The sequence below is a fragment of the Corvus hawaiiensis genome, chromosome Z (assembly GCF_020740725.1).
Source record: "Corvus hawaiiensis isolate bCorHaw1 chromosome Z, bCorHaw1.pri.cur, whole genome shotgun sequence".
Classification (NCBI taxonomy): Eukaryota; Metazoa; Chordata; class Aves; order Passeriformes; family Corvidae; genus Corvus; species Corvus hawaiiensis.
The window spans coordinates 14,310,353-14,445,284 of NC_063255.1; the positions used below are offsets into that span (position 1 = coordinate 14,310,353).

General features: G+C 39.8%; 3 protein-coding genes, 1 long non-coding RNA gene and 1 other non-coding gene across 10 annotated transcripts; 4 read left to right on the forward strand and 1 right to left on the reverse strand.

Annotated features, from left to right (window-relative positions):
- Nucleotides 1–3,678: 3,678 nt before the first annotated feature.
- On the reverse strand, nucleotides 3,679–19,129 carry SUB1 (SUB1 regulator of transcription). 2 transcript variants are annotated; one of them, XM_048291141.1, is made up of 5 exons: nucleotides 19,027–19,129; nucleotides 16,988–17,060; nucleotides 15,512–15,631; nucleotides 9,578–9,686; nucleotides 3,679–6,867 (listed from the first exon to the last, which is right to left on the reverse strand). In XM_048291141.1, the coding sequence occupies exons 2-5, from the start codon at nucleotides 17,057–17,059 to the stop codon at nucleotides 6,788–6,790; spliced, it is 381 nt and encodes a 126-aa protein (XP_048147098.1). In that variant the 5' UTR covers nucleotide 17,060; nucleotides 19,027–19,129; the 3' UTR covers nucleotides 3,679–6,787. The 2 variants fall into 2 exon arrangements, with proteins under 2 accessions (XP_048147098.1, XP_048147099.1); XM_048291142.1 differs by lacking the exon at nucleotides 19,027–19,129 and adding an exon at nucleotides 18,629–18,839.
- A 2,734-nt stretch (nucleotides 19,130–21,863) lies between these two features.
- On the forward strand, nucleotides 21,864–23,039 carry LOC125319735. Its single transcript, XR_007200877.1, has 2 exons — nucleotides 21,864–22,012; nucleotides 22,898–23,039. It is a non-coding gene; the product is annotated as an uncharacterized LOC125319735 (long non-coding RNA).
- Nucleotides 23,040–26,459: 3,420 nt separating this feature from the next.
- ZFR (zinc finger RNA binding protein) lies at nucleotides 26,460–74,186 on the forward strand. 3 transcript variants are annotated; one of them, XM_048291256.1, is made up of 20 exons: nucleotides 26,460–26,567; nucleotides 26,772–26,856; nucleotides 44,594–44,876; nucleotides 46,331–46,475; nucleotides 47,309–47,527; nucleotides 48,716–48,966; nucleotides 50,391–50,582; nucleotides 52,676–52,976; nucleotides 53,881–54,074; nucleotides 55,439–55,558; nucleotides 56,061–56,206; nucleotides 56,571–56,733; nucleotides 58,828–59,033; nucleotides 59,246–59,396; nucleotides 60,798–60,939; nucleotides 65,855–65,952; nucleotides 66,773–66,868; nucleotides 70,793–70,904; nucleotides 71,008–71,105; nucleotides 71,813–74,186. In XM_048291256.1, the coding sequence occupies exons 1-20, from the start codon at nucleotides 26,531–26,533 to the stop codon at nucleotides 71,990–71,992; spliced, it is 3,219 nt and encodes a 1,072-aa protein (XP_048147213.1). In that variant the 5' UTR covers nucleotides 26,460–26,530; the 3' UTR covers nucleotides 71,993–74,186. The 3 variants fall into 3 exon arrangements, with proteins under 3 accessions (XP_048147213.1, XP_048147214.1, XP_048147215.1); XM_048291257.1 differs by having other exon boundaries at nucleotides 52,676–52,964; XM_048291258.1 differs by lacking the exons at nucleotides 65,855–65,952; nucleotides 70,793–70,904; nucleotides 71,008–71,105; nucleotides 71,813–74,186 and having other exon boundaries at nucleotides 66,773–66,859.
- On the forward strand, nucleotides 41,870–42,007 carry LOC125320595. The gene has a single exon (XR_007201214.1). It is a non-coding gene; the product is annotated as a small nucleolar RNA SNORA66 (small nucleolar RNA).
- Nucleotides 74,187–86,043: 11,857 nt separating the features above from the next.
- MTMR12 (myotubularin related protein 12) lies at nucleotides 86,044–119,400 on the forward strand. Of its 3 annotated transcripts, none has more exons than XM_048291523.1 (17): nucleotides 86,044–86,204; nucleotides 94,037–94,091; nucleotides 95,212–95,351; nucleotides 95,978–96,007; nucleotides 97,133–97,205; nucleotides 98,395–98,525; nucleotides 99,152–99,245; nucleotides 101,687–101,810; nucleotides 102,942–103,017; nucleotides 105,957–106,063; nucleotides 108,192–108,316; nucleotides 110,903–110,981; nucleotides 112,578–112,648; nucleotides 113,644–113,816; nucleotides 114,543–114,710; nucleotides 115,529–115,690; nucleotides 116,681–119,400. In XM_048291523.1, the coding sequence occupies exons 1-17, from the start codon at nucleotides 86,049–86,051 to the stop codon at nucleotides 117,254–117,256; spliced, it is 2,340 nt and encodes a 779-aa protein (XP_048147480.1). In that variant the 5' UTR covers nucleotides 86,044–86,048; the 3' UTR covers nucleotides 117,257–119,400. The 3 variants fall into 3 exon arrangements, with proteins under 3 accessions (XP_048147480.1, XP_048147481.1, XP_048147482.1); XM_048291525.1 differs by lacking the exon at nucleotides 86,044–86,204 and adding an exon at nucleotides 86,409–86,516; XM_048291524.1 differs by lacking the exon at nucleotides 95,978–96,007.
- Nucleotides 119,401–134,932: the final 15,532 nt, after the last annotated feature.

A 134,932-nucleotide genomic window follows, 5' to 3' on the forward strand; every position in this document is an offset into this window, starting at 1 on the left:
ATGTGTCAAACAGAAACCAAATGCAAAATAAATCTGAACATTATCTAAACTATACTATCAATTGCAGTGAAATTTCTTCATTAGGTGTAAATCTCAATCCTCTTGAAGACATAACTACACAAAAAAATATGTTTAATTAATAAAGCTAAATATCCATCCAAATTTTCCTTCAGTGGAATACACAAAAAACCAAGTCCATTGTACCTTTCATTTGATACATCAGACCAATAATACCAAGGCTTTGAGGTGACCTAAAGTAGATCAAACTCTTTGCCCAGAGCATACAGCAGCCTCTTTGTCCCAAAACTTTCACACAAGTTGACAGGTCTCTTCCTTGAACCAAGGACGTGACCTCCACTTCTGGAAGGCTTCAAAGTCCTCACAAAACTTCCCAGAAATTTACCTATTTAGTTAAGATAATTGTTTCAAAGTGTCAAAACCACAAAGTCAGTTAAAAATTATATCTTGATTTGAATTCACTTAGCTTTAAGAATTTTGTATTGTTAAACATAGTGTTTATCTATGAAGATTTCTTTATAAAAGGAACCCAAATACTGCTATTAGCTTTTTCAAAAATATTTCTTAAAGGACACATTTGATGAACTTGTGTTTGAACAGAAGCAGTTTCAAATTTAAGTGGAATGTGTTTTAGCAGTTTTGGAGTTAGTATTTGCCTTCAAAATGAGAACATATTGTTTCTGGATCATGTTCTGAAAACGTTCTGAAAAATAACCAATTTCTTTATCTGTGCATTTCCTTTTCCTCACCTTCTCACATGGCATTACCACAAGCTTGCAATTTAACAGACACTTCTCAAGTTACTCAGACTACAAAGCAAACAGTCTCAGCCAGATAACAATCTAGTAATCTAGTAAAAAATGTATCCAAGCATGACATTTGCAAGGTGATTTTCAAACTCCAAAACTGTAGCATATTAAAAATAATGATTTTCAAAGCTCCTTAAGGAACACAAGTTTAAAAAAATCAGTTTCCTGGAAAAAAGTGACACAAAATTAAAACACCAAGACATGAACACATTTATAGGAGTGAGGGAAATACCTAGGCAACTTGTTTACAAAATTTTCCCCAAACCCCAAAATGTTTGTTCCCAAACAATTTAACAGATAAGCCACAAATATTCTCCTCATGTTACAACAAATTGTTTGGGTAGATAAAAGGCACATTACTATTAAATATTAACATAATGGATGCTGTGTGAAAATAATGTAATACACTTTCCCCCTCCAGTTTCACAGAAATGACTCAATCAGGGTTACTAGTTCTCCCACTACAGAAAGGGGACTATACCACATACACTGACACAACTCTGAAGAAAGAAAAAAAAAAAGATAAAAATCAGGTTGTATAAAAACAGGAATACTGGAAATTAATATTGTTCAAAGGTTTCTTTGGAGAGGAGGGCAGTCTTTACATCATCATAAAAGATACTCGTACTACAGGTCACTTTAGGAACTTTTCAGGCTACCCACACAAACAAGTTTTCTTTCCGTTAACCAAACCACTGCAATTACAGTCACCCTCACTTATGGCAAGGATATCCATCCACATGACAGCTCTAATCACTTTTTGCCCAGGAACCATTTCACTGTGGTATTCTCCAAGCTATTCATAATCACTTGCGGGGGGAAAAGCATTTGTCCAGTACTTTCACTGCGCACAGTAATCCAAGCTAGTATGAAGAAAATTACCTCCTTTGGGAAGTATGCATGTTGGCATGACTAACTCAACTATTTTAAGTACACTTTATCACAATACTATAATATATACATAGACACATTAATTGATCTTTATTAGCAATAGCAGCTCTATCTGCCAAGTACCATTAGGATCCAATCTTTGAGGTATTCTTTGTCTTGTGATAGCACCAGTTTAGCCAGAGATACTTGTGTTCCAAGAGGCAGATGGATGCTTCCAGTCAGAATACAAATAGTAGAGGAAATACAAAAGGAGCTGCAGATCTCAGTAAGGGATGGCAAATGTAAAGCAGAGGAAACAGGAAAGCTGTTTCACATTGAGACAGCTAGCAAAAACCTTCAAAAGGTTGCATAAAATCAATGCCACAAACACATTGCAAAGTGTTATTGCTATATACACTGCCTGGCTTTAATTTCAAGAAGCTTATTGCTAGGGTTGTGCCAATCTCAAATTTGTTCTTAATACACTGTCATTCACCTCTCCCTCACATCTGTGGTGTGAGGGTATTTTAGTGAATAGATGAACTGAGGTTTAACATTAAATAAGATGAAATGAGCTCTGTTTTCAACAGTGTAAAAATTATTCTGACACATTAGCCTATTAGTGAAAGCATAAAGCATTTAAATTCTTAAGGTGTGAAACAGCTCTTTTTTAGATAACACATATAAGTGGGTTATGTAAAATCTTACAGTTTCTTTACTTCAGCAGTTTTCGTCTTATTAATTCCTGCCCAAGTCAGTAGTGTTGATAACTAACCGCAGTCTACTAGGCATGCTGACCAAGCAGGCATGTTTTTCTTATCAAATACAGCTAGATATTTCCCAGCAGAGTCTGTTAATTGCACCAGCTTTCACAGTTCTACAGCAAGCTCCTTTCACCTTTAGGACTGAGAGCTCACTTTCTTCTAACAGGTAACTTTTAAAAACTTGAGTCCTCAACACAACCTCAATCCATACCTCATTTGACATCTGATCAATGATGAGCATATGGAATCACTGAAAACAAAATGGAAGTAACAATAAAAACCAAATTAAGCAGATCTTATAAAAAACTATTACATTTTTGTTAAATCAAGTGCAATACCAAGCGAACAGGTGCCAGGCTCTTAAAGTGCCCCCAAGATTGGTGGCATGTCCTTCTGCTCACATGATAGGAGAATTAAGCTACCCTGACAAACCATCATTAAGCCAAGGACCATTTATTTCAGTTCCTCAGCAGATGTTTTCACACAGTTCTACGTAGCTACAAGCAGAGGACATGCATCCTTGATTCACCACAAGACCGAGTGCCTACTGGAATGCTCTTCCATACACAGTCACCAGAGCTACAAAGAACCCCGTAAGTAAGGGAAGTAAGTGAATGAAGATTAGGGAAGACATGATGACCCTCCATCAACCCCTCACTCCATTTCTTCCCTTAGAGCCAGAGTAATTTCTGTTTCAGTGGCTAGACTACTCAAAATTACTTCAAGAAAAGTCTGTTAGGTTCAGGGCTACAATCTACTAATTAATCCACACCCTACACATCAGTCACTTCAAGTATGTGAAAAACAAATATCCTTGCTAAAGAAGCCTATGCAGATATAACTGACCAATGACAATAAATGTGTGAGGTTTTTCTACCTCATCTGTGGCTACATTTATAGTCAAAGAGAAACTCCACTGAAAAAAGATAATCAGCCATTCTTGTAAGAGTAACAACTTACCAGGCACTTTCCTTCTATTTGATGCTTGAAAATGTGTTTGTATCCATTGCTTCTGTATTTACATGATAGTTGCCCTTTTTATCCTAGTGAAAAATTTCTATCCCTCTGGGCTACACCATCAGTTCCCCACCCACAACAGAAACCAAATGTAAGATAATGAAGTTTTCAAATTTCCAAATTACAACTGTTGCAAGAAAGAAACAGCAGGTACCATAACATTATAGTCTAGCTAAATTTCTATTAAAAATAACACTATGTCAACAGAAGACTTTTTTTATTTCCAAGTGTTCAAATTGTTATTACACATATGCCGTTTAACTATTTTTTATTTGAACATTAAGGTAATTACAGTTGAAGGGCTCATATTTCCAGTGGCCTCTCTGCATTGGATGCCACCAGAGCTAAACATGAAACATTCCACATGGCTAACAATAAGACATTTGAGTTACCAGAATTACAATCGTCAATTTTTTTTTTTGCTAACAGATCATATACGTACATAACCAGGGCTATTTTCTTTAAAAGAAATATCAAAATTAGTACTGCATCTGTTTATTTTAAAGATGAACATCTCCACATACGAGCAACATGGTACATGACAGTTTGATTAACACACATACGGTACTTTGGCAGCTCTGTGATGTGTTTTTTCCCCTAAGCTCCACAGTAGGCTTAATTTATAAAACATATTGCTAATATGCCCTGCATAAACACCAAGAATCAAATGTATCTTTCATCACCTAAATGGGAGAGGGAGCAGCGCTTTTATCTCACATTAAACAGCCTCGTCATACATGCACAATTTTCATCCATGGACACTTCTACACACATCCTAGCTAACACTGTCTGCAAGAAAATAATCTTTATTCTAAAAAGATTTGAATTTTCTTCTCAAAAAAACCCTACAGATGATCACATGACAAATCACTACCAGCTGTTTATTTCAAAATAATACTGAATGTGTCACATTTCTGTTGAGGTTACTTGCATTTTACCATCTCACAAGTATATCAGTCACCTGATCAACTCATCCCATTTTGAGTTCATTTGTGAAACTGACTTGTCTCTTTTGATACCTACTAATAACTCATAGTTCATGGTTAACAAATACTAATTTCTTTGAATACCTCTACCAGCAATTTCCACATGAAAACTAATCACTGTATTAAACTTTTTCACTTACTCTCCCCAAATTTTCCACCTTCCTGAACACAACTGACCTATTAGCACAGTAATCTAAGTGAGGACAATATTCCCTCCAATATAATCATGCACTTTTAAGTAGCCACTTGGAAGTTTTGAGGTAAAATGCATTAAATATGGTTGCAAAATTTCAGACTTGAAAGAACAAAATCACATTATATATATTGCAATAAAAAACATCTAGAACCTGTCTATAGTGATCTGAAGCAATTTATTTCACTCACTTATCTGTAAAATTTTAGCAGCTATTTCGTATTCATTCTATTTGGTCCAAATAGCCCTATATGTTGTTAAAGAGTCATTCAAAAAGGAATGTTGTGCCCAAAACCACATCTGCTACCACAAACATCTCTTCACCCTTTTATTCATCCTCAAGCAGTTCCTACAAATTTAAAATTTCTTGAGCTGTACAAAAACAGATCTTAATTTGTAATATGTCAACAATGGTTAAGTTAAAAAGAAGATATGTGACATACTTAAGTAATATGCACAATTTGATGAAGTCTCTCTTCCTCAGCCTTTAATACCTATTAGCATTGAATTATGAACTCTGCAGCACATAAACAAGACTGCATATGGCACTTACAATGCTGACTGCAATATAAACTGTATTAAAATGCTCCATAACTAAACAAACAGTAAATCCTGTTTATCTATACAAAGTTTAGAGACTATGTTATCATCAAATGGGAAAATTACACCCAAACTAATTAAGTTGGACATTCACTGGTCCTTTCTCATAAAGTTGTTTTATCTTCTTGCTTTGCTTAATTATGTCAGAAAATGAACTCCTCCAGCTCTGCTTCAGTTTCTTCAGTGTAGTTATTACGTGCCAGCCAACTTTGTTCTGGCACCATTAACTTTCACCCTGGTGTGCCCCTTACATCTCCAAGTTCTCCATCACATTCTCCTTTCTTCCTTCCATTGTTTGTGACTCAGTGTCACCAAGAAGCCCTTCCTCTAGGGCAGCACCTTGTGTAACAGAGCTTCCACAGGGCAGAGGCTTTTCTGTCCAAGAGGTACCAGGGCTGACCAGCCAAGCTTGCTGGGTCATGGTCCGCCATGTACCGGGTAAGCTCCCTGTGCGCGCTAAGCGCCTTCTGTACAAAGATAAGCCAGCTGTGCACATGTAAGCCACAGGAAGCAACCCAAGTTCAATGGTCTGGGCAGGCAGAGTGGATGGGGCAGAAATATGACAGACAGACATTTTGGCTGCAGCAGTTTTAACCCTGTTTGATTGTTTAACTTGTGTTACAGTCTAATTTAAGCATCATTGTTTAAGCAATACTTCCAAACGAACAAAAATCCTGCAGACAGGTAAACCGCTCCTTTTTTATAGAATAACTGGTTAGTATGTGTTCCAGAATGAATTTAATGCAAACTTTGGAAAGTGTACTAACTAATAACCACATCTGGAGCCTTGAAATACTGTCTTACTCTGAGGTATATGTCTATTACTGTAGAAGTTATGCTTCACATCTAAAGTCCACGAAAAAGGCTACTTGTATTTTCTAGGTCAAGCAAGCAGTAGAAAAATGGGAAGAGAGAGCATGTGTTTTGTGTTCAAGTGTTACTGTTTAGCATAATCCTTCATGCAAGTAATGCAAAAAACGCTATATATTCAAGACTGCTTACATCTAAATAAATCGGGTAAATTAGCAAATACAGTATTGAAAATTATCTACAAAAATGTGTTTTTCCAAGTATTCACTGTTTGTATGAAGTCTTAAAGCAGAAAGCTGCAGGGCAATACCAAAGAAAATGCAATAGAAGTGAACTTGAGACATTTTAAGAAATCCCCTCAGAAAACAAATTCGTATTAACTGTAAACTAAACTGAAATACAACGACTAAAGCTATTAGGTGGCCTTATCAGCAAACACCTTCAATCAAAAGGCCATAAACAAGTATGCTTTACATATTACTTGATTTGTTTATTTTACACCATGGGGTGAAAGCAACACAATTCCTTTTAGTAAAGTATACACAAATAGCCTCACTCAGAATACACTTTTAATGCACATAAAAAAAGTATTCATCTTACAAATTGTTTTGCAATCCAAATATACAATAGCTTGGAAAACAATATTTTAGAAAACTAAAGCCAATGTAAAAAGACTGCTTAATACCACTAAATGATATAAGTTTTTGTATGGCTCTGTCTTTAGAGTTTTCTTACTGCATCATCAATATCAGAAATCTGTTCCTTCAGCTGGTTCCACTGTTCTGGATTTAAAGAAATACCTGAAAAGCATTAAAAATAAACACTTAAGACAAAAAGAAAATTGTGGTGCAGGATCTTGTGCAATAATTATAAAGGCTGCTTTCATATACACACAGTCTGTGTTATAATATTAATGCCTGAGATACTTCAACAATCATCTTAGTTACAAAATGAAACTACCCACTTCCAACAGTTCAACTTAACTATAGGTTATCTCTAGACAAGTTTGCAAAGAAAATGTGTGTAACAAATAATTGTACAAGTACTAGACTAAACACAAGAAGTGAAATATAACTCTGGCCTTGACAGAAGGCAGTACAAACGCCATGGGTGACAAGCAAGAAATCACTGGCTACTAAAAGCTGCACCTATGCAGACAGGTCTGCTGTGCCTTTTTCAAGTACTGCAATTCTGGGAGGCTTTCCCCGCTTTTGTTTCTTAAAGCACTGTAAATAACACACGCTGTAAGTAACCTCTTGGAGAGACTCTGTATCACTTGCTAGTGCTCACAAACCAGCGCTGAAGTTACTTTTTACTTCAAGTTCACTATAGTTTCTAGTGATATTCAACCAATAATCATTCAGTATCCCACAACCCATCACTTCAATTCTAAATGTGATCTCATCTTCCTCAAGCTTGAGTACAGGCACGTTTCATTTGTGCTTTTGGTCTACTCTATCTTACCCTACAATTTCTACACCCACTCTGTGAAAGAGCAGGCTCCCAGGGATACCTCCCATACTTTCTCCTGCCAAGCTCTTCCACTAGTTACTCCCACTCTCCCCTCCCAGTGATAGTTTTCCTTCATTGCTTTCTCCCTGAAGGTGGAGCAGGACCTGTAAACAGCTGAAACTTTGAATTCCACTTCTGGAGCTCATAGCCTTTTCTTTTCTTTTAGTATCAGTGTCTTACCAGAGCACCACCACAATTCTAAGCAGCAAGTAGTGTACATGGAGCTTCTCTAAGCAGTCTTCCACCAGTCTTTGGTGGGCAGGCCTCATCTGAAAACAGGTCAGGTGTACTAACCACTATTAGAGGATTAAATGTCATGAAGATGTCCCTCAACAACAGACCAGATGAACCACAAAAAGTTCAGATCTGCTGCTTGAGATACTAAGAGTAATTTAAACTGCTCGGTTTATTTTTGTTTTATTACAAATTTTTGACTGCTTATCCTGGTTTTAGGACAGCTAGATAAGCAGCTTATGACTGCATCAAGGAAATATTAGACTCCCATACTGTATCAGATTATTAATAATTTTATCACAATAAAGTTCAGACTCTTGCTGCATTGATAAACATTTCTATCTACATCATGCCATTTTTGTCACTTAGCCCACCCATCAAATCCCACTGTAGCTTGCCATTTGAAATTCCACCTTGAAACACAGAAGGTAAAGTCCTTAGAGGAACCTTTTTTGTTAATTAGCAACAACAAATCCAAAACAAGCAATTTTCCTGTAGAGCACCAGTGCATCTGTTCACGCAAACCTACTGTCAGTGGTTATTTAAGAAATGTTGAAAATGCTTCTCAAACTTTCTAAACGACTGTTTACTGAGTTGCTCCTGAACACACCAAAAGAATGTTACAAACCTTATGGTGATTGTACATTGAATTTCTTCAAACTCAGCAGCCTCCCAATACATAAGACTGGGGAAGGACTTTTTGCAACATCATGTAGTGACAGGGCAAGGGGGAATGGCTTCAAACTGAAGAGGGTAGATTTAGATTGGGCATTAGGAAGAAATTCTTTACTGTGAGTGTAGTGATGCACTGGCACAGGTTGCCCAGAGAAGCTGTGGATGCCCCATCCCTGGAAGTGTTCAAGGCCAGGCTGGATGGGGTCTCTGTGCAACCTGGTCTAGTGGGAGGTGTGCCTGCCCACAGCAGGGAGGGGGTTGAATGAGGTGATCTTCAAGGTCCCTTCCAAGTGAAACCATTCTGTGGTTCTGTGAATCCCCAGGGCAGAATGTTTCACACTTACCTTTCACTGATGCTATATGAAAACAGATAAAAAGTAGGCTTTTCAAAGAGAAGCAACATAACATTAAGCACAGCACTACTACTACAACTGTCCTGCAATCCCCATCTTGAGATGTGAAAGTTCTGAAAGTGGTTCACAGTGAAGCCCTGCCATGAGAAGCAGCTGTGCAACTAGAGGTACAGAGGCTTGTGCTGTGCTGCAGATTACTAACCTGGTACACTTGAGATATTCCACCCTCTACTAAAGTATTTTTAAACTTTTTTTTTCAAAATTAGTCACTTTAAATGTTTAGGTTGTTTTAATCTAAAATTTAATAGGAACTGAAGGACACGGTTGGTTTAACAAAACTAAAATCTTAGAAAAATTATTAAATATTTTCAGTTACAGTTTGAAATAATAAATCCAACCATAATAGAGGAAATTCTGTTAAACTAATCAAATGGGGGTGTGGGGGAAGTATGGCTATGGTATAAACATGTTTATAACTCCCCTACCAAATTTGCTTGTACTTGACACCTAGCTTTCCATAAATCATTGAGCATCTGTTTAGGAAAATGGACTCAGGCCAATAAATCCACTTAAGATTTTATCCGTGATCTACAGATAAAGCTAATTCTTTGCAAAAATATAAACGGTAAGGAAGTAAATATCACGTACCAACAAAGGAGAAAAACATGATATAGGAAGTTCTACTGCAAAGTACAGGCCATGTTTTAATACAAAGTAACATGAAACAGAACAATACCTTTTCTGCCAGGCTTCATTTCACCTTCTTGATCCATCCAATATTCTCTAATATCAATTAAGACTTTCCCTTTAAAGTCCCGAACACTGACATACCTCATTTTGCCAATCTGTCAAAACACATATAAAGGTCTTTTAGGTATTTTATGTATTAGAGCATTCACTTTCCCCAGCAGCATTAGACTCTTGACATGTGACACTGCAGCTTATTTTAGACACCACAGAAACAGCTAGATTAAAAGCTTAATTCAGAGTAGTCAGTAGGCTAATAAGTAATGACTTAAAACTGGCTGAGCAGGCAGTGCTCAATGCAAAAGTGGCCCTCCTAGAATAAAAATACCTGTATTCTTTACATGCTTGTTTCTTGCAAGTAATGAATTTACTGTTTTCTGAAAAAACGTATTTCCTTTCTTTGCAACAGTTCTAAACAAAGAAGGAGAAAGGGAGCTCTACTCCCAAATCTACATTTTAGTCCATTCCACATGTACAGAAAGCAAATTAGATGTTCATGTGTGATACCTTCCCTTTTTTTTCCTTTAACACAGTAAATACAGATGCAAATGAACGTTACCCACCAACTGTCCCATGCCCTCTCCCAAGTCCTCATAGGTACATCACTGTACCAGGTGTTCAAAAACAGTCTAATCTTTTAAGTTTACCAGCATATAGCACAGTATGAAATTGTGGAACTTGGATTTTGGAATGCCGTAGTTTTCAAACCAGTGTCGTAACTGAATTACATGGGCACCTCCTTTTTTGGGGGAGTGGAGTGGGGGAAAGTTGGGGAAGCATCATACCACCAACTATGCAATACACTACATATTTTGGCTTATTCAAGATCTTTCCAAATATGATTAAAAAAAATCTATTTACATAAATTCCAAGTACAAGGTGAATTTGAGAACCAGAAATTAGATAATTAAAACATAACCAAATACAGTTTCTTGCAATTCTAAGAAATCCTTAGAATTCTGTATGCACCTCCTGGATACATTTTATAATGAAAGAACAGATTCTAAAGTAAACATTTTTAAAACAAAATACTTCTTCCTGGTAAAATGCTACCTTCCAATTTCAACTTCCTTTATCTCTGCATGTTCCATTTTGATATAATTTAAGGAGAGGCCAACACTTCTGGCACAAAAATTAGCATTAAGTCTGACCAGAAAGACTGAAGAACTCTCCAACCAACTACAATAATTCACAGATGTTTAAGTGTATTGCTCTTATTTCACAAAATAGATAGAAACATGAATACTTTGTTTGCTTAAATAAGTTTTTCTTCTTCTGCACATGCTATATGACATCTAAAATTGATTTAAAAACAATTAGGACATATTTAGATAACGTAAGTCTGAAGCACTTTTCCTAGTTCAAATCATCCTTTAAAATTAGTAAGACATTACTGTTTATATGACAGTATTTTTAACTGATAAAATTACACAACAATTTTAAAATTCAAAAATAGAAGTATAATATTATGGCAGCTTAGCTCTTTCAGACCAAACGTGGTACCATGCCCAAGTCCATCTGCACTCCTGGCAAAGAATATCCTAAATAGCCAACATGAAGAACATTTCTTAGTTTTACCCTTTACGCTCCAGTAACTTTTAAGGTCACCTCCAGGAAAAGCTTCAAGCAGTAGCACTCTGCGGCACCTTTTTTTTTTCCATTGCTATTGAAGAATATTAGTGCCTTGCCAAGTAACTCCAGATTTGTCGTAAGAAATAAAATCTAATTCAATATAGCAGATCACAGCTGCAAATACAGTAAAAGGGTTTAGAATGCAATTTCAAGGGTAAGAAAGACTCTATGTCTTAATTCAATTCCAGTAAGGTGAGGGGCAATAATGTAAAGTTCACATTCATTCAATCATTAAGCCTTAGATGGAAGTATTTCTCTATGTAAATGCTGAAACCAAGTTAGATTTCACATCATGTCTACATTTCAGCTTAATATTCTTATTAAATTTCAGATATTTAGTTGAACTCTATGCAAAAGTTGCCACTACTAAAATTTTTAAATAGGCTTCTAAAGTACAGTTCCAACAAACATCTACAGTTAAAAACACACCAAAAAAATCTAGATTTAACTAGTTAAGTAAATTGATGTTTCTTGATATTTAGCTACCTGTAACTCTGGTACAGGTTCATTTCTGAACAATTTTTCTTCATGAAGCTGCTGATAATCCTAAGAGTAATTTCACTGATGGAAGGTATTTTTGTATCTCCATAAGCAGAGCAGCATACCAAAAGTTGCTGTATTGGGAAGAATCAATTTTCTTCACATTGGCTGATATGGGGCTGTGTTTTGGATTTGTCCTGAGCAGCGATGATAACACAGAGATGTTTTAGTTACTGCTGAGCAGAGCTTACACAGAGCCAAGGTCGTTTCTGCTTCTCACACTGCCACACTGGCAGGGAAGCTGGGGGTGCTTGGGGGATTGGGAGGAGGCACAGCTGGGAGAGGTGACCCCAACTGACCAAAGGGATGTTCCAGACCGTATGATACCGTGTTCAGTCTACAAAGTGGAGGGAAGAAGAGGAAAGGGGGCATGTTTGGCATGATGACATTTGTCTTACCAAGTCACTGTTACATGTGATGGGCCCTGCTCTCCTGGAGATGGCTGAACTCCTGCCTGCCCATGGGAAATGGGGAATTAACTCCTTATTTTGCTTTGCTTGCATGTGCAGCTCTTGCTTTCCCTAATAAACTGCCTTTATCTCAACCCTCGAGTTTTCCAGCTTTTACCCTTCCAGTTCTCTCCCCGATCCCACTGGTGGGGGTGTGAGTGAGTGGCTGCCTGGGGCTTGGCTGCTGGCTGGGATTAAACCACAAGTCATGACAATTTATAAGAGTACTTAGTGCAATTCAGCCTTCACAGAGAAGTTCATACACTTTTTATTAAATACTATACATCCTTACATTATACTACGCAATTGACTTACATAAATCAGAAGACATTAAAAACATTATTTCCAGGTTTCTGTTTCTTAGAATAAAAAGCACTCAACTGTGTCTCTGTTCATTTATAGATATGCAACTGATTTCCTGTGAGCTTCAGCAAGCACCTTCTTCATCCTTTTTCCTAAATCCAGTTTTTCTGGATTAAACACACAGTGCAAGCGTAAACAGCAACAAACCCTCTCTCTTCCCTAGCCAATAACCATATGTAAAGCATTCGAAGGAGCACAAGACTCCTGTAAATAGTGAGATCTGCAACAAAGCAAATTGCAAAATGCATTGGTGACCACCTAAGTTTCATAATTAGTGTGCTAAACCAATCACAGTTTCAGAGCATCATAAATTTATGCTGACCTTCTTTCACGAGCCTATGATAAAGACACTGATAAATTACACTGGAAAAATCAACAAACTTATTTCTCACAAGCTACATACCAAATATGGTCAAAACTCAAAAAAAATAAGGGCTTGCAAGGTGGACAGAATACGGAGATAACTTCTGAAGTAACAATTTCAGTTAAATGCATGATCATGCAGTGTGGTTCTGCTCTGGGTAGTCATTAATGCATCCTGACAAACCTTATCCAAATCAGGCACAGGTAGATGATACCATTAGTCAAACTAACCAAAGCACATGGTGCAGAGCTCAGGTTGGCTTGAAGCCAGAGACAGGAATCTAATGCATCAAGGCTAAACCCTTCCACATGAACACAAATAATGCCTGTCCTTAGGGCCTCGAGTAATACATCACATATGGGAGTAACATAAATTTCAGCATCCTAACAGCACACAGATCTGTTATCAAGCCACAGGGTACACTAGGTTGGTTCCCTATAAAACCTAGTAAGGCCAAGACATGTAAACATATAAACCTTGTCTCTTATATTGAATGAATTCTCTTCTACTTACATTAGCACTATTCTTTGTAAGTAGTTGCCAAAAAACCATTACACCAACCAACTCAAACAAAAATATAAAATGTACATATTTAGGAAAACGCTGAATCTTCTTAATACAACAGACACAATCAGCTCTATATTAAGGGAATCTGTATGCTTCAAGAACACAGCCTGAGGGTGTAGAACAAGAAGACTCTTGGTTTCACATCATTTGCAGCCACTCCCACACACAATATGGACACCATAGAACTTGTGACTATCCTATGAAGGCTTTACAACCTGATTTCCATCAGCTGAAGCCACACTTGTAAAGTTATACTGCAAAGCCACTTTCACATCAGAGATCATTTTACTGCCATGGGAGAGAAGGTCTCCAGAAAGGCGTTTCTAGTATCACTAAGAAGCCTAGAACAAACAAAACTGTATCTAAAAAATTAATGAGCCCTGGGTAGGGGGGCAGGAACCAGGAGTATCCTCAGACCTACTGTAGTTTTATTTCTATACTTAAACATCTGCATGTTAGTTACTGCACAGAAGTTACGTAGAGTACAAAAACAGACAATGCTATACATAACAATGAATAATCTAAAAAATATTTTATTGTCGATTACTTAAAAGACAGGCACAGACTGGGTAACGCTGATATTTTAGGTCAAGGTGATATTCAAAGATCTGTATTCTACTCAACACCAGAAGAACCCTGTTCTTATCTGAGTAATAGAAGTCCTCTACTGTCTGTTTTTAGTAACTTTTTATTATCTTAGGTCGAAAAGGTTTCAGGAAACCAGAGCATGCATACTTTCATTTTTTATTTGAAAAGGTCTGGGTGTGTTTTTGCATCAGGGGAACACTAAAAATTTTAAGTTTTCTCCAAGACTGGAATTTCTGAACTTACTAAAACCATAGCAACTGGAATTTCTGAACTTACTACAAACATAGCATTAAGTTTATACATAGTTCTTTATTACAGAGTTCTACCTGCAGTTCACCTTGTAAGTTGTAGAATTCACTATTTCATTTTTCCTACAAGGTTCAAAGCATGCCCAAGCAGAACTAAAAATACTATAAACTTCCTTCAATACAGAAGTCCAAACATAGCATTCAAGTGAAGCTCTCCCTCCTGAACATAGGAGGAGAAGTAAGAATTGAGACATTAAAAATAACTGCCCTGTATCACAGTATCAGTTAAGCAGGTCTTCTCTCTAGAAGAGACTTTTCTTCCCCTGTATTACTTCACACAGCTACAGCCGAGAACCATTTCATTTACATTACTCTGTGCTTGGGTCATCTCATTAGGCACCTTTCCCACACCTTTTTACAAACTTGAGAATCAAAGCCTCAAGAATTTAAGCTCCTTTCCAGCCAGCTAGTCAGAGACCTGTAACAGATCTTGATCCACACCCCCAATACAGCTAATTCTGAGCTGTGTATCAGCTCTCTCAGCACACACTGCTACTGCCTCAGCTAACCCCGGGAACTGCAATACCCTGAATTCACAAATGCATCTTTCCACTGAAAAACAGACATTCATCCCATCTTAAAAACAGGGCAATACCACAAGTTACTATCTTTATGGATGTTCAGTGATAAAACCCTACATCATAACATAAAGGAACAAACAAAACTTATTCCAAGATGCTGTCATAATACAGGAGGCCAAATTGCCCTTGACCTAGTTAAATAGGAACAAAGAGTCCACACTTTGGTTTCCAAGAACATTTTTTTCAGGAGCCCTAATTAAAAAAACATTTCCATGTAGAGACAAACCTGATCTAATATTTAAAGTATACTGATAGTAAGTGCTGTATTTACTGACAAAATGACTACCCAGAGCTACCAGGAACAAAGTCATGAGAATTAGATCAATTGGTACCACTCAGATTCTTTTACTCTGTTGAAATCTGACCATGCTTTTCTGAGCATCTCATCTAAATGCCAGCATCATAACCCCTTCCAAAGATTCAGGAGGCCAAGCACTACAGTGTTAAGAAAGTCACATCACCTCGTAAAATTTATACAGCATATGATGTAACATGTTACCTTAACCACGTTTTATGAGTCATCAATTTTACCTGAAACATATTCTCATCTCTGTTACCACTTTGCTTAGAAGAAGCTGCACCTTTTGAACTTTCACCAGTCTTTTGTTTCTTTACAGTTTTTTCTGGAGTTACTTGCTTTTTCCGCTTTGCCTTGGAGCAAAATAAAAAAAGAAAAGCATGAGCCACAATCACTCTGTACGCTACAGGTAAGTTTACATTATATGTCACAGACTACTACCAAGCAATGCACTTTTCCACCTTCTTGCTGTGAAGGCAGGAATCTAACACTGTACATTTAGACTGGAGTTTTAAAAACTTCAAAATGAGCCTGATTCTGTTCTCAGTGAAGTTTACCATAATACTTTGGCATTAAAGAGAATTTAATCAGATCAAAATACATTTCAAAAATCCTTCTCTTTCTGCACAGTAACACTGTCAGTTCAGTAGTTTTACGAAAAACTTTAAGTCTGATGGAAATGGCATCTTCTTTTCCACTAAACGGACCAAAAAGTACAGAACAGCTTGCAACACCTCCAAAAAAAGAAAAAAACTGTAGATAAGATAATGAATGAAGGATCTGGAAACCACCTCTATCAGACAATTGTTTTTTTAATAAGCATCCAGTCGCTGTACACAGCATGATAAATTATGCAACTTTTTAAAGGATTCAGACAGTATCACCTGTAAATCAGATTAACCAGAGAAGCTACAAAGTTACTATTTCTACTCACTTAGAAATAGGAGACCAAACCTCTTCATGCACTGTACTACATGAAAAGACCTGGTGTCCCTGTTACCACCTAGCACTTCTTAAAAAGATAAATTAACTAGTTTTTTCTGATTTTGTTCATAATGATTGGCACATCTGTGCAAACTTCTATCTTTAGTAACTATTAAAATTAAAGGGAAACATTCAATTTATAAATTTGAAACAGTCATCTTAAAACTTATCAACTCAAAGACATTCAGGTTGGCTCAGCTTTTAAGTGAGAAACTAGCAGATGATAAAACAGCAAATAAAAGAAAAAGAAGCAGAGAAAAAAATCCATGCAAACAAGATAAGCAAGCAACACAAGGAACACAGGGCAGATTTTTGTTATGGAGAAGTAACCAAATATTAAAATGGAAGTGTGTGGCTGTGGGCATGTTCTGAAAGTAAGTCCAAATTCTTCTTCAGAAGCCTTCAGAAGCTTGCCACAAAGCAGCAAAGAATTACTGGGAACTTGCAATTATCATATGGAATGGCATGAAGAAAACAAAATGCAACTGAAGAAGAAAACTTTTCTTCAGGGCAAAAATTATGCAATCCACCCAAACTTGGAAGGTGGGTTGTTTGGTTTTTGTTGTTGTAGTTGTTGAGGTGGGTGGGTGGAACAGAAAGTTCCTTAAAGTGTCTGATAAATCATATGGAATGACATGCATGTTGTGACATATGCTCACCTATTTCCTTAACCCCAGCCTGAAACAAAACAGTTAATACAGTAATGAACTGTATATAATGTTCACCTTTTTGTCAACTTCACTATCTGAATCACTGGCAGATGAGCTTGAAGATACAAGTTCCTTTGATTTAGGCATTCTGGGAAAAGAAAAATAACATGAGAACACTATATAAGGAATGACATTCCATTTTGGCTGGAAAGCAATCTTCAAACCTGTTTGTACTGGCTCATCTTCTTTAAGCCCTCCTAAAGACTTTCTTGCCTTTTCATTTAAGCTTTAATACACATTGTAGATGCAGTATCAAGCATTTTTTCCTCATATATATATATATATATATATATATCTTCCCCTTTTTTGCTGCAGCTGCATTGAAACACGTTTAGGGCACATTAAATGCAGCGGTTTGGCTTCTGAACTGTTTACAGCAGAACGACTTCTCACAATTTTCATATATCCCCAGACACAGCAAAACTCACAACATAAAATATACAATGTAATACTGCCCTCCAGCTGAATCCTTTCTGTTAAATCCACAAATATGAATCATTAACACCCCAACAATATCTATACTCTGACATGGGTATTTCACCCAGGTGGATTTGCAAGCAACATGCTGCACAACTGTCACACACGTGACACTCGAGCTTCCACCTATAATCTAACAGTCCAAAACACACCTCAGTTACAGTGAGCTACAGCACTGCAATTAGTATTTTTAACTGGCGTTTCAACACATCAGTCACTGGAGTCTATTAATTTGCCAGACAAGCAGACATTGAGCATTCCTTGAATGCGTGCTGCCAGGTGTCCTCGCACATCACCCTGGTATGCAAACATGTGGTTAGATATAGCGGTTACACATCTTCCCTGCTGCTAGAAACTCTTTGTAACAAATACACAGCTCATTTGTTTTTTCAGAATAAAATTAAGCATCCCTGAAAGTGTATAATACAAACTTCAGCTAGGAAAGGCCAAGATAATATTACAGAGTATCTCAGAAAGAAAAAAGAAATAACTGTGTTCTTAAACGGGCAGTGAAAAAACACCCCCACGTATGCAAATGAAAAAAAACAACACAAAACAACCAAACCAGAGCCCCAATAATGCTAATGGATCGACGCGGTTCTAAAGTAGGGCAAAACCTGTGGTAATAGCTTGTAGCACAAGGACGGAAGCTGCAGCACGGCACAGGACACAGGGTGTGAAGGAAGCACACGCACTCCACGCTCTAGGATGGAGCAGAGGAGCGCTGGAATGGGATAATGTGAAAATGAGCAAACGGATGACACTGAGTTGGCGAGCCAAACGATGTTTCGCGGGGATGACCCCGGGGTCCGCATAAGAAGGAGAAAGGGACAATATGGAGGAAGGTGTGGGCGGAAACTGGAGGAAAAAGGGATGTGGGGTGGTGGGTGCCCTCCGGGAGAGCCTGAGCGTGAGGAGACACCGCAGCGCCGGGGAGAGGGCCGGGATGAGCCCGGCCAAGGGAAAGCGAGGGAAGGTAAGGAAAGGAAGACGAGCCCGGAACTCCAGGTAGGCGGATCCCAGCCGCCATTTTCCTCCCCTATTCCTCTTTTCCATGGCTTGTGTCGCCCCCCGAGAAAAACACTCGAGACCCGAACAAGGATGGGGGCGAGGGGGTGGGCGGGTGAGAACGCCCAAGTCTTCCCGGGGCAAGGCGGCGGCGAAGGGAATGCGGGTTACCGGTGGCAGGGCGGAGGAAAAGGACAGCAAGGTAACCAGCGGCCCAGGGGTCGCCGGCGGGCCGGGTCTGCTCCCGGCGCGGGGGGGGAGCGCGGCCGGGCGCCATCTTCTCCCTCAATCAAGCTCTGTGCCCCCCAACATGGCAGCTCCCCCTCGGCAGCGGCGGCTCGCTCCTCCGCCCCACAGCGGGGTATCTCTCCCGCTGGGCACCGCGGGCACTCGAAGAACAAGAGGAAGCCTCGCCTCGGCGCCGCCCGGGCTGTCGAGGAAGCCGCCTCGGCGCGGCTGTCCCGATCGGGCCGGGAGGTGCCGCGGCGGTGGCGGCGGGGGCCGTGGGAGGGGGCACGCCGGAGAAGATGGCGGCGTGGCAGGGGCGCGCGGGGGGACCCGGCACTCACGTCCTGCTCCGCGCGTGGCTCCTCTGCACCGCGACACAGACGGAACTGACGCGGCTCGGAACGCCCGCCCCGGGCCGCTCACGTGGGGGGGGGGGGGGGGGGGGCGGGGGGCAGCTTTAAAGGGGACGCGGCGCTTTGTCCCTTTCGTCGCCCGTTCCCGCCTCCTGTGAGGGGCGGGGGAGGGATCATAGTGCTGGAAAGGAGATTTTACAGGATCGCAGCAAATCCCAAGTTGGCAGAGACCCACAGGGAACATCGAATCGAACTCCTGGCCCTGCACAGCACACCCCAAGAGTAACACTATGTGTCTTGACAGCGTTGTCCTAACGCTTCTTGGTGCTGTGACCACCTCCCTGGGGAGCCTGTTCTAGTGCCCAACCACCTTCTGAGTGAAAAACCTTTTCCTGATATCCAGCTTAAATCTCCCCGTCATTGGCCACGAGAGTGAAGAGATCGGTGGTACCTGTCCCTCTGCTTCCTCTCGCGAGGAAGCTGTAGACTGCGATGGACATTAGGAAAAACTTCTTCACAGAAAGGATTAGACATTGGAATGGGCTGCCCAGGGGGGTGGTGGAGTCACTGTCCCTGGAGGTGTTGAAGGAAAGACTGGACGTGGCACTTGGTGCTTGACGTGGTGGTGTTGAGTAAGTTGAACTCGGTGCTCTCAGAGGTCTTTTACAAATTGATTCTGTGGTTCTCTGAAGTCTCCCCTTAGTCTTCTTCAGGCTGAAAAAAGCCCCTACAATAATTCATAAATAGGAGGGTTTTTTCACACGCTGCAGCGGTTCCTCGATGCCGCTTGGAGCCGCCCGGGCAGCGGCGTGAGGCGGGGGGTGGCTGCTGCGAAACCGCGGCCCCGCCACACCTGGGGCGCCGCTCGGGAGCCCCTTCTGATGGTTCCCCTTCTGGCACCAGATCCCCCTTCCGCCACCGGTGACCCGGGTTTCCTTCTCTTACCGCGGGGCTTTGCAGCTGGGGACCATCAGAGCACCCGTCCGGGCAGGCACCTCGGGGCTGAAGCACCGCAGATGGAAGGTTAAAGCAGTCTCAGCACCTCTTTTAAACACTGTCTTTTTAAAAACTGTGCAAGCAAATAAAGAGCTTGAAAACATACTGTCAGTGTTGCTTTTTTCTGTAGCGTGTTCATAGGGTCATGCATCCCGAGCACCCTGCTGAAGAGGACTTGAAAAGGTTTAGTTCGCCTAAACGAGTTCTGCTTCTAAGACACAGCAAAATGGAAGGGAGACGAGGAAAGGGCCCTCTGCCCCCAGTTTTGTAAGAGGCAACTTTTAGCAGCCTTTGCAGACTGCAGCAGGCCAGGCATGCTGTCAGAGCACAAGGTGGCTTCATGTTTTGTCTTCTGTGCTACCTATTTCAGCCTTTCAGTTGATGATAGGAGTTACATTAAAATACAGTCATAATTCACACAAAACTAACACGGCTTGTTCCTATTTGCTGGTCACAGTTCATGGCAATGGGTCATGTAGCTGTGTTCTGAGCAGTGACAGTTCTTCAGACACCCAGTACCAGTTTAGTACTTTTCTCTTTCCTACTAACGCTAGACTTATGCTTTTGCTACCATGTGAATGCAAACTTTTTGTAAAAAGTGCAAGCAAACTATAAGAAATAGGAAGTGGACTGTAATCCCAATCCTAGCTTCCAGATAAAATTGGTGCAGGCAGAGTGAGGTAGTGGCTGATCAGCCTCCATAGTTTAAATAACAAGCACCTATTAATAAAGTGTTTAAAATAAAAAGTCTTTGGCTTTTTTAAATTGCAAAGAGCTCTCTTTGTTAATATGGGCCAGAAGGGCAAACATCATGATTCAAGAGGGAATAATCCCCCAAATTCAGCAAGAGTAGCTGCACGTCCTAAGCAGTGTTTCTGAAAAAGTACTTAAAAGAGGTGGGCAAAGAGGTTTTTAGAGGGGATCCATGAGGTCCTTGGAGCCCCCATCATGAAGTAAACTGGCTTTTGGTGTGAGAAGTGGCTTTCACTTCTTCACTTTAATAGCAGGAAAACAGGAAGGAAATACCAGAAATAGGAAGTGTACTCATCTAAATAATCCTTGGTAACTTGCAGTTTCACAGTGTCATGTAGGTTGCAGAATGAAAAGAAAAATAGAAAAATATACAATTCTTACTACATGTCTGATCTTTGGAAGATAAAAATATGGTTGTTTATACAAGAATCAAAGCACAGTATATGCAGGCAATAGAGTAATTATCACCACTGCACAAACACCAGGCTTGTCAAGCCACGTAATTGTGGAAGATGAACAGATGGTATTGTAATACTTAATGCTTAACTCCAACAACAACAACAAAAAAAACTATTCCACACAAGATCACTTCCAAATATGTAATATTAATCTGTAAGAAAACATAGTTACTCTTTCCAACTAATTTTCACTAACTTTTCATATTAGAAGTATAATGATAGTTTAGGTGTTTGTAATCCCTGTATGCTTTGCTTTTTTACAGTTCAACACTTGGTACACAAAGAGTGCTCAGGTTTTAATCAAATCATCAAGGAATTGTTTATTAAAATCAACAATTCTTTATGCATTTTTAATCAAGTCTTTCAGCCTTGACGTAAGTCAAACTGACTAAAACAAACATTTTATGCTGGCTCTTAATGGGTTAATTTCTCCCACCTGCAGCATTTCCTCCAAAGCAAGCACCAAGTTTATTTTTACAGCTGAATTCCTAAATTACAGGTCAGTGAGGATAAAGGAAGGTTTGCTGCAACTGGGGATTTCATGTTCTGCTTTTTAATAATGATACATTTCTTTGAGAAATATTCTGGTTATTGAGCATAGTGGCTGTTAGAGCTTTTGGTGAATTACCCTCACTGTATTTTATTTTATTTTATTTTATTTTATTTTATTTTATTTTATTTTATTTTAGTTAGAAAAGAAGAAAGAAGCTACTAAGAAAAAAATGCTGGCTTTAGAACAGTGGGAAAGGAGCCATGATTCTTCCAAGGTAAATCTGTTGTTACCTTCTGAGTGAGTCATCTATCCCCCCAAGGGGTATACTTCACTTTCTAAGCTCTTAAAATAGACTTTTGTAATGGGTTTGTTCCTTCATCAGACACTTTCCTTCTGTAGCTGCCTTAAAAGGGCTTAAATTCTTCTAGTTACTGCCTGATTGCCTCATTTCATATCCCACATGTCTTTGGCAGAGAAGAATATTGAAGCATTACTTTTTTCTTCAGTAACAGATTTTAGCATGCAGATTTGAATGGGAATGCTGAAAAATACATGCTCGTGCTTCTGATTACATAGCAATTACTAACTGCAAAGGATGACTTCTCTGGTTAGAAATAATAGATCTAGTAGGAAAAGTATTTTGGGGCAAACCTAAGTAGGACAGCTTTTAAAGCTTTGTGTTCTGTGCTTACTAGTTTAAAAGGTGGAAGAAGAAATCTGCAGTGAAAGGGGAAGTTAGCTTATATTATTGACAGTCGTTTTATTAAAGTGTCAGAAAAGAAAGAGTAAGGGATGCTACCACATAGGGTTTTGCTTGTGGGACTGGAACTGGTTTGTTTCTCATGTGTATCATGTAATTTGAGTTTGCATGAATATTTGCATAACTTTCTATTATGTTTGGGAAGTGGTTTTTTTTATGTTGCAATTTAGTAACCTAAACCGTAATAACTTCCATCTGTGGTTTAATAAATTACTTTTATATTTTTTAATATGTCTGTTGTTATGGTCGCTGTACAGTGTTTAAACCCTGTTGCTAAAAGTAACACTTTTTTGCTTTAATAGTTCGAAAATGTGGGGTCTTTGTCTTTACTGCTTAAAAAATGTAATATCACTTTAAAATAAGAAGGTTCATAAGCTGGTGAATGTCTTGTCTCTCTAGCTATCTGAAATAATTTCCAGCTGAGAAGATAGAACTGGACTCCATATGCTGATTGTAAATCTTTTTCTATCTAGAGCACTTACAAAGAGAGCACTAAGTATTAAATTACCTTTTCAGGAAATAAAAGAGCAGCTTTTGTTAACATGGTCTGTGCTGTGTTGGAAAGCTTTAACCTTCTGCTGCGTGGCCCTGCCCTCTGGTGGGCACGCAAAGGCTGGCTGAGAGCCTGCTTTTACGTAAACTGGAAGGTTGCCTCCAAGAAATCTTACCTAATCTTACTTAGCAAATCTTGAGATTTAAAAACATTCCGTTTTCCCCATTATGTTTCAATCACAGTTTTGCAGTCCTGTGGCAGCAGCAGAGACATTATGCCATGCATCTTGGGACATTAAAGTAAAACAGTAGGACTGATGACACTTTCATGTTATTACGGTACTTTCTTCTTCTCACCATATTTTGGTGATCTCTTCTCATACAGTTGAAATTAAGGTCAAAAATGTGTTTTTCTGAATGCTAGCTTGCTTGCCATTTTTGTCTGTGATATTTTTAGGCTCTTTGAACTTTGCACAAATAGAGTATCTGTTGTATTTAATTCCAAATTAAAGATTTGTGTTCCAGCATACGTTTTCATTCTGGAACTTCTTGGCTGTTCTTCTGTAATCTTAATAGGATCAGGGACAGAGGAGTTTATTTTTCCTGTTCAAAAAATACCTTTTCTGTGTTTCATTAAAGCTTTTCTGTCTTTCTCCCTCTGCCACGACTTGCGCTTTACCATTCCATGTATTTTCTTTCCAGTTAAACATAGAGAAATCAGTAAAGGTCAAAATATCCTTAAGGATCTAATCTGAATTTATTACTGTTTCATTTTGAAGCAATCTGATATATGTCTTAAGAAGATAGAATCTTGTTTTATAACCCACTGAGGTTTTTTAAGTATAGACCATGAATCTGATCCTGCAAGCTAGTAGTAGCATAAATAGATGTTATGTAATGGTGCACAAAGTCACCAGGAAGCATCAGATTCTTATTAGGAAACTGCTGAGGGAAAGACTTGTATAATATTAGTGGTTCCCACCCCCCCCCACCCCCCCCCCCCAAGGAGAAAGGAAACCTTGATTTTCATTTTTTTTGGTCACATTTAGAAAGTATGACTTCTCATAAATTATGTTGTAGTCTTTTTAAAGTGATATATGCACTGAAAACTCAAAATGCAAAATTCACACAAGAAAGTAATCTGAAACTTCTAGTGAAATTGCAGCTGACTTGAGCTGCCAGATGGGAGCTTTTGCTCAGAAATATGCAGGGTTGAAATCACAACATAAAGGGTGTAGTATTTGAATATAGAAATTACTTGGGTGAAGAAAAGTTATGAAACCGAAGTCAAAAATCTCAGTTGTGAGTAAGAAAGCCTTGGGGGAGTTTTTGGGTTTTTTTATGGAGACAAAGTTGAAAAGAGGGTAAATATTCCAAGTTTATTTGGAATATTATAATATAATACGTATCAATAGTAGCATAATATAGATACATATCCACAGAAAAAGTCCACAGGAGGATCGCTGAGTTGATCAGAGGGATGGAGCACTGCTCCTGTGAGGAAAGGATGAGAGAATTGGGTTTGTTCAGCATGGAGAAGAGAAGGCTTTGGGATGACCTAATTGGGGCCTTCCAGTACCCCAAGGGAGCCTACAGGAACGATGGAGAGAGACTATTTACAAGAGCCTGGGGTGACAGGACAAGGGGCAATGGATCCAAACAGAAAGAGAGTGTGTTTAGATGAGATACTAGGAAGAAAGTCTGTACTGTGAGGGTGGTGAGACACTGGCACAGGTTGCCCAGAGAAGCTGTGGATGGCCCATCCCTGCAAGCTCTCAAGGCCAGTCTGGATGGGGCTCTGAGAAGCCTGGACTAGTGATAAGTGTCCCTGTCCATGGCAGGAATGGGAGTTGGAATTTGGTGATCTTTAAAGTCCCTTCCAACCCCAGCCAATCTGATTCTGTCATTCTATGAAGTTTACCTCATAAACGAATAGCAATGGCAGGCCTACCTACTTTGCAAACGTAGCTTTAGTGATGCAGTGATAAAAGGTGTGTGAACATCTGTGTGTATATAGATGCTTATATTTTTAATGGAATGTGTACTGAATATTGTCTATTTATCAGTATATTGGAAGACTTATAACTGAAAAAATTTGAAAGACAGTGGAACAAAAACCCCTTCTGTTGTCTTCTTGTCCAAACATCAGGATCCAGTGGCCTAATTATGAACAATTTTCATTAAAAATAAGGCTGTAAATATCTATATCAATTATATATCTCTTGTATAATTTGCATATCCTGAGTCAATTGAGGTTTTCATGGCAGAGGCTGTATCCTCTAAGTTTTTCTACAGAAGGTTTCTGTCGAGTCCTCAAGTACTGTCACATAGAACTTTGGAGTAAGGCTTTTCTTTTCTAATCTCTAGCAATTAAATATCTTGACCCAGTAGCCACTTTCTTTCCCAGAAAAGCACTTTGGGTAGAACCTAGCAGATTCCTTTTACTGTTGTGCTTGATTAGGATAAGAATGAACAGGAGGTACAGTAATATTCAGTTCCTATGCAAAATTAGTAATATTGACAAACTAATTAGTTCAATGAATTGGCAAGGATGTTTGGCATCGGAAGTAGTTGTGCTTCATATGCAGCTGCAATAATGTTTTAGATGAGAGAGTACTTTCCTCTTCTCATTTTATGAACAATAATATCTTTGCAGTCTTACTGCCTATGATCCCAGCTACTGTGGGATATGGGAACCCTCTGCCTTTGTGAGGACTGCAGGAGGACATCCCAAGCAGGTGTGTTTTGAATAGGCTTGGCTTACAGTAAACAAATACTTCCGAAATGATACTTTTTACTTAATCCAGAAGTGTTTTATAAGCCTTCATTAGTTTAGGAATAATGCACACTGTAGCACAGACAAAATACATAAATGGGATTGAAGTATTTAAGCATTTAAGTTTTGCTTTGTTCAGAGTTTTGGGGGACATCTGATGCTCAGAGGGAAGGATTTGCCGGAAGGCGGGGCAGAGCCATGGGGAACGGACGCTCATTCAATGCCTTTGGTCGGGAGGTCACTGCACTGGCCGCAGTGTGCTGCCCAGCGCTCTACAGGAGTGATCTGACGGACTGCTGGCTTCTGGAAAAGTCACATGAATGGCCCTGTGTGGGTGAGGCTGCACCACTGTCGCACGTGCAATAACCACATAGGAGCTACGGCGGGATTCTACATGTCATATATACATATGTACGTCTGTTTGTGTATGTATATTCTATAGGCTGCCCCGAGCGCGGCTCCCCATGGGCCGGCGAGCGGGACTACAGCTCTCAGCGGCCCCCGCGCACATCCCGCGCCTGCGCACGCGGATCCCCGCGGCGGATGCGGCTCCCAGTTCATCGGGCGGGAGCCGTGCCACGGCCGGACTACATCTCCTAGCGGCCTCCGCGCACATCCCGCGCCTGCGCAGGCGGAGCCGGCCCGGCCGCACTTCGCCGTTGTCGCCGTCGGTGGGTGGGTGGGGGAAGGGAGCGAGCGGGAGGAGGAGGGAGGGGGGGGAGAGTTGAGAGTTCACCCGCCGCCGTCGCTGCCAGGCCGGACTCATGATTCCCATATGCCCGGTAGTTTCGTTCACCTATGGTGAGTAGCGGTGCTCGGCGTGTCCGTGCTTGGGGAGAGGGCGGCGGGCGGGGGTCGTTCCTGAGGCGCCGAGTCTGACCCGGCGCTCCCGCGCTCTCTCTCCCTTGTCCCTCTGTGTGTCCCGTTCTTTCCCCACCGCCTCCTCCCGCCGGGCCTCCTGTCATGGCCCCGGCCGCCGCCGCCCCTCGGTCGCCGCCGCCGCAGTGCCCAGCCGGCTGGGGGAAGATGCCAAAATGGCCACCGGCAACTACTTTGGATTCACCCACAGCGGGGCTGCTGCCCAGTACAGGTAAGCACCGCCGCGACCCCCCCGTGCCCCCCCAGGGCCCCTCTCCCCGGCCGGGACCCCGGACAACTCCCGCCCCTTGCTCCCTGCCGTGGATTGTGCCCGGACCCTCCTGCCGCGCCCGCGGGCGTGCGTTCTTATCTCCGTGTATGCCTGGGGGTGGGAGGTGGGGCTGGGCACCGCGAAGAAGGAGGGGGATGATCAGCCACAGCATGGGGTCCCCGGGCCCTTAGATTAAAATGGCCACTTGCAGTCAGTCAGCAGCACCGGCGAGTCACCGTGTGCCGCCCCCAGGCCCGTCTCCTGCCTCAGCTTCGGGGAACACAGGCCTCGCTCCCCAAGGCTTTGCTGTTACTGTGGGAGCACAGAATCCCTTCTAACATGGGTTGGAAACCAACCTAAGGCAGGCTGGTTGGATCAGGGAGAGATGGAGCACCGGAAAATACAGGGGACTTAATCCAATTGAAGTAATGTTATGATTAATGTGTCTGAGAAAAAGTCGAGAAGCTACTTTCAGGGACAGGTACCGTTTTAAAAAAGTGTTCTACTCCGATTTTTAAGACCAGGAGCAGTGTTCTAGCGGAACTTGAGGACCCATGATTGTGTAAACAGTATGCATACCTGTGTCCTATCTGTCTGGATAGATCTATCACTACTGATCTTGTATAGACACAGTGCCACCACTCTTTGTATATTTGTCATTTTTGTTCATTTAAATTGTGGCCAGACTGTTAAAAAGTAATTGGTAGCATATATTACATTGCATTTTGTGACATCATGTTACTTAATTTGCTAAATACAGTCAGGAACATCTTTGCAATTGGCTCATGTTGGAGTGACACCTTAAAGCGCACATTTGAATCTTACATTGCTCATTCCATAAATCTCTCATAAAGACCTTCTTCAGTGCCTAAGTTGTGGTGAATAAGAAAAAAACTAAAAGAATAAAGCAAGTATATCAGAGATTATTAACAAACAAATGTGGATGTGTGCTACTAGCTAATAAAAATTGCATACCTATTTTAGGAATGTACACTTCTGTGAAGGTGTTGGAATAACTCCGAGTCTGTTTTTCCTGTTGTTTTTTTCCTGAAAATGGACGTGAAGTACATTGAATTTAATTTATTCTGGTGTTTAATAGAGGATTAAATTTAGCTAATCTTCTAGTTCCTTTGAATGCTCACAGTGTGTGTATGTGTTTACATTTTACGTGACAGTTATAGTGAATATATAGGACATATATATATAACTTCTTTTTAGGTATAAAAATTAAGTGAATAGTAAACCAAGATATATGTCTGCAGTTTTGAAGGGCAGATGAATTTTTAAATTCATGTTTTATTGTGGAGCGGAGGTGATCCTTAGACTAAAGATCCTGAACAACTCATTTGAAGTTATATAGTTGGAATAACATTCAAGTTCAATAGTTGATCCTAAGTGGGTTTTTGAGAAAATGAAAAACAGATCAAAAGAACCTTCTTCCTTCACTGTCATAAATTCAAGATACTATTTAATTGCCTATCAGTTAAAGACTCTACATCCTATAAACCTTTTGTGTATTTACCACATCTGGAAGTGAAGAGACACAGCAATCAGTGTTTAAGTACTCCTTTCATAAGAAGGAATTTAATATTTTGAGCTGAAAACACAAGAGTGACTTAAAATGTCTGAAGGGCAGCTTACTTTCACAAAGCAGATTTGGTAGGCTCTTACTAGTGTTTTTACAGAGTTCTACAAAACATTTATTCCCCTCCTGTATATTTGAGAAGGAGATGGTGGTGGCAGGGAAAGATGGTAAGATTTAATATTACAACAAGTCCTTTTAAGTTTTTTCCCAGTGTTTGAAGTGACAGTTCATAGAATAAAAAAAATCATTATGTTCTTGGAAACCAGGGCAATAGATAAACAGATGTTTTTCTACATACTTAATACATAGGTGAGCCGCACAAATCTTAAAAAATGAAAGGTGTTTCTGGATGCTGAACTAATCTATGGATTTTTTTAAAAGTGGCTCAAAGTAACAAGTTGTTTTAGGAGAGCAAATCACACTTGCAGTTGAAGTCTTTAGTTCTTTATACATACCCCATTTAGAAGTCCTGCCACTGTAGTTTTTGTAGCAATAAACAGAAATTTTCATAATAAACACAATATCAGTCACATTTTTAAAGGTTCTCTCTTGCTAAAATGATTGTGAAAAATTCTGGTATGTTAGAAGAATATTAGTCTGCAACTTTAGATGATCTCAGTGCTCCCTAATGATAATAATCAGAATTTTATTGATTTCAGCATTTAGTTCAGCTAGGTGCAAAAAAATTGTGAAATTCTTTTTAGCATACACACCTTCCTTGTAATATCTTAATGTATGAGTATCTCAAAATATATTAAGTCTTCATCTGGAAATGTGCTGAAAAAATAAAAAGCCTAAACTCTGCATCAGAAAGTAGAGAGTCTAAGTAGATTCTGTTCAATTTCAAGGAATAGAATAGATTCTTCCAGTTGGAAGGGACCTACAGCCATTGTCCAGTCACCTGCCTGACCACTTCAGGGCTGGCCAAGTTCAAGCACGTTGTTAAGGGCACTGTCCAAATGCCTTTGAGCACTGACAGACTGGGCCATCGACCGCTTCTCTAGGAAGTCTGTTCCAGTGCTTGACCACCCTCTCTGTATAGAAATGCCTCCTAACAGCCAGTTGAAAGCTCTGCTGGTGCAGCTCTGAACCATTCCCTCATGTCCTGTCCCTGGATAGCAGGGAGGAGAGCTCAGCAGCTCCCAGTGCCCTTCCCCTGCTCAGGAAGCTGCAGAGAGCAGTGGGGTCACCCCTCAGCCTCCCTTTCTCCAAACCAGCCCAGCCCAAAGTCCTCAGCTGCTCCTCACAGGACGTTCCTTCCAGCCCTCCCACCAGCTTTGTTTCTTCCTCGGGGCACATTCAAAGACCTTGCCATCCTTCTCCACCTGCAGGGCCCAGCAGAGCCCACGCTGAGGCCACCCCAAGGCTGAGCCCAGCGGGACCATCCCCTTTCTGTGCTGGCTGTGCTGTTCTTGGTGCTCCGGGATGGGGTTTGCCCTTGGGGCTGCCCAGGCACTGCTGACCCACACTGAGTGGAGTGTCAGCTCCACATCTCCCTCTGTAGCTGTCCAGCCATTCCTTTCTCACTTCATACGTATGCTTGGCATTACCCCATTCCAGGTGCAGAGTCCAGCATTTGAACTTGTCAAATTTCACTGCATTAATGACTGTCCAGTGCTCCAGTCTATCTAGATCCCTCTCCAAGGTGTCTTGCCTCTCAAGAAGATCCACAGCACCTCTCAGTTTGAATCATCAGCCAAGTTGCTAATGATGCACTCAAGCTCTTTGTTGCCAGACAGATGTAGCACCGTTGAGTACAGCCCATTGAGTGCTGCCATCGAGCAGGTTCTTCACCCAGAGCACTGTGAACCTGCTTGTCCCACAGCTGGACAACTTGTCAGAAAGATGCTGCGAGGGACAGTGTTAGCAGCTTTAGTCAAACCAGACCTGCATCCACTGCCTTCCCTTCATCCAGGAGGCAAATGACCTTATGATAGAAGGATATGTTGGTTAATCAAGATTTTCCCTTTGTGAACTCGTGTTGACCGTGACAGATGATTGCATTGTTTTTTAACAATTCTTTCGCCTTCCAGTAGGGCTTAGTATCTCCATAATTTTTCCAGGAGCTGAGGTTACACTACTAAGTCTCTAGTTCCCTCTTTCTTCCCTCATGCCTTTGTGAATGGGAATAACACAGGCAAGCTTCCAGTTAGCAGTGACCTGCCCAGACTCCCAAGGCCTTTGGTAGATGTTTGAGAGGTCCTGCTGTAATAGCTGCTGGCCCATTCAGTACTCTGGGGTGAATCCCATCAGGGCTCATGAAGATGTGGGAGCATTCTGTTTATAAGCTGGTCCCTTAGAATTTCGGTGTCCGCAGTTGTGGTGCTCCCACTCAGAAGACTCAAAGGAGAAAATCTGCTGTACTAAGTAATAGCTGAAAGGCACTTTTAAGGAAAGTTGCTGTATTTAATTCTAAACTTGTTGTAGACGGGTGTAAACCCTTCCGGAATTGCAAAAATGACAGTATTCTAATTTGCATTATTAGTAGTGAATCACAGGATCACAGAATATCCTGAATTAGAAAGGACCCACAGGGAAACATCAAAGTCCGGCTCCTGGCCCTGCACCCAACATCCCCAAGAATCTCACGATGTGCCTGAGAACATTTTCTAAACACTTCTGGAACTCTGTCAGGCATGGTGCTGTGGTCACTTCCCTGGAGAACCTCTTCTAGTACCTGACCACCCTCTGGGTGAAAAACCTTTTGCTGATACCTAACCTAAACCTTCCCTGACACAACTTCAGGCCGTTCCCTTGGGTCCTGTCACTGGTCACCACAGAGAAGAGATCAATGCCTGCCCCTTTGCTTCCCCTTGTGGGAGTGTTAAAGGCCACAATGAGGTCTCCCTCAGCCTCCCCCAGGCTGAACAGACCAAGTGACCTCAGCCACTCCTCACACAGCTTCCCCTTCTGACCCTTCACCATCTTTGTGGCCCTTCTTTGGACACTCTCTAACAAGTTAATGTCTTCCTTATACTGTGGCACCCAAAACTGCTGCCAGCACTCGAGGAGAGGCTGCCCCAGTGCAGAGTAGAGCTGGACAGTCACCTCCCTTGCCCAGCTGGCAATGCTGTCCTTAATGCTCCCCAGGACAGGGTTGGCTCCCCTGGCTGCCAGGGCACTGCTGACTCAATGTTCAACTTCTTATCATCTAGGGCTCCCAGGTCCCTTTCTGTGGCACAGCTTTCCAGCCTCCTGTTCCCCAGTCTGTCCACACCTCCAGGGCTGCCCTGTCCCAGGTGCAGAACTTAAATCAAAAACTGGAAGGATAGTGGAGCTATTATTGGCATAGAAGTCACTATGTCTTCCTGGAGTTACAGTTTATCTGTGGCCATGGTGGATCATTTAAATACTTTCTCATCCTTCATGTGAAGAAGAAATTAAAATTTGCCCAAGTCTTAACATTAAATACTGATATTTGAGGCAGTTATAAAGGCCAGATTGATAGATGCTCAGGTGGTAGACCTTGGATTTGGAAAATTCAGGAGTATGGTGTTGTTGCTGTTTAACCCCAGCCAGCAACTAAGTACTACACAGCCTCTTGCTTACCTCCCAGCCACCCTGATGGGGAGGAGAATCGAAAAAGTAAAACTCCTGGATTGAGATAGAACAGTTCATAGTTAAAAGAAAATAAATATAATAATATGAATTATAGCAGTAATACTAATAAAAGTAATAGTAGTAATGAAGGGAATAGGGGGAATAAAACCCAAGAGAAGAAAGCAATGCACAACACAACTGCTGATCCCCTGCTGACTTAATGTCCAGCGTGTTCTCCAGAAACAGTCAGTAGCTCCTTGCCAACTACCCCTAGTTTATACACTGGGCATGATATTTTATGGCATGGAATATCCCTTTGGCCAGTTTGGTCAGCTCTCCTGACCATGCTCCCACCCAGCTTCTTGTGCACCTGCTCACTGGCGGAACACAAGAAACTGAAAAGTTCTTGACTTGAAAGTGAGCCCTACTGAGGAGCAGCTAAACCGTCTGTGTGTTACCAGCATAATTCCCATACTAAATCCAAAACACAGCACTGAACCAGCTACTAAGGAGAAAATTAACTCTACCCCAGCCAAAACCAGGACAGGCACATAGAACTTGATAATATTTACTGTTGTAACAGTGTAATCGGTAAAGTTCCTTCAATTGACTAGATCAGGAGTAGGTTACTGTCTTTATTAGTTCATAAATACTAATTTTTATAAAACATACTTGAAATCTTGTTTTGTATTTAATCAAAGACAGCAAAAGAGCTAAGTGCCCCTTAAGCCTGTAAATAATGTATTAGAAGCATTCTCGTTCCTTTCAGTGTTGTTGCTGCATAAAATTTCCTGCTATCCTACTCATTTAAAATTCTTCGTGTGCACTACCCAGTAATAATATCGTGATTTACTGAGAGAAGCATTAGATTATGCAAATACTGATGCAGGAAATTTCTCTGGATATTACAGGACCTTTACAATTTGTGCTTTCTGCTCGTGGTGGTTTTAGAGCCTAAGGTTATAAACCTGCATGCAATGCAAACCTCATTTGTTACTTATTTAAGTGATTGTACTAGTCTGTCTGTTTAGGAGCCTGAAATAAATGTGGAATGTGGTGATACTAGTCGTCTTTTTGTGTGTGTGTGCATACTCTGTACCTCACCTGAGCCACTGTGTGTCTATTCAGTTTGAAATTAACACCCTAATATTGGCTTGTCTTTCACATGTAAGGTAATGTTAGCATTCTTGGTTCAATGCTGGAGAGAGGCATAGTTAAGTTTTTAATCTCAAATTGGCTGATTAAAATGCTGATGGAGAGATAGGGGCATTGAGTAATGTTTGGACAGAGAAGCGTGCAAATGTGATAGTTTTGTTCAATTAACCTTGTATTATGGTTTTGGTTTCTGTTAAAAAGGTGGAGAATCTTTTAAGTATTGTGAGTTTTGTCTTGGTGATATTCATACTGTGTCTTGCTCTAATGAGACAGGACATGGATCAGAGATGCTTGGGTAGTTAGGAATGATTTGTTAACTTTAAATTGCCTTCAAGCAGCATGACTGAGTGTGGTGAGCTGTCACAGATAAAGGCAATTTTAGCAGTTCATGTTCAGAGCAGACCACAGTGCCTGTGAGTTCAGGTTAAGATGCAATCTTCTAGACAGCCATCTGGATGAACTCTTTCAGTTACAGCTGGTTTGGAATTCGAATGTAGTGCACCATGTTACAGCATATTCAGGTGGTGTAGAACAGCAAAAGAAAGTGAGTTGCTGTGCATGGATGAGTTGGCTGTTGAGGATTGATTGGGGGTGGAGTGTTCTTTTCACATTTGCTGGTATTTCTAATTACTTTTGTCTTCAATATCTGCCCCAGTTAACTGTTCTTCATCTACATACTGGTTTGAAAAGTACTGAGTCTTTCAGAGATGTTTGGGCTGTAATTCACACAGGCATAGCAGACTAAGTTTAAGGTATCACTAAACATAGTTCAGTCTTGTGTTGGTGAAAACAGGATGGTAAGGACAACGGTGGGTAGGACTTTCTTCTGAAGACGCTATGCACTACTAAACTTAAACTGATGTTAAGGATAACATTTATTCACCTAACAGTACATGCACCTTATCCTAAAATGCTTGGGCAGTGAAAGTAATCATAGTTTTACCGCAGAATGAAGCTAAAAACTCAGAATGCTTGCTCTGAGTACTTTAGGCCCATGCTCTGTTGAGTTCCATCACAATCTTGATGCATACACATTCTCAGCAGAAGAGACTTCACTGAATATGACAGAGCTGTGGGAAGCTGATGGGCTACAATGGGGAGACAGAGAAGGTGATAATTGAGGAGGAAAGGTGCCTCGAGTCAGAGAAGTCTTTGTCATTTTAAGGAGGGAAGCTTGCCAACTAGTTGAAATTTGCAGCAGGTGCTTGTCTTTAGGAACTGAGCATTTGGAGAAGATTTTCTGTTAATGGTATAATTATGTCCTTTGTAGTTGTATCCTCAGAATGGATTGATGGTTACAGGCTTAAATCTAGGGTGTTAAATTATGTGTAAAATTTTGTCTGCTGCTAAAATACAACGATAGCTTAAAGTATAGTTACATTATTGGTACTAGAAAAGCAAAGTAGTAGCTTAAGGCAGGAAATACAGAATGTTTTAACAATTTAGTGCAGTTTTCCATACTAGCGAAGTTTCTTTCATTTTATGGAGAACTTGCCAATTTTAGCATTTTTTCTGTTTAGCATCTTCATTAATGGTCCAGATGTTAGGGCAGGGTGTACTCTCAGCAAGTTTGCTCATGATAGAAAATGATGAGAAGTGACTTATGTGCCAGAGGGTTACAGTGACATCCAGAGGGACTTCAAAGGTCTGGAGAAAAGGGCTGCCAAGAATCTCAGGAAGTTCAACAAGGGGGAGTGCAAAGTTCAGTATGAAAGAACAACCCCACGCACCAGTATATGCTGTGGGCCACCCAGCTGGAAAGCAAGAGGACCTGGAGGTCCTGGTGGACACCAGACTTGAACATGAGCCAGCAGTGGGTCCTTGCAGCCAAGAAGGGGAATGGCATCCTGGGATGCATTAGGCAAAGTATTACCAGGTGGGTGAGGGAGGTGATCATTCTCCTCTTACACAGTGCCAGTGAGGCCACACCTGGAATCCTGTGTCTGTTTCTGGGCTTCAGTACAGGAGAGATATGGACATACTGGAGAGAGCCCAAGAAGAGGCCCACCAAAGCTGCTGAAGAGTCTGCAGCATTTCTCTAATGAGAAAAGGCTGGGAGAGCTGAGACTGTTCAGCCTGGAGGAGGGTGAGTGGGATCTTCTTAATGAGTATAAATACATGAAGGAAGGGTGCAGAGAGGACAGAGTCAGGGTTTTTTGCAGTGGTGCCTACTGCCAGGACCAAAGGCAGTGGGCACAAACCGAAGCACAGGAGGTTCGCTCTGAAAGTGAAGAAGCGCTTTTTTCTTACGAGAATGACTGAGTCCTGGCACATGTGGCCTGGGTAAGTTGTGGAGTCTCCATCCTCAGAGATACTCAGAAGTTGTCTGGATATAGTCCTGGGTGTAGGTGATGCTGCCTAAGTGGGATTGGACCTCGGATGACCCCCAGAGGTCCCTTCCAATCTCAGCCATTCTTTGATTCTGTGATTTTGACAGGGATTATGTTAGTAGTTGCTCCTTTTTTAAGCAGATGTAACCTCTCAAGCTCAGTTCTTTTTATTTTGCATGTTACCATTCAAGGCTGTTGAATAGACTTGAAAAAAATCAACTTTTTAAAGAAAGTAGTATAGGCAATGGGCTGTCTGTTGTGTGCAGCTGAGCAAAGAGAGGTCGATAACAGAGCATATATTGCATCACTGATGCAGGCGCCTGCAGTATGTACAGTGAACAAAACATGGCAGAATTTGATTGGATTTAAATCGGGTTGTGTGACTAAATGTATAGATTATCAAAGAAGAAAGGGTGTTTTGAAAACATGAGGCTGCTCATCTTTGAGGTGACATTGATAAGTGTATGGTTTAGCTATCTAGTGGCAATCACTGAATTGTAATGGCATGATGCAAAGAAATTTTTAGAACAAGGAAGAGGAAGGGAAAACTCTAAATGGCTACAAAACCCTGTCTTCTTAAGGCTTTGTGTAGTTAAACCATAGAATGCATTACTGCTGAAATTTAGCAGAATTCAAGAGGGGATAACACATTTGCATGCCTTCAGGCCTCTCTGGATTCGTAGTGAACTGCATTATGAGCAGTGTTTTGTTCTCAAAATTGTAAGAATAGGAAAAAATAATTTTCCTTAAAGTTCTAAGAAGATACATTCAAATACTGAAAATTTTATGCCTGTAGTGAGTGACAGGCTCTAGAAATACAGAGGCAAAGTCACTCCTAAAGTACAATGTATTGTAGACTGGTATTTCATTTCAGCATTTTATGCTGTTTATTGTCAAGTGTGTTTAGGAGAATAAAGCTCACCTATTTTTTTTTTTTCTGTTAATTCTAATTTTGTTTTTGCTTTTCTCTGTCCATGTTTCATTAGCACATCTGAAAGTTCATCTGACCAGTTGTTCAAGAGTGCCTCTTCCTAGGTTAGGATCTGAAGCAGTAGCAGATTGCACTGCTGCCAACAGTTTTTATAGATTTAAATCACACTTGTTTCAATCATCATGTTCCTGAAATACAAAACTGTATTTTTTCCTATTCTGCTATTAATAGAATAATCTGTGAAACTTCGAGAAACCTGGCAGTTAGATGTCACCAAATATGGTTTCCTTAATGCTAAAATGTTCCAGTGTTCTTAAAAGGTACAAATCAAAAAATAGATCCTAATTAGTGGAATGTTTCATTTAAGATACCCGTATTTTAAGAACTATTTTAAGACTTGCTTAAATGTTGTGCTAAGATAGCATGGAAATCACTTCTTTAAATGAAAAAAAAACCCTGCAAGAAGTATGTTTAAGAAGTTGTAATTTCTGAGGAATATTGTCTTTTGGGTAGAGACATGTTTGGTTTTAAGCCAGATCCTAACTCTCTATCAAAACAGCACTGTTCAGAAAACTGAAGCTGAAAAATTGAAGGTGCTCTTTGCCTCTTGAAGGAAAATTTTCAGTGTTCACCAGCCTAAACAGAGCTGGAATAGTAGCAGCATTTTGTGTGCATGTGTTGGGTTGTTAGTACCGTAGTATGCTGAAGATGAGCAGGTTATATGCACATGAGTAACAGTTAATTTATTCTTTTTTTTTCAAATAAATGAATTAAGTGTGATGAAAAGCAAGGCTTATAGGGAACCTTTTATGTGCTTCCTGTGTACATACCTTTTATGTGCTATCTATCTTACTTGGAAGTAGACTGCCTTTTCCTGAAAATGTATTATTCCTCTGACAGTAACTGCTACAGATGGATTATCACGTTTCTTAATGCATGACTGACTCAGCAAATATCTTAATGTGGAAAATGAAGTATCATACAATCTTCAGTTATCTGCCAAAATAGATAGCATTACATCAAAATGTTGTGTTTTCTTTATATTGCTAACATAAAAAAATAAATAATGCTTTCTACTTCCCATTTAGTTTTAACAAAAATGCCTCCACACTTTTTTCTAGAAAAGGGCAGTAGCTGGAAATGAAAAAAGATGTGACATAAGTGTATTGCAGAAGAGAATTCAATATTTGTTTCAGAATTGCTCTTAATACTGTGTCATTCTTTGATAATCCAGATCTTCTTTCAGTATTGCTGTCTGGAAGTAACTAACAAGCGTTCTCCTGTATTCCATCTAACAAGTTCTTATCTAAGCTTTTTTTGTGGAATAATGTTGCTTGTTTGCAAATCTACCTTATATGGCTATTTAAGTTAGACAAGCACTTGGTTTCGGAGCTGAAGAACAATGTTTTGCCAAGTGGACACCTGTATGTCATTAATTGCTGTTGAAATTGAATTAATTGCAATTTCTGCTCTCCACAACCTCTGACTGTTTAAGTGCGCTGCCAGCTTTTTTTTTTTTTTTTTTTCTCCCTGCTTTGAAAGTCTGTGTTTCTTTTCTTATGTCAGAAACACTGCTACAATTTCCTTGCTGAAGGTCTTTGGGCAGTTCAGAAAAAATTATTAATTGCTGCTTGAATATTCTGCTTTTTGACAAGAGAGATAAAAGTTACCAAGAGAATTATGAAATTAATCTGCTTATTTTAAAAAGAAATACAGAGTAGTGATTGCTAACACCTTCTCTTTTGAGAGTTTGTTCTCAGAGCGTGGACTTTTTGTTGCTGACATTTTAATACATCTTGGCCAAATGTTCAGGGTATAATTTTACTGGCTAAGTATCTACCTAGAATTACACTGGTTTTTGTACAGCTATGCTGTAGCTTATTTGATTTTGTAGTGTAGAATTGGGGAGGGAGATCTTTGTAACTATTTGGTGCCTCAGTGTTTGCAATGGAGATTTTGCAAACAAGAAAAATATTTTAACATACTACTCTGTTTCAGAATGGCAGTTCTGGGCCTACACAACAGGGTCCATTGTTGATACTATACAAACAGCTGCTGTATTACTCTTATATCCAACTTACAAAGTATCAGGGCAAAACATACGCCTGCTTTGAGAAAAGGGACTTGCATTTGATGGAAGGAGTATCGTGCACATGACAGCAGTGTAGACAAGGCCAATTTTTGCTTTGGCCTTTGCTCTGGGATGAATTCTGCAAGATTGCAAGACAGGGTGGCTCCTCACCCCCACCCGTAGAAAATCAGGTTATCGTGGAATTAGGGATTACTGTGGAGAGAGATACATGGTCACAGTTCACTGCAGTCAGTCTTAACTAGGAGGTTTAGTATCATAGTGGCGTTTCACAATATGTGGCACTTGTCTGATACTAATGCAACAGAAAGATTGGTATTTGCCATCTTTAGTGTCAGTAGAAATTATTGTAGATGTTATTCAAAGATTTGAGTTAAAGGTGTTTTACAAAAAATACTTGTGCACAGTAATACAATATTGCTAATAAAGAGTTAACCTCTCATTTCCTTGAAGTTACTCGGTTAGAATGTGAAAGGTGAGGCAAGTTGAGTATACACTGGGGTGTAAAACTTCTGAATAGAGGGGACCTTGTTTGGGAAGAGGAAGTAAAGAGGATGAGGAAAATAGTATTATAGATGGGGAAGTTTAAAAACAGGTAAGGAGAGACAAAACACTCTGGGTAAGGTCCTGCAAATGACCTTCTATAGTTGTCTGAAATGTATACATACAGAACCTGGAGTAGAACAATTGGCTGCAGTGTGTGCACTGTAAATGGCTCTGGATGGAATGCAGTGACAGAGACACCTGAACTGGAAGATGAGCGTGGAATAATGTGTTGTTCCTAGAAAATAGAAATTAAGTCAGCTTTATGGGGAAGCACTGTTACTATTATGTTCATCTGGAGAAATAGGTCTCGTATCAATAAAATAAATTCTTTTTGATTGAAAATTTCTGGTGGAAGATGTGGTATAACAGTAGTACAGCAGAGTACAATTTGAAGCTACCCATAACTTCCTAAATGAAAGAATGATTTATTCTGAAAGTGAATTTAAACACTGTAAGAATTGTTATATGGAGTTATGTTGAATTGAATGGTCAGAAACTGGGTCTGCCTTTGTAAGTGTTGGTCTAGAGCTCATTTGCTTTTGAAACTGGAGCTTTTATAAACTAAGGAAAAAATTCTTGACGTGGTACTCAAATGTCGTGTGCTAGTTTTGGCTGGGGTGGCGTTAATTTTCTTCATAGTAGCTGATATTAGGCTGTGTTTTGGATTTGTGCTGAAAACAGTGCTGATAATACAGGGATGTGTTCATTAGTGCTGAGCAGTGCTTCACACAGTCAAGGCCTTTTCTGCTCCTCAGCCCACCCACCAGTGAGGGACCTGGTGTTGCACAAGAGGTTGGGAAGGGACACAGCCAGGACAGCTGACCCCAACTGACCAAAGGGACATGGGACATTCCATACTGTATAGCATCATGCTCAGCAATAAAACTGGGGGGAGAGAGAGGAAGGGGGTGGTGTTCAGAGTGATGGTGTCTGTCTTTCCAAGTAACTATTTTGTGTGATGAAACCTGGCTTTCCTGAGATGGCTGAACACCTTCTACTTTTCTGGACATACTGCTCCACCTCACTGTTTTGTGAGGGGCCCAGAACTGGACAAAGGGTTCAAGGAATGGCCTCAACCAGTGTCGAGTACAGGGGGGAAATCACTGTCCCAGTCCTGCTGGCCACACTATTGCTGATACAGGCCAGGATTCCATTTGCTTTTTTCACCACCTGGGCACACGCTGATTTATGTTCACCCGCTGTGGACCAGCACCCCCAGGTCCTTTTCCACGGGGCAGCTTTCCAGCCATTCTTCCCCAAGTGTGTAGTGTAGCCTGGGGTTGTTGTGACCCAAGGACAGGACCGAGCACTTGGCCCTGTTGCACCTCATATGACTGGCTTTGGCCCATCAATCCATCCTGTCTGGATCCTTGCTTTGTTTTGCTTGTGTGTGTGGCTTTTGCCTTGCATATTATACTGTCTATGTCAACCCACAGGCTTTCTCACTTATACTCTTCCAAGTTCCCCCCCTGCTTCCAGTGTGGGGGAATGAGCAAGTGGCTGCATTGGGCTGAGTTGCCAGCTGGGGTTAAACCGTGACACGCTGGAACAGGTTGTGCAGAGCAGCCTTGTAGTCTCCATTCTTGCAGATGATCAGAACCTGACTGGATGAAGCCCATAGAACCTAACTTTGAAATAAGCTGTGTTTTGAGGACTGGGTAAGAACAGATGGCCTCCAAGTCTTTGTTTAAACCTAAGTTATTCTGTGAGTTTTAAGGTCCTCCTAGTTAATAAAGCAAATTGAACCGAGTGTCTTTGGAAGAGAGCTTGGACTCAAAAATGCTAATAAGGGATATTGGAATTTATTTTGGAGAAGAGAAGAATTGATCTACAAAGAAAAGTGGCTGCATCAATGAGTTAGCTTCTTTCTCTGCAGTCCTGCAGTACTCGTTGGTATACTATTAACTCACAGAACACACAGAGTAATTTGTGTAAATTCACCTTTTCCCCACTGTGTTGAGGGATGTGGTGAAGAACATGCATGTGGTTTGTTACCATAGCTCAGCCGACTTACTCTATTTCATTGGTGCTCTAATAATTTGATGATGTGCCTAGATCTTTTGGAGTCTTATTTATCTAGACAAAGATTAAATACTTGATGCGGTGCAGTATGAAAAATTACTGCTTAAGGTAGAGATTAGTAAAAGAATTGTAGAGAAGGAGCTGGTAGAGGTGATAGTAGAACTAGAAGAACTGCTATAACGTAGGAGTAACTGCAGTGGAGTTCATGAGGGATTGGTTGTGATTTAGTATTTTAGTGTGGCATGTTGTGTGCTATTTGATGTGAGGAAAACAGTCAGTACACAGGTAACTTCACAAGAATCTGCTCTGAGGAAGCTAGACTGCTGGGAAGGAAAGCAGTTGTCTGGAGCAGAGTGGGTGGCACAGCTGAAACTTCGTATGAAATGATGCATGAGGTTCTTGCCATCTGTAGTTAACGAAAAACTGATAATACTAAGATAGGTGCACAGATGAAGGAAGAGTGGAATAGTGAGTTTGGCAAAATAGTCTGGGAGGAGCTAAGTTCATCTCAGGAAACGTGATGAAGCGCTAATCACCAAACACGGATAAGAGCTCTTATAAGTTAATTGAAGAAGTTGGCACAAGGATATTTTTATGTAAATTAATTACATGAAAATGTCTGCTCATCCTACTGTTAAAGGTTTTCAGTAAGACCATGGAGAGAAGAATGTCACAAATTTAGAGGAGATGTCACCATTAATTTCTGTTATATAATATAACACAACTTTTAGAAAGGAAGAAGCAGTCAGTTCTTTTTTCAGACTTTACTTGCAGTCTTGCAAACTCGATCACTAGCTCTGCATGATGTTGCAGAAGCAAGGGGAATAGGTTTGCTAAAACAAACATGGTCACAGAACTGTATTAGCCTTAGAAATCTTAATTATTTGGGCTGTTAATTCTATGCCATTATAAGGAATTTTGCTGCACAGTTGCACAAGAAATGCAATTGTCTGTACCATAATCTTGGTAATAGTCCTGCTAGTAATGTTCATGATCTCTTCACAATTTTAAATACTGAAAACTATCAAGTATCTTTATTCATACATATTCTGAGAACAAAAGCATTTTCTTTGATAAACTGACTGGTATTGTTACTTTGCAGTCGGTTGTGAGCCCTGTATCTGATTTTGTAACAGTAACAAATACAGTTTCATTAAATTGGAAAAGCCAAGCTAGTGCTTCTGCGCAAGTCTTCTGCTCCCTTTTCCCCCCCACATTTCCCTGTATATATGTAATTTGTATGGGTTCTGACACTCAGCAGACTTATTTTGTAAGCTGCCGTGTTTCTTAACATTTCTGCTATGCTATAGTATGACCCCAACAGAAAATCCTCACATTGTTTTCTGCTAGATTAATAAATTAAGTTAGTGCACTGAATGGCTTGACAAGTACCAGAATTAGCACCAAGGATGGAATAAGATGGCTTAGCCAGGATTGGTATAGGGGTGAAGGGAAGACTAAGAGTGGGAATAGTGTGAAACAAGGCTTACTTTGTAGGCAGTATTAGACTGTTGGTGTGTTCAACTGCAGTCAGTTGTACAGTCTGTTGTCTGTTTACTCAGTTTGATGTCATTTTAGTAGATATATATTATGATAGTTACCTCAGATTTTGTGAATGTTTTACACTTCTATGCTCTTAGTTATATGCATAATGAGGCCTAATTTTATAGTCTGTCATTCACATTTACCATCATAAAACAGTCTTCCTGAATTTTGTGATAGAGTCCAATTTCTCCTGTTATGTAAACAGAGAATTTTCCTGTGAACAATAGGGAGGAGGAGTTGTTGCAAGCAGTGATGGGAGGTACATCAAAGTGGTTTAGGTCTTCACATTTTGCTCTTAGGCTAATAATTGAAAGTAACATCAAACATTATTGTAAGTACAACTCAGAACTGAATTAAAATTGGATAGAATGCAAGTAGTCTTTTCAGCAGCCAGGTACATATGATGGGAAGAAGGTGGAGTGCAGGCATATAAATCCATCAGTAGTAAAATTTTCTATGTTTCTGCTGTTAGAATGTTTTGAGGGGGGATTTTGTGTCTTTGTGAGTGTTTTAATTTATTAAAGTAAGTGGGTTCTGCTGTAATTGAATAACAAAACCAGGTTTTCTAAAAATAAGTAATAAAAAATTACTGAACAAAAGGGAGTGGTGGAAATGTCTTTTGTAAAATTAAAAGTATGTAGATATAGCTATTATTGGACAGCAGTGAAGGAAATGTACAAGAAAATCAGAATTATCACTGAATCCCTACTTGCTGTCATTGTTCCAGATAGTGCTATTTTGCCTGCTTCACTTTATTTGCTTAAAAGTCAAAATAACTATTCTAAGCTTCTAATCATAATCCACAGTTCTACATCATAATAGGACAACATCATGCAGAGTTACACTTCAGTACAGGACAATAATTCTAGTTTCTGTTCAAGTAATTAAACCTTTGAAGCAATCATTTCTTATTTCTGCTGTCAATATCTGCAGATTTTTAGTAAATTGCCTCATATTAGCATCCTACCTGCAAATTTTAGAGAGGCAGATTAGTCTCAGCATGTGCCTGGAAAATTGCCAGGGCAGTTTTCTTGCTCAGTATGATTGTCTGCACTTTTGATGCTTTGTATTGTGTCAGTGGACTTCTGCTCAAGCAAGTGAGGCCAGCTCCTCTAATTCTAACCATCTGTTGGAGAAGTCCCAGATCAGATATGTGTATCTTAAGTAAATACAACAGTTCCAAGCTAATTTTCATGAAAGTCTTTAAAATTTCATTGCTTGAATATGATGTAATGAAAAGCTTCATGCTAGTATAGGTAAATTATAAGCTCTCACAGAAAAGTAGCATTTTTCTTAATTTGACAGGTGCATCAATTTGTTGAAGAACTACTAAAGCATTTTACCGCTTGCCAGTCTGGAGAATGTAACAGCTTGAGAATACTGCATTATTTTGAATGAAAGAAGGACTTGTGTTCCACTGCTTAGAGAAAACTGAGCACAAATGCCCCCCCCCTTATGAAGTAAATCATCATCTGCATGAAATGTCAGGAACTGTAGAGATAGAACATGGATTAGTGGGTACAAATTGAAAGAGGGGACATGTAGGTTAGATGTTGGGAAGACATTCGTTACTCTGAGAGTGGCAAGATGATGAAACAGGTTGCCCAGGGAGGCTGTGGGTGTCCCAACCCTGGCAGCCTTGGCCTTGAGCAATCTGGTCTAGTGGGAGCTGGCATGGAGGCTGGGACTAGATGATCTTTCATGTCCCTTCCCATGCCTTAACATTCTGTGATTCTGTTCCATGTGTCCATCCATAGAAATTTAAGAATGATACGGCCTTTTTCATGGAGATGGAAGATGGTTAATAAAAGCCATTCAGTAAGTGTGCAGACATAGAAGGCTGCTCCAGATCTGTCTGTAGAACAGGCAAAGTATTAATCAAATGTGGGATTTTGAAATGTGTAGGCATCAGCTTTGTAGATTGGATTAATTACTTACTGTCTTCTCCCATACAGCCAGCAGCCAGCTTCGGGTGTAGCCTATTCCCATCCAACCACAGTTGCCAGCTACACTGTCCACCAGGCCCCAGTGGCAGCACACACGGTCACTGCAGCCTATGCCCCAGCTGCAGCCACGGTGGCGGTGGCCAGGCCTGCCCCAGTGGCCGTGGCAGCTGCTGCCACAGCTGCTGCCTATGGCGGGTATCCCACGGCACACACAGCTACGGACTATGGCTACACACAGCGGCAACAAGAAGCTCCACCACCACCACCTCCTGTCACCACGCAGAATTACCAGGTAGGTTCCTGCTGTGTGATTTTTAAATGATACTTTAAGAGGAGGAAGCCTGTTTGGAAAGAAAAAAAAAAAAAAGTGATTTTCTGGAACTACTGCTGTAAAGAAAAGCACTGTCTTGTGTTAGCTTAGATGTTGGCTTGGAGTGCAGTAAACTGAGTCATGGAGCTGATGTAGCTGAAAAGACTGTTCCAGTAAAAATTTTCAGTAGAGGTAGAAGCAGTTCCTTTGTCAGATTCCTGGGTGCCACTGGAGTCTAGTACCAAGCCTGTCAGGATAGAAGATTGCCCTAGGAGATAAACTACCCTGTAGGTAGTTTTTGGATATCCTCTTCTGAGGTCCCTACCTAACCTTCTGTGGATACAGGCTTTTGCAAAAGGGCTTTTGCTCTCTGTCCCCTTTAATCTTGAAATACTTTGTTTCTTGCAATATTTTTTCAATTTTTTAGTCCTGAACTTATCAAGACATTATCTAGATTCTAATTAGCATTTTGGTTTGTTTAAAAGGACAATATTATTGCTGCATGTTCTCAATTCTTTTGTACATCTTCTGCAATTTGTTATGTATTATGAGGTCAGTTGTTAGATACATTTGGAAAAAAAGAGTCCCCTAAACTAAGTAAAATAACTCCTGTTTACACAGGTTGGATGAAAAAAGATTTTGTTGTTGTATTTCTTGGAATTAAAAAGAATTTTAATACATTAGTATATTTCAGGTCTAGTAGTTCATGCTTTGCTTCCCCTCAGTCAATCAATTCTTTGTTCTTTACCATAAACATGGTGAGGATGAGAGAACACATGTACATGCAGAAAGCGGCTTCCAGGTCATCCCCTTCTAAGCTTATTAGAGATCTACTAAGTTTTAAAGGTGTCAAATGAGCTACTTGCTTTGCCTTTATAGACTAGTTATGGTTCCCTAATGAACTAGTTGATACACCAAAAAGTAAAGATAGCTTTAAAAGTACCACTTTTATACTCTAAAAAATATAACCAAGAAAAATGTTGTTAATGATGAGATTTTTAAAGCCAATATAGGTTCATGTTTCTACCCTTGAGAACTGGGCCTTTACTGGGCCTTGTAGAAATTCATGTTTTGTAGAGATCTCTGGTGGGTTTTTTCTTAATATTTTACAGAAATAGAATGTGATACAGTCATTAAAAACTATTGAGAGTAGATGCTTTTCAAAAATAATTTGGTAGAGAAAGTGATTAATCATGAGGATAGTTTGTGTATTAAGTCTGTAAAAGACCACTAGGGCTGTTTCAGTCTTGAAGTACCTGTAAAAGAACATTTAATTCCTGGAATGCATTTATTTGTATATACTGAACATGTAGATGGGGAGTTTTTATTCTGTTAGAGTACACCAGAAGACAATACTTCATTAATTCGACTCTGCGGATGACTTCTGTTACCCTAGCTGTATACCTACAGGTGGTTTCTCTGTTCTGAATCCTTAGGATTCCTACTCTTATGTTCGATCTACCGCCCCAGCTGTGGCTTATGACAGCAAACAATATTATCAGCAGCCAACTGCGACCGCAGCGGCCGTGGCTGCTGCTGCCCAGCCGCAGCCGTCAGTGGCTGAGTCCTATTACCAGACAGGTGGGTGGCATGATTCAAGCTGCTCTTGTTATTCACAATCTGTTGACTACTTTAAGCCTTAAAAATAGTTGTTTGACTATTTCACATTATCTTTTTTTTTTTGTTGTTTTTGTTAAGTTTTGTCATGTAATCTCTATCACTATGTAGAAGGGTCTTCTGTGCCTAGAACTTCATCACTTGTGACATTGCCATAAGTAGCTGCCTCTGCAGTTTGGACTGCCGCTAAATACACTCAAAACATACTTCTAGGCAAAGTTCCTACTGATTTGTCTACAAACCTTGCTGAAGTAGGTTGAGATAATCAATGTTGTGTTCAGATGATAACTTGGTTAGAAATGCTCTTTTAATTCTCTAGTTACTTCATGTATATAATTTTTTAATTATTCATATAATGATTGCTACAAAGCATGAATCCTGCCTAGTTTTTTTTTTACTTCACTTAGAAATAAGAGGAACGTTTAGCTGTGCTTTGGTTTACAGTATTCTAGTAAAAGTGTTGGATAAGAAGGTTCTTTAAAACTTTTTTACAATCATGTTAAAAACATGGTAGCACAGTTAAAAATAAATAAATAAATTTGAGGCTTACTACTGTGAGCTGTGGTGTGATTAAATCATTGTGTGGTACATGGTATACAGTGCATACCCATGACAGGAAAGCAACCCAATGTACAACACTGAAAAGCAAAACAAATGAAACAAAAATCCTGAAACAAACACCCACTCTTTACACATTTGTTCACCAGCATATTGTTAATTTTCCCTTAATTTTGTTTGCACTTTGCTCAGCTAAAACATATCAATGTTTGTTCACTTGTATTTTCTATCCTTACTAGCTCCTAAAGCAGGATATAGCCAAGGGGCAACTCAGTACACCCAAGCCCAGCAAACACGGCAAGTGACAGCTATAAAACCTGCAACCCCAAGTCCAGCAACAACAACGTTTTCCATATATCCGGTGTCCTCGACTGTGCAGCCAGTGGCAGCTGCAGCCACTGTTGTTCCATCCTATACTCAGAGTGCGACGTACAGCACAACAGCAGTAACTTACTCTGGTAAGAATTCTGCATGTTTTGGTGCTGGGATCTTTGCAGTTGCTGCAGAACAGGCTTTCGAGGCTCAGAATTTTAGCAGTTCATGCTCGATTACATCATAGTCTGCTGAGAAGTATCAACCAGTTCAGTCATTACAATGGCAGAATGTTTTGTTGTATCTTTAAAAGAGGTTTGATGTCTTATGTGTTTGTTCTGTTACATGTGAGAGTATACAGAGTGCTGGCATTGCTACATGAACCGTGACTTATTTTAAGGTCAAAAGGAATAAACAGGGGATATAAAACATAAGGAAATGCAGCCACACAGATGTTACTCTAGGAAAACAGGAAGGGTTACAGTTGTGTCTCTGTGCAGTTACAGAGACAGGAAGGAACAGTTCAGTATAAATCTTTTAAGTTTGGGTTGTTCTGACCCAAAATGGAATGAGAATGTGTGCTGAAAAGACTCTTGTTCAACCATTAGGAATCCAAAACATAGTTAAAGACGAAAATATGGTAACTTCATAGCCATAGATGGTAATTAACTGGTATGTTATAGCTACCCTGAACATTTTGTTTTCTTTTGTTTCCTGCTTAAAAAGGGCTTTTAATACTTCTTTGAGAGAGAGCCTAATTTCCTTGATTTATTCAACTACAAATCAAGGACTGTGTAGCCAGGTGTTAGTGACCAAAGCATCTTCTCTGTACCAAAACAACTTAAATCACTGAAATAGGATGTAATAGCACTAGACATTCTGTCTTTTATCTTCATTTTTTTTGCCCTTCCTCTGCATATTGTCAGTCCTTGCCATTAGGAAACTTGAACAGCAAATCTGGTTCTGGAATATTGCTTGGTTCATGGGGCCTTTGCTAAATCTTTCACTGAAATTCTTGTTCCATCATACCCAATCTTGCCAGATGTACCAGGAAATTTCATATGTTCTTTAGGGATGCTTTGATGTATCTAACATAACTGTGTATCTGCAAAGATGTGTCTAAAATTGAATATATTCCAACATGATTGGTGGCTGTATATTTGTCTACTGTGAAACATGAAGCCAAATTCAAGACTGCCTGACAAGATCTCAGTAGATTACTTATATCTTGCCTTGCCCCTCGACTGTTATGCAACATGATTTGAATTAGTGTGTTATGTAATTGATACATTATATATGGTGATGTAACATTTGTTTTTATTTTAATTTTTCAGGTACCTCCTATTCTGGCTATGAAGCTGCAGTGTATTCAGCTGCATCGTCCTATTACCAACAGCAGCAGCAGCAGCAACAGAAACAGGCAGCAGCAGCAGCTGCTGCTGCTGCTGCAACAGCTGCATGGACAGGGACCACCTTTACTAAAAAGGCACCATTCCAAAATAAGCAACTGAAACCAAAACAGCCTCCCAAACCGCCCCAGATCCACTACTGTGACGTTTGCAAGATCAGCTGTGCTGGACCACAGGTACCTGTATTATGTATTCTTTTACTATACTTTATTCTACTGTACTTGATTAATAATTTCTTCAGCTAAAAAACCTGACCCTCTTAAGAGTCACAGGATTGTAGAATGGTCTGGGTTGGAAAGGACCTTGAAGATCATCTAGTTCCAAGCTGTGTGCTGTAGGCAGGGAGACCTTCCAACAGACCAGGTTGCTCAGAGCCCCATCCAGCCTGACCTTGAGCGCTTCCAGGGATGGGGCGTCCACAGCTTCTGTGGGCAACCTGTGCCAGTGCCTCACCACCCTCACAGTAAAGAATTTCTTCTTAATACCTAAACCTACTCTTCTAGTTCAAGCCCATTCCCTCTTGTCCTGTCACTGCAGGCTTTTATAAAAAGTCTCTCTCCATCTTTCTTGTAGCCTTCCTTTAGGTACTAGAAGGTCCCAGTTAGGTCACCCCAAAGCCTTTTCTCTTCCAGGCTGAACCAACAAAACTGTCGTAGCCTTTCCTCATAGGAGGGGTGCTCCAACCCTCTAATCAAGAGTATTTGTTAATTTTTAAAGACCTGAGTCTATACTTCTACTAAAGGCATAATTAAATGAAAAGGTGTACTATCATAGAGAGGTCCTTTTGGAAGGCATAAAGATACATCCCCTGAGCTTGTACAGAGAAGCTTCATGTGACTTCAGAATTATTTGAACCTTTGGATTCTATTTGTTTCTTTAACATAGGAAACTTTTTAGAAAATACTGTTTTGAAAGCTGTGGAAGTACATAAATTTTGTGAATGGTAAACCTGAAAATGTATTCTTCGTTGTGTTCGAACTTCCCCGTTTAGTGTCACAGTGGGTACAAGTGGCTAGAAAGTAGATACAAAGTCATGCAGAGTGTTTATTTGTCAATCTGGCAAAACAGTTCTTTTTCTTTAGGTAAACTTGTCGTTATTTCCTACCCTGTCTGCTCTAGATTGCCAGTATTAATATAGAAGCTTATATCAACAACTGCATTTCTTTTTCAGTACAGCTTTATTTGTGCACTACCTTCTTTTAAGTTGATTTTTCTGTTTATCTGGATACACTTACAGTTTGAAGGAAGCTCAAAATCAAGAATAAGTGCAATGCAAGAAACTGCAATTTTCTGATCATATCAAGTTTTCAGTGGTGATATCTGTTGACCACTACTTGATTGGGGAATTGAGAAGCTAGAGGAGAAAAACCTATATTATTTTACCTAAGTGTGGAATCCAGGTGCTGGAGAAGAAAATTTTCTGGTCTTAGATGTGGCCTATTAATCCCTTAGAGCATCTCATACAGCAGAAATGTTCAGTGTAGGAGGTATTTCTTAGGTAAAATGCGTGTTTTATGCTATGTTCTATATTACATGTATTCACGTGAATGATGAACCAGCAGTACAAAGCTTACTCTGTCTGTTTTGTTTATTTAAACAGACTTATAAAGAACACTTAGAAGGCCAGAAACACAAAAAGAAAGAAGCAGCATTAAAAGCTTCCCAGAACACCAATAACAACAGTACTTCTGCTCGTGGAACTCAGAATCAGTTGCGCTGTGAGCTTTGTGATGTGTCTTGTACTGGGGCAGATGCTTATGCTGCCCATATCCGTGGAGCCAAGCATCAGAAAGTAAGAGTTTTCTTTTGTTCTTAGCATGCAAGTCAGTATATACACTTCTCCACATGATTTTTTCTCATTTTAAGGAAGGAGAAAATATTCAGGAACAATATAATTTAAATTGTTTTATTTGAAGATGTTTAGTTCTTCTTTTCCTTTCAATCTTGTTTTTAGGCTCACTATTAGAAAGGCCTTGTTGAAAGAAAGGGGGGAAATCTTGCTATGGCATCAGTGAAAAGAGGATATATTGGGATATCATGCAAATCATAGGAAGAAGGTGTGGAGTAAGATGAGGAAATGGTACCACTGAGGACATGTGGTACCATGCTTGTGCCCCCCTAACTTCTTTCAAGACTTTTCTTGAGATTCATCTTACTTGTCTGGCTGGAACAGAAAATATTTCAGTGCACTCTGAAATGCTGTAAGCTGAGCCAGTGCAAAGAATAGGAGTGTTAGGCATCGTTCCTTGGTAGTTCTTGCAAAGAAAACTGTCCTGTGGAAGGAAGGAACAATGTCCTGTAGTAGACTTTATAATGAGTATGTTTGGAAGACTTATGGTACACGTTTTTATTACTGTGTGGGTGCTCTTATGTGGGCATTCTGAAAAAAAAACTCTGAAATGCTGTGACCTGTGGTTAAAATTTTACCATACAATAGTAAATACAGTGATAGGTAGAATACGTGTTTAGATATTACAGATTTTCCTCATAACGCTGGAAAGATTAATATCATTAACAAATACAGTATTAATACTCTGCTTTTATAGCTCTTTGCATCTCAGAACATAGGCATCAGTAACATTGTTCCTATTAAAATAAATAAATCTGACAACATACTTAAAATAATTTTCCCCCAAGAGCAAAAATTAAAATTTAGACAGACTTGTCTAGTGTTCTTCCTTAAATAAATTGAGCCATTACTGTTTTGGGTTGTGCCGAATAACTCTATAGGTATATGGAGTACAATATATGTTACCCTTTTATATTTGGATATAGCTTTTTCTTTGTGATAGTCACAAACCACTGCTGTTTCAGCTTCTTACCAGTGTGAGAACGAGATCTCAAAGGACTCTCTTTATTGCTGTGGTAACTAAAGAACTGTGCATTCTACTGAAAAAAAGTAACTTTGAAGAGTTGCTTGAGCTTCAGTTTATAGTATTGTGTGACATTAATATGTCTGTATTCTGATAGGGAGCATAAAAAATAAGAACAAAAGCCTAAGAAATTAATTTGGACAGGTGTATGCATATCATGATTGTGTACATATTCACGTTTAAGGCATGTCTCACAGATTTGTATGGGGTTTTTTACTGCTATTTTCAAAACTCAGGCTTTAGGTTTGATTTTGTGTATTTTTTTCCTGTGGGCTACTTGCATTGCTTTTTTCAGGTGGTGGTCAGCAGTCACCAAAAAGAAGTGTTATTCTATGACAGACATGTTGTGGAAAGGCCTCTGCTTATTACTTCTAAGAATAAGCATGTACCTCTTTACTTTCTATGAAATGTCTCTTGAATCCTCCTTCACTCTTTCTGTACATTAGAAAAAAGGAAAATTTTTGCCTGAGGAATCCGTTCGTTCACCTTGGCTAAGTAACTTCGAAGTTCTTTCAATACGAAGACTCTTCAAATGTAGCAATCAAAAGACACAGTGTTGTTGAATCTGAATTAAATAACTCTTAGTTACATATATTGTTTGGACCAAGATAGTTCAGTGTACTGGGCTTTCATATGGAGACTAAAATGTGACTGGGCAGCAAAACAGACACATTGAAACAGTGGGAGCAAACTCTTTCCTTGAATTTTCCTGGCTTACAAGCTTTACTGTGTTTCTGTTCTTATCTAAACAGCTGTGGGAGTAAATGCCTGAATTTCTAATGGAAGTAAGCAATGTGAGATAACTATTAACTATTTCCTTGTTACAGATGACAATAGTTTTTACATGTCTATCTTATCTATCTTTTTTCTTCCCCAAGACCACTTTTGTAAAAAAAAAAAGCTATCTTTTAAATTGTGTTGCGTTTTTTCAGTTATATTTATGTTAGCAATACGTTATTTTTATCGTTAACCCCAGGGAGATCATGTTACAAATTTGTCTTCCTACTTACAGGTAGTAAAGCTGCACACAAAACTTGGCAAACCCATTCCTTCAACTGAACCAAATGTGGTTACCCAAGCTACTTCCTCAACATCCACATCTGCTTCCAAACCAACTGCCTCTGCTTCAAATATAGCAACCAGCAGCAGTACAGTGAACTCCTCTGTTGCATCCTCTGCAGTGAAAATTCTTACTCCCACGGCAAACACACCACTTAACACTGCGTCCAACAACAAAACATCTTCAACTGCTGCTAATATAGCTGTAAAGAAAATATCTACACCGAAAATAAACTTTGTTGGCAAGTACAGAAGTCAGTCTTTATTTTGAAACCTAACCTCTTCCATAAATTCTTCTTAAGAATTAGTGCAGCAGATACAAAATGTATTTAGTTAACTCTGTGCATGATTAACTCCACTGTGTTTAAGGGAATTACTGATAGGTGGTAATGTCTATTAAAGTTTTGCTTCAGAATTTATGGTGTTTTCTACCCAGTTGTTTCCATCACTTGGCCTCTCTTGAATGCTTTTCCCACCTTCATAAGAAGCCTCCTACCTTTGGTTTCTTATGTAGTAGCTGCTGGAGTATTGCAGTTTTTAGTCCTAATTTCAGTTCATGGCCTGGGCTGTTAATGCACCTGCAATAGATTGGCAGTTGGTGGTGGGCATCTGAAACATCCTTTTTACAGTGGAAAACTAACCATGGAAACTTGAACTGAACAGAGCAGAGATGGGAAACAGCTGTTCCACAGTAAGCTATCCTCTCCTCAAGGAGAGACCTATACAGTTGCAACACTAAGGGTATACTGCCTTGACCAGTACAAACATTAAAAGGTTTTGAAGTACTTTTTTTGGATGCATTTACAAAATGACAAAAAAGGAAATTACTAAAATATATATTCTGTGTCTTGAAAATATATATTCCTGTGTCTTGAAAAAGCAGGAAAACAAGTAACCAAAACGGTAATTTTATAAAGTGAAAGTTTTTCTTGTTAGAATAAAACACTTCAGTGTTTAAGTAACTTGAATGTTGTTGAACTTACTATTGAAATATTTAGTTGTATTGAAAATATATTTAAGTTTCAGTTGATTTTAAAAGACCAATAATGCTTTGGCCAGACCACAGATACTGGCAAATAAAATCCTCGGTTTGCACATCATGTTTAATCACATTCTCATTTTATGAAGGGTAATAATTTAACTTTTTTTGATTTCTAGGTGGCAATAAGCTTCAGACAACAGGAAGTAAAATGGAAGAAATGAAATCAGCTGAAAGTGTTAAAACACCTCCTGCTGCTGCAGTACAAACACAGGAAGTAAAACCTGACACAGCAGCTGAACCAGTGACTCCCACAACTCTTGCTGCCTTGCAGAGTGATGTCCAGCCAGTGGGCCATGACTATGTGGAGGAGGTATTAATATGAAAATGTGTATTATTTTTTATCTGTTTTAGTGAAACATAGTCACAGAGTGGTTGAGGTTGGTAGCGACCTCTTTAGCTCGTCTGGTTCAACCACCCTGCTTAAGAAGGACCACCAACAGCCCATCACTCAGGACCATGTCCAGATGGTTTTTGAGAATGTCAAAGGATAGAGACTCCATAACTTGCCCTGAGCAGCTGTGCCAGGGCACAGTCACTCACAATAAAAAAGAGTTTTCTGATGTTCAGCTATGTTTCAGTTGGTCCTCATTGTCTCTGGTCCTGGCACTGGACACTCAAAAGTCTTTCTCTGTCGTCTTTGCACCCTTCCACCAGGTATTTATATGCACTGATATGATTCCCCTCAGCCTCCTCTTCCCCAGATGAGACAGCTGAGGTCCCTCTGGATGTCAATGCCATCCTTTGGCATATCAGCCACTCTTCTTAGTTTTGTGTCATCAGCAAACTAGCTGAGGGTACATTCCGCCCCACTGCCCAGAGCATTACTGAAGATGTTACAGGACGGTGTTGATCCTGGGGTTGCACTGCTGGCTCCTGGCCTCCAGCTGGCCTTCATTCTGCTGATCACCACCCTTGGCCAGGCTGTTCAGACAGCTTTCAGTCCACCTCACTGTATGCTTATCCAGCCTATGCATTAACAGCTTGTGTAGGAGGATATTGTGGTGAGACTGTGTCCAAGGCTTTACTGAAATCCCAGTAGACAGTCTTGACTGCTCTGTCTGCATCTACCAGCCCTTCACCTTGGTGAAGTCGTGCTGACTGCTCCTGATGGTTTTCTTGCTCTCATTATACCTGGCAATGGTTTCCAGGATTAGCTGCTCCATCACCTTCCCAGAGATCAAGATGAGGTTGACTATCTGTAATTCTCTGGGTTCTCACTGAAGATAAGAGTGACAAGGCATTGAACCTGCAAAGGCTTGTGCATATGTTTACATTTTTGTATTGTGCATGTTTCTTTTTTGCTCAGTGGGGCATTCTTCATGTGGTTGGTATGAGACAGGTGGATTAAGTGTGATGTAAATTTTGCATGATATACAGGTTTATAATTTATTACCTCAGTATGTTCAGATTTGACTTTACAGCTGTGCACTCTTTGAAATGGAAGGCCCTTGTTCCTTGCTCGTTACCAAGCACAGTGGTGTGTCTGTCAGAACTGAAGGTTCTACTTTTCTACTTTGCCTTCTTTCACTTATTGTGTGAACTTCTTAATATGTCTTGAGACAGGTAGACATTATCAAGTGTCACTGGAGAATTAGATTAATGGATAATTAAATTTTATATCCCCTTTATTACAAAAAAAAAAAAGGCCAAAGGTGTTATAACTTTATTTTTCAGGTAAGGAATGATGAAGGAAAGGTGATCCGCTTTCACTGTAAACTCTGTGAATGCAGTTTTAATGATCCTAATGCCAAGGAGATGCACTTGAAAGGGCGGCGGCACAGACTTCAGTACAAGGTAGAAATGCTAATGCTTCTCTCTGAAAATTGACCAAATATCAGCTGACTGGTTGCCCGTTCTTAGGTTTAAAGACTAGACAAAAGGAGGCATTCTGTGTAAATAGCATGTTAAAAAAGAGAAATATATTTCTTAGGCAATATAGTCTTTAAAGAATAATGCAAACTGTGAAACTGTTACTTTGGTTGGGTTTTTTAAAATGTTTTGAATATTGCTTGTAGTACAACCTATGCAAGCAACAATAGGTTCTTTATGTTGCTTACCATTGAGTTTTAAGAGAGTAAAATAGTATTGCTCAGTGGTTTTGGTAGGATAAGCAACACACACTCTTTGTGTTGCAGATTTTTTAGTGATAAGTGCATTTGTGCAGTTCTAAAACTGCATTTTACTCTCCTTGATTTTCTTGTAGATGACTAGTGTATGTTAAATATGTCAGAACAGCTCTGTAACCTTGAGATGAGGACAGGAAAGCAACATTTAATTCATTATTTTTCTGATCTAGAAAAAAGTAAACCCAGATTTACAAGTAGAAGTAAAGCCCAGTATTCGAGCAAGAAAAATTCAAGAGGAGAAGATGAGGAAACAGATGCAGAAAGAAGAATACTGGAGAAGGCGAGAAGAGGAGGAACGCTGGAGGATGGAAATGAGGTAATGCATTCTGTTTCTTGAATGAATGTGACAAAGCTGCTGTCAGATTGTCTGAAACTAAACTCTGTATTTACTTATTTTAAATACTCAGGGACCTCTGTACTGTCTTGTTTTAAATCGTCATTCTCTCTCTGCAGTTTTTGCTTGTTACTGTTCAATCCTTCTGAGGAATGCAGAGTTAGTAGAATTACTTTGCTATAAATCCAGACCTACTTTTACAACAGTAATTCATGTTAGTTACCCTCTGTTCATTGGTATTTGCTTATGGCTGCTAAAAGTTGTTGAGGATAGAGAAGAATCTCTCTAGAGCAATGGCAAGTATTAACTGCTGTATAAAGAGAACACTTTGACTGATGCACTTCAGGCGATATGAAGAGGACATGTACTGGAGGAGAATGGAGGAAGAGCAACATCACTGGGATGACCGTCGCAGAATACCAGATGGAGGATATCCTCATGGCCCTCCAGGACCTCTAGGCCTGCTGGGAGTTAGACCTGGAATGCCTCCTCAACCCCAAGGACCAGCTGTGAGTTTCTTAACTTGAGAAAAAAATTAAACTATTCTTACCAGCAGGCACAGTTAAGAATTATAAATTATTCAGTGCTGCTTCACTTGTCTCCAGTGTTTCTTAATAAAGGATTTGGAAAAGTGAAGAGGAAATTATATGCTAATGAAATGGTGTAGGTGGACTAGTCTTCCAAAGTAAGTCCAGTGGAATGAAAAGAGGATGCTTCAAATACTGCTGCTTCTGAAATACAAGTCGTACTGGATTTTTGTACTTTTTACTTTATTTGATTGCATTATACAACATTATTTAACTAACTGTGGACAAATGTATGGATAAAAAGTGGCTGGATCATCAGTCTTGGAGAGTAATGCTTAGTGGTGCATCATACTCTAGCTGTGTGGAGTGCAGTACCACATGGGTTGGTCCTGGGATTAGTCTGATAAGCACTTTATCAGTGATCTGAAAGGTGATGGAGTGAGTGTACACTCCTGAGGTTTGCAACTGGCATGAACCTCAGTCATCTTGGGTGGGGAGTATACCTGATACCTTTGAGGGCAAGGCCACCATACAGAGGAACCTAGGCAGGCTGTAGGAATGGAACATTACGGAATTCTGCAAGAAAAATGCCTAATGCTGAATTCAGAAAGGAATAACCCCTTGAATTGATAGTGTCTGGGTAGCAGTCCTGGTGAAAGGGATGCAGGGGTCCTGGCAAACAGCAATCTAGGTATGAGTCAGCAGTGTGCCCTGGCAGCAGGGCCAGCAGCAACCTGGGCTTTAGTAACAGGAGCATAATTAATAGATGAAGGGAAGTGATCAGCTTTCGTTAGACCCTAACTGCAGTGCTACATTTAATTTTGGGCTTTCCAATAGAAGATATATAAACCATAATAGGCTCAGTGTGGGGCTACCAGGATGGTCAGGGGTCTGATGATGCCTTATCCCCTAGTCCTAGAATTAAGTCAGACATGGTTAAGGGATAAAAGGGTTTTTACTTTGGTATTTAATAGGGATCTTTATGGTGCAACAGTTCGTCAAGATGGAACATGCCAAAATACACGCACCCCATATATCACATATACAATTTTATAGACCTTGCAAATTAGCATATCTGACAAAGATTCCCCAATGAGAGGCTTAAATGAATGGTGTGACATCTCCCTATTCAAAAGTATTCCCCCCCAGATGGGCCTAATCTTAGTTTACAGAATACGTTCTAGAGAGGGCCTTGGCTTTTCAAGATAGCACAAGGCTTTCTGGCCTCCAGCTGTGAGGCCTTCAGGATATGTGGTGTTCTGGCCTAGCAGAATTCCAGGACTATGCAAAGATACCAGGCTTAAACATTGCAAGTATGTGTGCTAAGGACACTGAGAATACATGAAAGGTATGTAAAAGGAAAAGGCAAAAAATCATCATGGCATCACTGGAACACGTGCCCTGTGAGGAGAAACAGGCATCTGGGCTTGTTCAGCCTGGAGAAGAGAGAGCTTCAGTGGGATGTAATAGCCTTCTAATAGCTGTGCATTATAAAGGATATGGAGCTAGGCTTTTTACAGTCCTGAGAGGGTGAGATAACACGGAGTTTAAGCCAAGGCAAAAGAGGTTGAGACTGAATACAGGAAATCATCTTTTTTTTATACAGCTGTTGTGCAACCTCCATCTTTAAAGGTTTTCAAAAACCAACAGGCTAAAACCCTGAACAACATGATGTGGTCTTCAAGCTGACCATGTTTTGCACAGGAGGTTGGTCTCAATGACCTTCTGAGGGTCCATCTTGTGATTGTATGAAAGCAGTTGTGGATGCTTTATTTTGCAGCAATATGCAAATATTTCCCAGTTGACAGAAAGACAAGAAGTACTAATGTTGCGGAGGTACCTCTGATCTTGGGATTTTGCTTTTGTTTAATTTCGATACATTTCATGTCTTTTCAGACATGATTGATTGTGACCAGCGTAGGCTGTTGAGGAGATTTCATGTTTTGTTACATTTCAGTGATGTGAGGTTTGAATATTCTGTTCTTTATCCACATGTTTGGGTTTTCCTCATTTTGTCTCATTTGTGACCTTGGAAGTGCACCCAAGTCTCAGAAATACACTTTTTTGTCTGTTCAGCCTCTGCGCCGCCCTGACTCCTCTGATGACCGCTATGTGATGACCAAGCATGCTGCTATATATCCAACTGAGGAGGAACTTCAGGCAGTCCAAAAAATTGTTTCTATTACTGAGCGTGCTTTGAAACTGGTTTCTGACAGCATGACTGATCATGAAAAAAGCAAGAACAAAGAGGGAGATGACAAAAAGGATGGAAGTAAAGACAGGTATTTTACTTTATTACTTTTTAAGAATTTTATTGTTTTTCTTTCCCGTTATCCATGCTTCCAGGATCTCATCTCTTTGGGGTTTTTTACAGTATTTTGAAGTCTCAGAAGCATGTGGAATACTGTTTTTTATTTCACTTTTTTATCTTAAGGATTATTTTTATTATTTTTACATTATTATTTTAAATGCAACTTTTAACTATAATTCACAGAGCTTTGAAAGGCGTTTTACGGGTGGGCGTTTTGGCTAAAGGTTTGCTACTCCGTGGAGACCGAAACGTCAATCTTGTTTTGTTGTGTGCTGAGAAGCCCTCCAAGACGTTACTGAGTCGTATTGCTGAAAGTCTCCCTAAGCAACTTGCAGTAAGTAGAATTTAGATTTTTAGATTTGAATTTTTGTAAGAGTACTGTTAAAATCTGTCCTCAAGTTAAATGTCTGCAGGGCTCACTGTGCTGCTGCGTGACATAGCCAAGGTTCAGTTTCTTTCCGTATTCTGAGTGTTTCTGTCTGAATTCAGAGACTGCTGCGTGTTCTGCTTTCTCTATATTGTGTCCATACAAGTGTGTGCTCTAGCAGTGTAGTATCAATCACCATTTAATAGACTTCATTTATGTGGGAAATAGAAATGAGCACGAGGAAGGCCATTAATCAGTTACCAGTAGCAATAGAGGTAATTGCACAGTGTTACAGCACGCCTGCTGCCTCAAGGTCAAAGTTCTCCATTAATGCCTGTCTTTTGTACTTACATATTGGCTCCTATTCATATGTGTCAGTGCTTTATAGTTCAGAATTAGTTAGCTAAGTCTTATGTGGGATTTTTTTTATAATTTGGACCTTTAGAAAAGCAAACATGCAGTCTTAGAGCATTCAGTGAAATTAATACAAACCCTTTACAGAATTTCCACAAGAAAGTATAAAACCTCTGGTCTCTGATGAACAAAGCCTGTCACTATAGAGTGCTTGTCGCAGCATTAGTATGTCGGTGCAGTCTAGTAAAATGCTTGACAGAATCACTGGCATGGTAGAAGCTTTAGCAGGATCAGATTAATTAGAAAATAATCTCAAATTTGCTCATTTGAAGTAACAGAACAAAAGTAAATTTTAAAAATGGGCATCTTGGTATGTCTTTGTGGAAATGTTCACTTGTCCATGTGTGTGGAAGAAGGTCACGGAGGTGCCTACAGCTTCCTTTTGGGGCTATTTAGAATTATTAAATAAAGTTGCAGAAAGCAATTCAAAATAACCACTTCGTTAGTTACTCTTACTTTTTTTCTTTTCTGGTACTTATCTTGCCCTTTGTTTAACATTTTGTGATACCCAAGCATAGGATGTACCTAGCAGTACCCATCTGTAACTGCGAGCTTGAAAAATAACCCCTGCATCTTTGCTTTTTAAAGGCTTCTATGTTCCAGTGAGAAACACCCTGCTAATTAATTGGCACTGAGGCTTTTCTTTATCTCAAACCCCATCAAGATTCTCGTTATGTAATTGTAATTATGTTATGTAATTGTATATTAATTTCCTTTCTGGGCATCTGACTTCTTGGTTATGTATTTTCATTAATAATTTGGAAACAACATGCAAGTCCACATATATTTATATCTTTACACTGTGTAGTGTGGTTTCTATGACTACACAGGTATCCGTTTCATATAATTGTGGTTCTATCTTTTTCTTAAAAAATGACTATGTTGGAATCCTTTTTCTTCCTCATACTTTTATTGGCCACATGCTAATAGAAATTTCTGTTTCTCAATATTTAGGTAATCAGTCCAGAGAAATACGATATCAAGTGTGCAGTCCCAGAAGCAGCAATAATTTTAAATTCGTGTGTGGAACCCAAAATGCAAGTTACAATCACACTGACATCTCCAGTCATTCGGGAAGAGAACATGAGGGATGGAGGTTGGGAAGTTGTTAAAGACGTTACTTCTTTCTCATCTGTTTTTTTATGTTTATCTATTCTGCTTAAGATGGCACTAAGGTCCTGGAAGGCAACATGCTGGCACATGTATTTGATCGAAACCTTGTTTTTCAACAACCCGTCTCAGTAGAGAACAGTTGGTTAAAAGAAATGTGTATATGATGCTTTTATTTAATTTTTTAAATTTCTAACTTTATATCCAACCTCAGCTTTCTGGAAAAGGTACAAGCTTGACTTTTTTCCCCCTCTTTTAAAATTATGTGGAAAACAAAGTATTTTATAGCAAGTGGCTATAAACTGGCTTTCTAGAGCAGTCTTGCCTTAAGAGAAAGATTATATGGATTTAGAAAATCAAATCCCATGTTTTTGGGTTTGAACTGGGTCAGTATTACCATCACTTGGACATTCTGAATAGCGCCACTTAAAATGCACTTTTACAGTACTTTTGACAGTAACAGTGCTTCTAACTTTAAAAGATGATGCGATTTTTTCCAGCTCTCTGAGGTTGTTTTTTGGTCTGGAGTGCTTTTCGAGTATATTTAGGCTCCTGGTATTACAATCAGTCTTCTATCCAACTGGCAAACCCAACTAGTACAATAAGAAATGGCTTTGTTGTTGAGCTGAAGCAGAAGGTGGAGCTTGGGAATCAATTTACGTTTCCGAAGTCCGCAGTTTTTCTGGTGCCAGCAGTGTTGCTTTAGGGTCTGTTCTGTAACACTTTCAAAGCTCCAAAAGCTTTTAAGCCAACAAGCATGATTAATGTCTGCAGTACATTGGTTCTTTTTATTTACGGGTCAGATAAAATTAACTTTGTTTCCTTTTAATCCTGTATTTTCATAGTTGAAAGAGATCATAGCAAACAGGGTTCTGGTGTTTGACAGTGAACCTACAAATAGGAAATCTGAGGCTGTTTTAACACTTCTCATATGCAGGTTGAAAGAAATTGTATGTGTGTATGTATACATGTGCTTGTGTATATACGTATTTATATAAGCCACGGAGGTTTTTTTTATATTTCATCTCATCATTACATGTCCTCTAAAATACTTGAGGTTTTTATATTGCATTAGTAAGTGTCCTGTAGCTGTGACTAGTGCATTTATAAGTGAGCTATATTAACAAAGTCATCCTACATAATCAGAAAGAAAAATTTCAAGATGCATTCTGTGGTTTGGATGACTTCCAAAGAGTCTTAGAGTGTTTTGTACATGATTTTTAAGCTGTGCATAATATTCCTAGCTATAAAGGGTTTGTATGTGTACTGTCACACCCAACCAGTTTTACTTGGTTTTTGACAATCTGAGTGTAACATGACTTTGGGCTGAATCCAACTTTCCATATTATTTAACTTTATAAAGAATGCATTTTATTATTAAATTAGACTAACCATTCAACTAAATTAACCCTTAATACCATGTTTATTTCTTGATCTACTGTGCAAAAGTGCAGTATTGATTCCTGCTACAATATTCCATTTCAACTAAGTGGTTTCTGGCCCAACATTCTATGATGTGGACTAAAAATAAAACAAATTTCAAATTGCTATCATCAGTCCCCTAAGTTATGCCACCAAAAGGAAACAAATCTGTATTTTTGTCTGACCCACACTTGAGTTAAATTATCTTTGTGAGTTTATTCACTGCCGAATGCAGTACTGCCTCTAGGCAAACAAAGTCAATTTAGACTTCTCTTCAAGACACTGAGCAGTATAAAATGGATGTGTAGAAAAGTTTACTTTTGAAACTGGAGCAAATAGAAGACTGAATTGCCAATTATTGCAGGAAAGAAGTTCCTTATTCCGAAGACTGCTGCTTATTTGCTGCAGAGTAACAGTATGTGTTTGTGTTTTCCTTCCTGCAGCTTCTCATGCTCTGTGTCTTACACTGGTTTAAAGTTTTCATTTTCCCTAGCCCACTTGGGGAGCTAGTTAAGGAAGGCTTTACCGGAAGAACCAGTCTTGAGTAAAGATGCAACTTGAGTCTTGCATGTGGAGTAGAATCATGTTTGATGTATTATTACATGATAAAAGTCTGAAAAATTAAACAGTGAAATGAAATTGTTAACCGCATAGCTACTGTTCCTTACAGTGTTGTGCGTTTGACAGTTGACCGAATCTAATACATTCGAAGAGCTCTAACCCAGCTGTGGAGTCTTCCTTCATCAAACAAAGTGTACATACCTACAAACACATCTGTGTGTGCGCGTGTGTCTTTTTTATCCTTAGCTAACAGCCCCGGTCCAAAGCCTTCTAGCAGAGGGACTTGATTCCTGTCAGGGGTTGCTGCCAAGACATCGGAAGGATTTTTGACCAAGGTTTTCTAAAGCTCAGTGTCACACCTGCCATGCTTTACAAAGGAGGGGTTTGGATGCATAGTCCTAGCATCTGCTGTTACTTTGTGTTTGTTTCTTTTTTTTTTCTTTTCGTCTTTGTCTCTCTCCTAGAATGAAGCAGTGTTCACACTAGTCTTACAATAGTTGACTGGACAAAATGTATTTTACATAATAAAACTTACCTAAATTGACATACCTGTTAACTTTTAATGAAGAGGTAGTGTGGACACAGCACGTCTAACTGAAGATTAACCCCTTATGTTTAGGCTAGTAATAAGTTATACAGGGTAAGAATTCATGCCCGTATTCTGTAAATTAATTCAGTTTTGTCTCAGTTTAGTAGGGTGGTAGGTTAGGCATCTGATTTTAGTTAAATAGTCTTTAAGGGGTTAATCCTGAAATGTGAAACATATGCAAAAATCCACAGAATAAATATTACAGGAGTTCCTTGATATATTTTTTCAGTCAATGTTTTCTCAGTGTAGTACGTGCCTCAGCAACTTTTGACTTTGAGGGTCTTTTTAAGTTCCATGGGTATTCTTATGATAGCTATTAGTAACCCATTTTAGATCAACATTTCCAGCACTAAGTAAGATTCTTTTCTGTACATTTTAATTGCAATTCTTCTTAGTAAAATTATTTTACAAATTGAAGGTTTTCAGAGGTAGAAGTAAAGTTTCAAATTATTCAATGACTTATTGTGCTAAAGGTTTGCACAGTGTCACCTATTTACATATTAGTTTAGAAGAAAGTAAATAATTGACTGATTAGGCTATTGACCCCACAGCACCTATTTTCATTTTTTAATTTCTCAACCTTACTTTGCTACTTTTTCCTGTGGTAGGTTTTCTCAGGAGGTACTCCTTGTCTCATATATCTGGGTTGTACCCCTTTCATCACTTAGCTTTAGCTGGCACCCCTTTTGTATAGGTTTGGAGGGGATTCTTATTGTTGTTTCTTCTTGGGATTTTTAAAATTGGTTTTGTTTTAAAAGAAACATCACTTTAAACATTTTCATTTGCTCTGTAATTGCCTTGTTAGTGAAGATTGTCATCTTTCCGCTTCAATATATAGCCTGTAAGCTGGAATATCTGTGTGAGAAGTTACCTATGTTCTTCTCAACTTCGCTCTTATGAAGTCTTCGCATTTTTATCTCTATGCAGAGCAATAGAATTATCCTATCAAAATGCTCAAATCTGAATACTAGTAGTAGTACTTCACATTAAATTTAGTTACTGTATTGCAAAGTTATGCCACCATGTTAATTCATGGCCTCTTAGCTCTGTATTGTAAAGAATCCTACTATACATTTGTGATTTCAGAGCACAATTTCTGCAACATTCCTAAAAGCTTCTCGTTGCAGGAATGTTTCACGAGTCTCATTATTTTTTATTTTATTTTATTCCCTGGCTTACCTAAATTTAGGTCTTGGAGGAGTAAACTGTACTGTTCCAAACAGCCAGCTCCTGTGAAATGTGTGCCATTGAGTGATGGCTTTTTGTTTCATCTTATCTGGTGTATCGCCAGTTATGCTACCACATATGTTGTGACTAGTCACGATAGCCATTTTCATAATGAGCAAAAAAATAACTTCTAACGGTGATCACTGATCTGATTATATCCATACAGCTTTCAAGTAACCTGAGGATACCATTTCACATTGTTTAGTGGTTCCAGTTTCATTGATTAAACCACTTCTGTGGTCTCTTCATTTTTGCTAGCAAACCAGTCAGCTTGGTAATTAAGTTTTTTTTGAACATTTAAATATGCAAGGTCTGCTATGTTTTCTGCATCTTTCAGAAATTTTGCTTTGTTTTTTTGACTATTCCTTGCTTTTCTTTATCTTGTTGACTCTGTGTAAAGTAGTCCCTTTTTAGATCCTTTCTTGCATCCTAAGTGTTGCTGGAACATATATATTATGGGCTGAGGAATTTTATTTATATGGCTAAGAGAGAAGGTACTAGAAAACAAGGAACTCTGTAATATTGAAGAACATGTCACATTCCTTTAGTCAGGTTTTTACAGCAAAATAATTTCAAGTTTAAGGCATGATAAAAATAACATCATTACTAAACATTTAGTGCTTTTAAGATTTGTTATACTTAGCTTTTCTTTCAAGAATAGGTCCCAAATAACACGTGACAATTAAAATTTAAAAGAAACTAAGTTTGAATGTTTCTACTTGGTTAAAGTGGATTTTTGTGTTCCTTCTGTCTTGTGTTCTCTGTGCTGGTGCACTGTGTCCAACCATCCTTCCTTCGGTATTTAATTTTAGGGGATATGTGTTTTTCCAGTGCTAGCTGAAATAAAGAAGTACTACGCATTGCATAATCAGCAATGCAGTTGAAAATAACCTCAGAGCTGAAGTGCAATATGCTCTTGATCTTCATACTGGGTCAATGCTCTAATCCTAATTGAGCGACTTTTGCTGAGCATTTACATTTCTCGTTCAAGGGTTTAAACTTTAAATGGCATGTGTGACATTGAAGCTATTTAAGGAAGTGTCTTTCTCACCTGGTCAAACACCCATTCCTCACTGCATTTTGCCAATTCAATCCATTTTAGATGTAACCTCGGGTATGGTGAAAGACCCACCGGACGTCTTGGACAGGCAAAAATGCCTTGACGCTCTGGCTGCTCTACGCCACGCTAAGTGGTTCCAGGTTCGGAACATCATTTTACTTTCTTCTTGTAGCCTTATGAGAGATTAGTTCAGTTGCAATATAAATGTTTAACTGTGTGAAAACACTCAGCGTTGTTCATGCTAATAATATTTAATATTTCTCTGGTCCCTAAATTTAACTGTAGAAGGTTGAGTATGGAGGAGCTGCTTTATGCAGTTATTGCTCATTTGACGTCATTTTTTTTTCTGGTCATTGAGAAGGCGATGTTGAAAGCTTGACTCGCTTGGGGTGATCATGTGTTGTATATTTGTTATATATTCCATAAGGCTGCAGAGTAACTTCGCTTTAAATAATGGAATATGTGTTTAAAGCTTTGTGTTTAGATTTAAGACTTTTTTTCCTATTTCTTTAAGTGCATTAAGTGTAGGGAATGAAAGGTGAGAAGCAACTGTTTGGTTTAGTGACTTTGCATTCTGGCAAAGGCACAATAAAGAAACCAAACAGATTCCCTTGACCTTTCAGTCTCTATACCTATTTCTTAGATCTTTACTTTATCCTTTTTATTTCTAATATAGAAAGATACTGTATTTATTGTTACAAATGAACATAGGTCAAAGTGTATAGGGGATCAAGAAATGTTATTCTTGTATAACCTGTGCACTTTGACTTCTACCACCTTAAATTACTAACCCTGTATAAAATACTGCTGTAAATGGCAGCTCACGGAATAAAGTTGTAGAACGATTTGTTTCAATCTTGTATCTGAGCTTCCATTGAACAGTGGTGTTTTAGTGTTTCAACATTTCCTGTTTGCTGTAGGTGCAGGGGTTAATTAATTTGATTTTGTATTGCTCTCAAGGCTAGAGCTAATGGTCTGCAGTCCTGTGTGATTATCATACGTATTCTTCGTGACCTCTGTCAGCGGGTTCCTACTTGGTCTGATTTTCCAAGCTGGGTAAGTAATGTGTTTTTTTAATGAGTCATCTTAATAAATATGTTACTACAAGGAAATTATAGGGAAGTGTTAATACAATTTTTAAATTCGGACTGTTTCAACAAGTAATGCAGGGTTTTGTTTGGGAATTTTTGAGGTTTTTTTGCTAACAAATTCTCCAGATTCCCTCTTAAAAATACAGTTTTCTGAGATTTTGTCATTTAAAGCTGGAAGGGTTTGGGTTTTTTTTTTTCCCAAAAGGAATTTTCTTGTTTCTTTTTATTCTTTGTGAATAGATTCCTATTCTAGGTTTTAGCATTTTTTTTCCTTTATACAAAAAAACCTACTTTTTTCTAACTACCTACTTCGAATTGCTTGGAGTTTGCTGAGGCTTATTTAAAATAATGTTGGCTGTACCCATAGTTCTGTGATAACAGAAAGAACTTGAAAGAAAAAACCACAGTAATTCTTATGATTGTTAATATATCCCTTTCTCAAGGTAAAATACCACAGTACTTAAGTACAGCCTGTGGTTGTGTCATCATCATATTTTAGTCAGTGTCACTTAAATCTCTGGATTTTGTCAGGCCACCTCTCCTAATTCTTGCAGTTAAGTCTTGGAGCATTGCTTTTGCATTGACTATCTTACATTATCTCTCCAGGAGTGCAACATGTGCTCCAAATACTAAGAGATGTAGGATCTGTAGATTGCACAAAGTTAGTCTGGAACAAATACCTGAAGCATGTTTTGTGTGGAAGTAAATTAGCTCTGAGTGTTGTATTTTGCAGACCAAATCCAGTTGCACTGTGCTGCTTCCTTCTCAGTTTTGGCAGGAAGAGTGCTAATATTGTCAAAAAAGTTTGAGCAGTTGACTTCATTTCAATGAGAAGTTTTACAACTCTACTAAGTTTGCAGACAGTTTTATTAAATTACTTCTAATAATATTTATTGCTTCTGGAAAGGAAGAGTGGAGCAGTAATGTCTGCTTTTTTAAATATTTAAAGGGAAAAAAACTAGTGCCAGTTTCAGTATTGCATTTCATGAAAAGTACACTAAAAAAATACAGCTTAAAAGATGCTAAAAAGTAAGTACCCTCTTAATATCACTATGATACTGAGTTACCAGAGAATGAACCCTGGCATACTCTCAGAAAAGTATCCTTACAACTATCGCAACACAGAGCAGACACATGGGGGAAGAATAAGAAATGTGGTTTCTTAATTCCCACATTATCTGTTCCAAGGCACATCCAGAAGGGAAGAGAGGTATGAAGCAGTGTGTCAGACCTTGCTGTATCTCAGCCCTCTCCAAACGGGCTGATTCCTGATTTGCTCCTGGTACCTGATGCATTCTCAGTGACATGGATCAGCAATGAACTGTAGTCAGCTGTTCTTTTGGCCTGTAGGAAAAGTCTTACTGATAAAAACAATGACAAAATGAAAGTGATGATTTCTGCCAGTTCAGATGGAATTTCATAGATTGGAGTAATACAGTTTTCTGGATACAGACCTTCTCCTACCATCTATACTAGAAACCTTTTACAAACCAGATGACAGAGCTTTTTAAAAAAAAAAAACATAAGTAGTTGTAAAAATAGAAGATACTAGGAAGTCTGAATGTTCACAGTAGTAGCACTTCATGTGCCTGAAAGTAAAAACTAAATTAGAAGAACTTTGTCAGGTTCCTACGCATTGTTCAAATTTGAAATCCAGCCTTTTGTGCACATGAACACCAGCACATCATAATACACATTTTCCTAGGATTGAGTTAGAGACATCAGTGTATTGTATGAGGATCCAAAAGAACTAGATTCTAAAAAATTTAAATCCAAGATCTGCTTTTTTTTCTTTACTGATGCACTTTGCTTTCTACTTGAAAACGACTAAATTTCTGTTGCCAAATCCTGACTGATACAGTAGGGCATGGAAATAATGTGCTCAGTAATTGAAATCTGTCAGTTAAATGGAGCTAAAATAGAAAGGAATGGGCACCCTTAGTGAAGGATTGTGATCAGTGCTGCCTGTAGTTACTTGCATACATCAGAATAAATATTTACACCTGGAAAGGAAAAACAAAAGGTAGCATTTGAACAACGTAAATGTGGTGAGGAGGACAAGGCCCAAACAACAAGTGCCTCCAAAAAATTTATCAAAAACCAAGAGAGACACATTGCTTGAGAATTAAAATTGCCAAAGAGGTAGTAGTGAAACATCCACAGGCTGGGAAAGAAAACGAGGGGAAGCTAGTCTTTACTTTCACAAATATTTCTATAGGTTCTTCTGGAAAAAAATAAAATAATAAAAGTAAACAATAGAAATATTCACAGAAAAAGTCACCAGTATTTAAAATAGAGCAAATTTTTAAACCATTTTAACTAACATCAAGTAATGCATACATTTCAGTAAACATGTTTATCCTAGAGGTTTTTTTACACTTGTTTAACATCTGAGTTAGTGTTGGTCAATAACCAGGAGAAAAATTGCTGTGAGCTTCAGTTTTGCTAAACTGAAAGACTAGTGAGGATATTTTTAAGAACATTAAATTTTTGATGTTCTAAGTTTCTGTACTCTTGCAGAAAAAAAAAAAATTTCTGAAGCATCCTGTTTCATTAGGTATACTGTGTACTGAATTCTTTGGCTGACAGAATCAAGGGTCCCACAATGTTTCATACTCAAAAAAAATGGCTCAACAAGTTGTCTACCTACATATGTAGGCTACTACTGTATAAATTTCTACAAAATTATTGTACAGCTTGTGATGGGAAGAAGCCCATCATAGAATCACTGAATTGTTCAGGTTGGAAAAGACCTTGAAGATCATCAAGTCCAGTTGTTAACCCAGCACCACTAAACCGTGTCCTTAATTGCCATATTCACATGTTTTGTGAACACTTCCAGGAATAGTAGCTCCATCAGCTCCCTGGGCAGCCTGTTCCAATGCTTTACAACCCTTTCAGTCAAAATCTCTTTTCCTAATATCCAATCTAAATCTTGCCTGGTGCAACTTGAGGCCGTTTTCTCTTGTCCTATTACCAGTTACACGGGAGAAGACACCAACCCCCACCTCGCTATGCCCTCCTTTCAGGTAACGGTTATACAGAACAATAAGGTCACCCCTGAGCCTCCTTTTCTCCAGGATAAACACCACTAGCTCCTTCAGGAGTTCCTAACAGAACTTGTGTTCCAGATCCTTCCCCAGCTCTGTTCCCCTTCTCTGGACATGCCCCAGCACCTCAGTGTCTTTCTTGTAGTGAGGGGCCCAAAATTGAACCCAGGATTTGGGGTGTGGCCTCACCAGTGCCCAGCACAGGGGGACAGTCCTGGTCCTGCATGCCACACTGTTGCTGACACAGGCCAGGATGCCTTTGGTCTTCTTGGCCACCTGGGCACGCTCCATCCAATGTTGAGCCACTGCTGGCCAGCACCCCCAGGTCCTTTCCCCCTGGGCAGCTTTCCAGCCACTCTGTCCCAGCCTGGAGCTGCAGGAGGTTGTGACCAAGGGCAGGACCTGGAACTTGGCCTGGTTGAATCTCACACAATTTGGCCTCAACCCATGGATCCAGCCTGTGCAGATCCCTCTGCAGAGCCTTCCTGCCCTCCAGCAGATCAACACTCCCACCCAGCTTCCATTTGCAAACTGACTGAGGGTGTTCTTGATTCCCTCATCCAGATCATCAGTAAAGATACTAAACAGGACTGGGCCCAACACTGAGCCCAGTGACCAGCTGCATGTATCAGTATTCAGTGTTAATCTTGCACCACTTTTCTTTTTATTCATCTTTATAAAATAACTGGAGGTTCTTTCCATTTTAGCTGAAAGTATTCTATGATGTGTAATGTTCTACAAAATTCTGGATTCAAAATTCTCTACTGAGGAACAAGAGCAGCTTTTTTCTGTCTTAATCCATCTTCTAATTTGGCTGAATCCTCCTGTTGTTGGTCTAGGCCATGGAGTTGCTTGTGGAAAAAGCAATTAGCAGCGCAACTGGGCCACAGAGTCCTGGAGATGCACTGAGAAGAGTTTTTGAGTGTATATCTTCAGGAATCATCCTTAAAGGCAAGTTGCATTTGACCCCTGTATGTATACTTACGCTTAGCTAATCTGTAATCTTGCATGAAATAAGGTAAAAGTGTGCTGCTAATTAGCCTGATTATTGTAGGTGGTCCTGGCCTTCTGGACCCCTGTGAAAAAGATCCTTTTGATACGCTTGCTGTAATGACAGATCAGCAACGAGAGGATATTACTTCAAGTGCACAGGTAAGGGAATGTAGGTGTGAAGTAATTAAATTTGGTGGATGGTTTGTTTGTTTGGTTTTTTTTAATGGAGCTTTATATTGGACGTGAATTTTCTTTTCTTAGAATGTAGTCAGATCTTACCAGTCTTAATCTAGGCATTGAACGTGTCGTAGGAGAGGATGTATAGTAGTGTACATTTTTGCAGTAAAATAAATGTATTATCCTGAAAAATTTGTAGCATTCTCATCTTTATCTATATATCTAGATCTAGCTATATGTAAACAGGCTCACTCTACAGCAGTATGTTAATAGATTGGAAATTACTTTGACATCTAATATTTTATAAATACATCTCTGCAAGTTTCATATGACAATATTGACCATTCATGCTTGCAGTTTAAGAGGTTACTGCCTCTACCTCTTCATTTGATCCTTTTGCTAATGATTCCTAATGCCTAACGTGATGCGTGACAAGCCTTTGCTGCTTCAGTGCAAGCCCAGGAGCTCAAACACACGTACATTATTTTTAAGCTAAGATGCTGCACTTACAAAAGCAGCAAACGTGACAGACACGTTTCATTGTGTTGACTTTGTTGGGGGAAAGAAAGACGGGATAGTTAGAGCTAAGGGTAATATCATACATCACTGATGCGCTTCCTTAATTGAGGAATTCCTCAAAATGGACATTGGTATGTAATACAAGTAACTTTTTTTTACTGTTTTTATAGTTTGCGCTGAGACTCCTTGCATTCCGTCAGATACACAAAGTTCTAGGAATGGATCCATTACCACAGATGAATCAACGCTTCAACATCCATAATAATCGTAAAAGGAGAAGGGACAGTGATGGGGTTGATGGGTTTGAAGCAGAGGGAAAGAAGGACAAAAAAGATTATGATAACTTTTAAAAATGTTTATCATTGCTAAGATTGATGGTAATGAAAAGTCCATTTGTTGCCTTGCTTTTACTTCATTCATAATGATGTCTGTTTAAAACATCCAAAACCAGCTTGTGAATTAGATTTGGAAGACAAAAACCTAGCTCTTCTGTGAGATTCTGAATATTTTGATTGGATGTACTGTACCAGACAAATTATGGATGGAAAGACTGCAAATGGAAACTGTTGTCATAGGAAAAAATAGTTTTCCCTCACTGCATTTTCTTTAAACGTGTTGCTGACTTCAGTATATTTTCTTCTTTTTTTTGTCTTTTTTATTAACAAGTGCATTGTCTTCCTATCTTGACTGTATTTAATGCAGCATTTGTGCTTCTGTTGCTATGTGTATTTTGACTTTTTATTTAGAAGTATTTTTGTTTGCCTTTGACACTAGTTGTATGAGTTACTTTGTGTTAGGTAGTAAAACTGTTCCACTCCCAATTAATATTTTACAGAAATTTTTTTTTCTTTTTTTGTAAAGTGAGACTGCAGGATCATGTTTTTTTCTAAATGTGAAGGGGTTACAACACATAATTGTCCTGCCATTTGAGTGCTCAGAATTAAATGTTTTTGCCAATCTTGTGGCATTTGTCTCCTTAGTGTGATATAACGGTGTAATTAAGACAAATTTGTGTTAATCTAATCGAGTTTGCTGTTAGTTGTGCATTAGCAGTATAAAAGCTAATATATACAGTACGGTCTTGCAACAGTTTTAAAGCCGCTGCATAATTGATCAAAGATTTGCATGATGGTTTTTTGGTTTTTTTTATAGAAGGGCTTTTAAAACTATTATCTTAGGTTAAATGCGTAGGTCTTTGTATGATTGACTTTGTGACATAGCAAGGCCAAAAAATAACTTTCTGAATTTCTTTTCTCAGCAAGCAAAGGTGGGCATTTTCCGTTTAGACAAAGTTAGTCATTCTTTTCAGTCAACTTTGTCGACATGGTATTAATGCCTCTCAGCCCTTAAAATAAATGTTTGTCATATCAGTGCCTGTGAGGTTATTCCTTATATCTGTTCCTGTATAAACTTTCTGTGATTTTTTCAGTAATTCAAATTTTAAAAGTGAAGTATTACTGAAAAAGTGAAGGTTATCAAAGAAAAAAACCCAGAAAATTATTTGCTGTGGCCATAGTGTATGCTTATGTCTCTTTCAAAAATCTAAATATAGCAGTGGTGTAAGTAAAGTTACATCATACTGTTGATGTATGCTCTGGTACACAGGTGTGATTTGTTGTCACAGCACTACAGTGGAATACACAAATAAAAGTTAAAATTTATTAAATGACTAAAGTTCATTACACACTGGAAACTGAAGTTTCACTTACTCTGTTAAATGTGTATTATGCTTTGTTGCAAACCCATAAAACACAGATTAACATAGACTAACATTCCGGTAGCTACTTTATATCCATGGCTGTAGGAGAGTATCACATGTGACAAAAATAATTTGTTATTTCTGATACCATTTATTAAGAAAAACCCAACTTCTGTTCCATTTCAAGGTCGAATTTCTCTTTGACCTTTTTAATAAGCAACTATTGGAGCAGGGGGGATGTTTCTGTTCCCAGCATCTACTGCTAACCAGCATGGGCCTATGGAATAAAAAATACAATATTTTAGAAAAACAGAGAGAATCTAAAGACTTAAAAGAAAAACATTTAATAATAGTGTTCTGTAAGCATCAGAGTGCAATTTTCAAGGGAGTGATTATTAGGGGTTAGCATATAAAAGTAAAGCTTTCTCACTGTATGAAAGCTTTCTAAATAATTAGAAATATGAAAAGCAGAAATGCTTTGAAGTTACTTTAAAAAATTACACTCATTTCATTGTCCAGCCTTTGTGCATAGCTCCAAGCATATGCTTGTTCTAGGGGATATCTTGTTGCCATCGTGTCTAGTTAGCCATTACTATTTATTTTGAAAGCTACAGGTGCTATTCATGTAGCTAGTTTAACTCCATACCAAAGTTTCTTTCCTTATACGGCAAACTTGTCTATTCAGGAATGTGACCCTAAAATATAGGATTAAAAAGGTCAAAGATGTACTTTAGACTTTCTGTATTTTTGTTCTACTGGCTTTTAGCTCCTAACCAGTTTCTGGATCTTTTGAAATATTGTATACTTAAAGTGATTCCACATTAAATATGAAGCTGTGACCATGATTTTTGTGCTGTGTGGTGAAGGGTGAATTTGCAGTTTGTTTCTGGTGTTCCTGGCCATTTTAATGGATAACTTCTGACTCGACTCCTGTTAACAAATCTAAGAAGAATGTGAAAACAAGGTTTTCAAAAGTACAGAGCTAGCTTTGACTTTAAATACTACACTGTGCACTTAGGAAGGCAAAATAAGCATTTTAATAACCTGTTTTGGTAATGCTACCAGTTTACTAATAAGCACTGTTCGCATTTTTTATTCAGCAGTGCTGTGTGTTAAATCCCTCAATCACAAACACTGCAGTCCTCATACACAAAAGAGAAATGTACACAGGAAGGATATTCCCCTCCGTGCTCACCTTAGAAGAACAGTTTGTGAAAATGTGAGCTGTTCTGTTTTGAAGCTTTTTTGAACTTTGACTTGACTTCCTAGTTCATGAGTGTGTCCTGTCTGTGAGCAGTGTGATTTCACATAGATTCTTGCATAAAGGCACTGCTAAAAATTAAACTCTGTTAGACACAGTCCATCGACTTCTTGACCTTCTGTGAAATTCTAGATGAAGAGTTACATTTCTAGAGCTATTGAATATGATGGGTTCATTTGCAGCTTCTACTTTTAGACCTTTTAGTACTTAAAATTGTTCTGCCTAGAAAATTTTCAACAGTTGGAATCAACTTTGAATATTCCTGCAACAATTTGTATGCATATTTAAGATTCTTGTTGCTGGTTGAATATCTACTGGTCATTAGTCTGTTAAGTAGTCACCCAGTGCCAAATTCATTTCTTTGTTAAGCAATTAAACTTGTTTGGACTACCCAAACAGATTTGACTAGCATAGTCTTAATAATGGGGGGAAGGAGACACAGTCAGCAATGTTTTTTTCCACTTATATTTTAGTGTTACAAAGTACAGTGATGGATTGATTCAACAAAAACATCTGTTTTCTTTCCATTTTTTGGGGTTTTTTTTAATGACAGCTGTAAGCCAAAGAGCCTTCTAGCCAGAAAGGCTAGCAAATTAAATTTCTTTTGAGAGATTCTTTTATAGATCTTCTCAGATTATCTTTTTCTCCTTCAGTGTTGTGTTTCTCAGACTTTCAAAAATGAAACAGCTGGTCTTTTAGGGCAAGAAAAAAAATCCAAGGAGTGTTGTTTATAGACTTACTGCAGCAGTTTTGATTTATATCCAAATAACAATGAGGCTTCATTCTGTAAATATCTGTTAACCTGTATTGTTACATTTTGCTCCACTTTTTCATTTGCATTACAAAAGTCTGAGAGAAGCTTGCCGTTGTTTATTGAACTTTCTGATTGTTTGCAGTTTGCATTTTAAGAAACACTGCCCTAATAATATTCAACAAGTGTTCAGGTGCTACCAGGATAGAAGTCACTGTTTTTCAGGGACTGGCAGCTCTTGCTGGGGATGTTGACCCTGCACAGTGCACACTTTCCCACATGTCATGGTCTTTACATACCTGTGTTGGTAAGGGTTATCATTTAGAGACATCTTCAATATTTGTGTTTTCTTAAACTGTTCTGCAAAGCCATTGCCACCAGTATTTCTTGGAGGGTAGTTTAAACCCTATCGGTTTGTAGAGGCTCAGCCACTAGCTTAAATACTTTTACATCCATTCTGCATCAGCCCTTTTAAGAGGTTGATACCCTAAATCAAAATAAACATAGAATGGCATCAAGAAACCTTTGTGGATTTTGTAAGTTTCCTGTACTTAAAAGTCTAAGACTGCAGAATTGAGTAGCTGACCAAGAGAAAATAAATGGCTTTTTCTACAGTAAAAAGGTTACTTTAACATTAAAAGTGAGACAAAAAGGCTCTTGTTTCTACACAGCAATCACAAACCTTGCTTCTTATATAACCTCTTTCCTTTCCTTTTCTGCATGCTGCATCGTGGTTGTACTAATAGTATGCATATTTGATCAGACCATGTAAGACAGCCTTATCACAGCCTTCACTTTGGCACACATTAAGTTTGCCAGTAATTTTCTGGTTAAACAAGTTAATGAACAAATGGGAGTGATGAAGGTGCCTGAATACATGAGTTCACTGTCATGTTTTACATGTTCCTGGGGTGTGTGCTCCTCCAAAAGGGGATGGGTCTCTCAGAGGTGCAGGCCCACAGCTGCCAGTCCCATATCTCAGCATGGCTTAGAATGTCAATACTTAGGTAACTACTTCATATTTTCACGCATAAGAGAAAAGCATGGTACATTTAAGAACTGGAGCCAGAGTGATCCAGGATGTTGCCAATATAGTCATGTGAAACAGCTGCTTCAGGAAGGTAGGATAATCATTGTGGTATCAGCAACAGAGTGTGCTTGTCACAGGAAAAGTGTCTGTATTAATTAAATGCCATCCCAGTTTCTACCAATAACTTCAATAATTTATTTTAGTGTGTTTTGTAAGTGGAATAAAATACAATAGAACAGACTCTTCCAGTTGGAAGGGACCTACAGCCATTGTCCAGTCACCTGCCTGACCACTTCAGGGCTGGCCAAGTTCAAGCACGTTGTTAAGGGCACTGTCCAAATGCCTTTGAGCACTGACAGACTGGGCCATCGACCGCTTCTCTAGGAAGTCTGTTCCAGTGCTTGACCACCCTCTCTGTATAGAAATGCCTCCTAACAGCCAGTTGAAAGCTCTGCTGGTGCAGCTCTGAACCATTCCCTCATGTCCTGTCCCTGGATAGCAGGGAGGAGAGCTCAGCAGCTCCCAGTGCCCTTCCCCTGCTCAGGAAGCTGCAGAGAGCAGTGGGGTCACCCCTCAGCCTCCCTTTCTCCAAACCAGCCCAGCCCAAAGTCCTCAGCTGCTCCTCACAGGACGTTCCTTCCAGCCCTCCCACCAGCTTTGTTTCTTCCTCGGGGCACATTCAAAGACCTTGCCATCCTTCTCCACCTGCAGGGCCCAGCAGAGCCCACGTTGAGGCCACCCCAAGGCTGAGCCCAGCGGGACCATCCCCTTTCTGTGCTGGCTGTGCTGTTCTTGGTGCTCCGGGATGGGGTTTGCCCTTGGGGCTGCCCAGGCACTGCTGACCCACACTGAGTGGAGTGTCAGCTCCACATCTCCCTCTGTAGCTGTCCAGCCATTCCTTTCTCACTTCATACGTATGCCTGGCATTACCCCATTCCAGGTGCAGAATCCAGCATTTGAACTTGTCAAATTTTACTCAAAAGAAAAAAACAACAGCAACAACAAAAAAAACCCCAAAACAAACACACAAGAAAAACTGTAACAGAAAGAACAGAATTAATTAAATGCATCCAACTCAAGAAATAAGATGGGGAAGGCCATTAGAGAGCTACAAATAAAAGGTAGATTTAAAAGGAAAATTGTTACATCAAATAGTCAACAGCAATCAGCTCTGAAAATAGCGTAGGAAATCAAAGAGAAAGGCTCAGTTTCAGCAGAGAGAAGACCAGTGCATGATTGGCCACTCATGCAGCAACTGCAGTGCTCCACAAAAACATAGAATAAAAAAGTTCCAGGTGATTGAGGAGGTTGAGACCAAAATGGTTCAGGCCAGTTGATCTGAGGTGTTAAAAAATGTTACATGCTATGTACTCCAAGTGTGCTGTGGGAAAAGGTGAAGGAAAAGCTGAAGAGAAGGGACTGGAATACTGACCTTTCATGCATCTCTCCTGCTTCACAGACAGAACTACATCTGGAGCCCATGCCTTGCATCCTTACACGTGAATGGAGAGTGTTAACGAGTGTGTGAGGACACCTCTCCAAACACTTGGAAACCTAAATGAATGTGCCGCAGCCAAAAAGGGAAGTGCGGGTTTTTATGCAGCAAATCCACAGGGCTGTGTTTGAAGTGTCCCTGTGTGCTTCCAGCAGCAGAGAGCGCTGTGTCCTCAGCAGCAGCTCCCATTGGAAAGGCAGAGTTCATTCTCACCTTTGTGTGACAAGCACGAAGGGAAAACTGTGATGTTTCAGCTATTACAGCATTCCTCTCTATTGCCAAAGAATGCATTTAAAAATAATTTTAAAATAATTTTTTAACGATGCACTAAAATAGTCATGGTAGCAAAACCCCAAATAAAATCTGCTAGTGAATTAGAAGACAGCACTAGTTAGAAACACAGCCAGGACCATCTCGTGAATAAATTAGAAGTAAATACTTTAGGGGTGTAAAGAAATTATACAAATCAGAGTAGGCATAGCAGAAGGAAGAAGAGAGATTGAATTTTGAGTCACTGAGGGCTGCAAAGAAGAAATTCTGCAAGGTAGGGATTCCCACTGAGGAAGGCAGATACATGTTAAGATAAAATGTGTGTCAAAAGGCTGTATCTGACAAACCATTGAGAACAGGAGGAGAGGGGTATTTCAGATAAAAATCTTGTGTGAGGAGGTAGTGTGTGGTTTTGCTTTCTTGTATCCATTTCTTAAGAAATTTCTTGCAGCTTCTGCCAAGGGTGATTTCAGGGCAATAGATTCAGGATGAGCATTCCTTATATGACAATGGTAAATCATAAATCAGGATTCTGGATGTTTTAACTAACATTCCCAGCATGTTCTCCAGCATATCCAAAGGCATAAGATGTGCCAATTTACAAGCTATGGGACCAGTTCAGAGCTCCTGTTACAGGAATAGCCAGGGCTGAAGTGTTTCCCAAGAAGCAGTGATGCAGTCAGAGGACACAGATCTGAAACCCAAGGGTTTGGGACAAAGTCCATGCAATAAAATTCTGTCAGTCCTCTGCTGGTTTATATATTCTCACTGAGGAAAATTCCCTCTACAAATGTCACCCACACATCAGAAAAAAAAGGAGATTTAAAATTACTCATTTCCTTGAAAAAACCTGGAGTTCTGGAAGTGCAGATGACTTCTGGAATCCTCAAAAAAAATGTTTCCAAATACCCATCTGACACTCAGGCCTGCCAGATTCCCATACAGACATCAGCATAAATATTTTAATTCTAGCATGAACGCATTTTCATTCTAGGAAGTTTGGTCAAGAAACTTTCCAAGGGCCTGAAGATAAAAACCACAGCAATTCCAGAGAAAAATATTCTAGTAAATCAAAAACATTTGCTAACAGGGACAAATACATGGATTTATGAGATTTCTTTTACAAGATTTGCTGCTTCTATAAAGTTTTCTGCTTCAAAGACTCATTTGTCTTAGCCAAATAAAAGTGTGCCCTGCTTAGACAAAGGCCTTTTTGAAGTCAGGGACAGTAAAGGGAAGCTAAAGCCAGCCTCAAGACTCATGTTTTTGTTTTGCCATGAGTTTCTGCTAAAGAGCATGTAGCTTTCCTGAAGGGGTAGGTTTGTGCCTGTTCCTCAGATTATCTGGGCTGGATTTTTTAGTTGCAGCAGTTGTGTGGGAGGTGGGGACGACAGCACAAGCTGGATGGCTTCTCTCATGACCTGACATCCATGACTACTGACACACACACATGCATTTTGCATTAGGAAATTAAAGCCAAGAGAATGTAAAGGGCCTGGTGGGCAAAGTAAAACAAGCACATTTTTTACTGCAGTCATGCACTAGGTACAACTTTCACTGCTAAAGGAAAGAACAGAACAGCCAGGACAGAGCCAGCAAAAATTTTCAAGTGTGTGTATATCTTTCCCAAAGAGGAGAGGTTACTGTGTAGGCCTCATAATGAGTATTTCTCCCCATGGAGATGCTGGAACTGACATGTCCTGTACCCTGTAACTTGGACACTGGATGGCTCTCACTAGCTTTGCTTTGCTTCTCCTCATGCCCAGCAGGAAGAGTCCTTGACAGGAGCAACTATTTAACTAGATGGACCAGATTCCTAGCTAGTGACAGAGAGCTGGACATCTTTCCCAAGGACTTTTCATCCACAGTGCATTTGGAGAAGTGACTTGGGAAGAAAGAATCAGGGCTGGCCAAGGACACCCTGGCAGATTTTTTTCACCACACAGCTTAACTACTAGCATCAAATTGGGAGCTGAATGGTGCTTTTTTCTTTCATAGGGTTCATTCCAAGACAGAAGGGTCATCTCACATCCTTTGATATCAGGAGGGCCACATTTAGATTTATCAATCTATGAGCTCATGATCCTTAGGACCTCCCTTTGGACTTAGAGGAAACAAGGGTGAGAGGAGAGCACTGACTTAACTTTGCCTCACATCCAGCCATGGTGTAGGCTTTTTCCTGATACAGATGGGGTTTGACGCACCCTTTGTATACTGCTAAGGATAAGAAATACCCAATCTGAAGTAATTTCTGTTCACAGCCTTTTGGAGAATAAAATAAAGAAGTTCACCACACGACGAAGAAGTCTGTGTCCATCCACAAACGAGTAACTGTGTTTGCTTCAAAAGAGCTAAAAAAAGGTGGGAAACTTCCCTAGCCTTTGTATTCTTGTTTGTGACACCCATGCTTTCCTGGGTGACTAGAGTTATTAGTTACTCACTTCCTCTTCTCCCACTTGTAGCTATTAAGAGAAGGTGATTTTGCTATTCGATGTGAGGTGCTGTGTTCCCTGAGTTTTCACAACTCTCACAGCAGTATTTTGTTTTCCATCCTCAAGTTTAAGACATGTAATTCCCAGCTGCGTCTCCATGACTACAGTAAACACTCCGGTCCCACTCTTCATGGCACAGTTGTTAATTTGGTCTTGCACTCTCCTGTGTGCATGTTTTGGCACTATACACCCCAAATGGCAGATGAACCTTCCTGGCTAGGCAGGTTAGGAAGGTTAGCTCCAGAAGGCCTTGGTAGAACAAAAATATTCAGCAACTAATGCATGAACACAAAATGGAACGGGTGTGTATTGCTGAAGGATTCCCTGAAGGAACTGCTGTTTGCCATCTGAGTCATGATGTGTGACCATGTGGGACATCCCAGATGGCTCGACTTAAGAAAAAAAAATGCATCTCTTCAACCACCTTCAGGGAGGAACTGGGCACATACTGTCTCAGGACTGAGACACGGGATGGAACAGGAATCAGAGCCACAGATTTCAGCTGAGGAAAGCTAGAGTAGATCTGCTTTCCCTTTACCCAGAGAGATCCACCCAAAATCTCCCCAGAGATTAGGTTCTCACAACAAGGAGTAGAAAACTGCTTAAAAAATTGAAAGACGCAACACAGTCAGTAGAGAAAGGCCACTGCTACAAAAATGAAACATAAAGAGTTCATATAAGACAGCATTACACAATCTCTGGCCATATACCTCAAAAATGAGTTCACCTCAAAGGTGACAGACTGCAATCTGAATCAAGTTTGGAAACTAATTCCTGAAGGACACTGAAAGTACGGGCAAATGAAAATGTCAGTGTCAATCCAGTATTAGAAGTAATATCTTAGAGCAGAGTCCTTTTATGGGTTATTTTGTTGTTGTTGTCGTTTTGGGGTTTTTTTTTCCTTTTTATTAGTATTGTCTTAATTTGCAGAAAGCTAACATTCATGACTTTTCACAGAAAATTATCTTAGCCTGCATAAAGCATAGATAGCTGCTGGCTGTCTATAGACTGATTTGCTAACCTTTTCCCACAGGACATCACAGTATATTCCTCCTTTCTGATTTTTTTCCCTGGTAGCTCCCAGTCATCTGACTTCCAGCTTCATCTTAAGTCTTCTATATTTCTTTCATACTCGTTTCAGACACTTTAATGTGTTCTCTTATTGTTTAAAATACTAAGCCATAAACTGGCTTACTTAACTGAACAGTAGAAATAGGGAGTATCAGACCCAGAATGCATGGCAGATCTCTGTATACTCAGGGTAAATCCAACACTTTTGGGACAGCTCCTCCATTCTGAGTTACACACAAGCATATGTGATGCTCTGTGAAATGTCAGGGTAACTGTACAGCTACAATGGAAATACCCAGGTTCGCACACCTATGTGCAGTTCTGATAATGCCCAGACAAGTGTGAAAAAAAGAAAATCCAGATTCTACACCCAAATTCTACCTTTTCTGAAGAGACAGATCATGGACCCTTGACAAATGGTAACTTTTTGAAATCCTCTTTCCAGCTGCTACTTAAAAACCTTTATCTGTGTCACCACTGAAGGTGCATTTACTAAAAGTAGTGTCCAGACCTGGATCCAGCCATGATGAGAGATCAAAGGGGCGCACAGCTGCAGATTCCTGCCTCTTATTTACCACTCTGGAATGGGAGTTATGCACACCTGTGACTTTGCAGGTCTTCAGCATGGCAAAGACTCCTCCTATTTTCTTCAAAGAGAGGAAATGGGGAGTAGAAATTAGATGTAGTCATGCAAGTCATGCATGAGTCAACACTCATGAATGGCTTTAAAAATTTATTCTATCAGTCCAACCCATACCAAAGCACCCACAACACACAGTGACCTGCACCCCCTGCATATCCAATCACCCTTTGCACTCCCCAAGGCATCGAGATTTACTAAGGCCCAGGCTCAGAAAAGCTGAAATGTGACACAAAGAGCTGTGTTCAGTGATCTTCACCAAGTGTGCTCCAGCTACTGCCTAGGATAATGCCTTATCCAGGCGACTTGCTTCCCATAGCCAAGGAAATGCTGACAAGGAGGACTGCCACAAAGGAAAATATGAGATACAACTTGTAGTAGAAGGTCCCTGAAAGAAAACTGATAGAGGAGCTGCAAACAGCTCCTTTTGTGTCTCCCTTCCATCAGCTGTTACCACCAAGCCTAGGCACAGCTGAGAATTCAGCCCAAAGAATTATTCCAATTAATAGCATGTACATTTTTTAAACAAAGTAATCTCTGTTTATGGGAAGAGCAGAGCTGGTCTGTGAGATTCCCTCCTGCAGACAGCTTTAAAGGTAAATACTGTGATTATACTTTCAGAAACAGGAAAGTATCGGGATGAAATGGTGACAGTCAAATGCTATATATTCTTCACCCATTACAGACAAACTAGAACTCGGCTTTTAAAAAGTTTTACTTTTCTACATTTGCATGATTTTCATTGATATACATGTAAAATTGAACAAAATTGAATTACATTACTTGATACGCTCTTCTTTTCTTTAATGGATTGAAAGTCATTGGCAGCGCAGACCAACACTTCCCATTTAGAAGAAACATGGGAAGACAGATCCTATTAATACACCATTACAGGAACTTCAATTTGGTGCAGAAATTTCCTTTCAGAAGTTTTTATTAGTGAAGAGAACAATCCCAAATGATTGAACAGCACTGAACTGTCTTATTTCTTCATCGGGATGGGGCAATTTGGAACAACACTACTGAGTGACAATGCTGAAGAGAGGGGGCACATTAAAATGACAAAAAAGTAAATATGTAAATGCAAAAGTGAGAGGCAGTAGATGAAAATGGAGGGAGTGTAAAGACAAGGTGGGGAAGGAAGGCACCTGGAAAGGCCAACTTCAGCCTGGCCAAGCTGATTTCCCGAGGTGCTCTAAGCACTGGGCAGCCTCTTGAGACTGTTTCTGAAAAAGGAATTTATTTGCTGCCCCCATTGCCTTCAGAAGGAGCCTGTTTCCCTCCACTGTCTGCAGTGGGAAACTGTGGAGATAAGGTGTCTGGGCTGAAGACAACTTTTGCGAGTACTCCCCACAGACAATCCAGGTTTTAGAAGAGAAAGTGAGAATTCATCGCTCCTCCTGGGGAAAGGGAAGAACATGGAAGCCCTCAGTGCTTGGTAATCTGCTGGGCACAGAGTCAGGGTTGCAGCTGGCCCTTTCAGATGCTAATGTTCTTTGAAGTAAGTTAACTTGCTTGTGATAGCTTTATTTCATCCATTCCAAAAAAGATGAACACGCTGACTAAGGGGGAATCCAAATCCAGCCCTCAAATTCTAGCAAAAAGGCTTCAAATCCCTTCTGCAATGGGTTCAGCCCCACGCATTTTGCAGCCTGGAGAGCAAACCCCAGGAAGAAGCACTCCCTGTTCATCACCATGTGGATATTTTGCTGATGGAGAATAGCAGCTACATTCAGATTTTTTTTTTTTTTTTTTTTTTTTTTTTTTTTTTTTTTTTTTTTTTTTTTTTTTTGACAAGACGAGGAATGAATTCCCATGTGCTATGTGGGAATTAAGGCTCCTTTTGCACTTCCCATCAGAGTTAAGACTCTGGCCTGGTGTCAAAACATCCCTTCCTCTTTGAAAAATGCTATGTCAGTAAGCAGCTGATTTTTGCCTTAGTGTGCTGTAAACCTCATTTATATGCTGAGGTATTCACGTTATTCCCACTCTAAATTCAGGTACTTTAAAAGATTTTTTTATAGTGCTATTCTCTTTTTTTGAGTACTTTAATACACTAGAGAGCAGAGAGGTGGTGTCCCACACTTCCCCTCACCCTGGATTTCCACCAGTTTAATCCCATGGGGTGTACTTTTGACCTATGCAGCTGAGGTCAGCTGCAATGTAAGGAATGATGTGGAAGCAGCTGTGGAGTGAAACATGAGAGCTCTTCAGCGTGGGATCCCATACCAGAATAGCTTTTGTTGTAAAAATAATGAAGGCTAATCTCTGAGTTGATTTGGTTTTTTTTTTTTTTCCCCAGAGAGAAGGTGATTAAATTCAAAAGACTTCTCATTCCATGAGTTTGAAAACAGGGAAATTGTTTTATTTTGGAATTGAAACAGTCGCTCCATCTTACTTTTATAAATGTGTTCTTATAACTCCATGTAACCCTTTTTTTTCCTCCTATAGTTTTCCTAGGTCTGGGTTTGGGACAAGGTGAATAAAGTGAAGTACTAAAACAAAAAGGGTGGGGGGGAATGATATGAAGAGTATTTATCATTAATATTTGAATGAGCTGTTGATATTCACGTCCTATGGTCTACTGATGTTTGTAAAATATATTTTGTTTTTGTAAAAATATTTCCATAAAATCTACTCTGTGCACAAATTGTCGCCTGGGTTACCATTCACCATTCGAATTGCTGGGTAGTCTTGCTGCATTGCCACAGGCAGTTTACAATATTTGCATTGTTCTGTATTCATATAAAAATGAGGCTTTAAAAAGTAACCTACATACCAGTTAAACCTGGTGTTTATTTACAGCTCTGATTATACAGTGTCCAAAGATGACATTCCAGGGAGGCTGTGGCTGTAACACATTAAAAAGACATTGGGCAGAGGACTTCTCAGTGTGTATCAGCAGTCAGGTTTTAGAGGGTTTAGAGGATTATTTCATGGAAAGCACACTTTTTGTCATTTTTCTTGCACTTCTCCTGCCATAAGTAAAACTCTGCATCTCAATGCCTTGTTTAGATTTTCTTTAATGCTGAGTTGTCTTCTAAGGGTGCACATATACAACACAGGCATTTTGCAGCTGAGTAAGAAACAGTGCAATACATGAGTTAAACAAAGTTTAGATGCGATATTAGGAAGACATTCTTTACTGTGAGGGTGGTGATGCACTGGCACAGGTTGCCCAGAGAAGCTGTGCATGCCGCATCCCTGGAAGTGCTCAAGGCCAGGTAGCATGGAGCTCTGAGCAACCTGGTCTGGTGGGAGGTGTGCCTGCCCACGGCAGGGGGGTGCAACGAGATGAGTTCAAGGTCCTTTACAGCCCGAACCCCTTCTGTGATTTTTTTAACTCTATGAAAGTGACGACTGGATCAAGGCACAGGCCAGGAGCTGGCGGCCCATGCAGCCCCGCAAAAACGTACGTGGCTACCCCGAAATTAAAAAGGCGAGCGCGGGCACCCGGGGCTCGAGCCGCACCCGCAGGCCGACAGCAGAGCGGCGCGGGGCACTCCCCGGGCACGCCCGGCAGCCGCGGCCACCCCCGCGCCCCGGAGCGCCCCGGGCCGGTGACTGACACGGGCCGTGCCCCGTGAGGGCGGGCGCAGCGGGGAGGCGGTGCCGCAGAAATGGCCGGCGCCGCGCGGGGCCGGAGCTGGGGCCGGGTCTGGGGCCGGGGGCGGGCATGGGCGGCGCCGGCTCCGTGATGCGGCTCGGCGTCGCCGCGCTGCCGCGGGATCGCTCCTTCCGCTGCCTCCCCGCTTGGGACGAGCGCTGGGAAGCGCCGCCGCCGGCCGGGGCCATGTTGGGCGGCGGGGCCAGGGCGGCCAAGCCGTCCTTCGTGTCCTACATCAGCCCGGAGGTGCGGGGCCGGGCGGGCGGGGCAGGGCAGCCGCGGGCACCCGGCCGGGGCTCGGGGAGCGGGGAGAGCTGCGCGGGGCGGTGGGAGCGGAGCGGGGCCGGGCCAGGGGTGCCGCCGGGCACTGCGGGGCTCAGCCTGCCTGGGCTGCCCCGAGCAGGAAAAGAGCTTAAAAAATAGAGCTGGCTGGTCAGCGGAGTTGTTTCTGTAAGCGGTGGCCAGATGTCGGGCTGCGGCTGTTCGGCCCGTAAGGTGGGACTTTGCGAACCTGTTGTTCTTATTGTCCCTGAGCAGCATCACTTCACGTTCTCTTCGGTGAGCTCCTTGCTATCAGTTCCGCCGCTGGAAAGCCCTGGATATCCTTCCTTAGCAGCTCGATGTTGAATTCTTGGCAGTGTGTATCTTTCTGTGTGTATCTTTCGTATTGTTCTGCCTGTTGTCCTTTCACTTATTTATCGGAACTTATGTTGACGGTTTGATCAAAGTGACCTTAGGCTCAGTTTACTGAGGTCATCTTGTTAGCACATGGTATTAGGTCAGTATTGTTCTGTACTCCATCATTCGTATTCCTGGTAAACAAGGGTTTTCTAGGAAAAACATTTCATGAATATGGGCCATAAGTGTTGGGGTTTTTTTCCTCTTCTAGTTCTTTGTGTCAAACTGATTCTTCTTAATCGTTAATTCTCTTGAGAGCTTCTTCAGGAAGAGATTTTTGTCAGTCTTGTTAGTTAGTTTGGAGTCTGTCACTGATAGGACCTTGGTGAATCTGCTGTTTTTATTTCTCACTCTATCTGAAAGAACAATCAGGGTTGTTATAGCCAAAATCAGCTGTGGTATTTAAAACTTGTGTCCTTAGTTTTTGATAGCAAATCTTTATAAGGTTTTATACATTGTTCAGCCCTGGTGGCGTGTAGTTCATCAGTTTACTTTAAAAGTTTTATCTCTTTCTTATATTTCCAAGTGAAAACAGCTGGAAGTGATAGCTACAAATATTTCTGGAGTCAGCAAATATGTCCCTGTCTGAGGTCACTTTTTCACCTTTGGAAAGTACCTTGTACAAATACACAAGGAACTGAATTTTGTGAAAGTAACACTTCGCTTGTTGGAGTTGCTGGAAGACATTTCACCATTTAAAAGAGTGTGGTGTATGACTAATGCTTGCTAGAAAAAATGGCTGGTGGGAAAGAGTACAAGTAAATATGTACATAGTGCAGCAAGATACCAAATGATAAAGAGTACTTTAACTTGAATTTAAGTGCAGTGATTTAACACTTCAAATATGATCCTGATGGCTGCAGGAAGAGTAACAAAGGTATCTAACACTGGAAGATGAGGCTGTTTATGAAATATCCTGATTCACTAGACATTGCAGTCCTTAACTCTTTTAAGTATTCTTGCTGCTTTTAAGCCTCTCCATATTTCACTTAAATTTAGGAATGTCATGCAGTGTTGCAGCAGAAACTTCGTGTTATAGACATGACTTCTGCCACAGAATGGGTGTCTCTTTTGCACCTTCAAAGACACAGTGAAACTGAGGTCTGATGTGATTAGCAAGTAAAGCAAGTTTGACTCTGCTGTTGACAGTCTGTAACTGCCCTAATGGTTACTCAGGAAACTGAAGACTTCTGTGGCTTTTATGAAGATTAAAAATAAAATTTTAGATATATGATGAAACCTGTAAGGCTATTTTGGTATCTAGAAAAAGCATGTTAATTAAATATCTTAAAATAAGAAGAAGTGAGCCTCTCACAGAAGTGTGTGCACCCAAGAAAAACAACTTCCTGAACACAGGTTTCCTGTACAGGTTAATTTTCATGTAGTTGAGTTTCAAAAGTAGAACTAGACTGATGAAAACAGTGGAAATTCCTAATTCCTTTTATGTGGAACATAGTTTGGTTAACTGGGAACTTTCATCAAGGCATTTTAATTTCCTGGTGTTTGGAGAAGAAGTATTGGCAACAGGTGTGACGCTTCCTCTGGCAGGCCCTGTTGGAAGGTGGGAAACAGCAGTTCAGGGACTTGATGAGCTTGAGATTTCAGCTGTGTTGGATTGGAGTTAATGGTGGACTTCTCCATGAATTTGCAGAGCCTTGCCTTGAATTTCTTTGTACTTTCAGCCTGAAGCAAGATTTCCAATCAGCCACTATGCAGTACAGAGCAATAGAGTAGTGTCACGTTGTATCGTGCCTTGCTTGCAGCCTCCAGCTTCTGTGGTCTTGTCTTGGTTTGCTTGGGAAGTTATTTTAAGACCTTAAACTGCTGCTTCTAGGTTAGGGGAGCCCTGGAATAGGGAAATTAACAGGCAGAGCTGAGGTTTCCTTTATCCCCACCTTGTTTAGTCCATCTTCAGATACCTGAGGCACGCAGTAGGCAATATACTGAAAAATAAAATCAAGTCAGCTTTAAGCTGCTGTGTGCACTTATTTGAATATGAAAAGAAACAGGAACTCTATCTGTGTTAATATATGACCAGATGGAAGTAAGGAGTGAAAAGAAAATGCTGTTTATTAAAGGAACAGAAGTAATTTCTGCTGTGAAACCCCAGAATGTCTGGAAAAGCAGCGTTTTTAACATCTGACTAAATATAACCTAGTTATGCTCTGCTGTATGGAACTGCAGATCAATCAATGGTCTGTTTGGAGTGAGACCGTAGGATGTTGATATTAATGACACGCTTCCCCTCAGGACAGACTTGGCTACCGTGCAGGAAGTGGGGTGAATACTGGGGTATAAAGTCAGTGTTTTGACATTTCATATCACAGACGTAGGATCTGTGTCTGGGGAGACAGTGAAACAAGAACCAGTGAATTACTTCATGATTTCTAACTGTTTTGAAAACTGAAATTATTTACAAGACAAACAAGCTACATCATATTTTCCTAAAAACCTTAATTCACATAAAAAATTAGATTTTAAATTTGATTTCAAGCTTGAAGTTGGTGTTTTTGCATTCGTTCTGTAAAGCTAAATCCTTCATATTAATTCTTATGAGATGTTATTTCCTGTGTTAGCCTTTAAACTATAGAAGAGGTCATTCTGCTTCATGCTGCTTGTCCCTGAAATCTGGGGAACACCACAGACTGCTGAGGGTAACTTTCATACCTTGTGTGCTTTGTCTCTCAGATCCTGCACTGTTGTTCGCTCATAACCACCACGAATAATTTTTGCTTGTAAATCTGGGTACAATATTGTGTGTTCTGTATGATCAGTCTTTAAAAAGTACCTCCCTCCTACACAATTGGAATGGTGGAGTTGAAGGGTGGAATAATGAACAGGAGTTAGTGAAGTGGACAGCTGGGCTGGCATGAGGGAAGCCAGGCATTGGTGTCAGAGGAGGTGGACAGGACAATGTAAGGAAAGAGGAAAGGATAAGAGATGAAACGGACATGGAAAATATGTGCTGTGATCTAATAGACTTCTGGATAATGGAGCTGTGAAAGGAAGGAAAACAAGCAGTTACAGATTATTCTCAGCAATGTTATTAAAGTGTAGTAAGTATATGCTCTGGATTGTATGGCATACAATGATTAGGCTTGTTTGACCACCGAGGAGTCCTTCAGAAGACAACAGGCATGTAATGTAGTTTGTTTCTGGATGCAAAGTAGCTACTCAGCTTTTGCACGGGTGTTTCCTGTTTTGCGTGAAATTCCAGTGGAACTGTTCCACACAAGTTTATTTTACTCAGGAGCACTGTATTCACTTGTTGGAGCACCACAACTAATTTGCAAGTATTTCGGTACACAGTGTGACTTTTACAACCGATAACTTTTTTAAGTATACATTTAGCTTAATCTCACCCCTCTTTTAGTCTTTCAGTGAAGTAAATATGAAAAAAACAGATGCTCAGAGCAAATGTCACCAGGATGTAGAGCTTCCCTGTGCAGAGCTTACTTGTGGAAAACTATATAAAAGCATTAAAGTACTTTGTATTCTTGCAGCACTGCTATTTGCTGTCAGCTTTTTTGTCAACTGTTTCAACCAGTATCCTTGATACCCTGGAAGTGATAACTTGTTCCTTCATTATTTGAATCCTTCAAACATGTTTTCTCAGTATTTTTACTAAAAGTAAACATACTTGCTTTTCATTGTCACAATTACCTCTAGCACAAATGTCCAGCTATGGATCAGTGGAAGCATTACTGTGGGGTAAGGGGGGTTCAGAGTTTACAATTTGGAACAGCAGACTGTATGCATGGTGTCTCTGCTGGGGGTGATAAGCAAAATCAGTATCAGTCGGCACATGTATGCATGTATGTATGTCAATAATGATTAAAAAAAACAAACAGATTCTCTATCAAGATCTGGATTCTGGCATGCAGTGAATGTTTTTCTCTCTTTACATATTTCCTGTGCACAGCTGTTTACCTCCCTGTGGAGTGAGAGGAATTGCTCTCAGTTGTGGTGAGCCTGTAGTACAAAGAGCAGGAGTCATTTGGGATTCCTCTCCTGCTCTGTTAGGACCCTGTTAATATGGCATAGCTGCTACCTGACCTTGTTGCCCTAAACTTAGCTGCCTCACTCATGCCTTCAGCACTTGGGGAAGACCTGTCTCCCTAGACAGACTCGGGGAAAGTATTTTAACTCCTTTAAATAAATTTTTTGGGGGGGAGAGCTGAGCGTAGTCCCTGGGTATTGCAAACTGTGCAGTTGTTCCTTATATTTGGGTAAAAAACAAGAAGAAAACTTTCCTTAAGAAAAACAGTTGATTTTCTGTTGGCAAGAACGAGGATGTATTATGAATTAGTTTGGTGTGGCATGGCAGCATGAAGTTTTGGCATGCTTTGGTACTCTGTACTATTAAAATTGATAATTAAAGGGTGTTGCCATATTTCCTACCACGGTTTGAGAGCGTGGAAGAAGGAATGTAGCACAAGGTAAGTGCACAGGTTAGAAGCATCTCTTAGAAAAGTTTCTAAAACCTTCAGAAAAGTTGAGGTCTTTGCCTCAGAAATTACAGAAACAAAGTTAATTTTCCTCATTTGCATGGTGTCCTATGGGTGACTGCTTTTAGCAGTGGCTGGTAGTAGGGTTTCCCAGGTTCTATCTTGAGTAAGAAATGACAAAATGCTGCTTGGGGCATTCAGAACAGGGGAGCTACAGATGAAGAACTGTCTGTCTAGAGGTTTGCATGGCTTTCAGTGGTCACATATGGAAAGTACTTGCATGCTTACCTTCAACAAATGGTCAGAGGGTGAAGATTCCTGAGGTCCAAATGTACTTAGTAGCTTGCATAAAGAGGCAGTCTTACTTCTGCTGCTTCCCTTTCTTTTGTTTCTGTGCTCATCTGACCTGTTGATGAGCCAGTTCTGCTAACAATAGGCACTAACAACAAAACCAAATGTAGGACAAGTACATACTTCCCAGCTGATTTTACAAACCAAATTACCTCACCGTGTAGTGAGACAAACCAGGGATAAAGGAGTGGGTGGGTGACTGTGAACGTGTGACTGATTAAAGGGGTGTTGAGCAGCATGAATTGAACAGTCAGCAGGCTCTTCAGCTAGTGGTAAGATCTGTGTTGCCCCAAAACTTACATTCATTATAAAAATAAAGGTGAAACAGAGTGGAGATGGCAGCTGATCCACTTATATGTGTTCCTACACAACTTGAACTGACTAATGGTGAGTTAATTCTTCTTACAGATCTTTACCTTCTTGCTGAAAAGGGTAAATACAAAATCTGACAGTAGTGAAATCTGATGTGTTTTAATACCCTCACTAGGAAAATGAGTGCAGCAGCATGGGTTCTTCAGTAGCACTAATGGCTTGAAGTCTAGATATTTCTAGCATATATGTATCAAAACCACCTTTAATATGTTTATGAATTTATTATGGGAATGTAAATGTTGACTTTCAAATAGAACTCTTCTGGAGGCTTAACTCCTGCAATCTATTGAATGTTATAGGAATTGTGCCTCTAATAAGCACTTCAATGTCTGTGGGGTTTTGTCAACAAAGTGAAACTGGATTTTACAAGGTGATCTCTGTGTTTGTGGTCTCTAATCTGCTGTGATGCAATTTGATTAAACTTCTAACTCCTTTCAGAATATAACCAATTTTAATTTGTAACCAAACCCCAAACCACTTGTTCAACATTATTTGCGTTCAAAACTTGTTATAAAAGCTTCACTGCGTTTTAACAGATGGGTCTAAGCTCAAAGAACTTCTTTGGGGTCAAATTTTTTTTTTTCCCTCAGTTCTTACCTGCCAACGGTAGCATAATCTGGTACTCATGGCAATGAGTATGAGCAGTGTGTATGCAGGAACAGAAGTTACAACATTCTTTATTGTATCTCCCAAAGTAAAAGGTACTGGAAAAGCACCTGGCTGGTATAACTGCTTTACTGTTCTGTGGAAGTGATTGTTGGCATGCAGTTTTCTGAGCAGTGTTGCATGTAGCTGGACACAAAGAGTGATTGTATAAGGCAGAGCTGTTAAAGGCACTTGTAAACCCAAAGCTTAGCTTAGAGCTACCAGTGGTGAGGAGACAACACTGGGGGAAGAAAAGGTGTATTTATTTCTCCTCTGAATGCAGAAGTATTCAGCTTAAGCCATAATAACATTTTTAGCTAACTTTTTTAGCTGACTAGCCTAAACTTTGATTAAAATTTACTTCTACAACATCCACATTTAGAAGAAAAACACTGCAGACTGGGGTTTGTTTTCTCTATTAGCTGTCAGCTGTCGTTATGGATTTCTTTCTTTACATTGCTGCCACTCTCATTTTATAACCTTTTTCTCTTTTCAGCCTATCTTGAGCATCTCTGCTGTTATCAGGAGGTGGTTTCCTGGTGGTTTTAGCTTTGCTGTGCAGCCTTCAAACTCACTTCTAGGTCTTCTGAGTGTGGAGAGCAAGTGTTTATATGAATGGCAGAGGCTGTTTATTTTTGTACTCTCAAGGGCTTTTGTTTCTCTGTATTTAATCCAGCAAAATTATTATTGCTTATATCTTCTTTTGATTGCTTGCCTTGAATTGCGGTATCTGACTCTGGATGCTGATGACAAACTAAAATTAGCTTGCTTACTGCTATGCCCCCAGGGGGGTTTCCAGTTAACTAATGATTTTCCAGAAAGACTCCAGTGCAAGTAAAGTGATTAGGTCTTGGAGGAGGAAGTTCTGAACTGGCTGAGCAGGAAGGGTGTAGCATGTCCTCTAGTTTGTCTTTTGGCTGGAAATTTTAGCCCAACTGTCAGTGCCTAAAGGCTAGAATAAGTGACACTGAGAATTTAATATGTTTGTTTTGTGCAATTTGGGTCCAAACTGAAGGATATCCTGTCACTAGATTTTACCTCTTAGCTCCAAGATCCTGAAATGCCTTTCCATATAGTCCCATTAGTGCTGTTTAAATAACTTTTGTATTTTGGTTGAAATAATGTGTGTAAGAAAATCAGAAACAGGGAGTCATGGATGAAACTTGAAAAACTGAAGGGTACATTAGAAAAATAGCAAATCATACATGGAAAAGCTTATGAATGACCTGGGAGATGGTGTTGTAATACTAAGTTTGTGCTTATCCATTTAGGTGTGCTGAGAGAACTTAAAAAGTATTGGTAATGTTTTATTACTGTCTGTTACTTACACAAATAGTGCATTTTTTTGTGTGTTCACAAATGCATGTAACTGACACTGTGGATGTCAAAACACTTAATTATTTAGCAAATAGACTTCTGACATTAAGTGGAAAGATCACATTGCAAACATATACTCCTTTAGTTTAGGAGGCTTTTTTCCTTAATTTTAATTTGCCAGAATGTGAGGAATTAAAGAGGGTGTAGTTCTTTACAGCATGTGTTGAAGGATCTTTGCAAAGTAATAATTACTCTTTCTCTCTTTAGGAAATACACATAAAGGAACCCATAGAAAAGGAAGTAAATCCTCGCTTATTACCAGGTAACCATGGTGTATTACTAGATGTAAGTAATAAAAATTAGTGATTAATACTTAAATATTTCCTTGTCAGCAGCAAACACTCATGTGATATGAGTATCACAGGTAGTAAAATACAGGGTTTGGTTTAACAACCCTGCAGGTTGAAGTGTTTTTAACATCTGTATCTGCATGGGGTGTTGAAAATTCTATAAAAACTAATTTTTTATAGAGCACCATGTCCTCAAGTAAGCTGCATGTGGAGAACTGTCTATGCTTGAGTTTGCCCTGTTTCTTAAAGTTGGATGGGTTTTATTTGTTTGGAACTGAAGACAAGTACTAGAGGAAATTTACCTTCTAGTGGCTTTGCCTCTACTGTGAGTTACTTGGGCCTTCCGATGTTTCATTTACTGTTAATATTTTCTGTTATAATTTACAATTATTTCTTTTTAAAAGATACTTTCCAAGATAAGGAAAGACAAAATACAGGTAAAAGTTTACAATAAACCAGTATTCTTCTGTTTGGTTCCCTACACTTTTTAGGAAGGACTGAGAGTCTATTAAAGCTTTACTTTCTTAAATTTAAAGTTCATTTCCTGTGAATTCTGACACTTGAACTTAATTGACTGTTATTTATGCAGACCTGTGTTTGAGACTTCAAAATGGCCCTGGGACCTGTAAAATAGTCAAAGCTATGAAAAAGTAACTATGATGAACTTGAAATAATTAATTCAAATATTTCAGCATTCTTAGAGTTTACCAGTAAGGAAGATTGGAATAATTTTCAACTTGTTTATTGACTACATAAAGTACTCTTTCTGGGTTAGGGGGGTTTTTTTGAATATACACTCAAATGATTGCTCTCCTCCTGCATTTGGAGTAAGCCATGACACAGATACCTCTGGTTACAGAGCTCCCAAACATCTGCAGTTCAGGCCTTCTGGAATAATGTTAGTAACCTGGAAGGCTCTCAATATGCTGATTCCAGGAGCTGCCTCTTGGTGGTTTTGTGTAACAGTGATGAAATATCTTTAGGCATATGGTTCTGAGAAACTGCCAGGAAGTTATTGCTGAGTTTGAGATAACAATTGAAATAATTCAACTGTAAATGTCACTTAATGTTGCAAGTGCTTTTTCTCTGCAGGTGAACTGCTGCTTTGTGAAGCCAGCACTGTGTACAAGTATATACAAGAGGATGGATCAAATCGTGGCACTTATGGGAAACTCGTGTGCACAAACTTCAAGATTTCTTTCCTTGATGATGATTCTGCTTCAGATGATAATGTAAGAAAACAAGTCTTCTAATTATGACTAAACAGGCTCTGAATAAATAATTGTATCCTTCCTTTAGATAAAGATGCAGAATGAACATAAATGTATAAAATTTCCTAATGAGTGCAGACTTACTTAAATCAGTCTGCATCTGCTTGATCCTTCCTCAAGCTCTAATGACTACTTTAAGCAAATACAGTGGAAGCGTTTGTGTGGACACTTACATTAGACATAGTTTATAACTTCATATTTTGAGTTAGTGAAAGTTAAGTTAAAAGAATCCATTGTTTTGAAAACTTAATAGTTTGTTTAAAGCTGATTTCTGACTCTGTCTTGGTAGCATTTATGGAAGTGTGAATGTCAAATGTAGCTCTGATGATGGATAACATCTGCCTGATTTGACTTTGGGCTACAGCTGCAGAATCATTTGAGGCTGTACAAGACTGAGCAAGCTAATACTCAGCAGAAATGCTCTGAAAAATTGTGTGGCTCAGTAAAGCTCTGAATTATTTCATTCAGAGTCAGGTGTTTACTGAAAAGATTTAAAAACCTAGTGCTGTTGAGCTTGCAAACACTGAAAAAGGTAAAAACTCCTCAAATCTTAAAAATTATTTCTGTCTTTTTTTCCTTTGGCTTAGGTGCTCAAATTGAGCTGTCAGAGGAGAATGGTAATGCCACAGTGCTTTTGGTAATCTTAAGTGTTGAAATAGTTTAGTCCATTTAGGTAATAGAAGTGAAAGGAGAGTCTAGTGGCTCCCAAGGTCAAGGTGATCTTGACAGTGAAGGAGAAGGAGAATAATATGATTTGGCACACGTTGCTTGTAGTCAGACATTTCTTGGGGTAAAATTTCACAGAGTTTAAGCATTAAACTAAGGCTTCTGCAGCCAAGTACCGGTTATTGGACCTTCTGGAATTATTTAAGAAAAAGCTGCAGAATCAAAATTTTGACACAAATCTCAAATGATCTGTGGAAGGTTGTTAATGACCATGCTAATTTCTGTTCCATTGCTGGTTTTGAACCTTGTGTTTATAACATGCCAAATCAACTATATTTCTTTTAACAAAAGTTCAGTATTAGCCATTTCGTTCAGAGTACTGCAGACCTGGAAGTAACTTGAATAAGGTAAACTCTGTTCACAGTAAAATATAATTTGCTGTACATTAGCCTTTTGGTAATAATATTGAAAATAATAGCGTTTAGTTGTGGGCATCACGCAAATGCCATTTTTAATGGAATTCATGGAATGGTAGAAGTGAATGGAACTCCAAATCACTTCAAGTTTGGTTATGTGGTAGATAAGGTAATTGGGTTCTTTGTGTGTCTTCATTTTACCCAGTGATAAATCTGACTTTAATGTTGGAATGTTCTTGGGATACTTGTTCTTTTAAGAGACTTTGTATTTCCTGCCAGGTTCCCATAGCAAGGAAACTTGTCATAAAAGGGCTTGGATTACATGAAGTTACTGTATTTCCTGTTTACTGCAGTGATTCTGGTTAGAAAAATGACTCTCAATAGAATGTATGCTTTGAAGCTGTTTGAAAAGTAAAAATTATATGTACATTTCAAGCATGGCTGAAACGTAAATAAAGCTATACTTGCAGTTTATAAACTGTGTGTGTAATTTGCATCTGTCTGTATTTTAATAACTGTTCTTCAGTGTTCTTCAGTGCCTTACACAGCTTGTAAGAATAAAAAGTAATGCTGATATGAAAACAGTGTATGGAAAGCCTTTACTTGGCAGAAGGTACTACTGTAGCGTGACATTTAAAAAAATTTTTTTCATGTTTCTAGGAGCCACAATTTAAGAATAAGATTGTAGGAGAAAATGACATAACTCTGCAATGTGTAGATCAAATATATGGAGGTAAGTCAGCTTTCTACCCCTTGGGAGACTTAGAGTGCTGGTGTTCCTTGTACAAGTACATCCTTTTTAGAAAACCAATAGATTTGGAAAAAGCAGCTGCAGTTGTATTTAATGATGAAATGACAGCTAAGAAATTTATCAGAACCCAGTCTTATCTGTCAAGCTTGTCAAATTATTTTAATCTATTTGGTTAAATTAATTGGATTAATTATCTGCTGGAACAGACAAAATGATTCCTTCAAAATGCAGTTGTTAAAAGCAGAAAATGTACTGTGGAAAGTCCCTAAATTTGGTAGACAAGGATCTTCCAATGTGTCAACTATTTAGGTAGATATGGATGTATTCACTTCATTTGAGCAATAGCAGTACAGGTACCAAATTCTCAAACAATTATTTTTGTTTGTCTAAGGGAACTTTGTTTTATGAGATTCATGATGTCTTCAGCATATTAAAGAGATAGAAAAGGAGGTTTTAATTGTCAAGTAAATCAAGGAGTGCTTTGCATTGGGGCTTAGAGGTGTGCCAATATTGCTAAAAAGATAAATGAGAATGGGGCTGATAGTCTTTAAGTAGGGGAAGGCTTTATTGAGAATCCTGTTCTTGGACAAGTTATGAGTATTCAGAATGTTTATAAATGGTGGTGTGGATTTGTGAAGGAGTGAACTGGGGCAGACCGGTGAAGCTGGTTATGAGACATTGTTTAGTGTCATATGCAGTGGCCCAGCTGGCAGCACTTGAAGTAGTGAAATGGTACATCCTCAAAGAGAAGTGAGCAGAGGTTTGCCTTGGGGACTTCATGGTGGTTAAAAAAAATATTTTTAAGGAACTTAAAATGATCTCAGATGCCTGGGGACTTCCCCTTGGGTAAAACTACTAAGTTGTTCTTTATATATCTTGAAACTTTTACCTTACTGTGCAATCAGAATGTGAAGAGATATACTACTGAGCAGCTGGTTTGCTGCAGATTTGCCTTTTATCTTGTATGAAGTAATTTGATGGGTTTTAAAAGAAAAGCTTGAGTGTATTAGCACAAGAGCTTGCCAGCCTGTGTTGTAAGATGCTTGTTTTGTCTTGAGAAAACTTGGGCTTGAATTAGTTTCTCGAGAATTCTGGAAAGTCAAGCAGGGACAGCTTTATCAACATACAACATACACCTTTTTGATATTTACTTAACTTTTTAATTCTGCAGTTTATGATGAGAAGAAGAAACTTCTAACAGGACAGCTGAGAAAATACCCAGAGAAGTTAATTATATACTGTAAAGACCTTAGAGTATTTAACTTCTGCCTGAGATACACAAAAGAAGAGGAAGTGAAAAGAGTAAGTATAGTAACTTAATTTGCTTTTCTATTTTTAACTCGGTGTTGGGTGTTTAGTTGTGGGGATGAGGGAAGGATGAAATTCACTCTGAGAAATCCCTGAAACTTGGAAGTGTTTTATGATCATTTCCAGCTGAGACAGAAAGTAAAAGGCTGATTTCATTAAACATTTCATTATGCACAGCAGTTAAAAGATAGGTGCAGTGGCTCTTTAAAGAGTGGGAGTGCTACAGGAAATTAGCTCCAGCTCAGGCAAGCTGTAAAGTTGTTTTATTTGTGACATGTAATTTCATTGTATTTTAAACTTCAATATAGTGTTTCTTTCTGATAACTTCACTTTTTTGACAAGTTAGTCTGAACTCCAAACTAAGAGTCAACTAACTTTATTTAAATAAGAATAATTCCAGAGGTCGAACATATATAATACTGCTTAGACAAAGTAGGTACAGTGTCTTGCAGACAACAGAGAAACCTTCCTGAAAGTCAGGTTTCAGTTGTTGGGGATAGAACCCATCAGTTTTGTTCAAAACCTGGATGGAGGGGTTGGTAAATAAAAAAGACTTTTTTTTTTTTTTATACTGATAGCCTTGGTGTGTGTTTGGGTGTTAATTGTTGGTCCTTTTCTAGATCGTCAGTGGTATAGTTCATCATAGCCAGACTCCTAAGCTGCTTAAACGTTTGTTTCTGTTCTCTTATGCATCAGCTGCTCCAAACAACGCAGGTAAATGTTTTTCTATTTTTGATCTGTTTGTTGCATAGTTAGTTCTTTAAGCAGGCCGGGGAGTCTGTTGAGTGTGTGCTTGCCTTATGGCTCTGTCCTGCTGGCAGGTAGCCTCAAAAGAAAAATTATTCTTTTGTTGTACCTTGTTAGGCATGTTGTTAAAAATCTCTAAATTGTCTCCTGTTGGTTTCTGTGTCCTTCTGGAAGTTGCACAGAAATTTTCCAAGCAGGAGTAGCATCCCTGGACTAAAAACTTACTGTGACAAAAATGTGCAAATGCTTTTCATGTGGTTCATCTAGAAGATACTTTGCTTATTTTATCCATGTGGTTTTTCTGTATTACTGCTGTGAACCAGACTTCCTGCTCTTAATCCTGAAATTACTGCATTTGCAGTGGCATCATATCAGAAAGTGTTTTCCTTTTTGCTCTTATTTGCAAGCAATATGCTTCTTCCCAGCAGTTGCAAAAAAAAGCACAGGTTTGCAAGGCATCTGACTTCCTCTTATATCTGACTTCTTACATAATCTTCCCACTTGATCGAACTTGGCTGAATAACACATTAAGCTGCAAAATTCAAGATAAAAAATTGTCAGTGCACTTTCTAGCATTCCATAGTTCAGACTTTCGCTGAAATAGTGGTGCTGCTTTGAACTAGGAACCTGATCCTTAGTGCACCACCAACACCTATTCCTTTTACAGAGGGATGTTTTGATGTATGCAAGGTATTAAACACTAAAATATGTCAAGGAATTCCAGGATCACTGAGGTTAGAAGAAACCTCTGGAGATTATCTAGTCATGTTACTGTCCATATGCCCCTCTTCAGAATAGGGTTAACTGCATCAAGCTTAGTCATGTCCCATTGGGTTTTAAACATCTCCAAGTGTTGAGACTCCACAGCCTTCCTGGACAGTCAGTTTGACCCTCCTCATAGTGAAAAGTGTTGCTGTTATGTGTAAGTGGGATTTGCTGTAGTTCAGCTTGTGCATAACTGCCTCTCATCAGGTCACTGAGTCTAGATCCATCTTCTGTACTCTCCTCCTCTGCTTCAGCCCCAGTGTTTATACACACAAGGGAGATTGACCCCTGCTGAGCCCTCTTTTCTGCAGGTTGAATGATCCCAGCTCTGTCTCTCCTATCAGGTGCTTTGAAACCTTTAATGATCACACTGGGCCTTCACTGGGCCTGGTCCAGGAGCCTTCACAGGAGAGCCCAGCACTGGGCACAGCCCTCCAGCTGAGAACAATGGTGACTTTGTTCAGCTGGTGCACAATGGCTTTGCTAACGCAGCCTAGGAGCGCATTGTCTGTTTGCTGCAAGGGCACCTTGCTGGCTCAGGTAGTTCCTGCAGGCTTCACCTGTAACTGGTGTTCTGTTTCAGCTACAAACGATGGAAAAACTGCAAGCTTTTCCAGACGGAGACTGAGCGAATGTGGGAGAAGCCTACTCTTTAAAGCAACATCAAAGTGCTGTCCCACAATTCTTTCATATTTTAATAGCTGTTTTCAATAGTAAGTGGCTAGGTGTCATTCTTCATAAAAGTATTACAGGAGACTGTAGACCAAGCAGACTGTAGAAACTGTTTTTTATCCTCTTACAGTCTGATACATCTAAAATCTTGTCTCCAGGAGCTCATCAGTAATGTTCTGTTCTGAGCTGTAAATTTTTCATCTACCTTATCTTCTTACAGTGGAAAGTTTCAAGTTGCCATTATATCTTCCACGAAAATTATAGTTCGGTTTGGTATTTCAGTGTTGGCTGATGTTGTAGAATGTTACTTAATTAGGATGTGTGCTTAAAACAATTGACATTACTCCATAAATTACATGGTTATTATACAAGATTTGAGGCTAAATCAAGCTCTGCCTTAACTGTCTCTGAGTTAGCTAAGTAGAATTACAGAGAAGATTCTCAGTTGAAAGTATTGAGACTGAACTGCTGTAATTAATTTTCTGCTCTTACTGAGTGCCTGAGATGTTCTAGTCAATGCAAAACTATTCATAAAAGAATGAACCTTAAATGCAGTATCTGAAATTTTTGTAGAAAGGTTTTTGGTATGATTGTTAATTCTACATTTAAACTACAGTATTAGATACCAGTCAGCTGCATTAGTATAAAATTATATTTGCTGCACAGTATCCTGGATTTTAGGCTGGATGTGAGGACAGCCCCAGCTGTATGGAAGTTCTGTAAGAACTAATTAATGCAGGAGAAATTGTTCCTGAAGTTATTAGTCACAGCAGTGTTTGACAGAATATTACTGTTGTTAAACAGACAGAGGCAGTGTGGTGTACGAAGGCATTTTATCTTTGACTCAAGGCTTTCTGTACACAAGAGGCTCTGCTTGCTTACCTTAATGGCAACTAGCAGGTTTACTTAGGAATGCTTTTGTGTTAGAGTTCCTGATAGTCTGCAAATTTAATATTACTGATGTCTGACAGATGGGAAAAACCAAACTGTGATGTTTGAGACACTCCAGGACTGGCGTGATGAGTTGGAGCGGACCAAAGGGAATGTGAAATACAAAGCAGTGACCACCAATGAAGGCTACAGAGTCTCTGAGAAGTAAGCTTGCCCTTGTTGATAGTGAACTTTGGATGTGTGAAAATCAGTGCTACCTTGGATGCTGGGGATTATAAGTAGTTTAGGACTTTTTTTAGGATCTGGTTTCTATTTTTATTTATGGAATAGTTTGGTTTGTAGTCTCAGGAGCTGATCCTGCTCAGGCAGGGTTAACTTTAAGATTAGGTTTAAACTACTCAGGACCTTGGCCAAATCAAGCTTTGATTATGTCTAGGAGTGAAGAATAGAAAATATGTAGGTCTGGGACCTACACTCCTGTCACACTCTTTAGGATGACACTTTCTCAGTCCCGTACCTTTAGTCTGATAAAATTTCAAGTTACGTGCACTGGAGATTTTCCACTGTTTTAGTTGGGGGAGGGGCTGGGTGGGGAAAGAGTAACTGGTTTAAAGTAAATCTGCAAAATGTGCTGGTGGAAGTTAAGTTGTGTTGCCTTTAGAAGAAGGTTAGCTACATTTAGCTGAGCTTGGCCACCAGTTTAGCTGAGTAGCATTTATTGGTGAGCCCTTTAGGATGTATACAAGGATTTGTGTACTTCTACTGTTGTTTCATAGTCATATCATGAAAGGTTTCACAGACTGTGGAAACTAGTATTTCAAAGTCTCAACTATTTACTCTAGAACTCTGTCTTGGGCGACCCAAACTGAGTTTAAGTACTTACCTTTGTTGCTTCTCTGGGCCTTGAACATAAATAGTGTTGGCTGATGCTGGAAATCCTTGATGTATTAAATGATATTCTTGAATTAGGATGTGAACTGCTTAACAGGCATGGAAACAGAACTAGTCATTTAATACTGCAAGGGTATCTTTTGAAACAACAAAGCGTGAGAGAACCAAGGTGGTCTTAGCAATCAGTCTTAGAGGTTACAATTAATTGCACCTTTGCAAAGGCAGGGGGATTTTTGCAATGAAAATAGTTAAGACCTCAAGGCTGGGAAAAAGCCTTATTCAGCTGAAAATAAAGGGACAGCTTTGATGACAGTATAATTATCTAGTAGACTTGTAGCAGAGTGAATATATAATTAGAATTTGAGCTAGAACACTCACCATCATTAAAAGGAGCTTGGAAATTGTTCACTTTTGAGACCAAGAAACTCTTCTTTGTTATCTTAGGCTGCCATTGTATTTTGTTGTTCCCATATGCATTTCTGAAGAAAGTATCTTGAAGTACGAAGGCAGAGGCATTCCTGTAAGTATACGTGCATGGCTGAGGGTAAGACTCTTACTGAGATGGCAGACTTTCAATTAGTATTGCAGATGTTACTGCATAGTTTTCAGATCTTGTTTTTAACACCTTACATGTATACCTGGTCATCTACTGAAGGGAAACAGATGTTGGAAGGAGAAGTGCTTGATACATTTCTGTATTTCACTGAAAAGTGTCATATGTAGCAAAACATATATATAACATACACATAACATAGCAGCAAAATATGCATTTACTGTTCACAGTTCTCATTTACTAATGTCCTACAGCCTACATACACTACTAGCCTGTCTGTCCAACAGCCTGTTTTTCATGAGACTGTACTGAGTGGCATCTGGCTGGGGCAATATGTAGGCTTTGAAATGCTGTTTGGATATTGAGGTGAAGACAGTGCATGTAAGGTGTAGCTGAACACCTCCAGTTACCTAGCTTGGGTTCTGGTAAGTGCTGTGGCTGTGATGATGCAGTGTTTTTGCAAAGTCAAGTAGCCCAACTGAAAAACTAGTTCTAGCCATCCAACAGAAAATGAAGTTAAATATACTGGTTTGCACCCTGTAGCAAGCTGGGTTTGGCTTTCTGCCTTTTAGTTCAAGAACCAATAAGAGGAGATGGAAACAAGGAGCAAAGTAATCTCACTTGTGAGGTCTTACCTTAGCTGCTGTATGCCCATTAAACTTGCCGAGGAAAATCACGTTCATTTCATGCTTTTAAATTAATTGGTCCATGGAGAAGATAGTACTCTGTTGTCCTGCCTAAAGGTCAAAGTAGTTTGGCTCACTTTTTCTCAGAGAGTCAGAGACCTATTACACTGGTTCTTACATAGAAACAGAAGTGTTTGGGGTTTTTTTATTCCATCTTGCATTCACAGAATTGTAGAATAGTTTCGACCTTTAAACATAATCTAGTCTAATCCCTTTCTGGAATGAAAAGAAGCATCTTCTCCTAGATCAGGTTGCACAGAGCCCTTTCCAACCTGGCCTTGAATGTTTCTGGGGCATCTACCACCTTTCTGGACAACCTGGTCCATCCAGTTTTCCAGCACCTTCCTTGTAAAAACTTTCTTCCTCATATGTAGTTCTAAACCTACCCTCTTTTAGTTTCAAACCATTACCCCTTGTCATATCACAGCAAGACCTGTTAAAAAGTCTTTCCCCATCTTTTTTCTAAGCCCCCTTTAAGTAATGAAATGCCACAAAAAGGTCTCCCCAAAGCCTTCTCCAGGCTGAGCAACTCAATTTCTTCAGCATATCCTCACAGGACAGGTGCTCCAGTCTTATGACCATCTTTGTGTCTCTCCTCTGGACTGGCTCCAGCAGGTCCCTGTCCCTCCTGTGCTGGGACCCCAGAGCTGGATGCAGTGCTCCAGGTGGGTCTCAGCAGAGCAGAGCAGAGGGGCACAATCCCCTCCCTCCCCTGCTGCCCACGGGGCTCTGGGTGCAGCCCAGGACACGTTTGGCTCTCTGGGCTGTGAGTGCCATGGCCGGGGCATGTCCAGCCTCTCACCCACAGCACCCCCAAGTCCTTCTGGGCAGGGCTGCTCTGGGTCTGTTCATGCCCAGCCTGTGCTGATACTGGGGGTTGCCCTGACCCAGGTGCAGCACCAGCACTTGGTCTTGTTAAACCTCATGATGTTCCCATGGACCACTCCTCAAGCTTGTCCAGGTCCCTCTGGATGGCATCCTGTCCTTCAGGTGTGTTAAACACACCTCACAGCTTGGTGTTGTCTGGAAATTTGCTGAGGGTGCACTTGATCTCACTGACTGTGTCGTTGATGAAGGTATTAAATAGTCCTGGTCCTAGTACAGACCCCTGAGACTCATCACTGATCCCCGTATGGACATGGGGACATTGACCACTACTCTCTGGATGTGACCATTTAACCAGTTCCTCATCCCTGAGCAGACCATGCATCAAATCTGTATTTCCCCAGGTTTGAGAGAAGGATGTTGTGGGTAATCATGTTCAAGGCCTTACGAATGTCCAAATAGATGACAACATCTGTAGCTATCCACTGTTCATAAGCCTTGCAGAACTCTTCTAAATATTTCCTAACTGTTTCTGTGAAGCTAGTGTCAAGATAGCTGGACCATTAAATTGGTTTGAGAAGGCAGTCGAAGGACAGTATAGTAATTTTTTCCACTCTTCATGATTTTGAGGTTTCTGCATCCTTCTGAGGTGCACCTCATGGTTACTGTAAATTGATAGCAGAACTTCAACTTCCTGATTTCGTTTGTGTAGTATTCCTGATGAAAATGATTCTTACTCCCTGTTTCAATGCAAGTGTGCAGATCATCTCGAGAGCTTCAAGGAGTAGGTATGAATGAAGAAAATACGTGTAAGGGGAACTAAGAAGCTTTGAGGACTGATTTGGCACAAGGAATACCTGTGACCATGCAATCTGATTCAGCTGTGGAGTGTTTAACACTTTATTTCATATGCCTAGATTATTCTTTATGCATAGTTCACATGAAAAAACATCAGCGCATCTATTGCGAGTTATCTTAAGGCTGAACTATAAGAAAAACCTACCATCTGTGTAGAGAAAGGGATGGATTATATATATACATGTGTGTTACTTGTCTTGCTGTGGCATATATGCCGACATAATTTGGCCATAGACTTTTTGATCAATTTTTTTTTTACCTGTGAGGGAAGTTGAGAAAGTAGTGTTTTGACTTAATCTGACATTTTATATTTCCCTGTGCCTGTGTAAAAACTTGCAAGTGGTAACATAGTGTACTCAGGCATGTAATTTTGGTTCAGGTGTAGGAGTTTGCTTCTATTGATGGCGTTATTAAATACACTAAAAATTCAATGAAGCAAAAGCACAGAGAAATTTTGAAATCACTGAGTCACATAATCAAATACCTTGTATAGGACAATTTACTAATTTTTCTCACCTGGTAAATGTCTTTCTGCAGATTTGGTGTTGGTCTTGCCATAATGGTGCTGCTCTCCTCAAAATGTCTGCGTTTCCCAAAGAACAAGATGACAGCACTTCACAAACGCAAAAAGCCTTCTTGGATGGGTCAGTAATAGCTATTCTGTCCACAACACTTTGCTTGGTATGGACCTTGCTTCTCTTTTTCCATATATGCTATATCTTTTAAGCTTTCACACATCAGGAAACAAGTTCTGTATCTGAAAGTAGTTTTCTGTAGTGGAATGTGTTTAAGCCCTTGACCTAATGGCACCGGTCGCTTGTGCAGGACTGGAACCTCACTGAAGGCTTTTTCTGTGGAAATACATACAGATATATGTCTGAGGAATCTGTACAAACTGTGGTGTGTTATTTAGGTAAAGCAGCAGCAAAGCCTGTAGGGTTTAATGGGCTTAATTGTTTAGCAAGTAAGAGAAATCTAGACTCCATCTCTAAAAGTGGATTTGCAAACTGAGCTTTTAAGACTCTGCCATCTTCTGAGAGCTAGGTTCATGTTCTTAAATAATTTGAGATAAGGTGATCTAAAATGTCTGAGACAGCCTAAGCAGTTCACTACTGCAGCTTTCAGATGTGAAGGGAGGCTGCACTTTTTCAGTTGGGGTAGTAAGCTGAATTAGTTCAGCAGTTTGAAAAATTACAAGTTTAACTTAAAGGAAGGAGCACAGCTGTCTGAATGTTATGGCAATGACTTTTTGCCCTTTAATTTTGGCGCTTTTTTAACCTGTTGTGTGTCCTGGACAGAACTTCTCTCTCAGCAGCCACCTGTTAGATCAGACTCATATGTATAATCTGTGCACTGAACATGGCCTCCTTGCTCCTCATCGATGGAGAGCCTTTTAATCACACAGAACTAACAGAAAACAGCTTGACTGGGCTCTTAAAACTGCTTTTGTTTATAAAATTCCTTATACTTGCACAGGAAGAGCTTGTGGCCTTTCCTGCAGATTCTCTAATATTTTTACCCTGAAATGGGGAAGATTACATGATTTAGAACTGTCTTTAATACTATTTCATGATGTGAAAGTAAATAAAACTAGCAGTAAGCTGAAACAAGGCATCCTCTGATATTTTGATGCCTTCTCTGTGGCTGTTTGAACTTGGGGCAGTATTGCTGGTTTTCTTTGCTGTGCAGTACTGGTGCTTAATCACTGGAGTCTGAAATGTATCTATGAATTGGCCATCAGGGTGTGTTAAAGTGCCATTATAGTAATAGTCTGAACTCAGGCACAGAGCAGATGTTTACAATTAGCAGTTTATCTTTTTTAAAAAGCTGTTCAGAGTCTGATCTTCCAGCACAAGTTCTTTACTGCTTCATTTGGAAGAAGTATTTGTATTTGGCCAACGATTGCTTTCCCTCACCTCTGATCTGATGCATCTTCAGGAGGTCTGGTAACCTGTGTTTCTGATCTGGACCCCTGTAGTTCTCACCTAAAGCAGGTTTCTGTGCTACAGCCTGCAGGAAGCAAAGCACTCTGTCCTGCCTGGAAAAGTGCCCACAAGGTCTCACTTTTGAAGTATGAGCTAGAGCAATTTTTCCCAGGTCTTGACCATAAGAGGCCAGAGTGACAGCAGATGTAGTTACCAAGTTCATGTTCATCTGAGCTCTGGAACCTGAATGAGAGGAGATGTGCTGGGTCCAAACTAAAGCGTTATCTGGCCTGGTATTTTTTCCTCTCCTTCAAGGGAAAAAAAATAGTAGATATATAGGGAAGTGCAAGATATATTGTCTTGTTTGAATCCAGATAATTTCCTTTACTCACGTGTTTCATTAGAAGACCTGGCAGCTAGGTATCAGAATCTGGTTGGCAAAAGTCAAGAGAAATTGTAAGCTTCTGCTGGGAGGTTTGGGTGTTTCTATCCATCTCTTCTTTCTGGATACACCTCTAGCAGCCCCCTAGTAAAGTGATTTTGGTGTATCTAGTGAAGAAAACAGTAGTAAAAATCAAGTGCTGCTTGCAATATTCATAACTGAGGCACAAATATAGTTTTATTGGTGTAATGGTTAAAAGCTTCAAATCTTGTTATAAGCCTGTAGGCAAGCTTCCAGCCAGTACTTAAAAATGCATGGAGGCCACTAGCTTTCTAGAGTGTCTATCTTCTGGTATTACAACTCTTTCACAAACCGTGCCTGTTAATTTTGTCTTCAGTGATAGTAGTTGGTGTATTATTTGACTTGTGAAGCAGAAGGCTTTAATCTCTTGATGATTTGATTTAGAATCTGTAAGACAATTAGCAAACCTCCCTATGAGCTCCTGAAGATGGATGACTTGTCAAGCAGCCTTCCATCTCTGCAAGATATCCAGACTGCATACACAAGATTTAAACAGCTGTTTTTGATAGGTAAGTCAGACTTTTAAAGCAAAGCATGATGATGTGCTGTGTCTCATGAGTGCAGTAATTTTCTTGATTGGTGTCTTGATTTTGAAGGTGGTTAAAAGCAGGTTTTAAAATACATAACTGAAGACTCTGCTTATGTCTGAATGAAGGTTTGTAGTTCTTTGACTTAACCATTGCTTGCTAAGCTGTCACAGTATCTGAAAATTACTTTAAAAGGGAGCAGAGTCTTAACTGTTAGTTGGAACACACTAGCTGGAGTGAAGTGTGTGGGGAAGATTTTTCAGTGTACTGTGGTCAACCTTTTAAAAAGCCTTTATGCTCTGTCAAGAGTGCAGACTAAATGCTAATTCATTTTTGCACTAGGTGTTGTTACCCACTAGTCACATCTCAAAACATGAAGCTACTTAAATTCTGTCCTTTAGAAAGCAATAAAATGGGAGCCATGTGAAAGTATGCTCTAGGCTTTCAGACTTTTTCTTCTGAGACTTTCCAACTATTTTGCTGTCATGAAACACTTCGACCTCATCTCCTGAGATGAAAAAAGATCCACTCCATTTTTAATATGAGATATTAGAGTTTCACACCGAGGATTTTGTCTAGAATACACTGTCAAATCCACAGTGAATCTTAAGAGCTAAATGTAGTTACTTATCTTTTTATGTGGTTTCTGGTAACTTACCCTCTGTAGGAAAAAGGCCAAAGCTTGAATTTAAGTCATTTAACCTGTCTCAGGAAATACTGTGTATTTTGATGATGTAATTGTATCATTCATTGTCTTGTATTCATGGAAAGGAGAATGTGTTAAAACTGTAATCCAGTAAGTGTTTTGTTCTTGGAGCTTTTTAAATAAGGTTTAATAGTAGACTGTACCTCACTGAGTATAGCACTATGCACTTGCAGTCTGAGAAAAATGTTCAGGTAAGCTTTTGCAGAAGTAATAAGATCTTACAGAAATTTGCTACCTTATTACCATCTTTTAAGGTCTGAACACATTAACCATTACTTTTGTCCTGTTCTGGCTAGTTAATATGGTATAGGCAGCTTGTCCTGGCCATGGCACTCACAGCCCAGAGAGCCAAATGTGTCCTGGGCTGCATCCAGAGCCCCGTGGGCAGCAGGGGAGGGAGGGGATTGTGCCCCTCTGCTCCACTCTGCTGAGACCCACCTGGAGCACTGCATCCAGCTCTGGAGTCCCAGCACAGGAGGGACAGGGACCTGCTGGAGCCAGTCCAGAGGAGGCCACCAAGATGATCAGAGGGCTGGAGCATCTCTCCTGTGAGGAAAGGCTGAGAGAGTGGGGTTGTTCAGCCTGGAGAAGAGAAGGCTTCGGGGAGACCTTGTAGCACCTTTCAGTGCCTGAAGGGGCTACAAGAGAACTGGAGAGGAACTCCAGACAAGAGCATGAAATGATAGGACAGGGGAGAATGGGTGGGTTTAGATCAGATATTAGGCAGAAATTCTTTACTGTGAGTGTGGTAGGATTTAGTGAAAACTACATCTAATGGAACAGAATTCTGAAGATGCATTCTAGTGCTTTTGTGAAGAACTAGTTTCTATGGCCAGGGTGAAAGAAACTGGGAGAGGAATTTAAATGAGTAAAGAGCCAAATGAGGGGGAGAGGTATGGAGGCAGAACAGCTACAGGAACAAAACATGTATATGCTCATGCATTTGAGGCATAGGTGAAAGATGCAGCAGAGACAGAAGTGTGTGTGTGTGTATGTGCTGGAATTGAACACCAGATGTGTATGGAAAGAGACTCGGGGAGGTGAGCAGTTACACAGAAACATATGGAACTGAAGTTATCATTGAAAGGGTAGGGGAGGAGGGAAGTGAGTGTATCTGGTTTCTCACTAGTAGAACTGTTTGTAGGCCTTGTGCTTCAAGGTTTGTCTCATGCAGGAAATGTAATCTATTCTGGTTTTAATTTACTGTATCAGCTTGTGAAAGCTTTCCAATGTCTGTTGACTGGCTTTGATAGAAATAAAAGCAGTGGAGACTTAGGTGGCATTTCAAAAAACCTACAAAAGTCCTAGTGAAATACATAAGAGTTTAATGACTTTGTGGTATTGAACTTGGCCTCCCTGTTTCTGTATTTTAATGTCTTTTTTTAGTTGCAACAAAAACTGTTTAAAACATTTTTCAGGTAGCTCTTAAATTCCATAGATTTTTATAACCTGCTTCTAAAACCCATTGATGTTTCTGGCTGCGATGGTAATGATATTCAAAATCCAGCCTCTTTATAGTTAAGCTTTATGTGGATCATCATCTCTGATTAAACTTTTTTATTTCTTTTCCATTTTGTCAACAGATTTATTTACCTGGTTTGATTGCCATGAACCTTCAACATACCTTTTCTAAAAGGCTGTGGTGCTATAAACCTGCTGGTGTTTGTAGGACTACTTCACTTCCTTATTTAGTTATAAGGTGTCAGCTTTAACAGTGATTGAGATTTGCTGACTCCTTAGTATTGGTTGTTTTGTACCAGTTCATAACTGAAGGGGAATACAATGGATGGCTGCTAATTATTACTATGTATGTATGTATGTGTGAACAAATCAATTTTTTGTTTTTCCTCTTCTTTTTGCAGATAACAGTACAGACTTCTGGGCAACTGATGTGAAATGGTTTTCATTACTGGAGAGCACAAACTGGCTAGAAATAATCAGGTTTGCTCTATCTTCAGCTTTCTGTGTTTCAAATTGTTGGTAAATGCATTTGTAGTGGGTTTTCTAGCTAGTTTCTTGAAATTGAATGACATTCTTTACTGCCAGTAGGAAAAAAATTAAGACGGGCTTACGGTTCCATTTATATATCTTATTTCTGCAACTTGAGACAATGTTTCTAACAGTGCAGACTTGTGTTAAGCCTTCCACTTTAAAGGATGTGAGAACTAGCAGACCATTCCAATTACAACTTTTCCAGAAAGCTTTTTAAAACTATAGATCCAGATAATTTCTGTCCTGCACTGTCACCTTCTTTCCAAGCTCAAGAATCCTATTTGTTCCTTGCATGATACTATTCTGTTTCTCTTACTGGCCTTGCCATTCTTCTCTGTACTCTCTACTTCTGTAATGTCCTTTAGGATGAGATGAAGTGCGGTGTTTGAGATGTTAGCCCACCAAAGATTGATAAAATGACATTTCTTCTCAGTTTTGTCCCCCTCCTGTCCTGATTGTTCCTTAAGTTCTCTTTTCTTCTTTCAGCAGTCCAGAGTGAGTAAGTGTTGGAATGGTGTTGGCTAACTTAAGGCTTGTTGTAGTGGAATGCTGAGGAATTTTGTTTTCAGTGTTACTTTGTGCTAGCTCTTTTGCCTGTCAGTTTATTCTGTGATCAGCTAATTACCATGATGTGCTTCTGCAGTCAGCTCCAGTCCCTTCTAGTCTTAATAACAATTAATAAATATTGATAGTTATTAACTCATTAATCCAGAATTTAAATGTATGTGTTTATTGAAGGTTCTAGTGAAGACCGTATGTTGAGAAATCCATTGACATGACCAAGATCACAAGTAGTTGGAAGTAAAAGCCAGGCCAGATTGCTATCCTTAGGTTGTTTTGAGACTGGTCATTTCCATACTTGGATCCAGTTGGTTCCTGGATCAGCCTGTTCTTGGCTCTTGCAGTTAGTAGGAATGCCTTCTCACATGTTCTAGATGATAGAACAAAGAATCTGACAACTCCACACTTAAGAAATAAACTGTCAGCTTCTATTAGTGGCCTAAGCTATTGCAAAAATTCTAATTTGTATGCAGGCTTTTGCAAAAAATAATTAACTTTATGAAGATTTAGATCTAGAAACCAACAGTGTTACATCTGATTTTATGTGATCTGTAAGTCTACTCAGTCTTCCTTGTGTAATAACGTTCTCTGAATAAATTTTGTCTGAGTGTTTAAAAGAGGTGATTGGTCATTCCTCCATCTGCCTCTTAAAACCAGATTTTGGAAGAAATGTAGTATGTAGTACATTAGAACATAAATGTGGTGATGTTGACTCTTTCCAGGATAAAGATCTGGTTCTTAGCAATTTTAACACTTCAGGGTGTGATGGCTGCTGCTGATCCAAAATAAAGTATTGTATCATAGCAACTGAAAGTGCATGGTTAATGGCCAAATAAAATGTTCTTGAAGCTAAACGGTTCTTCATTTACACAAACTGAGCATGGGTTTTGTGTTTTAAAGAACTAGTCAAGTTTCAAGTATGGCATTCTAGTCCTGTCTAGGGGAAACTAATACAAGAAACTTAACTTTTCCTGTACCAAACAGGAGAGTCTTGAAGAAAGCAATAGAAGTTGCTGAGTGTCTGGAAATACAGCATACAAATGTTCTCCTCATAGGTACGTATTTAATGGGATAGTCCTATATATTTATTTTTTAAAATTAATTTTGAAGTAGCTTAAGCTGTAAGTTTATAATTACAGTAGAGACTTGCTAAAATTCATACCGTACTAGTAAGAGTAAAGCACCTAAATCTCTCACACTCCTGGAAATGCTTCCTATAGTTAAAAAAATATGGTAAGCACTGTTCCAGGCTAAGATAGGATATGAATGAGAAAGCTGCTGATAAATTGTCAGGAGACTCATGCGTAAAGAAGGGGTAACATTCCTGTTGCCCAGTTTATTTTATTTAGGGTCTCCTAGATCCTTTGCTGCCCTTTAAGGGGAAGGGGAGCCATAACTACGCAAAGGACCAGTAATAAGAAAACTTTGCAAAACAACCTTTATATTTTCTAGATATATGCTGGATATTCTGTAGCCTCTTTATTAAAAATATGTGGAAGAATATGCTTACTGTAAACATGTTGAGCAGTTTATTTTTCTAGACAAAGTAATCATACGGAAAACCAAACCTAAAGTTAACCATTAAGTGACTCTTGGATTGGAAATTTAGTTGGGTATTTCCCTATATTGCCATTTGAGAAACCTAGCACAGGAAAGAGGTGTTTTCTGGAGGCACCTTTTGGAAAGGTGAAGAATATATGTTGCACGAGGAGACAGTTTCACACCTTGTGAAAAAAGGCATGGAGGATAGGAAGGGTAAGGGGCTGAGGGGCAGGGTGTGCTTTGTGGGAGACTGAATGGCACAGGCAAGTTGTAGTGGTAAAGGTTGGGGCTTGCAGGTTTTATTGTCAAAGTGTTTTCCTAGGATAAATGTGTAAGTAACCTTATATTTGAAATCATGGATTAACTTCTCTATGACTTGCAAAAATTTCTGTGCTGCTCTGATCCTGAAATACAATTTTGTTTATGTGAACGTGGCAATGCTTTGCTTTCATACACAAAGTTTGAGGAATGACTCAGTAAAGAATATTGTTTCTACTCTCCCTTGTAGAAGAGAGTGCTACTGATCTGTGCTGTGTAATCTCGAGTCTGGTTCAAGTGATGATGGATTCATACAGCAGAACAAAGTCAGGGTTTCAGAGCCTTATTCAGAAGGAGTGGGTGATTGGAGGACATGGCTTTTTGGATCGCTGTAACCACTTACACAAAAGTGAAAAAGAGGAGGTATGATTTTTTTAAATTGCTTTCTTTACTTTCTATTTACAAGCTTACTCAGCACAAGGAGGGATTTAGCTGTTAGTCCAGAAGATCCAGTTACTCTGATGATCTTTAGTGTTTTGTTCTATGGGTTGATGTTTGTACAGTGACACTGTTTTTGCTGTTCAGAGGTCAGCAGTGGCTTTATTATTGAGGAGGACAAATGCAAACTTTCCCAGTCTTGGAGTCTTTTGGAAGTCATATCTTGTGCCCTTGAAAACTGTGTTAAATGGTAGTAGCATCCATAGAAATAACTCAAGTTAATTGCCTTATTCCTGTCACATCTAGAGATCAGCTTTATACATAGTATAAATAATAAATATAAGATAGTCTTGCTTTGGGACTAGATCAGATTGCTATACAGAATTGAAATAATAGATGTAAACTGACTCATTCTGATGAAGAATTGTTATAAACTAGTTTTGCTTTGCCACCCTTAAAATGCTGCATGGTGGCAACTTTCAAATTCAGAGTAGAAAGTGCTCACCTCTTCTGTCAACAATTGGCCAAGGGTAGCTCAGATAATACTTTTTCAGAGTTCAGCCAAGTATATATGCAGCAGTTCTGTAGTTAATCAGGCTTCTTGCCTTAAGATTTGTATTTGGAGGCACTAAATACTATAAAATAAATAAGTCTGCATGGTGGAACAATTTTAACTTTTTTTGAAACCAATGAAATATTTTATTTACTTAGGCTCCTGTTTTTCTGCTCCTGCTAAATTGTGTTTGGCAGCTGGTACAACAGTATCCTCCAGCATTCGAGTTCACAGAAACTTACTTAACTGTCTTATCAGACAGCCTCTATGTGCCTATTTTTAGCACTTTCTTCTTCAACTCTCAACATCAAAGAGACACTAATAAGGTAAGGGTTTGGTATTTCTTGGACCCATTGTTGTTGGACAATGAGTTTAACCAACAAACAAGGAACACTCAAAAAAAGCTAATTCCCAACAGTGCCTTTTTCCTTACTCATTGAAGTGCCTTGAAGGGTGAACAAGTGGAATTTTGGCCATAAGGAGTCAAGTTCAGGACTTGGAGTTTATGATAACAGAAGGAATATGTAACCTGTAACGTGTGGTTGTAGTTTCATGTTTTAATATTCTTCAGTGAAATTGGAGCTCCCTAACCTATGAGGACTATCCAGCTGTCCTGCAGAATAAGTTATCTACAAAATTCTTGTATCGTATATTCTGTTGTGTTCCAAAATCAGCATCTCCTGAATGTTGATTTGTATTTGGTTCATGCTCTTCTCTAGCCTAAGAAGCTGGGAGCAATGGGAGTATCCCCTGCAGGGCTGCTCAGAGACTGAAGGAAAAAGTGAAGATAACTATTTTTCATACAAATAAATCATTGATCACAAAATCTAGACCAGTAGCACTGCATGACTGTCGTTAACTTTTGTCGTTTGGAATCCTAACATTCCCCCTGTGTTTGAAGAATCCAAGTGTCTGTCTCCTGCCCAAGGTTCAAAACCATTTTTTTCCTGCGATTATTTAACCTTATTTTAATCTGTGAAAGTCTTAATTGCACTGTTTTTGTTTGGTTTTTGAACACATAGAAATCACAAGTGTTGTTGCAACTCTGTGGCCTTTTTTCTGAAAAGCCAGTTTCTTAATTTCACCTTGACTTGGTCAGAATTCCCTTCCAGCAGAATTAAATGTGACCTGTTTGTTCTGGCAGAGTGGGGAAAGCCTCAAGACACAAGGTGGTCCTTTCAGATTCCTTACTGTGTGGGACTGGTCTGTGCAGTTTGACCGCAAGGCCCAGGCTTTTCTGAACAACCCTCTTTATGCAGAGAAACCAAAACCAGATAAAAGTCAACGGAAGACTACACGATTCAAAGTAAGATACGTGCTGCTAAACTAAACTATTTTTTCAATTCTAGAAATATTTTGCACACCTCTTATTTCAAATGTACTCACAGTGAAAGTATTGGTGCAGACTTTTTTTAATTGACAAAATGCATGTGTACCTCAGACCCACCTGGGTTTTAAGAACCAAATTTGCATCCACCTCAGTTGAAAATAACTGTTTTACAGTAACTATTCATAGCCATGAAGCTAGGGATTCTTTTTCTTCATACTTCTGTGCAAGTATAGTGGTAAGTCATGAGATTTAACATTCAGGTGAGTTGCACTGACATGTCTGAAGGGAGTTCATTTAGTTGTTCCATGGAGTACATAATTGAAATACATAGCAGGTTTGTAATTGCCTCCCTAATTTTGTCTGAATGTAACTGGAGTGTGTGTCTGCACTTGGAGTGGGAGGGGGACGAACAACAGCAAAAAACTGTCTGGGGTATGGAGGATTATGGATGGACCACTTCATTGCTGGAAAGTAGCACTACTTCAGGGAAAAATGTTTGTTTGGAGTAGCCTCTTCCAATTGTAATTTATTGGTTAAATTCGGTCCTGTACAAAGCACTCCCAAGTGAGACACTGCCAGTATGATCTACAGCATTAATCTGAGATGGAGCGAGGGACCACTGGATAAAAACCTATAATTCAAGTGCTCTCTGATTTCCAACTAGCTTAAACTAAACATGAACATTTGTAATACTTGAACGTAAGCAATGGATTTGGCATTTTCAAAGAAAGTTTCTTTATCAGTGTTACTTTTGGTTAGTGCAGGGAAGGTAGCTGGCAATAAGTACACTCTGTGAAGTATTTGATGTATTGAAAAATAACAGTTTGAACACAGCCACTGCTTTGCTATATAGTTCAAGGGACTATTGCTTGCAAATAGTTTCTGAATACAACTTTTTCTTCCTCTTAAAGCTGCTTTCGGAAATTCCATTAATATTTATCTGAATATTTTTCTTTCCTCTTAAAGCATCAACGGCAACTTTCATTGCCACTGACACAGGCAAAGCCTTCCACAAAGAGAGGATTTTTCAGGGAGGAAACAGATCATTTAATTAAAAACATTCTGGGTAAAAGAATTGGCAAGTTCATAAATTCTTCAGATGAGCCCCCTAATAACTTAAGGGAGTTTTATGATAGCTGGCATAGCAAACCTGTTGACTACCATGGTCTTCTGTTACCACGCATCGATGGCCCCGAAATCAAAGTCTGGGCACAGCGTTACCTACGATGGATTCCTGAGGCCCAGCTTCACGGAGGTGGAACAATAGCTACAGCTGCCAAGATTCTGGACTTGATGGAGGAAGTGCAAAGCCTGCAGGTGAAAATGGATGAAGAGCACAGTCAGGCTGTGTCTGGAGATGTACATTCTGCTCCCATGCTGAGAAATTCTGCCCGTTTGTCATCCTTGTTTCCATTTGCTTTACTTCAGAGACAGTCTGTCAAACCAGCTTTACCCACTAGCACCTGGAAAGACTTGGAAGATGAAGATGACTTGGTCAAGAGGGATGATGAATTTGTTGATCTAAGTGGGGATCTGTTATAACATGTGTATAGATTACAGTATGGATTGTATATGGCTAAGCACTGAGTTTTAAATGTTGTGCTGTATCTTCATATAAGGCACTTGAGGATCTGCAACATGTTCAATGAGTTTGTGGGGTTAAAAAAAGCTTGATTGGAAAGAACTACTTGTAATTAACTGAGCATGTTTTGAACTTCAATTTCACTCCCAACAATATTTATTGCAGAAACATATTTTTAGCATAGGTGTAATAAAAGTGGGAGTCTTGGCTGGAGTAATGATATGGCTGCTGTTAAAAAAACAGCAAATAAAATTCCTGCTATAAAGGTGGAATGATAAACGCATATGGCAACAATCATGCTATCTTTACAGAACATCTCTTTCCCCTTATGCTAAGAGTACTGGGAATAATGGACTGCTGTGATTTGCATTTCCCCCCCACGTAAAGTAAGCAGTGAAAGAAGCAACCAACTGTGCATTCACAGATCAGCTTTTGACAGTTGAAGAACACATTTGTGGTCACCAGGGGTTTTCTGTCTGCTGTTGGATCAGCAGAAGTCAGGTGCATGCCCCCTCCCCTTTGTCACTGTTGTTCTGTGTGGTGTCACGGTCACAGGTTGGTTGCTGTGAGCCTGTGCATGCACTTAACTCAAAGGTCAGATGCAAGAGCTTAATGACACATTTCAAGTCTTAATGTATGGCTGCTATGCTACATGCCCTTGCTGCCTTGGAATATTGTTTGCTCTTAATTTTGAGGAATGAGATTTCAATTTGCCACAAGTGTTTTTTTTTCTCCTTTTAAGTGGAGTGAGACTTTCATTTTAACTTTCCCCCATTGATGCCAGTTGCCTTTAAGGCTTTCTGTAGCTTGCACTGAGACTCTCCACATAGCAGGGATGACTCTTTTCCTGTAATCCTGCAGGATTTGCAGTCTGTTGCCACTTGTCCTGAGTTGGTGGTAGAGCTTATGAATGTGGTGTTTATACCATAGAACACTTGTGTCCTGTTGCTGGATGTTACAACAGTACCTCAGTGAAAAAAGCCATAAAGAAATGCCTGTTGACTTGGATCTACTGTGTGTATGTTTATACAAAGTATTTTTACTGCAAATAATTATCCTCTATAGAGCTGAATATTATTTGACTGTCAGATCTGTTTTGAACCCTTAAATTGTGTAATACCCCAAGAACAGATTCAAGTCATAAAATGAGTTACACTGAGAGGTTCTCATAATAATTCAAAAATCCATGCTGGAAAACTTAGCTGGTGGATAAACTGTTGCTTAAATTTGATCAGCTCGGTGAAACTGGGGATATTAAACTTTCGTTACTAACTTATCACTTCATACTGAGTTGTATTAATGTATAGCAACAATTCATCAGCAGCCCTCTAAAAATAGATTCTCGTAACTGGGAAATGGGGAGAGCTTGATGCAGCTGTGCCAAACTGAAGCTTCCCAGCTCTTAATTGCCTTAAAGTCTTAGTGCGAGGACAATACTTGAGTTTGTAGTGGTTTATTTAAAAATACACTAGTACTTATGCTTTCTTCTGTGATACATATGATCTTTACAGCTAGCACTTGCTAGAATGGGCTGTACGGCACATTTCCTTCAGACTTAATTCATGTAATTCATGTGACTCATGTATGCAATAATATTTTGCATGTTGAATGAGCAGTGTATTATTACAGTGAAGAAATACTTGTCATTCTAAGGTCATTTGGGTTTAAGGATGGGGTTTTTTAAATGCTGCCATTAAAAAAAAAAGATTAAAATGATTTTTCTATACTTTTGATCAAACTGTTGTAATATTTCAGTCATGAAGATCACATATTTGTATTAAAGAATGGATGTTGGACATCTTATTTGTACATAAGTTATCAGAAATATATATAGAAGAGAAGCATATCTCTGGAATTGAACATGGGAACACTTCTAATGTAGAGTAAATACCATTGTTGCTGGTTTTCTGCACTGAAGGATTGGAAATATACTTCCTATTTTTACTCCAGGCTTCTGTTTATACCTCCAGGTTTTAACACTGAATGCAAGCTAGCAGCTCTACAGGTTTTTATCTTCTTTTTTTCCTTTTTCTTTTTGTCACATACTGTTACTTCTCTCTAACAGGCTGTTTGAAGAGTGTTAATAAAAATACATTTTGACATAGTTGTCCTGAAATGAGAATGTATGTTTAAATAACTAAATCACAGCAGACTTGACAATCTGCAGTGACAAGGCTTTTCTGGTTATATCCTGGGTTTTGCAGACTGTTACGGGGAAGCTGTGCAGTTTTGATGTCGCTGTACTTTTGGAGAGGTGCCATCGGTGCAGGAGGGAGGAAAGTTCAGTGCAGTGAAGTGGGGTGACTGTGGGAAGTTAAAGGGGATCTAGGAACTGTCTGCTGAGTATCTGTAGTGGTGGGGGTTATTAACACTGTTGATTTCTGTCTTACCAATGTACTTTCCCGGTGTCCAAGGCAAAAGTTGTTCTTGCATTGTCACACTAAGCAACTTCTTGAAATTGCCACAAGGGGGTGTTTCTCAAACCAGATGCGTGTTTGAGATGGACTGAGGGGTGACCACAGTAAGTTGTGGAGTACAAATTTTAAAATTCCCCTTTCTTCAAGACCCTACAAATTGCTAGCCCCTGGTCAAAGGCAGCACAAACAAATATGTTGATTTAGTGCAAATCACAACACTAAAATGCCATGAATGTTACAAGACTGTGCCAGCTTTGTTCTTGAAGCCCCACACAGCAAGAGCTGTGGGTCACATTGTACCACAAGGTGTGCCTCTGCCTCACCCACACCTGCTAAAGACCAGCAATTGTACTTTGACCGCTTGGCTTTGATTTAAGACTGTATTCACTATTGAAAAGGTTCAGCTACTGATGTGCAGCATAATGGAATGCAAACATGTACTTTATTAAGGTGCTTGCAGCCAGCTTGCCCTCCTGATCTTTTGCTCCTGCTAAAGCTTTTTCCATTTGTGCTCAAAGCACGGAAGCATAACTTTTTCCAGAGGTAGCAGAATACTCTCTGCTGAGGATTTCTTCCAATGGAATAATTTTGTCACAGCAGAGGTCACCTTCATTCTAAACTACCTGGAGATCTCATGCAGTATTTACGGCTCGGTGCTCCTTCACAAAGAGCTAAGTTTTGCATAAAACTCTATTTTAAAAAGTAATTGTGTGAAGGACTTCATCTTCTGGGACAGGAAGGAGATTTGAGTAGTGAATTTAGCTGAGTCTGAGAAGAGCATTCTGTGTACAGAACTATACATTCTCTTCCAGGGTGATCTGGGGGGGGGGGGGGGAGGAGGGGGAGTGGAAGGGGCAAAACCCTTCCTAGGGTCTTGTGTCCTTTTTCTTGTTTTGTAATAAAGTCAACATGACAAATGCTTTTTGCCAGCATTTGCAGGATGGCAGAACTTGGTGGGGTGATAGAGTTAACTTGGAAAGGAGTGGACACAGAAGACAAGGAGAGTTGATACTTGAGCTGGAGAGACAGTTCTGTGAGGAGGGCACCACGGTGTTGAGTACCAAGGCAGGAGCAATGGGGTTGTTCAGCCCGTGTTAGAAGAACATGGTAGAGACTTAACACACAGTTCTGAGCCCCAGAGGACTCCCTCTGCTTGGGAGGCAAGTTTGACTGGGGTCAAGCTAAGCTTGCTGTGGAGGCTGAGAAAAGGTTAATAGAAGACTGCTGTTATCTTGGCAAGTGTTTGGATGGGCAGTGGATGCTCAGTGCTGCCATGGCTTGGCTGCTGTGGAGCCCCGTAGAGCAGTAAAGACTGGCGCTATATTGCAGCATGTTATTCTGCTTCCAGCAAGCATTTGGTTTCCCTGTTTTTCATTTCAGCAACCCAGTAAAATGAAATAGGCACTTACCTTAATGTTATCCCTGGATGCTTAAAGCAGGCAGATAACACATGCCTAGGAAATGCATTTGTAAATTTACTTTGTGAAAAGATCTAGGAAGACTGATTTCCTGTGACCTTGGCTTGTCTGGCCATACCACTCAATTTTGTCCTTTCTTCTGGCATTTCCTGCCCTTGTTCATGCCAGAGCATCTTCAGTCTCCATCCATCTCCTCCCTGTTCCTACGTCATGTCCTATACCAGCAGTTTATGGGTTTGTCACTGCTGCTGACTTGCTGGACAACTCAAACTCTCTGTCTTGGTACCTGGGGAATCAAGTAAATGCTCGTGACTTGGCATGGCCTGGCCATGTAGCCTCCAGACTGCCTCTTGGAATCTAGCAACTTCTGAAATAATTTTTTGTCAAATACCGTCAAAATTATTTACTGGTTTTCTAAGCAGGTGGGTGGACAGAACATAGATTAGATGCCCTGTGTCATTAGTAAGGACATCAGGGTAGGAGAATGCAAATCTGCTCATTTATAGTCAAGTCAGGTATCCCAATTTTCTCTCAATCCAACTTTTTTTTTGTCTTGCATATTGTCTGTTTCTGGGTCCTGAAATAAAATTTTCATTATATTGTAGGAGCCAAAATTCAGTCTATGGAACCATTGAATTTCTTGGAAACCAACTGATATTTCTACGAGTTCTGAAAGGCCACTTTAAAACCTTATTTTTATTCCTATATGAGGAAAATTTCCAACTAAGAACAGCTAACACTGCTAGAATTAGGTTTTGCTAATAGAGTGTAAATCTTCAAGTCTTCTTCAGATTTTTAAAAGTCAGAACTCCTTGGGCTCACTTTGCAATCAGTGGGACTCCTTTCCTTTTGTTTTAGAGACATTAATTTAAAGTACGTTTATGCATGAATGTGATGACAGAGATGCTAATTTTATGTAGAGGGTATAAGTGCACATTTCTTCACGTTTTGGTGATGCAAGAAGATATTTCCACTCTTTGACCCCAGTTCATAAATCAAAACAAGATGTTCCTCACCACCCTCCTTGACTTCACTATACACATGAACCCAGTTTGTTCCCTACAAGCCAATTCCTGTATTTTCCAGTTTCCCATCCCAAACTTTCCACTGTGGATTCGCCATTAGAAAATATTTGTTGCTTTTCTGATGGCTGCTTATTTAATTTTGGAAAAGGCTGGTTTCATACCTGCCAGCTGTACTTAGTTTTTCCTGTTGCAGGAGGTGGTGGGAATATTTGAAAGCCAGACAAGGAATACTACAGATGACTTAAACAGTTCTCAAAGTACAAGGTCTCTCACTTCCCTGCCAATACAGAGCATGGAAGTTCTGGAAGTTGTCCTGTAATAATAATTATTATTATTATTTTTATTTAGAGTAAGTAAAATCCTCCTGCACAGCATTTTCTTTACAAACAAAAACTGCATCGAAGGAAAAGCAGGGTGATAATCCCAAAAGGTGTTTTCTAGTGCAGCATATCTCCTGTAGATTCAGCACTTTGCTGTGATGGTGCCTGCACAAGTGACAGCAGAGCGATGGTCTGTTCTTCCAGCAGGTTTGGGATTGGGTTACACCCGATGTGCAGCAAATGCAGGGAGCTGACAGAGGGAGCCCTGCTAATCACTGCCCAGCGGTGCCCTCACACTGTTGCCAGCTGATTTTATGGAAATTGGTATTTTGCTTTTGTGGATTAGCTGCCCATCAGATCAGCTCGTTGATCCAAACCACCCTGTGGGGATGCAGGTGGAAACAACAGGAGCAGATTGTTTGAGGGTGCCCCTCTCAATTGGCAGTCCCCAGTCAGAGCAGATGAGGTGAAAGGTGGAACCACGGGTGCAGGGAAAGTCACTCTCCAGCTGCTGTGCTGCTGAAAAAGAGAGAAATCCTGGGAACCACCTCTAATGTGCATCGAGCTGAAATGCTGTAAATAACACACACAGCCAACCCCAACTATTGAACACTTCTGAGGGAAAACAAAAAGACGGAAGAAAAAACCACAATCCAAACCAGCTGTGTTTTGAGGTTGCCTGTAGGCAACCTTACAGGATGATTTAAAGTACAGTTGCATTGGATCTGACCTGTTTGCCACAGCAGGAAGGTCTAAGTAAGGTGAGCAAACCCAGAGAATGCAGTCTATGACCATCAAACATGTTCTGATGTTCCTCAGGCCTGTAGTTCCCTAGGCTGTGCTTTGGATGGGCTGGCAGAGTCTTAAATACCATCATATGCTGCCTGGGCTGTGAGTAAGCAGTGATTGAGGGCAGCTGCTGAAAAGCAAATACCATGTTCTGACTTGTAATCTAAAACCAGCAATCGCTCGGAAAGTGATTTTGGATTCCTGGTGCGTTCCTGCTGTTCTCTTCAAAGCTTCAGCCACACACAGGTGAGCTGATTGGTTACTCCCACACACTTCTTCAGCATATTTTACTTACTTACTTCTCATTTGTATTTAGATTTAATGCAGGTGATCTGCTTTGTCCATAATCCACCCATTATCTCTCTCAGGTGTAGAATCTAGTACTTTCTCTAATTTTCCATGAAAATTTATCTACCTAATGTTGTTCTGAAAGCAATGGTCCTTTTCATGATTCAAATTGCAGCTGAATAGCTGTCTGGCAGAAATGATGATAAAAAGGGCAAGTTAGTGAAATGAAACACAGTAATTGTAAAACCATTACTCAATAGCTTGGTATTAAGTAGAGGCTGCATTAATATGGCAAACTTCTGGAGTTCTGCAGGCAATAATGAATGCTAGAAACAGCTGAAACACAATTACCAGGGACCCGGAGTGATTTGGGCAGCAGGAAATGACTGAATATAAACTTTTTTAATACTCTTTGGATGTTATTAAAGTAATAATAGCCCTCCTTGTTCTGGTTGCGGACATTAATATTCTGTCTAGGCTGATGGACATCGTTCTCCTCCTTGAAAGTTTTCCCTCTCAGTTATTAATATACAACATGCTGCCTTCCAGCCTCAGAAGGCAAATGTGTCCCCAGCTGCAGTGCACTAAGGGAAAACTTGACTGACATCTTTGCATTTATCAGAGGAGCATTGTAAATGGCTGTTCCCTGCCAAGAAATTTCTTTTTGAAAAGTTACATTTAGTCAGTAAAATAACACCTCAGTGTGCCAATCTGGAGCTGAAAAAAAGTAAATTTAATCATAGGACTGAAAAGGAATTCTTTAATACACCTGAATTGAAGTGAGGATAGAAGGATTAACTCTTTCCATGGACAGGTGGAGGAAAAGACATGCGGGCTGGCTGTGTCCTTGCAGCCCCTGGAGGTCCACGGGGGAGCAGAGATCCACCTGCAGCCCACAGATAACCCCACACTGGAGCAGGGGGATGCACGAAGGAGGCTGTGACCCCATGGGAAGCCTGTGCTGGAGCAGGCTCCTGGTAGGACCTGTGGCCTGTGGAGAGAGGAGCCCACACTGGAGCAGGTTTGCTGGCAGGACTTGTGAGCCCATAAAGGACCAACATTGGAGCAGCCTGCTCCTGAGGGACTGCACCCTGTGGAGGGGACCCATGCTGGAGCATTTAATGAAGAACTGCAGTCTCAGGGAAGGACTCACCTTGGAGAAGTCCATGGATGACTGTCTCACTGGAAGGAACCCCACACTGGAGCAGGGGAAGAGTGTGAGGAGTCCTCCCCATGACGAAAAAGGAACAGCAGGGACAACATGTGATGAACTGCTTGCATCCTCCATTCCCTGTCCCCTCGCGCCACTGAGGGAGTGAAGGTAGGGAAACCCTGAAGCTGAGCCTGGGAAAAGCAGCGTGCATGTGGAGAAGGCCTTTTAAAGATTAATTCTTACTTCTCATTATCCTACTCTGATTTAATTGGCAGTAAGTTAAATTAACATCTGTGACTCGAGTCTGTTTCACCTGTAGTGGTAGCTGGTGAGTGATCTCTCCCTGTCCTCATCCCAACCCATGAGCCTTTCATTATACGTTCTGCCCCTGTGCTGTTGAGGAGGGGAGTGACAGAGTGGCCTTGATGGGCACCTGTTACCTAGCCAAGGCCAACCCACCGCAAACACTTAAACATTGCATCCTTTAACAGCATCTCTTCGACTGTGTGAGATTTTTGAAAGCCTTTATAGCAGGATTTTCAGTCCCTTTAGGTATGGCTGAGTTTAGAAGGTGTTGACAATGTATTTCATGTGTTTATATTAGCTTTTGTTCAATTAGTTTAACTATTGGGCTGCCACTGAGGGGCCACTTAGGCAGCCACACTTGTAGGACAATGTTGTTTAGTGAGAAGCACCCACTGGTTCATATTTCCCAAGCCTCCTGAATGTCTCCCTGAGCCTGCTAGGAGAAGGTACATGTTGCATTAATAACCAAGTTATCTCAGTGTGGCCATCACCAAATCCTCACTGCTGAGCTGTGGCAGTCCAAGCAGTCTGTCTCATAATGGGGCAGGGAGTAGCTGTGCCACCACTCACTGGCCACTTTGGCCAATTCTGTCAGATTTTTGAGATGTATTCAATGGCAGTGAGGAGCATGAAGTGAAGAATTGCTCTGTGGAGAACTGGCAGAGGAGAAGCCTTGCAAAAAGGCGCTGGCTCAAAGAGCTGTGTTAAAGAAGCTGTGTCCAGCTGTTTGATTTATCCTGTGCTCAAAGCAGCAGGGCTTCTTACATTTTTGTAAATAAACCAAACTGCATCAAAGATGCTTTACTCCTAACTGGAGTAACCTATTGGACACTGAGCTGGCCATGCACCCAGATCAAGAAAGATCTCTTCCTGTGGAAGACAAACTGGCAGATGAAGCAGAATTAGGAATCTTGATATTTTTTATTTTTGTCAGTTGTGCTAAAGAGACATAGTAAAAAGTCTACTTTGAACTAGTTTTATCTGCCTATGTATTTTAAAATTTTATAGTAATTTCTGTGCAACATTATCCTTCCAATACAAACATGGAAAGTGATAAAAATATCATCTTCTTCCTTAAACAGTCTTGGTCCTCCATATTCTACGCTGGATTTCCTGATGTTAATGGCACAATGAAGTCCCTGCTACTGTCTGCTTGAAGCACACCTTCATAAAAATCACTTACTGAAGTTCTACTTCTGATGCAGTAGTATAGCTAAGAGCAATGTGGCCTTGCAAAACATCAGAAATAGCTCCTGTCATGACACAGGATGTCAGAAACCCTTAGCACTTTGTATTAGCCTTGTGTTAATAATGATGAACAAACACATAGTCAAACATGACATTCATACCTGAGGCCAGTTTATAACCTTGGGGTCGTGCCGATGTAAGTAATGCTTTGGTTCTGGCTGCAGGATGTTTATGACTGATGGTGAAGAGCCAAGTTGGTTCTGCAGTTCCAGGCTGAGTTTGCAGCGAGGGAAACAGAACCCATTCGATTTAAAGAAGAGGGAAAGTCCTAATTTTGGTTATGGGCTTGTTTGGGTTTTGGGTTTTTTGCAGAGCTGTATTTCAGAGTGGGACCATGCTTCCAGGATAAGGAGTGCTTTGTTTGCTTTGGCGCAGTGCCTGGTCCTGCTCTCCTGCTGTGAGCAGTGGGAGATCACCTTGCTGGGTTTCAGCCACAGGTGTGTTTTGACCATTAAGGCCAGTAAAAGCTTAAGTGTCTCCTGTTCATGCATTTGTTCTGCAGAAACACAAGATTTGTATTTTGCTGCTCCTTTACAAGCTATGAACGATGAGAATAGTTTTAGTTTAGGGGGCAATCTTTTACAGATTTTTTTGTTAGTTGGGTTGGTGTTTTTTTAAATTTTCTTTCTGAAGGGCTTAACTGTGTAGTAAATAGCTGTTAATTAAAACCATTGTTTTATCCCTTGGCAAAGAGAATTAAGCTGATGTCTAAATAAATATTAGGGAAAACACTTAGTGAGAAAAGGCCATACATACCAAAGTAGGGCCCCTTGATGCAGATGGCTGACTCATCAGTGTGACATATTCTGTGATAAATATGGAAAGCTCAGATGTCATTTGTTGTACCTCAACAAGAGCAGAAAGAGATTTATTTTTATTTTTTTTCTTCCAAAGATGCCTTGTAAACCAGGCAGAGATCTTGATTTACTGTCTGCAGGTGAAAACACTGATACACTGTGCAGCTCTTCTCATTCCTCTGCTGCAGCCAAGGGCCCCCTGTCATGGGTGCATCCCTGTTGTTTGGAGGTTTCTGGACCACACCAGGGCCATCTTTTTAGGCTGCTGGATGTATTTTTATTACCAGTCATCAGCTGAGTTTCTCCACTAAGATTTGTTTCCAACTTTCATCTTAATTTGCAACCAGCGATAATTTAGCTGCTAATCCTTTTCCATCTCTCCTCCCGGGGGAAGTCATTGGAGCCCTGAAGGTCTAATCCTGGCTTCACTGACGTAGCTTATTGCTGTGAGCATCCCAGTGCCCCCAGGAGCTGTGGGAGGCAGATTTTTGGGAGGCTGTGTTGTGTAGCCAGTTCTGCAGCTGCCTGGGAAAATGATCTGAGGGTCACCTGCCACACGCTGCTGCTGCTCAAAGCCTGAGGCTCTGAGGCAGACAGATATCATTGTATTGGCTTGGAGTTATGATGTAAATGGATTCAAGGGGAAAGGAAAGCTTCTTCCAGCCAGATCAAAGCTAACATTTGCAAGATGTTAGCCTGTCAACCTTTAGAAAAAATAAATACGGCAATGCAGAAGTAAGTGGGCCTCAGCGAGACACAAGTGCATCAAACTGAACAAGTGATGCAAGCACTTTTTCACACCTTCTTCCCTTTTCCTCCCAGATACAGAAGCGTTTTAGGGAACCATTCTCTTGCCAAGTTTGTCAAGACGGTTTTTGTCAGGCTCGCTGCTCCTGCATATCTGGGCATGCAGGGAAATGCACCAAGCTGCCGCTTCACTCTGCAGCCAGCAAGGCTTTCGGATAGGGAGTTCTCCTTTCCCATACCAGCATCCTTAGGAAAAGAGTCATGCACATAACCTTTCCAGCTCTGCTTTGTATTTCTGGTGTTGTTTTAGCTCTTTTTGCCTTCAACAGTGAAGTTTCAAATCCCCTGTCCTCTTCCCCAATCTAGTTTTCAGGGAGAAAAAAAATAAACTAACAGGCAGAAACATGAGCATGCTATAGAGGTACAAGGCTGATGGCAAAATTATCATTTTTTCAGAGTTTTATGACAGTCCCTGACTACTAGTCAGGTTTCTGCTCAGTTTGAATTCACTGTGATAGCTACAAATACTAGTTTTAAAAATCAGGAGACATTCTAGAATCACCTTGCTCTCTGTCTCATGGTTAAATATTGTACTTCTCAACCCTGAGATGAGTTCAGTTGCTTAGAGCATGGTGCTAACAATGCCGAGGTTGTGGGTTTGATCTCCATATGGGCCATTCACTTGATGATTCTTGTGGGTCCCTTCCAACACAGAATATTCTGTGATTCTGTGATCTTTACTTAGTTCTGTGCATGCAGTCTTATGTTTGGTGCTATATTAGTACATAGCAGTAGTTCTTACACATTTGTAGCTCATTAATGAACTGTAAAATGCAATCAGTACTTATGAAAATGTACTTATTCAACTGGACAGCAACAAATCTTTAAATAACTGGCTAACCTTAGGAACAATATTGTGTTTAATGCTAAAATGCTCATCAATCTCTATTATGCAGGGAATGTCCTAAACCTTTGGCCTTTGTCCCAACCATTCAATTAATTAAGAATGTGGTCTGCAGTGTAGATTTACTTTAAAAATTCTTTGAAGATCCCCTATGAATAGATTTCCGTTTCAATAGAAGCTCTTTTGCAGCAGATTTATATGTTTGCATAGATGGTAAAGTGCTTGCCAGTGAAATTGCTTTAAAAGCCATCCCACAGAAATGATATAGCAATAATACCATTTTACAATACCGAAGAGATATGGTATGATATGATACAGGAGTGATATGATTTCACAGATATGATCCAGTGCAGAATTAAACCCCCAAAAAATCAATCCATATTTGGCTTGTTTTAGCCTTCTGGGGACAGTTCACAGGATAATACTCTCAAGCTCTCTGCCTTGCAGTCAGCAGAGGCACCTGGATTACAGGTCAACACAGAAAGGTGGAGGTGCTGTGGAGTGCTCTGATGCTGAGTCTCACTTCTGAACTTCCCCCATTACGGGCAACTACATCCCCTCCAAAAAACATCTTCCAGAATTTTCTCCCATTATCACAGTCACCTATGCAAGGCAGTTCACAGCAAGATGGTGAGACAGAGTGCTGCCTAGGACTTGACTTGGATTTTATTCTTCCATGTTTTCAAAGATAACTTTAGCAAACTAATTAGACATGCTTCCATCCTGGCTTGGTGCTTGGATGAATCAGGGAGAAGGACAGCCCAGAGATGTCTATGTGTTCAATCTACAAATGTTTATCGGTACTTCTTTCTCCCTGAGTAGAAGGTACTATGGAAGGTATTGACATCTGTGCTAGACTTAAAATCCTTCTGGCATTCCCCACAATCACAACCTCCTGGCTGCCATCAGGAGAACAAACCATCCAGCACAAGCAGGGTGTGCCACCTCTGCCAGGAGCAGCACAGAGAGTGCAATGCACTTGGCTGATTTCTCAGGAGCAAGGTAACTTGGAAATGCAGCTTTATCTCCCTTACAACAGTTCTTATAGAGGCTCAGAGATGGCTGCTGCCAAATACTTCTAGATTTTTCCTCTATTTCCCAGCTGCTCACACACCTTTTCTGAGTTTATGTGACTACTAGTTTCTGGAATCTACTTTTCTCCCTCACTGACCCTACAGCTCTGTTTGTCTCACAGTCACAGTTCTAAAATTACCAGTCATTATTTGATTCTCTCTGCATGGGTCTTTGGTCATAACAAGAGGGTGTAAACCTACCAAGAGTATTCAACATTTATTCTACACACACTCTGAATACACACAAGTACTCTCTATTTACACAACTTGAATGCTGCTCTAATCACTAGTTATCTTGTAAATTACAACTTTATGGAAACATTTCCTTTGCGCCATCTGGCTTGATGTATTTTTTAATCAGTTGATGAGTATTTATATACGTTACAAGGAGCAGATAGTAAAGCATTTGTTACATTAGGATGTAAAGTAAAGATTTTTCAAAGCTGAACTTGTAAAAAATTAACTGCATTAAACATTTTAAATTTTGCCAAAATACCAAAGAAAGTTTTGGTGAAGATTTCATAGGACTCATTTTGCACAATGAACATCTGTCAAGAAAACTGCACATTTTTCCTAGGGATGCTGGTTGAACAGGACCCCTGGGTAGAAACGAAAAGACATCTCAATTACAAAGAGCACTCTGGCTGATAATTTTGTCCTTATGATTTCAGTACTATAACTGCAATACTAAAATAACCGGTTCAAATTCTTGGTGCTGAAGAATTTCACTCAGATACAAGGAGGAAGATGCTAGTACAATAAAAAGATTTCAAGAACCAGCAATCATTTGAACTCTCCTGGAGATAAGAAAATGAGACTATCTGGAAATACTCGAAATTTAAAAAATGCTTTTGAAATGAGCAAACGTGCACAGCACTTTCTCATGTCTGCCTTTGGTTTTCCTATAATGCCAGACACTCTTTTTCTAAAAATCCACAATTTATTGTATTTGTAGATACAAAACTTAAAAGCAGCATGTGCTGGTTTTTAACTCAAAGTCCTTTGAAGATGAATTTTATTACTTAGTGGCTGCATCTGATTTTATATGAGCTCAGTGTTAAACACTGGCATTTATGATGCTGAAAGTAGTAATTAAATCTACACATTTTTGAGAAGCCTAGAACATTGTCCTTGAATCATCCTAAGGGAGAAGCTTAAAAAGTGGCTATTGGAAAAGGTACATTGGCAAATTTTGACTTTATAAATTGACAATTTAAACGATGTCCAAGCAGTTGGGCATTAAAAGCCAAATGAGAGTTTGTTGTACAGATAGAAAGAGTCATCAGTGTTTTTTACTTAGAAAATTTGGTTAGTGTTGGAAAATCCCTTCCTAAAACCAAGAAGAAAAACCCAGCTGGTCTGCACTGGCTAATGAAGGATTTATTTAGTAACCAAAGCAACAGCATGAGTAAAACAGGTGCAGCTGAAACTGAAAGAGAGAATATTACATGATCACTGTGTACCAGACATGACTTCTACAGTCAGTTGATCACTGACTCTGGTTTCTTTCCACATACAGTAACCAAGCAAGCCCGCTCACTTTTCTTGTCCCTTATCTCTGATCTTCTTCTTTCTTCACTCTGTACCTCTCAGCATCTTGATTCTTCTTGGCAGTGAAAATCCTGTTCTTGGAGATTACACCGGTAATATTGGATAGAAAAAAATCTCAAAACAGTTTATTTCCACTTCTTTTCTGCCATTAATATCTAGTCTAGCACTCAAGCACCATGTCTGTAATCAGCATGGTTTTGAAGACTTTTTGGCCTTAAGGAATTCCTGTCACCATTTGGTCCTTGGGTTTCCATACTTTGTAGTCCAGCACAGTACTCCATCAGCAATGATCCTGTGCCTATATGTGAGACTGCCCCGTCAATAGATCCCTGAAACGATACAGGAGAACATGGCCTTTTTCTTGACTTGTTGTTTTTAAATCAGATCGTCACAGAGATTCAGGCCATAGCTTCACCAGACACTTGTTTTTAGTGGCCTAATTGGGAGTGTCACACTTTCACCGGGAGGGAATGGAAGACACAGGCAGGAATGTAAACGAGCTTGACTGGTGAAACTGCTAGATGGTGAAGCCATAGCAGAGCCAGCAATAAATGGAAAACAAATCCTGTTTTCTTGCTGTCAGCTTCAAAACATGCACATCCTATTAATCTAACTGTTCTTCAGGAGAAAATCTGCCCACCTATATCCTGTGATGATGCTGTGGCAGGAGCAGTAGGATTCACCCACTGTGCCTGAAGCTCCAGAGCCCGGCACATCTGTTAGGCTGAGGTTTCTGCCAACTTGTCGCTTTAACCAGCTCTGTGTCATGCTCCTGATGTTCAAGTTGTGAAATATCTGATTGTAATTAAGAGCATGTGAGCTCCTCTGTCAGATGTTAAATAAAGTTACTCTTTGCCTGACCTGCTGTCCCAACACACACTTGCAACCAGCTGGCCACTCACCTTTCCTGCTGACATCACTGGGGTAATCCCTGCTCCCAAGGAGAAGCAAATCATGGCAACTGCAACTAGCACAACAGAAAGTATGACTCTCAGATTCACGCCTTTGCTCTTTTCCCTTTTATTTCAACCTCCCAGCTGGCTAGCAGCAATTAAAAAATCCTAGCTATTTCAGAACACTACTGCATTCTGCCAGAGATGGGCTTAAGGATAAACTAGGATGCATTACAAGGTCAATTTACTGCAAGATGAACAGAACTATTTATAGACCACAGCCTGTCCTTTTGCGTTATTACTTCTTAACAGAGTGTTTTGAAGATTTCGGGCCTCAGCTCTCTGGATACCATTGGCATTGGGATGGGGGAGGAAGGGGAGTCTGTAGCCAACAAGATGCCCAGTGAAAACCCAAACAACATCAACCACACATTGCAGTATCGGGGCTACAGCCTTCTGAACTCCTGATAAAGCCACGCAGGACTCAGAAATATTTTTCAAATACTGCTTGGCACTGTAAAATAAACTGCAGTTATGAAGGTCGTGACAAAGGATCTCCTAGGTGGGTATTGGAGTGCTCCTCTCTGGCACGCCAGCTCTCTGCTGTGTGGAAGGGATCAACACCAACAAAATAATGTGCTGAAACATGTCTTGTTTGCTCTCCTTTTCATTCAGATTTTGCTTTTGTGTATCAGAGTTGCATTGGTGTAAAAAAAAAAAATTAATTGACTAAAAATTCAAGTACATGTGTTCTTAATTTGATTCACACTGAACTTCTTAGTTTATGTTCATCAGATAATGACTCAGAACTGAAATTAATAATGAAGAAATACATTCATTTGAAATTACATCATTACATTGCAATTTCTGTAAACACCTGAGTTTCTAAATCAAAAAAAGTGACTGCTAAGTATAAGGAACTTCACTGGACACCTCATTGTAATAAAAATGAAATTGATCAATAAAAAAATTATTAACCTGTAAGTGATCCTAATTTGTTTGCTTTTGTAACAAAATACAGAGAAGAGGGCAAATCAATAATGTAATTAGCAACTATTTTTAAAAACTGATTTTTACAAAATGGAAAGTAATGAGGCCCTTCAGAAAAGAATCAAAAAAACCCCCCAAAACCTCAAAAGAAAAAAATTAGGAGTTCATAATGAACATTCCATTAGTTAACCTTTAAAATGCAATCAGGACAAAATGCAAACGTACTTAAATGCCACACTATCCAGTGGGCAAGTGAAAATAATTGTAACAGCCCAAACAGTGCATTCTATTGATAAAAATGGAGATGATAAAATTGCTTTAAGATAGGAATTGGAGAAAATGTAAGTTGTGCTTCAATGTGAACTGAATGTAGGTACAAGGCAAATTATACCAATGACATTACTAAAGTGAAATGTAAGAATTATTAACAGTCCTGTCAGAAAATGTATTCAACAAATAGCTTTGTATTTCAGTGAAATAGGTAAATATTATCAGACAAGACAAAGATTAAATTCTTTCCAGTAACAGTACTTTAAAAAAAATTTAAACAGCAGCACTACAGCTGTAATTTGTATCAGTAAACCAGCATAGCTTGCATACAGGTTTTTGAAAGAGCTTTTTGGAACCTCTTTTTGATCTCTAAATATGATTCTCAATACACCTTGGGAGCTCCAAAGAACAGGAAGAAAGCTAATACAGCGACTATGTTAAAAGAAGGTAAAGGGAATGACCCAGGTTAAATTACATGCCTGTCATCTTGACTGTAATCCTCAGGAAAAGATCCAAGTTCCTCATACAGGATTAAATTAATAAATTATAGAGTTTAATGACAACTCAGAAATGACATTTTCAGGAAACAGATCTTGTAGTGCTATTATGGTATCTCTTCTTGAAGCGAACACTTATTTGATAAAAATAACAGTCATGTTATATCCTTCAGCTTTGGTTTGGCATTTGAGCTGGTACAGTAGGACATTTTAATTAACTAAAAACCCAGAAAGATTAAAAAAAAAATCCGAATGTCGCACAGTAAGTGGACTGTGAATAATCAGCAGGCCTCAAAAACCAGAAGAGGAACAATCAGCAATCCCTTGTGTGAGCAGTCCAGATCCTCTGGGGATCAGGACTGTCCATCTGCTATTCTGTCTTATGCTGCATCAAATTGTCACCAAGTCACAATAGCAGGGGATGCAAGGACTGGGGGCATGGAAAATGATGAAAGGTAAAGTCACTTCCAGAGTGACTCAGAGCTCTTGGTAAACAGGGTCCCGTTAAAAAAAAAAACAAATAAAACCCTCAAACACTAAAAACAACCCTCTATTTATTCATGTATTTTATTTATGTATTAAATACCTATTTTACATATGTTCGTATTTATGTATCTCGGTATGGTTAAATGCAATATTCTAACTGTGAACTGAAAAGTGCAGGGCATCCCTGCACCATAAACACCTTTATTCTGCAATAAATTACACTGCCTGGAAACTTACATGGGATTTAGCCTTGATAAGAATTTTTTTGAGTTTTTGGTGTGCCACTTACAAAAGGGCTCAAGGTTTGAAAAGGTGCTCATCAACAGCAGAGCCGAGGGACTCCATCTCCGGAATCTTAAGTAAAAACTGTTGAGAGCTCAACTGAGTTCACCTGACAGGTACATATATACCTACATTGAATCATGGAATAACAGAATTTAAGTTGGAAGAGACCTTAAAGATCA

Excerpts from the sequence above, each read along its gene's own strand:
- SUB1 (XM_048291141.1), bottom strand. The coding sequence starts at position 17,059 with ATGCCTAAATCAAAGGAACTTGTATCTTCAAGCTCATCTGCCAGTGAT. Across the intron at positions 15,632-16,987 it reads ATAGTGAAGTTGACAAAAAG|GCAAAGCGGAAAAAGCAAGT; the intron begins GTGAACATTATA and ends TTTTGCTCCAAG. Across the intron at positions 6,868-9,577 it reads AATGAAGCCTGGCAGAAAAG|GTATTTCTTTAAATCCAGAA; the intron begins GTATTGTTCTGT and ends AATGCTTTTCAG.
- ZFR (XM_048291256.1), top strand. The coding sequence starts at position 26,531 with ATGATTCCCATATGCCCGGTAGTTTCGTTCACCTATG. Across the intron at positions 56,734-58,827 it reads CTCAACCCCAAGGACCAGCT|CCTCTGCGCCGCCCTGACTC; the intron begins GTGAGTTTCTTA and ends TTGTCTGTTCAG. Across the intron at positions 59,034-59,245 it reads AAGGATGGAAGTAAAGACAG|AGCTTTGAAAGGCGTTTTAC; the intron begins GTATTTTACTTT and ends TATAATTCACAG.
- MTMR12 (XM_048291523.1), top strand. The coding sequence starts at position 86,049 with ATGCGGCTCGGCGTCGCCGCGCTGCCGCGGGATCGCTCCTTCCGCTGC. Across the intron at positions 94,092-95,211 it reads AAATCCTCGCTTATTACCAG|GTGAACTGCTGCTTTGTGAA; the intron begins GTAACCATGGTG and ends TTTTCTCTGCAG. Across the intron at positions 112,649-113,643 it reads TACAAATGTTCTCCTCATAG|AAGAGAGTGCTACTGATCTG; the intron begins GTACGTATTTAA and ends TCTCCCTTGTAG.